This window comes from Schistocerca americana, chromosome 3, assembly GCF_021461395.2.
Source record: "Schistocerca americana isolate TAMUIC-IGC-003095 chromosome 3, iqSchAmer2.1, whole genome shotgun sequence".
Taxonomy (NCBI): domain Eukaryota; kingdom Metazoa; phylum Arthropoda; class Insecta; order Orthoptera; family Acrididae; genus Schistocerca; species Schistocerca americana.
This window is the reverse complement of record NC_060121.1, coordinates 231,347,565-231,491,743: the sequence shown is the minus strand read 5'-3', so window position 1 is coordinate 231,491,743 and position 144,179 is coordinate 231,347,565. Positions and strand designations below refer to the sequence as shown.

At 40.0% G+C, this 144,179-nt stretch overlaps 1 protein-coding gene across 1 annotated transcript; it reads right to left on the bottom strand.

Annotated features, from left to right (window-relative positions):
- Positions 1 to 60,969: 60,969 nt before the first annotated feature.
- LOC124605625 (C2 domain-containing protein 3-like) lies at positions 60,970 to 124,024 on the bottom strand. Its single transcript, XM_047137439.1, has 12 exons — positions 123,715 to 124,024; positions 122,889 to 123,628; positions 107,974 to 108,104; positions 107,562 to 107,652; positions 98,704 to 98,967; positions 98,120 to 98,625; positions 90,258 to 90,407; positions 89,880 to 90,050; positions 88,546 to 89,793; positions 81,689 to 81,865; positions 68,532 to 68,797; positions 60,970 to 63,772 (listed from the first exon to the last, which is right to left on the bottom strand). The coding sequence occupies exons 1-12, from the start codon at positions 123,891 to 123,893 to the stop codon at positions 62,581 to 62,583; spliced, it is 5,115 nt and encodes a 1,704-aa protein (XP_046993395.1). The 5' UTR covers positions 123,894 to 124,024; the 3' UTR covers positions 60,970 to 62,580.
- Positions 124,025 to 144,179: the final 20,155 nt, after the last annotated feature.

Sequence of the window (144,179 nt, the reverse complement as noted above, 5' to 3'; positions counted from 1 at the left end):
ATTCCATTATCCTCGTTTTGCTTTTGTTGATGTTCATCTTATATCCTCCTTTCAAGACACTATCCATTCCGTTCAACTGCTCTTCCAAGTCCTTTGCTGTCTCTGACAGAATTACAATGTCATTGGCGAACCTCAAAGTTTTTATTTCTTCTCCATGGATTTTAATACCAACTCCGAATTTTTCTTTTGTTTCCTTTACTGCTTGCTCAATATACAGATTGAATAACATCAGGGATAGGCTACAACCCTGTCTCACTCCCTTCCCAACCACTGCTTCCCTTTCATGTCCCTCGACTCTTATAACTGCCATCTGGTTTCTGTACAAATTGTAAATAGCCTTTTGCTCCCTGTATTTTACCCCTGCCACATTCAGACTTTGTAAGAGAGTATTCCAGTCAACATTGTCAAAAGCTTTCTCTAAGTCTACAAATGCTAGAAATATAGGTTTGCCTTTCCTTAATCTTTCTTCTAAGATAAGTCGTAAAGTCAGTATTGCCTCACGTGTTCCAATATTTCTACGGCATCCAAACTGATCTTCCCCAAGGTCGGCATTACTTGTCTTATTTCCTATCAAATGAATCACAACCTATAATCAATTTTTTAAATGGCTGAGTTATAGAGACATTTTTACTAAGTGTTGTATTTGACGCAAGGTACAATGTGGTCATGTGCCACAGTTGAAAATAAATTGACAGTCATTCATTATGAACAGAATTTATTGACCATACACACAGGGCTACTAAACAAAACATTCAAATAAACACACACTTTTAATAGTATTATATCTGTTGTAAATAATTAAGCCTCAAAGTGCATGTGAATTAACAATTAAGAACAAAAGTTACTTTTACTGCTTGAGCTGAGCTGCTGGAGGCTAAGCAGAAATGCACTTCGTGCTGGTGCCAGTTCATTGTTCCTAGATGCAGATTCAAAGTAGGCTGTGGTCTATCCATCACATGCAATGTGAAAAATTCATCATCTTGGAATATGTTTCCATTTATGAGCCTTAACCCAGTTGCTTGAAATCCAGATTGAATATTCACAGGTGTGAATGCTGATGGATAAGCCCGACCAGCAGTTTCAGCAACATTGTAAATGGTTAAAAGGATTTTAAGGATGTGACTGCAGCCATTCTGCACATGAAGTGTTGTAGAAAGTTTTGTGTGGAACAAAGACAATTTTATCTAGAGGTTGCAGCTCGTGGCTATTATGTGGTGGCAACATTGGTAAGATTACACCATTGTCCTTTGTTAATATTATACTGTCCACAGTGATATGATTTTTGTGGTAGTTAAGAATTAGCAGCACTTTCTCATTTTCATTTGGCTTTGCGTGGGAAATGAAGTGTTCAAAGTATTTCCAAGAAATACTGCCGTTGGACCAGCCACTTGGATGTGAATATCCTATAGATCCAGTTAGTGCACCCTTTAACACATGTTCTTAGAGTTGACTTGAACTTGGGTGGCACACAGTTGCCTAATGCATTAATGCAGGCAATCATTATAACAGTACTGCCATGATCAGCTGATGTCACAGATCCAACATGCTTGCATCCTTTTGCTACTACTATTCTTCCTGGCACATGTGCTCTGGAGTTACCACTCCCATCAACATTAAATGTTATTTCTGGTGTTAATGTTACTTTGCCCATTATTGACTTTAAATTGTTGAAGAACACTGCAACATTATGCCTAGTAAAACTTGTTGAACGAGCTAGGCTCATTGCTTCAGGCTTCCTTAGGCTTAGTGGTTCATGACATTTAGCGGAGTCGATGTACCATTGTTTACCAGCTTCTCCATTTTTGTCCCAAGTTAGAGGCATGCTTTTGTTCTCTAATATAGCAAAGTGGAATGCCAATTTTTTTAAAATTCAATTCAGGACAATCCATAGTGTGTTTTGGAGGCAGTTATGATGTAATCAACCAACTCACTTTCTTGCACAGGACTAAATACGTGTTGGACTGCACAATTTCTGTACGACGCATACTTAGGGTTTTGTAATTATCTCTGCAGAGTGGCTCTTGAAACATAAAAATCTTTTGCTGCTTTTCTCACTGATAGTCCTGCCTCCACAACAGCTGCATCGTCTTTCAGAGCTTTTGTTACCCATCTTGCTCCTTGGCATCTCTCAAAATTTATACTGCTGTTATTGCAACACATTCTTCCTAATTATGCATTGTACTTTGAGCCATGCCAAAGGTTCAATACAACTGACTGGCACAAGGTACAATTTTTTCTACCACTTTCATAAATGGTTTACACAACCAAACTGCCAACACCATCCTGCACTAGAGTGATTCAAATGACGGACCTGAAAATTCTGCTGTGTTACAACCACATGAAGATAAGTTTTTTAACATCGTCCTGCGGGAAAATATTTCAATAATTGTAATCAGCAAAAGATCCAAAGAAGATCTTATGGTATTTGGGAACTAGCCATTCTCAAAAGCATTGAAAAGAAATGTACCACCACAATAATGGAATGAACTAATAACTTTGAAGAGACGAAGTGGAAAAACTTCAAATTCAGGTGTGCTCTGCTTGTTAGTAGAGATCAGAAGTGTATACTCATTTAAACTTGCCAGCAGATCTTATGATGTTGTCTCCAAACTTCCTGTCTTCATACACTGGGAGACTCAAAATTTCTTCCACTCCCTTAGATTGTCTGGTCAGCAACCATACAGTGAATATTTTAATTAAAAAGCAGTCTTGTTCTATTATTAACAATGTGCTTTGCCTTTGTGTGGGCATCTTCAGGCTATCTATAGGGATAACAAACTAAGCAAAAAATTAGGCATGGCCCAAACTTGCGCGATTCTAAATGTGAATGAGTTGTTACTGACATTAAAAGTTTCCTTTTACAATGTATTAAAAACATTAAATAGGTTCTGTGCTAGACTGAAGCACACATTGAGTCAAATGAACGAGCAGAAACCTAGTCAGGAACAACTAATGTAATGTAATGTAATGTAACCACTGGATAGAATGCTAAATAAATAATTAAAATGGATGAGACATATTTTATTAATGTCATACCAGCAGGTCAGAATGGTGTAATGATAGGACTACACTCAGAAAGAAGTATACACATTTAAACATAATATACAGTACTGCTCCAGTAACATCGTGGAAGGAACATGAAGCAGGCACACAGGTGACCAATGGAATGAGATTTACATACAGTGCCTGCAAAGGACATACATAGGATGTCACTGTCATCATATTTAATGCTTACAAAAATATCTAAATGACCGATTCACTATAATTAAATTAAGCAGTTACAATTAATCAGAACACAGTCAGCCATAAAGGAACTTGAAAATTACTCCAGGTAGACAGAGTTATAACTAAATAAATCTGTAAATAACTACCAAAAATGGGCATCGTCCCAACAACTGGGGATAAAACAGATTCTTAAAAAGGCAAGTTCTGACTCAACTTTAAAAGTGTAATGTCTAGGAATGAATTACTATGAGGGAATTAATAAGACTTAAATGGAATCCATTAGAAGAGCACAAAGAAATTTATGCAAAGATTTTAAAAAATTAATGTCACTGAATCCTAATAGCCTTAGTTCCTACTAGAGAGCTGATCATTAAGCAATTGTTCATCAATTGTACACATATGCTTAAGGGCTTCCAACTCTTCCACTAAATTAAGCTTTCTGCCTTCCTGAGCACAATGTAAGATGCAGAGATCATCAAGTGTATGAGGCTGGTGCCCTGCAGTTTTTCAAGGGTTCAACAAATGTAGAGTGCTGCTTTACTTGACCTTTTTTAGTTAACAAATGCTCACTAAATCTCTTTCTAAACAATCTTCCTGTCTGATCAATATAGAATTTATGGCAGACGTTGCATACCGATCTTCAGTAGGCCTCTATGCACATAAGAGTTCCAAATGTTATTATATGGTGAAAGAGCTGCATGAACAATGAGATTTTTGAATAACTTAGCTAACTGATATGATAATTTCCCCACAAACAGCAGCTTTATATGTCTCTGTGGTGGTGGCAAAAGATTCAATTGCATAGTGTTCTTGTTACCAGATAATTTTCTTTTATATAGTCTATCTACCATCTGTGCATTATAACCATTAGTACCATAGCTGCAGTAAACTTTAAGTTATCAAGCTCTCTCTTTATAGATAAAGTACTGAGGGGGACACTGTAGAGGTGGTAAATCACTTTGGCTCTGAGCACTATGGGACTTAACATCTGAGGTCATCAGTCCCCTAGAACTTAGAACTACTTAAACCTAACTAACCTAAGGACACCACACACATCCATGCCCGAGGCAGGATTCGAACCTGCGACCGTAGCGGTCGCGCGGTTCCAGACTGAAGCACCTAGAACCACTCGGCCACACCGGCTGGCCATAAATCACTTTGTTTATGCTGATATGGACAGCATGATGAAGCATGGATAACTGCACTACTGGTTGTGGACTTCCTAAAACTATCAAAATGAGTGGAATTCTTCTCAAAGTGCAACTGTAAACCTAAACAATTAACATGCTCATTATGATTCATAACTTCATGTGTAAAGGACATGTTGGGATGTAAAGCATTAAATTCACTTCTTAACTGGGAAACATCCATGTCAGGTCCATTGAATATTATAGACATGTCATCTACATACCAATGATAAACAAGTACTTTATTGTGTAAATTGGAGTTTCCCTTAAAGTATATTTGTTCCAAGGAATTCACAAAAATGTCCACAAGGCCTCCAGCCATACAGTTCCCCATAGCCAAGCCATCATTCTGCTTAAAGACGTGATTGTTAAAAGTAAAGTAGTTATACAGAGTAGGAAGTCTAAGTAAAGACATAAGCTCAGTGATCTCATCAGCTATGAGACTATCATGTGTAAAAAGATTCTTTTGGATGACTGCAATAGTATCATCTGTTGGAATGTCGGTATAAAGGTTTTTTGGTATCAAGACACAGCATGCAACACCTGGTGGGAAAGCTCTGCCCTTAAGGAGCTGGATTAAGTCATTCCTATTAGATACTGAATAATTTTCTTCATATACAAAATACTTACATAAAAGCTGAATCAAGAATTCTGAAGGCGGCACCTGAGGGTTGCCAATGCTGTTAACAATAGAGCATTTAGAAAGGCCTTCTTTGTGAATCTTTATCTGAATATATAGAGCTGGTGCTTTGGAGTTCATTACCTCCAGTTTAGATAAAAAGTCAGGACTGATAATATTACCACATTTACCAAAGCAAACATTTGTTTGTTCAGTGTTATTTTTGTGGAAAAATTGGATAGTTTTTGCAGTATAGTCCTTCTTATATAAAATGACAAATGTATTTCCTTTGTCAGCATGGGTAACTGGGGCATCTGCATTCCATAACTTTGATGATGGGAGCATCACTACTGCTAGTCTGCAATGCCCCCATATTTCCCTAAATCAATAAAAACTGTGGAATAAAAATGCCCTAGTTACCTGCCTTGCAAAGGCAATATGGCTGTCACTTTATATAAGATGAACTATATTGCAAAAACTATCCAATTTTTTCATGAAAATAACATTCAGCGAATGTTTTACGGTTTTTTAAAATGTTGGAAAAGGAAAACATATTGGCAGACCCATCTGATTGAATGCATGCTTCAATCAAGCACAGAGCTGTTTCACAGCTTTTAATACATTGTGAAAGGAAAATTTTAAGGTCAGAAACAATTCCTCATTCACATTTAAAATCATACGAGCTAGGAACATACCCTAATTTTTTATTACTTTGTTATTTCTACAGATAATCTGAAGAAGCCTCATAAAGGTGAAACATGTTGTTAATAAAATAACAAGTTGCAACCAATATTTCTTTTTAAATTCAGATATTTGTTTTATCACTGTGTATTAACAGGGACAGTAAAACATGAAGAATAATCATACCACAGCAGCAACTGAGTAGCACTCCTGCATGGTGGTAGCAGTCAGTGGTGGCCAGGTCGGTGCTGCTGCGGTACTGGTTATTCTTCATGTTTTCCTGTCCCTATTAATACATAATAATAAAACAGATATTGCATTAGTCTAGTTTTGGACTGCATGTAAAATTCCACTTTAAAAATCTTTTATTTTTATTATTTTTTTATTGGGAAATAAACCAAAGCTTTCCTTCGACACTGAGCATTGCATGAAAGACATAATGATATGTATTTGCTTTAGTTGTCTCCAGATACATATTGCAAAAATGAAATTTCAGATATCTATTGAAATTCCTCAGAAATTGTGTTTGGCAATTTTTATGAGAGACATCCTGTATATATGTATATGTACAAATCTTTTTTGAAGACTGCTGTTAGTCTACTTTATTATTTGATCTCTATTCAGAGAATGTCTAAAAATGATGTTGACATACCTACACATTCAACACATTACCAAGTCTGTGGTGACAATTCAGGAAAATAGGACATAAGGAAGAAGTATATTCTCTAAGTGGCAATTAATTATTAAAATAAATTTACATGGTGGAGGTGGAGTGAAAGGGAATACAACTGTTTTGTTTGCATTGAATGAACTTAGTATTTTTTCATCTGAAGTGTGGACTATTGCATCAAAGTTTTCCAGACAGTACTGTTCCTTTAATGGAACAAATCTGCAATTGTATACACTGTCACTCAGTTTACACCTTACCCCCCCCCCCCCTCACAGTCCCAGCAAACACAGCTTCTTTGGAGGCCATCTGCTCCCAACAATTAATCACCTCACTGTCATAGCAGTTAACTTCCATACTGTGTCACAACCAGCCTTACACTCCTTCATGCTTTAGTAATAGGGATTGAGTCAATGAATGGGAAACGACTGCAGTGCCACCATTCTCAGACTTGTCATACTTACAAAACCATAGTGAGAAGGAAAGAAGCTGATGTAGCAGTAATGTAACAGCAGTATTTTGATTTCTGATGTACATGTCCCTCAGTGTTAGACTCATGTTGACTCTGTTCCTCATCTCTGCTGGCTAGAAACTGTCAAATGATGATGATGATGATAGCTATAATTATAATTATAATTTGTCTGGTTCAAACAGTCTTCTATTTTACTCAAGTCAAAGATCTTTTCACACTTACTTTACTAAATGTATCTCGTACAATAAATAAATTGCATGAATCCAGACTGAATTCTCTCTCTGCAGCAGATTGTGTGCTGATTTTAAAATTCCTGGCATATAAAACTGTGTGCTGGACTGGGATTTGAACCTGGGACCTTCATCTCTTTCAGGAAAGTCCTCTACCAAATCCAAGCACAACTCACAATACACCCCTTCAGCTTCATTTCCACCAGTACCTCATCTTCTGCCTTCCAGACATCACAGAAACTCTTCTGCAAACCTTGCAGGACTAACACTGCTGGAAGAAAGGGTACTGCAAAGATATGGCTTAGCCAGAGCCTAGGCGATGTTTCCAGAATGAATTCTCATTCTGCAGCAGTGTGTGCACTGATGTGAAACTTCCTGACAGAATACAACTGTGTACCATACTGAAAGTCAAACCTAAAATCATTATCCACTTAGCGAGTATAACAGATAATGAGTGAAAATAAAGTAGTTTAAGTAGCAGTACTGCTTACATCCTTCAGTAATTTGCATGAACTGATTAATTTTTTTCAGAGAGTTCGAGATTGTTCTTTCTTCCACAAGCATCAAGGGTCAGAAGCTGCAGTCAGACTAATGTCAGCAAATAAAATAAAACAGCTTGAAGTGAAAGAAGCCTACTTGAGTCAATTTTTTAAATAAAGGACATTTAAAATTTAGTTTCTTCCAGTGCTACTGTATCTTTGGAATTACAGAGGGTTAGCCAAATCATTACTTCATTTACAAAAAAGTTCATGTATTTGCTTTTTCATTTTAATGTAAATATTATATATCCATTCTCTAGAAAGAGCTAATAAAAGCTGAAAACCTAATAAGTTAATATTGCATACAGGGTGGATCATAAATGAGGAAAAATTTTCTGTGCATCGTGTCACACATTGAGCTACAAATAGAAAATTGTTTTACCCTTGTTCCTCTGTTTATAAATGGCAATGCAACTGAATTCAAAAACAAAATCAAGAAACTGTATGTCTGGTTAATCCAGGTGGAAAAGAGTGGCAAGATTACAGAACTTGCCCTTGTTATAAACAGTATTTTTTCTTGCTCCATTGGCCATTCTTTCATTTATAGCTGAAACTTTATATGATTTAGGACTGTTTATTCTGTCACTGGTGGAAATATGTGGCTCACAAGTTCTTATAAGATTGCTCATACTCTATGATGTGACAAGTGTTTCCCCTTATCTTCCTAGTGCTGGATGATACAAATCATAACTTAAGTATGTCATGTGATACATATGTGGAAGAATAAACTGTTCAGCTCTTCAGGTTCTTCCTCGTCTTGTCCAATGGGTTACTCTTATTCTTTATATTGTGAACAGTAGATACAGAAGGCAAAAAATACCAATGGTTTTTTTACTTCTTATTTTCCTCATTTATGACTCTCACTGCATATTTGAGAGAGAGTTGCAAAAATATATGCTTCCTAATTAAAAAACTAAAACCAATTGGTTATAATGTATGTGGCTTAAATAATTATGTATTTCTAATATATAATCATCATTGATTCACTGTAAAATATTCACATGAGAAAACATAGAATCCCTTCTGTGTCAAAAGATAATACAGCACTTAAATTTACTGAAAATGAATGAAATCAAAATACAACCATCTGCATATAAGTAGCCAAGGGTGTATTTACAGTTCATTAAACACATTCAATATTTGTAAGCAAGGATGACTAAAGTAGTATAGACTTACAGTGGAAATGTCCTTAATTCATTAGACAACAAATTAGAGGCAACTGGCATATTCTGTGGCCTGTCACAACATTCTTTTAAGTAAATTAAAATATTATGGCATCACTGGTAGTGCTGCAAAGTGATTTCAGTCATATCTTACCAATAGAAAACAAGGGGTGTCATTACGTAACACTTCAGCAGTAGGCCATCAGACATCATCTGACTGGGAAGAAATTACATGTGGTGTTCCATACTAGGTCCACTACTTTTTCTTGCGTATATTATATTAATGACCTGTCATCTGTTACACTACCAGATGCCAAGTTTGTCTTATTTGCAGATGATACAAACATTGCAATAAATAAAAATCAAATATAAATTTTACTGACATTAATAAGTGTTTCGTAGCCAATTCACTGTCATTAAATTTTGAAAAACCCACTATATGCAGTTCAGAACTTTCTAGAGATTACCTTCTAGTGTGTGTATAAAATATGATGATATGGAAATAGGAGAAGTTGAGAGTGTAAAATTCTTGGGATTACAACGTGATAATAAATTCAGTTGGGAGCGACATACTAACAAACTGCTAAAGTGCCTAAACAAGTCTGTGTTTACAATGCAAATGATGTCAGATATAGGAGATATAAATATAAAAAAACTGGCATATTTTGCTTTTTTCACTCCATTATGTCATATGGTATCATATTTTGGGGTAACTCAACAAACCAAGAAAAAATTTTTAGAGTACAGAAGCGTATAATAAGAGTAATGTGTAGTGTAAATCCAAGAAAATCATGTCGAAACCTATTCAAACTACTAACCATAGCTTCTCAGTATATTTATTCCTTAATGAAGTTTGTTGTAAATAATACATCTCTTTTTCCAACTAACTGCTTAGTACACAGTATCAATACTAGGAATACGAACAATATACATAAAGATTTAAAATCACTTGCTCTTGCCCAGAACGGAGTCCAGCATTCAACAACGCACATTTTCACTAAGTTACCAGCAACCGTTAAGAGTTTAGTTTCAGACAAGGCACAATTTAAACATAATTTCAAAGAATTTTGTGGACAACTCCTCCTATTCCATCCATGAACTTCTCAACAAGTGCAGTAGATCATTTTAATGAAAATTTATTATACTTTAATTTTTGAGAAAACTCGGTTGTAACAGCCAAGTAAGTACCTACTGTGTGAATGATGGATGCATGGAAAGCAGATGTAAGTCTTAAGTCTGTAAATAGTGGAAGTTTAATTTTAAATCTTGTACATAGTTTGACTGTTTTTGAAATTAATAATTTACTTTAATTTTTGACAATACTTTGCTGTAATAGCCAAGTAACTAGTGACTGTGTGAATGATGGATTTAATGAAAGCAGATGTAAGTATTAAACCTGTAAATATTACAAGTTTAATTTTAATTCATGTGCATAATTTTGCTGTTTATTGACTGAGGATCATTAAAATTAATGAAACTCAAGTTTTTATAATTACATTTTTGTAATGTGTTTATCTGACATGTTCCACACCCAGGAGGATCCTCTCTTTTGTGGGTCTATGGAATGAATAATTAACCTAATCTAAAGCTAAGACACTGAGCTTTATCTATGTAACATTTAAAGAGACACTACCCAATAATCTTAATGTAGTAACACGGTTCACGTTTTCCGTCACACTTCACTTAGCATAGACCGGGAACTGTGTCCTAGGCATGCCTGATGTGAACTGAACGGGCACGGCCCTTGCTGCCTGAGTAGTAGTAGTTGTTGTTGTTGTTGTTCCGCCTGCAGAGGTCGCGGCCGAATTCTCGCATGCCCTCTGGTAGACGGGACTCTACTTGTGGCAACTACCGTCCGTGACACGCCGTGCCAATGTGCGCCTCCCGCGATCTTTCTGGTGGCTACTGCACTTACAACAGCCAGATTTTTAACCATGCATTATGTACTGCAAGTCACACTTTTATGCATTTGAAATAAGGACTAATTCCATGTGCTCCAAACATACTGGATGTGATACTATATGATTTTTTCACTTTTAAAGAATAGTCTCAAGGGCAGCTCGTTCTGCTCAGATGATAGTATGTATCACACAGAAAGTTTGTGGATCACACATTGTTTGTGAGAATTCATTCTTGCAGCATTTACTTCACTGATGGGTGAAACATAAAGTTGTGAATAGTAACTCTCTAGCATAAAAAATTTATAAGTCGATAGTAGGCATATGTTATACTTCTTTCATTTAAAGACTACGCCAAATCTGCTATTGGGTTATAAAGATGGAGCATTAGCACCAGCATCACCTGTCCCCTGTTTTAATTTTAAAAAATGGATATCCCTGACACAGAACTGAGTAAAAGCTGAAAATCTTTAGAACTACATCCATACTTGAAATCAAAAGTGGAGGAAGAGATGCAAAAAGAGTACTGTACCACTTCTCACTTGGTATCTGAGGACTGCTCTTACACGATGTTCTGCTCTGCTCTCAGGCTCTCTTTTTTATTCCTGGAAGCTAGTTTCATGTTTTTTCTTGTCTAAAATTGCTTATTTCAAAAACTGCAGATCACCTAAAAAGAGCCTAAAGCAAGTTTGAGAACATAGTGAACAGTTTGTGAACTGATCAATTCTGGTACATGCTCATCTAAGAACAACAAAGGAAAATGCCAGCAGGGGACTCTCTGGGCTGCACACGGTTCATTGGGTTCTGCAGGCAGTTTATTTGAACCTTCAGTGTCAATCTAGGGGATCAAACCAATTTACATTTTTGCAGCCATAATCTTTCCGTTTCTATCATAAAGTTGTTTCATCTTACTGTATGAAACACCACCTCACAAATGTCTTAATTGTTTTCTTGGATGGCCCGACATAATGTAAGTCAATGTGTTTCCATGGATTTCCTTGTACACTGGAAACCAGTAAATGTTAGCTGCTTGTCTTCCCTTGAAAGAGAAAGCAAGTTATGGATGGTATTTTGCTTTGGACACTTCTTCAAAAGAGTCTGGATGCCCCTTGATGTATTGAAAGAAATCCCAAAATCTTCCCTTAACTTTATCTCAGTTGTTTCTGTGGCTCAAGGAACTTGACAATGAGTATGGTATATTCATCCATAAGTAAAACCCTACACATTTGTTTAGGGAACTCCCTGAACAAGCCAAGAAGCACTTTGATCTTCTAAGCAGCCAGACATGTTTCAAGTAAAACTTTGTGAAGAAGACTGGCCTAAACCAAACTAACCTCGAGAATGTCTTGCTTTATACAAACCACTAATGTAATGAATTATTACTATAATAATATTGATTTATACAAATCAATAATGGCATAAATAATTACCAGGAATCTATCGCAAGGATGGTCAATACATGGTGCACAATACAGTTCTCTGAGAAAGAGCTTCTAAATATTGTACTCAGGGCACACAAAGAGGAACTGTAGCCTGAGATACAGTGAAATTTCCTTGCCTAAGCACAATAATTATAAATAGGCTGGTTATTGAATGAAACAACGGGTATACTGTTGCCAGTTGCTGTTTACTGGGGACAGAGCCAAAGGTTACTCCAAAGTCATAACACAACCAATACATGCCATATTAATCTACATAAATCCACCTGATGATGGAGTTTTAAACCTTTGAAACACAATGTGGAAATAAATAAACTATGATTAATAACAGCAAAAATGTTATTTCATTTGATTTCAGTAACAGTTGTGGTAAAAAAAATCATTTTTAAATATTACTAATTTTCATGGTATATGCCCCTGATGGTTAACTGTCCTTGGAGTCTTCATTTATATGGGTTTTGCTGATTCATGTACAGTGATAACAATATTAAGCAGGTAAAACAATGCAGATATGCTTTCTCTGCCAGTTGTACCAGTTGGCCAAAACATTTTAAAATGCTGAGTGCTTTACCTTTGGGTAACTCAGGTATAGCAACCAGAAAAGTTTATTTTTAAATATAACATTAAGGGCAGTTTCACCATTCTAGTTCCATAAATTAAAATTATGACAGAAGGAGTGAAGGGACTTTGAAAAATGCTTTTCTTGTCTATTTGTTCAGACACCTGAAAATCAAATGACAAATGATGATCTATAGTTGAAAATTGGAGGAGAAGCAGGAAACAGAAATGCTGTTTACAAATAAAGAGCACTGAATATGACTCTTCATTTCTTAAAGTGGCATTACTAAAGGCAAAAATTACAGAAAAAGTTACGCAAAACATAAGTCTCGTAATGCAGGATTTCACAAACAGTGCAAATATTTTGATAAAGGAAGAAATTGAAAATACAAGGCAAAAGATGTCCAATCCACAACATAGACCCAACACAGTGAAGAGGGAAAAATATAATGTGTTACACATAAATTAAGATGAAACACCTACAAGAAGAGAGATGTCACAAGGAGACAGAGGAAGATTCATGGGAAGAATAGCTTTCCTCATAAAACTGGGGCTAATATGAATAACCACGGCTATCAAACAGGAACACACATTACTATAACATCAGCGTACTTCCAGCTGAACAGAACAGCCACTGACATAACATATGAAATAAGTGAGCTGATCACTCAGGGTAAACATGATAAATCTGTAATTACTGCTAGAATTGGTGTACAATACTACGAAGCAAAACAATAGTGGAAAAGTAACAGGAAGAAGGCTTTGTCATAATTAAATAATTCCAGCACACATACATACAGGGTGCATGAGGAGAAAAGGTACATGCTTTGAGACATGGTAGTATTAATGATTCTGAACAAAAAGCTTCATATGGACATATGCCCTATTGCAAATGGCTTCTGAGATAGAACATGCTTAATATCACATTTGTATGTTTTTCTTTAATAACTCGAAAACTGTGCACTCCAATGAAAACGTGTCTCAGTACACAATTAAAGTAAATTAAATTTGCAACAACAAAAGGTCCTATTTATTTTTTGTTAGGACAAACAGTTTGCATGAAGAGATCACGAGAACATTGGAAATGTCATGGGACATGCATGCACTGTAGCTCAAGTACTTTTTGTAGGCCAGTTTGAGGTAGTTTTCTGACTTGATAGACCACAAGTATCCTGTATTAAAATGTTTGTCTCAACTTCCCCTATACTACTGTGATACACTGTAAACAATGACAATGAATAATACAGAAAATAAATAGAAATGTACATTAAAAGTGTCCTGTATCAGAAACCATTTGTAATAGGGAATATGTCCATGTCAAGTTTTTTGTTCAGAATCACTAATGCTATCACCTGTCAAAATGTGTACCTTTCCTCCTGACTCACCCTGTATATATCCCACATGGCAAAAGCACAACAGCCATTGCTTTCATTAGAGGACCAACCAGGGGCAACATATCACTTCTCTGAACTGCTAACCACACACCACTTCAGAAAAATATTCCTCTGGAAATACGTATCCAAGGTGAGTGGCAAAAAGCACAAGAAGAAGTGAAACAACTACTTACAAGAACAATAGACACTGGGAAAATGGAAGCAAAATCAGACAATATAAAACAAATTGAAATGCTAATAGACAATATGCAACTAGAGGGAGAAACAGAAGCATTAGCAGAACTTCTAAGACAAGCTGAAAATCCCAGGAAGAAAAGAGTAGCAAAAAATGGGTTGATACACAGTGTTACAATTAGGAAGCCTACACCAACTACAACAGTGCACAGGGAACCCCACACTCCTCAGAACATATGCCAAAAATTGATGTAACTACAAGAAAACTCTAAATGAAAAGAACATTCTGGGAAAAAGAAGGAAAGAAACCAGTAAAGGAAGTCACAAGAGACCTATCTATTGAACTAAGGTCCATAAAATGAGTCAAAACACATTACTTCAGTATGAAAGAATGAGAAATGCACCTCAACAACATACTGAACAAGAAGGAACTAAAAGGCAGACCAGAGAGCAAACAGAAGACACTACCACAAACAACTACAGAGTGGATCCCATTGGCCACAGAAGAGGTCAAAGATACCATAAACAGCACCAAGAACAACAAAGCTCCAGACCCTGAGAGACTATACAGTGAATATTTAAAAGATGCAGCCCAAATACTAACAGCAATGTGGACAACACTCTACAACGAGTGCATAGAAACAGCCTCCATTCCAGAACAGTGGAGACAATCAATAATAACAGTACCATATAAAGTGAAAGGAGACTCCAAGGACACTAAAAATACAGAGGCATAGCCCTAGAAAACCTAACTTTGAAACATACAGAAAATAATAAAGCAAACAATTGACAAACACCTCCCCAAAAGCCAAACAGGATTCAGGAAAAGGAGATCAACTCTAATCACTATAAAGCTCCTGCCAAAGAACATATGGGAAGCACTTGAAGAGAGAGAAAATTTTTATGTAATATTTATAGACTTCACAAAAGCCTTTGAATTTATGAACACAAAGTTGGTGACCAAAAAACTAAAGTAAACACTAAGTGAAAAAAGTAAAACATATGGATATGAATCATAACTGCAATATTGTGGTGGAATGAAATGAGGATCTCAGGTAACTCTTCCTGTCACAGCCAATACTCCAAACAAATGGAGTACTTCACAGAGACCCAGTGAGTTCTCTGTTATTTATTCTTGCAGCAGAAGAAATTTATGAATGCCCCAGAGCGATGATGTAATCACATACGCATATGCAGATGATACTGAATAGGCTCAAAGACCATTTCAAAGCTACAAGAAACAATAATTGACTTGGAAGACTGATGCATCAAACATGGCTTTAACATAAATATGGCAAAAACAGCTCAGAAATTGAGGAAGAGCACCTGCATCAGCTGAAATCTTCATACAGGAGAGAAGACTGAAAGTTGTACCAGACTTCAAGTACCTAGGGGGTCACAATACAAACAAGAGCAAAGTGTTTTCCAAAACATGTAATAGAGAAAGCAATAGTGGCTGTCCATGAAATAGAACACATTAGATACATCAATCCAGAGACAGCAATGTCACTATTCAGAACCAAAATCTCGCCAGTACTGACGTACAGCGTTGAAATCATCAGAGCACATCTCACAGTGAAAAACCTGATTACACTGGATAGAGTAAAGATGATCTATAGAAAGAAAGCAACCAGAGTCTAAAAAAGACTTGTATACCTGTTGGCGAGGGAATACTTCCTCATTGAAGATCTGCTGATGAATCTGATGCCATCCAAAATCAGTGCTTCAGAATGTCTGCTAAAAACAATGAAGGAAAAAAGGGAAGACATACCTCCAGAATTTTACAGCACAGGTCAAAGGAAAGCTTCATGTCAAAGGAAAGCTTCAAGATGAGACACATGATCACCAGAATAGCTGTCCATGGTTTCCAGCACATTCTTTGCAACAACATGTCATATCATAAACCAAATGCAATTATTCATCTTCCAATATTTTGGCAACAAAGCCTATAGACAGTGTCAGAGAGTGTAGTAGGAGGACTTCTGAGAGCAGGGCCATGCCTGTTTATTCCTTGAGACACTATTTGATTAAACTGAAAAGTCACAGATGAGATGCACTGAACATTGTTGGAATGAAAATACCAAGTGCAAGATGGAAGTCCATAATGATATACATCAGGTAGCTAGTATTTCATAGTGTAAGGCAGTATAGAGTCAGATGAAAATTCATGAGCAAATATCACAGATATGAACAGATTCCATCTTTGTCTAAACAGAAACCCATATCTCAGTTGATTAATTATCTGCTAGTCCCATTTCCGAAACTTCTTTAACCATGGTCACAAAAATACATGGTGGTGGCCAGATCTGAATGTTATTGCACAGCCTGGTAGTTAGAAAGAGCAATCATCTGTGGATTTTTTTTTTTATTTTTGTAATCCAATAATGCACCATCAATCACACTGCTGCATAGAGTAAAAAACAGGAATGGCATTTCATTTAGAAAACATTCAGTGACACTCCTTGATAACATCTATATGGTTTATAACCAAAACGTGGGAATGTGAAATAGTAATGTCCCTCGCACACTCCAAGTGGTTACTGGGACAGTACACTCATTACAAAAACTTCAAGAAAGAATATTACAGTATTCTGAGGACATAAAAGTATATGTATGAGATAAAGGTAATAAACACCAATATATAACCACTTACCAAGAGAGGTGGGAAGTGGTCAAGACAAGTACAATTTTCACATTCAGGGGGAGTACTGGATGAATTTCCTTCTGACTGCCCAGATTTAGGGTTTTCATTGTTTCTGTTAATTCTTGCAACAACTGAGATATTTCCTTTAAATAAACCACAGATGTTTTTCATCTTCAGTTTTCTCTGAATGAAAAGATGCTCTGTCTCTAATTATCACACTGCTGCCAGTGCATTAAAATACTGACTAGGCCTCCTTTTTGCTGTAGTTACATCCAGTATTATGAATGTTTTCTGAAACTACAATGAGTGACTAAGAAACTTCTCAAATATTGATACAAGATGGGCTAATAGCTTTAACATCAGTTACAAGTCATCCTTGTGCAATACTGAAAAAAAAGTTTCTCTAGAAAATTCCAGCTCTTGGGTTCAGGAATTCTACAACTAAAGGATGGGCAAGAAGGATGATCTGCTTCCAAAAATTGAGAAATTACCTAAGTAGTTTTCATTAGGAAGATTTATCAAGCATTTCTTCTTGTGTAAAAGTATATTTCTGCAGAATGCTTATTCCTATTTGGATGATGATAGGACAAACTTTCATGTTTCGGATGATGATCTCATCTGACATTGGGAGAGGATCTGTTTTCAGTACAGCAGAAACTAGCAACTTTCATAATTGAGCTGCTCGGGGGAACAAAATGGTAAGCACCAAAATCACAGTTTTGAGATTCAGCGCATCTAAAGTTTCAATTGATCTGCAAATCTGAATAATTTTTTTTGAACAGTCCTTTTCTTCTGTAGTGATTCTAACATCTATCTTCTACTATACAGACATAAATGAAACTCAGAACTGACTAAAACAAACGAAATATACAAAAATTATTACATTACCATACACCATTAACAACACATAGTGATAGAACATTACATATTAAATTTTACAATAAGTCTTCAACACTTTACTGAAACTGCAAAATCATTCATCACTCTCATGACTAATGTCTTTTTCATCCAAAACTGTTGGCTTTAGTGACAGGATAAATCCATGGTGGATAGGAGGTATGTAATTTAGGAGCGACAGGACGTCAGCAACTTTTTTCTTTTCAATAAGCCTTGGCCCATAGTATTTCAGTCGAAGCATAGGAACTGGTCCTTGCCTTCAACATTTCCTGAAGCTTATTTCATGCCAAATGTCATGACAAAATGTCTCGCTGACAAATAAAGATGATGGATATTTGGAGGTCACCTTCCACCTACATACTTTCCTTAGGTTCACATCTCGACCATCAACTGTTTTCTTTCTGAAGACAAACGCTTCTTTAGAGTATCGTATTTGATAGAAATCCTCTCTTTTCATATTATATATAAGCAATGGATTCTTCTTAGCCGACTTCATGATGATCTCGCACCACTGATCTAGACTGTACACATCTTGTACCTGTCGGTGAACGTAATTTTAATTTTCAATTGATCTAGACTGTACACATCTTGTACCTGTCGGTGAACGTAATTTTAATTTTCAATTGTCGCGAAATCTCTATCAGATGGCAACACTGTGGGCCCACTCACGGGGAAGTGGCGTTCAATCACACGAAATCTACCTGTTGAAATTAGATATTTACAAAGTAGTACCATGTTCCAGTTCTTATTTTGCCCACAGCAGCACCTTTTCCGAGACGACCTCTTTGTCTGTTCGAGGGCCCCTTCCTGAACGGTTTCCGCCGGAGCGATACACTGTTCGTTGTTTTGGGCAATATGATCTGATTCGCTATTAACCTGTATAACAACGAAAACTACTATTACCATTACCACTATTATTATTACATGTAACAATATAAATGAGAAATGCGCATTCACACACCACTTAGCCAAAAAAATGTAGCCATTATAAAATAACCTCAAAATTAACGTACTTCAGGAAAATAATGGTATGTACATGCACTTACCATTATGTTCATGAAACGTACTAAAGACAGTATATTTACAAAATAACATACCTCTGAGTCATCTGAATCGTTAGGAATGTATTCTGGACCCCTCTCGAAGATATTAGTACCATTGGAAGCATATTTCTCGTCTTCTTCCATGTTCACTGTTGCCATAATCTCCAAGATGTTTTTACTTGCCGCCATTCTCTCTGTCACTTACCATTATGTTTCCGCAACAGACGGACAGTGGCGCTTACCATTAAGCTCGGCCCTGACATCTGTTGAGTGAATTTGGAACTACTAGTAAGTTTACTGCATTGTGCATCCCACAGGTGGTGTCATTAGCCATCTACCGCAAAATACACGGTGATGGCGCTTAACATTGTGTTCCCCCGAGCAGCTCAATTTCGTGAAATCAAATTCTTACACACTCTCCTTTTACTGTTTTTTCAACAATCCTTTACTGGCACAATAATAAATTCTGGAAACTTTCCAGCTGCTAGTTTGCATTTGGCACACTGTAACACTTGTCCTTGATTGCAGGGTGCTATTCCTCCCTTAACCCAACAGCATAAAATGATGAGCTATAGTCACATGAAGTTACTGAGGGATTTAAACCGTATGACTAGCTCAGCTTGAAAATGCATGTTGCACTACATGAGTGCATGTAGTTCAGTTTCTAGCTCATAGATGATTCATAAATTTATTCTGAAATGAAGCATAGGTCATGTGGTAGCTGATGTTAGTAAATGACCAACATGATGGTGATGAGGAAGGTTTATAGTAATTGCTAGAGAGTGTAGAGTTATCTGAGTACAGTGTTTGTAGATGATCATCAATGAGTGCCATCACTATGAGACTTCAGGCAAAACCATAGACTCATTTCTAAACATATATAACCCCAACTGATAAGAAAAAGACTATCACAAAAGGGAGTGTTACATAATACTCAAGAGAAAATAGAAGTTAAACAACATGCAAATGTAAAAAGTGTGATGTTGCTCTGTATTTAGAAGATTGTTTTGTATCACCAATACAGTGTACCACATTGGTGATGTGATACTCCATGTGTTGACACTGCTTCAGTGTCACACTCAAAGCAGATGGCTGTAAAACCTAGCTGAGCATCAGTTTCCCTCTGAGAATTTATTCTATAATAGGGTTTCCAAAATGGCTGGGTGTGCATGGCAGTTCTCTGCCTAAGACAGATGCAGGAGCAGGAGGAGGCAGTTTATAGTTACATGTACATGATTTTTACTGTATGTCTACAATCATTGGACTCTGAAATTGCTAGCATCAGCCAAGCTAAGGCATGTAATTGCATCTCTGGTCTGGTGTCTGTAGGACATAGTGCTGAGTGTGCACTTCTACTGCTGTGGCCACAGCAAGGGAAATCTCATATTTCCCAACCTTTAATAGCTGTTCTGCTGTGAATAAATCAGACTGCACCAGGCACATTGGTACATGGCACAAAAGTCCTCTGCTCACACGCCAGCATGGGTGGGGATGGCTGGATCCCCCATGTTGTAATTCCGTGAAGTCAGCAGAGTGCTGAGCTGCCCATTCACCATGCTGATCAGGCAGCAGATGGAGGCTGAAATCCCATTGATCATAGAGAGGGCTGCATTAATGATATGGTGCTCAACTGGATGTCACATTGCTGCACAGCTGTTCAATGGAAATGGCTGGTCAGGGAGGGTTTAAATATATCTGCTCCCAGCTGATTTTGAAGAAGTGTTAATGTTTGTACACCATGCAGAAATGTTCTGGAAAAGAAGAAATGAGAAACATGGCTGTCATCACACAGAAGTCAACCTAGTCAGAGTGGCTCACTAAGGCTGACCCCACAACATTCACATGCCAAAGTCTGGCTGTTGCTGAAGGATGCTGAGCCAGCAAGAGTGATGAAAGGCAGCAGCTAATATCTGTTTCCTGGTGCATTGTTCTGGGCTCCGAGTTCTGCTACAGTCCATCCCATTACAATTTCTCCCTCCTAAGAACAACCCAGTCTCCAAATTTCCAGCAAGTTTTAAGATGGCGGTGTATCTACAAACTGTGGTAAATTGCTCTGTAAATTTTGAGTTATTATCATCAGTAAAGTGTTGTTCATGTGATATTATAGTGGAAAAAGGTATAAGAGCATGCTCAGTGACGCATAAATGGTACCACTCAAGTTGTTTTGTGAAATTAAACTCTGATAAAATCTCGTGTGATTGTGGTCAACTGTGTAACGGTCTCCAAGTAGCAACGGAAATGTGCAGTGCCAGAATTGAACTAAATGTGTTAAATGAGCTTTATTGTGATATAAATGCAGCTAGAAAATATGTAGAAGTTCTGGAAAATCTAAAGCAAGTATTGAGGAATCCTCCTGAAAACAAAAACTGTGAATCAGAAAGTGCTTACAGCAGGCCTAGGTCTAAAAAGCTACAGAACAATTTCGCCATTCTAGATGGTGTAAAAGCAAACAAGGAAGATCTTAATGATACTGACTGCCATCTAACAGACGCTGCTGCCCCAAGAGGCAGTAATGGCAGAAATACATATCTTAGGAAATCCAAGTTAGTTGTTTACTCAGACAGTCATGGTCGCGATCTCGCAAAAATCTTGCAAAACAAACACAATCTTAGAGCTACCAGGTATGTAAAACCTGGGGCCCCTATGAACAAAGTTATAAGGAACATACAGCGTGATAACACTAAACAAGAAAATTGGGTTTTAGTTATAATTGGTGGTGCAAATGATGTTTATTGCAATGAACTAAAAAGTGCCATCCGTGACCTCCGGAAAACTCTAGATACAGTGAAAAATGAAAGTGTAATAGTGACTGGAATACCACACAGATATGACCTAATATAAACATCATGTGCCAACCAGGAAATTATTAAGGCCAACAGGCAATTTCGCAAAATATGCAAAGCATACAGAAACACAAACTTCCTAGATGTGAAATTCTTGGAAAGGAAACACTTCACCAGGCATGATATGCATTTAAATATTCATGGGGAAAAGTTCATAGGTTCTAGAATAAATGAGATGGCTGAGATGATGTACACAAAAAACAACATCATACCTATTATTGTATCAACTCAAAATGGAGAAGCTATCTCATCACAGATGATACCAGCAACAAAAAAAGCAGTAGAACAAACACAACCAATAGCAGTTACACAAAATGCAGCAGAACAAACAATAATCGAACCAAAAATGCCAACAGCAGCATCACCATCAACAGCAGCATCACAGACAGCAGTAACAACAGAAATCCCAGAAATAGCAGGAGCAGCAGTACAAACAGTAATCAGAACATCAATGCCAACAACAGCATCACCATCAACAGCAGCATCACAGACAGCAATAACAGCAGAAATCCCAGCAATAGCAGGAGCAGCAGCAGACATGGAAACAACCATCCATGGGGCAGCAAGTAGATGGAAAAGGACACCTCCTTCCCATCTGAAGGATTTTTTAATTGTAGATATGACGAAAAAGAAGCCACCAAGATAAGTAACATTAAATGTCTAACAGTACTCCACCAAAACATTCAGTGTGTAAAAAACAAAGTGCAACAGCTGGAAGTCGAGTCACAAATTTTTGACAGCACTGTTATCTGTACTACAGAGCACTGGTGTAAAGAAAGTGAAATCTTATATATTAATTTACCCTCATATGTCGAAGCATGTTCTTATTGCAGAAACACAATGAAAGGTGGAGGATCATGTATTTATGTTAAGAACAGCATTGAATTTAAAGCCAGAAATGATATTATCATGCTAAGTGTAGACAAAGACTTTGAAGTGTCAGCAATAGAGATAGTTGCTATAAATATGCCCAAGAAACTAACTACATTATGTGTATATCGTTCTCCCAGTGGTAATTTAGAGACATTCTTTTCAAAACTTATACAAAACCTAGAACTAGCGTTGACTCTGAAACATAATATCCTTTTGTGTGGGGACTTTAACATGAATACAAATAAAACAGATGACACCAGTAACACATTTATGAATAACCTACATAGTTTTGGTCTATCATCACTAGTCAACTGTGCAACGAGAATAACCACACATTCATCATCTACCATTGACCATGTATCTACAGATGTAGGCAGAGAAAACTGTGGTGTACTTGTCAAAAATCTGGGACTGTCTGACCATCTATGTCAGATTATAAAAGTAAAAGCTTGTGTAAAAAAAGAATCAAAACTGTATGTATATAAAAGAGTCTACTCTCCATCAGCTTTGCAAGAGTTTTCCTTAAAGTTAGCACATGAAAGTTGGGAAGGAGTATACATAGAAACTAAAGTGAATAGAAAGTTCTCCAATTTTATTTCTGAGTTTAAATTAAAATTTGAAGCATTAATTCCCATTGGAACACCCACCAACAATAAATGGATTACTAAAGGAATTAGAAAAAGTGCTCAAACTTTTAAATACCTAAACTCCATTAAAAAGGACAATAGTGATCCAGTTTTTTTGCACTACTACAGAAACTGCAAAAGGATCTACAGGAAGGTACTCAACACTGCAAAACAATCAGCCAACGATAGGTTCATAAATTTAGCCAGTAATAAAAGTGTGGGTTCCTGTAGTCATGTCCTAGTTCATGAACCACGGGCAGCGTATGAGTGGCCAAGTAAGTGGTCCCGACAGTCGGGATACCAGTTACTTTGGAAGAAGGCTGGGAATCTCGGACATATTCTGAGTCGTGGTCACCTTTGTGCTCATACGGCAAAGACTACCAAATCCACCGGTTGGTCCCTCAACCGTTAGGGGTAAAACCCAGTGGGACTCGGGGCAAGTAAGGCTAGCAACCTGCTTCCCTGGTACTTTAAATATGATGCTGGCAACAATCAGAGCAAAATGCCTCGGACCTTTGGAGGTAATGGAGTCCCACATCTAACTGACAAACCAGGGACTCCTAAGATACGACTTGGTAAACAAATGGTAATGAGATGGGGAGCTATTAATATCAATGGGGGCTACTCCGGGAAGAAGGTAGAGCTGGCAGAGGCTGCAAGTAAGATGGGGCTGGACGTTTTAGCTGTTCGGGTAAGGGGTGAGAAAGAAGAGGAAGTGGGGGAATACAAGGTCTACCTGTCAGGAGTCAAAGCAGGAATAGCACAATGGGGTGTAGGGCTTTACATCAGGAAAGAAATGGAACCCAACGTAGTTGCAATAAGGTATGTAAACAAACGACTGATGTGGATAGTTTTGACAGTGTCTAGCAAGAAAATTAGGATTGTGTCAGTATATTCGCATTGTGAAGGGACAGATCAAGATAAGATGGATAGTTTTTATGAGGCACTCAGTGATGTAGTTGTTCTGCTCATGGGGGATTTTAATGCCAGGATTGGAAATCGAACAGAAGGGTATGAAAAGGTTATGGGTAAATTTGGAGAGGATATGGAGGCCAACAGGAATGGGAAACAACTCTTGGATTTCTGTGCCAGTATGGGCTTAGTAATCACAAACTCCTTTTTTAAACATAAAAACATTCACCAGTATACTTGGGAAGGCAGGGGAGCCAGATCTGTCATTGACTATATAATAACAGATCAGAAATTCAGGAAGGCTGTGAGGGACACACATGTATTCAGGGGATTCTTTGATGACACTAATCATTATTTAATCTGCAGTGAAATTGGGATTGTGAGGCTGAAAGTGCAGGAGGTCAGGTCCATATGTAGGAGGATAAGAGTGGAGAAACTTCAGGATAAGGAAATAAGGCACAAGTACATAACAGCGATCTCAGAAAGGTACCAGTTAGTTGAATGTAGTCAATTACAGTCATTGGAAAAGGAATGGACAAGGTACAGGGACACAGTACTAGAAGTGGCTAAAGAATGTCTTGGAACAGTAGTGTGTAAAAGTAGGATGAAGCAAACAACTTGGTGGAATGACACAGTCAAGGCAGCCTGTAAAAGGAAAAAGAAGGCATATCAAAAATGGCTACATACTAGAACTCAGGTAGACAGACAAAGTTATGTTGAAGAAAGAAACAAAGCCAAACAGATAATTGCAGCATCCAAGAAGAAATCTTGGGAAGACTTTGGAAACAGGTTGGAGACTATGGGTCAAGCTGCTAGAAAACCATTCTGGAGTGTAATTAGCAGTCTTCAAAAGGGAGGTAAGAAGGAAATGACAAGTATTTTGGACAGGTCAGGAAAACTGCTGGTGAATCCTGTGGATGCCTTGGGCAGATGGAGGGAATATTTTGAAGAGTTGCTCAATGTAGGTGAAAATACGATCAGTAACAATAGATTGCAGTGCAATAAAGCAGCTGGGATGGATGAAATTAAGTCGGAACTCATCAAATACAGTGGAATGTCAGGTCTTAAATGGCTACACAGTATAACTGAAATGGCCTGGGAGTCAGGACAGGTTCCATCAGACTGGACAAAAGCAGTAATCACACCAATCTTTAAACATGGAAACAGAAAAGATTGTAACAACTACAGAGGCATCTCTTTAATCAGCATTGTGGGTAAAATATTCTCAGGTATTGTTGAAAGGAAAGTGCAAGTATTAGTTGAGGACCAATTGGATGAAAATCAGTGTGGGTTTAGGCCTCTTAGAGGTTGCCAGGACCAGATCTTTAGCTTACGGCAAATAGTGGAGAAGTGTTTTGAGTGGAACAGGGAATTGTATCTATGCTTTATAGATCTAAAAAAGGCATATTACCAGGTTCCTAGGAGGAAGTTATTGTCTGTTCTACGAGATTATGGAATAGGAGGCAAACTTTTGCAAGCAATTAAAGGTCTTTACATGGATAGTCAGGCAGCAGTTAGAGTTGACGGTAAATTGAGTTCATGGTTCAGAGTAGTTTCAGGGGTAAGACAAGGCTGCAACCTGTCTCCACTGTTGTTCATATTATTTATGGATCATATGTTGAAAACAATAGACTGGCTGGGTGAGATTAAGATATGTGAACACAAAATAAGCACTCTTGCATATGCGGATGACAGTTGTGATGGCAGATTCGATTGAAAGTTTGCAAAGTAGTATTTCAGAGCTAGATCAGAAATGTAAGGACTATGGTAAGAAGATTAGCATCTCCAAAACGAAAGTAATGTCAGTGGGAAAGAAATATAAATGGATTGAGTGTCAAATAGGAGGAACAAAGTTAGAACAGGTGGACGGTTTCAAGTTCTTAGGATGCATATTCTCACAGGATGGCAACATAGTGAAAGAACTGGAAGCGAGGTGTAGCAAAGCTAATGCAGTGAGCGCTTAGCTATGATCTACTCTCTTCTGCGAGAAGGAAGTCAGTACCAAGACTAAGTTATCTGTGCACCGTTCAATCTTTTGACCAACTTTGTTGTATGGGAGCGAAAGCCAGGTGGATTCAGGTTACCTTATCAACAAGGTTGAGGTTACGGATATGAAAGTAGCTAGGATGATTGCAGGTACTAGTAGATGGGAACAATGGCAGGAGGGTGTCTACAATGAGGAAATCAAAGAAAAACTGGGAATGAACTCTATAGATGTAGCAGTCAGGGCGAACAGGCTTAGATGTTGGGGTCATGTTACACGCATGGGAGAAGCAAGATTACCCAAGAGACTCATGGGTTCAGCAGTAGAGGGTAGGAGGAGTCGGGGCAGACCAAGGAGAAGGTACCTGGATTCTGTTAAGAATGATTTTGAAGTAATAGGTTTAACATCAGAAGAGGCACCAATGTTAGCACTAAATAGGGGATCATGGAGGAATTTTATAAGGGGGCTTTGCTCCAGACTGAACGCTGAAAGGCATAATCAGTCTTAAATGATGATGATAATGATGATAAAAGTAAAGCTACATGGGCTGTAGCGAAACAAGAAACAGGAAGTGTGAAGCAGAGAGGTACAAACACACAAATCAGGAACAAGGAAAACTTAGAAAGTAACCTGAGAGAAGCAGCAAATTATGTGAATACTTACTTTAGCAGCATTGCAATGAACTTACAGAAAAATTTTCCAAAAGGTGCTAATCAACCAATACAGAAGCATATAGGAAACTCAATGGTATTGCTTCCAACTACTGAGGAGGAAGTATGCAATATTGTAAGGCAATTACAGAACAAAAACTCGGTAGGTTTAGATGAAATCCCAATGTGTGTGCTGAAAAAGTGCATAAACAGTATCAAAGCTCCACTAACAGAAATCATAAATGAATCCTTCAAAACTGGTTGCTTCCCTGACTATCTGAAGCATGCCAAAATTTTACCAGATCACAAGAAAGGTGACATAGAAAACGTTGAGAACTACAGACCAATAGCCCTATTGTCATGCTTTTCCAAAGTGATAGAAACAATAATGAAAAATAGGTTTTTGAGCTATCTAAGTAAATTCAACCTCCTCTGCAATGACCAGCATGGTTTCAGGCCTGGTAGAGGTACAGAATCTGCAATAGCACAATTTACAAAAACAGTTTTAGAAGCACTAGATGAGAACAGCTATGTAACTGGCCTTTTCCTAGACCTGCCTAAGGCATTTGATACAGTTGACCACCAGAAGCTGTTGCATAAATTAGAGGTACTAGGAGTAAGGGGAGTGGTTCTCAAATGGTTTCGTTCGTATCTAGAAAACAGAGTACAGTCAGTAGAGATCACACATGTCTTCAGTGGCTCAAAGTACATTGAGAAACATATATGTGATCCACAATATATCAATATTGGGGTCCTTAAAGGAAGTGTACTAGGCCCTGTATTATTTCTGGTGTATATAAATGATTTCCCGCAACATGTCAGCCATGGAGAGAAGATATTGTTTGCGGATGACAGCAACATAGTAATCACCAGTAAGACACCAGCACAAATGTTGGAAAATTCTACTGAAGTGCTAAGGGATGTTCACAAATGGTCTCAGGAAAACAAAGTAACTCTCAACGTAAAGAAAACAAATACAATATGCTTTAGAATGAACAGAAAACAGAGTCCCTTAAATTTAAAACTAGATAACATCTCCATAGATGATTTACCCACAACAAAATTCTTAGGGTTGCACATTGACAGCCAAATTAAGTGGAATGAACATACTAAGAAACTCTCGAAAAAGATATCTACAACATGTTGTGCACTTAAGAGTCCTTGTATCCGCATGCAGTAGTGAATGTTTGAGAACTGTATACTTTAGTTATGTTCATTCAGTAATCAGTTATGGTATTATTTTATGGGGAAACAGTGCTCAGAATTTAAAAACTGTATTTGAAATGCAAAAGAGAGCAGCAAGAATTATAACAAAAAGTAGTAAGCGGGCCCACTGCAGAGAACTTTGCAAAACATTAGAAGCTCTAACTGTTCCTTGTGAATTTATATTCCAAACCATAGTGTACATCAAGAAAAATATAGAAAATTATAGCACAAATAGCAGTTTTCATAACTATAGTACAAGAACAAGTCACTGTCTTCACCTAGACAGGAAGAATAAACATAAGACTCAAAATAGCTTCTTGTATGAAGGTGTAAAACTGTTTAATTAGCTGCCACAGAAAATAAAAGAAGCAGATAACATGTACCACTTTAGGAAAAATCTTAAATTGTTTTTGCAGGAACACTGCTTTTACACTATAAGTGAATTCCTTAGTACAAAATGATTGTAAGTAGCTTTTGTTTCACAATATTTTGATAAGGAGCAAAAATGATTGTAAATAACTTATATGTCACAATGTTTAACTACATGTAACAACAAAATGTATAAATATATGAATGTACATAACTGACAATATCCATACATTTTAAAATGTCCACATATGGCTAGATAAATAAATAAACTGAAAACCGGTTGTAACACAAGCCCCAATTTACAATCCTCCTCCACACTTTTTTTTACTAGCACTTGGCTCACAAATGGAGTTTTGTTCACAACTGATTCTGTCCTTTGTCAGATGTTTCTTGTTGGTGGAGTTATTCTGGTCTCAAGCCACCATTTAAATAGTTTTTCTGGGAAAACCTAGCGTAGTTTTCGCATCTCGTATTTCAGTGAGTGTTTCTTGATTATCAGAGTAGCTCATCAGAAGATTATCTTGGTAATTTGTCACCGTATAGAGTAGGGTAAACATAGTCATGTGTAGGGACTGTGGTTGTTGTGAGCGGACGCAAGGAGAATTGGCCACTCTTCGGGGGCAGGTGGAGGCTTTGTCTGTTAGGCTCATCGAGCTCGAGGCGCAGGCGTCGGCTCGTAGTGGCGTTGGGGCAACTGTGGTGAGACCTATGCCTACTTCGGTGGCCTTGGAATCACATGGAACCCCTGATGTCGCTGCGTCTTCCGGCAGTGAGCATCTTACCGGTCAGCCATCACTCCAGGGTGAATGGCGGACAGTGGTGGGCTCGCGCGTGCCTGGCCGAAAGGCGAAGTTGGGATCTGGCTGCGTGGCAGCTGCCTTACCCCTTTCCAACAGGTACGGGGTGCTTCCTAGTGGTGATGACATCGTTTCCGAGCCACCACAGGATGCCTCGCCTGTTGGGCCAGTGGCCGATTCTCCGGCAAGGTCCCGACAGTCACAGAGGGCGGGCCTATTAGTTATAGGGAGCTCCAACGTTAGGCGGGTTATGGAGCCCCTCAGGAAAATAGCGGGTAGGTCGGGGAAGAATGCCAGTGTGCACTCGGTGTGCTTGCCGGGGGGTCTCGTCCGTAATGTGGAGGAGGCCCTTCCGGCAGCTATTGAACGCACTGGGTGTGACCGGCTGCAGATAGTAGCACATGTCGGAACGAATGACGCCTGCCGCTTGGGTTCTGAGGCCATCCTTGGTTCCTTCCGGCGGCTGGCTGATTTGGTGAAGACAACCAGCATCGCACGCGGAGTGCAAGCTGAGCTTAATATCTGCAGCATAGTGCCCAGAGTCGATCGCGGTCCTCTGGTTTGGAGCCGTGTGGAGGGTCTAAACCAGAGGCTCAGACGACTCTGCGACTATAATGGTTGCAAATTCATCGACCTCCGTTATTGGGTGGAGAACTGTAGGGCCCCCCTAGACAGGTCAGGCGTGCACTACACACCGTGTGATGTTACAAAATAGAAGTGATGTTGCTATTCAATGGAAAGTTGGAAATTGAGATTTAACTAACTGTTTTATCAATCACAATTGGCGTAAGAATCATGGATTGACCATTGTCATAAAATATTGCATTATGAGATGTGAATAGTTTTTACTTGCGGTTTCGCGTGGCTTGAGGCAGTCACAACTAGCGTGCTATTGATTAAGAAGTTGCGTTATCGTCTTTCTAATTACTTCATGATCGTAGATACGATCATACCCGGTTGTGAAGTTATTGTTATGACAAAAAAATTTCCTAAGGGACCAGAAAGTTCTTAAGGGCGCAAAAACAACTGTAACATCACACAAAAGGGAAATTCGATATTAAAGCTGATGCAAGAAGACGATAAAACAGTTTTCTTTTTATCAATGTAACACGCACATTAGACTGCTGATCTTGGTGTCTGTAATATTAGCAAAATGCATAATTAAAATGAAAATAATACTGAGGAGATAATAGAAATGAGCACTGCTAAATGATTCAGTATTCCCAGAACAAATATTTATTATAACTAAAACATATATCGTACCTTAAGCTTAATACTACAATGACGGTAGATTTTTATGTCCATATCATGTCCATTTAGCGCTCTTTTATATAGCCATTGTCTTCTTTGAGTCGCTCGTGCGTCGTCACGGTAAGTTATAACAGTTCTTTACACTTCACTCAAAACTTAGACGGAACACGTTTTTATTTATTTATTTAGTAGATCAGACCGCCACAAATCTGCGTCCGTCTTACTCGAGAAAAACAGTAAAAGTCTTCTTAGCGCTCAAGGCTTCATTTGTTCTCCAGCGAACAAAATAGTGAAGGATCGTATATCTATCCGTATTTTTCTGTTTTTATTGCCGCCCAAAGACGACAAATTACATCACTAGAAAATTCCACCGTCGCTATGCGACGCCTCATTATACATTAATCATTATTTACAAACAAGTATTTGCCTTCTGGCTGAAAGTATTAACTACTCGTATTTGCTGTTTTAATGAAGTCAAAAATAGCGAATATCTCATTGCCTCCCATGAGGAGAGAGGGAATGCCGAAGGATTACCTCGATCCTCATGTCCTCATGAGATATTCGTGATTTTTGGTGTGACATTTACATAATGTTACTGGCGTACAAAGTACATAAATTGAAATCACATTTATAAACATATATCAGATATTTATCATTTTTCAAAATAAAGTTTTTCAATCTTTGTTCATCAGTCACTTCATTCCATAATACCAAGATTAACACTTATGTGCATATTTAAGTTTGGTCCATATTTGCTTATAACAATAAGTGAACGTTCATTTCGCACTTCAGGGGATAGAATTCAGGAATTACTTTCTCTTGAGCTTAACAACTAATACATGAGTACAGTGAGTGCTTATTTTCACTAAACTAGAGTGGACAATGTTCGAGCATCTGTTGACTCATTGTGGTTCAATTACAGTTTAATAACGTAGCACTACACTTCGTGATGCTTTCACTTTCTGTGTTAGCTGTCTACGGCGTTCATTATGCAGTACATCTGTCCTTTCCACTGTGGTGCCAGGAATTCAAGTGGCTTCCCGGGTTTTTATTTACAATATGAAACAGAAGAAGTGGAAAATTATTAGTATGACTTACAAGCTACTGGATACATTTGTTAAGGATCGGGACTGGTCTGGAGTTTAGGGTCTTCCTATAGTGCACATTCATTTTCTTTGTCCATCAAGAGACAGGGTTATAATTCATTTTAGCAGTGTTCAGGAGTGCCGGTATTAATGGCTTTAAGGCCTGAGTAATCTAACAATCTACTTCTCACTCATCTTAACTTCAACTCAAGAAAATTGCTTAATTTACATATGAAAATGTAGTCACACACGTGTACAAATGTCTTTCCTCCAGTATGTACGATGGAAGTCATGGCAGTTAGCAGTTTAAAGTTTGGATTGTTTCGTCACCCACACGTCAGCCACTCACAGCGGCTGCACAGTGTTGCGTGAGCTCCAACACTCAGTATCCGTTCGCGCTCAGGCTGTAACAGAGCTGCTGGTCGTCGAGTGCTCCTTTTTTTTTTGTGAACTTCGTATCACACGAGTGCATCGATACAAACACCTCGCGCGCGTTTTCCATCGGAGGAGCCAGACACTGAAGCTGCCTCCATACTTCTCTGTCAACTGCCTCCCATGAGGCTCACAGGTAAGTGACGATGAATGTTTTAGCTGTCGCTGCACTTAGAACAACACTGAACTTTGCGTTGCACCTGTTGTCGTAGCCTTGACTTCTTTTTACACTTGCAGTACAACACTACCACTAATATACAGTGAACAGTTACTTTTATTATGCACGTCGCACTTTAGTGTGCATCTTCACACAGCATTCGTGCTTAGTTCCTTTGTCGATAGCGTTCATTTACAAAACAATCAATTTTTCAGGTTTCCTCCATTGGTACAGAAAGACTTATATTCTACTATTTACAAAAGATCACTTACGAGCTAATATTTACAATTAATGGTCACTCCTTTTGTTAAGTCCAGTGAACAACTGCTTTATGAATGGACTCTTTATATTTCAAGATTTGCTTTCACTAGTGAACCTAAAAATATTCTTTCAAACTTTCTTTTAAGTGCTCATCTCCTCATTATGAAAACTACAGGTTTCGCAACACTCGTTGCATTTATTCTTTAGTGCACCCAAGATCATTTTCTACTGCCACGCAGCATATCTACTACTTAACGAGTACACATTTAACGCTGAATCTTTTTTTTTCTTTTTGTGCTTTCCTTTGTGCTTGCCAATTTTTTTTTTTTTTTTTTATTTGAGGGCAGACTGGATAACAATAGGTCTCCCTCTTCGCTTCATGTACTCAGCAATCGTTCTCTGTTAAAAAAAAAATAGGGTAACGCGTGTCTACTATTTTTCGCATGAATGGAATTACCGACAGTTCACTGGGTTTACGCAACCGGTCCATAACAAACATTACCAAAGCTAGCGAAGTTCATCACGCTACGTGTCTCATTTCTCATAAGCACTGCTTTGCCCCGAAGCACACGTGCCTTTTACAAGTCGACCCTTGGTCTGGGTTAATGAACCAGGATCAAAAGGAACGGGCAGAAGGAAAATGGATTTCATAAGAGGAGTGTCTTAGGAGACATTTTTGCAATAAAATCTGCACGTAAATAAAATTATCGTAATAAACATAGGCACATATATAAATTTCAACCTCTTTCATTACAGCATGCTTTGCTACTTCTACGTCTTACTCTGGTTATAGTCAGTATTAAGTTTAAATATCACTGCATTGCTTGTTCTTTAGATTAGCCTTCAATTAGGGTATTGAATGGTCGCTAGATTACACTACAAATCTTCTGAAGATCTTTACTTGGACTTATTTATGATACAGGGGGCTTGCTGTGTGGTTATTTAGTACCTCGATTCTACTGAAATCAATTCGTCAGCTAACATTCCTCATATACTCTTTACATTGGGCTCAGATCACAGGGAAATAGTTTACTTTCATAGCAATTAGTGGCCTCGTGGAGTACTTACGCTACATTATTGATGCTTCATGGTTTGCCTCCATTTGTACTGTATTTCACCTTACTTAGTTTACTACAGCTTATTGTCTCCTTGCGTGAACACATGCGGGTTACCACTTGTTTTTCCATTTAACAGCACGCTTTAACTGAACTTTAAGCTATTTCTCCTACTCCTGTCCACTGTCTGGAGTGTTTGAACATGTACCTTTTTTTTTTAAGCAGGTAATTTGGGCTTTTACAACAGAACTTCAAGTACTTACATTACTAAAAATAAATCTATCTTCTTGTACCTTGAGAGAAGTGCTTATTTACGCATCCTTCTCCATTTCTCACCTTTACATATTTATATAGCTCCGGGCAATCGCCTCGCAAGCACTTTTTTTTTTTAATACTAACTTAAAATTAAATTGAAATTCTTGGTTCAACCCCAATTTCCTGCTTCAGCTTTTTGAAGAAATATCAGTTCAATGTCCATCACTATAAACAATTTTTCCATACATAGCACTTAATACTTATCATTAATACTTATCATTAACAGTTCACACAAGGAAATTTCCAATACTCAAGAGGCAGGAAACCGAAACAGATTCTATCTGCAGTTGAGGCTGTGTCTGTAAACTAACTCTTTGTTTCAATGGACCAGTCGCTCCCGATATGGAGCAGCCCTGAATCGGCAATGATAAAACTTTTGAAAAAGAAGACACCTGTCTGAAAAGACATGATGACATCACATTGATGTTTGCTCCTGTATCAACAATGGCTGTGACAGGAATGTTGGCAATAGAAATCTTAATCGAAGCCTGGACCTGTTCATCATAAATGTTGTTAATGTCTTGAGCTTCTTTGTCATGTGCAAGGTCATCTCGTAAGTCGGTCTCATGGTCGTACCGTATCGCATTAACATACTCAGAATCAGAGTATTCGTTAGTGCCCCCACTGGAACCGGCAGCGACCTCTAGGAGGCTGAAAGGTGCTGCCTCTAGTTTTCCGCAGGATGTTTAACCTGTTTGTCATTCATGGCCTTAAGTGTTTGTTCCGTTTCATATTGGTGCTGGTTATGTGGTACAAATGCCGGTGTAGAGGGGTAAAATCCACTGGGTGCATTCACTTGTGAATAAAATACTTGAGACGTCTGCTGTCGCCCGATCTTTTGGTTGCCGGCAGAATCATTTCCTTGTGAAGGAAAGTTCGCATTTGGTACCGTTTGAAAATTGTTCCGCGGTTCTCTATTCTGTGAAAAGTTGTTCTGATGTTGTGCTGGGTGGCCTCCGCCTTGCCCATGCCACTTGCTATTTTTCGACCTATAACTTTGATTGTACACTGGTCCATTTGAAAAATTACCAATCGTTTGTGGAGAATTTCCATACTGCTCAGGCGCAGAATTAAAGGGTGGGTTTCCGTACTGATGTTGTACCTGGTGGTTGTAAATTGGGTGGTATCTCTGCTGATTACTGTAATTGGTTTTCTGCTTCCATTTAAAGTTATTGCCATTTGCGTTTTCATAACGGCTGGCAGGTTGGTAACAGCGGTCGCAGTAGCTCGCTCTCTCCTTGGGCGCATTGTTGTCCGCGTGCGATGCATTCTGCTGGCTGCCAGGGAAGAATTTGCCGCTGCCAACCTTGGAGCGCACATCCTCGCTAATTAAATCTAAGGAATCCAGCACAGAAAGGAATACATCCGTGTCTTCTTCGGACACATTTACTAATTTCTCTCTAATAGACACAGGGAGTTTGCTTTTGAGAATCATAATTACGTCCTTGGAAGAAATCGGAGAATCCCAGAATTTAATTTTTGCTAGATACTTCTCGAAGTATCGCCGGAGACTTCCATGCTTCTCATTGAAAATTTCCGCACCATACACCTCCTTCCTTAATCTTTGCTGTACCCCATTACTCCAAAATTTTGCCAAGAACATTTTCTCAAACTCTTCATAATTCCTACACGTGTCTACCATTTCCGCTCCCCATAATGCTGCATCACCAGAAATAAAGCCAGTGACGAACTGAATACGCTGTCTGTCTGTCCAGCTCCTGGGAAATATGCCGGAAAAATTCTTTAGGAACACGATGGGGTGTATTTCTCGCTTCTGCGGATGAAAAACAGGAAAAGTGCGATGCTTAATCACACTTTCCTCTTGCATTAAACTCACAATTGTGGGCGGATCATTTAGTTTCCCTACTCGGGACTCAACAGGACTGTTGTTTTGCATGTAATCAGGCGGTGAACGATAAGGAGTTGACTGACATTCGTCACCGTCTAAAGAGTTGTTCCCTATAGTTTGCGTATGTGTGTGCGGATTTTCTACCCAGTTTCTCAGCATTCTGACTTCGTCCACTACTTGCTGCTTCCACTCGGGAAGATCCCGTGTAAGTGTCCTCCGAATCTGTCCCAATTCAGAAACTACTGTGTCTCCAGACTTACCAGGAGCAGCTAAGATTTCATAAGTTACATCCTTGACAGTCTCCCTAAGCTCCTCCCTGACCTTCTTTTCGATAAAAATATCTTTACCCTTTATCCATTCACCGTAGTGTTCCGACAATGCCTCCGTGTGTGCTTTCACGGTGCTCTTAACCTGTTCTTCGATATTGATTGAGTCTATCTGCCTCGACAGATCCTCTACTACACCTTCAATGTCAGATACTGCATTTCTAACTGAGTTTATTTCTTTGGTAGCTGCCTGAATTTTTGTGTTTAATGTTCCAGATACTTCAGCTATTTCACTTTTCACCTGTTTCTGCATTTTCTGAATTTGATCACTGATCTTAGTTTGCACTTCACCCAAATGGGTATTTAATTCAGCCGTAATTTCTTTACGCAGATCTGTTTTGATTGTGCCTAGCTCTGTTTTTAATGATTCGCTTACAGCATCTAGTCGGGCGTTAACAGTCTCATTTTGTGTTTTTATAGTCTCATTTTGTGTTTTTACTGATTCGCTTACAGCATCTAATCGGGCGTTAACAGTCTCATTTTGTGTTTTTATAGTCTCATTTACTGCGTCAAACTGTTGTTTCAGCATTTCCATTAACGCACCGAGGTCATTTGTAGCTGCAGCTGGAAGAATTTGGACTTTAGGGTCACTTTCCCCTGTTACAGACATGGTTAGTTCAGTTTCCACACGGGAACCTACCGTTCGCGATCGTAAAGGGTATGGAATACTATTAACGTCTTCACTCCCGTCTCCTGTTGTCACCTGTCTCTGTTTACTATCTGCCATTTTCGTTAGTAAATCACGTGCTACGCAAGGCTTTCGTCGTTTGTCAGTGACGTGGTGAGTCCGCTAAGAGCACCACTCTCGCGTGAGCAACAAATGAAATTCTATCTGGCGAGAAGACAAGATGGAACCTAAACGTTTCAGACAAATGAATGAAGATGCTCTTCACTGCAAATTGCACACACTATCCACCATGTTGAAAATGTAATACAGCTATACTAACAATGGGGAGAAATAATTTCTATTATCAGACTACGAATAATTTTACTTTGAAAGATAAAATAAAGCAGATTTTCTATAGCGGAAAGGAGATAGAAAGGATGTGGATCGACTTGGAAAAGCAACGTTGCTACTGGAGCACTACACTGCGTATGCAAAATTCTGACTTACTTTTTGATGGCTTGGTTACCGCTATGTTGTCTCAGCAAATTCGCGTCTCTTTTCTTTTCCTTTCTCTCGATAATTAAACTGCGTTATCGACCAGCGTATTTTCTGTCTTACTCACAGAGAGATGATGTGTACATGAAACGAGAGAACATTTATTAACACAAGCACATAGAAAATTTTCCAAGAATCTGAACTAATTTTTGGTCAAGTCCCTGTTCGGGCGCCAAGTGTGATGTTACAAAATAGAAGTGATGTTGCTATTCAATGGAAAGTTGGAAATTGAGATTTAACTAACTGTTTTATCAATCACAATTGGCGTAAGAATCATGGATTGACCATTGTCATAAAATATTGCATTATGAGATGTGAATAGTTTTTACTTGCGGTTCCGCGTGGCTTGAGGCAGTCACAACTAGCGTGCTATTGATTAAGAAGTTGCGTTATCGTCTTTCTAATTACTTCATGATCGTAGATACGATCATACCCGGTTGTGAAGTTATTGTTATGACAAAAAAATTTCCTAAGGGACCAGAAAGTTCTTAAGGGCGCAAAAACAACTGTAACATCACACAAAAGGGAAATTCGATATTAAAGCTGATGCAAGAAGACGATAAAACAGTTTTCTTTTTATCAATGTAACACGCACATTAGACTGCTGATCTTGGTGTCTGTAATATTAGCAAAATGCATAATTAAAATGAAAATAATACTGAGGAGATAATAGAAATGAGCACTGCTAAATGATTCAGTATTCCCAGAACAAATATTTATTATAACTAAAACATATATCGTACCTTAAGCTTAATACTACAATGACGGTAGATTTTTATGTCCATATCATGTCCATTTAGCGCTCTTTTATATAGCCATTGTCTTCTTTGAGTCGCTCGTGCGTCGTCACGGTAAGTTATAACAGTTCTTTACACTTCACTCAAAACTTAGACGGAACACGTTTTTATTTATTTATTTAGTAGATCAGACCGCCACAAATCTGCGTCCGTCTTACTCGAGAAAAACAGTAAAAGTCTTCTTAGCGCTCAAGGCTTCATTTGTTCTCCAGCGAACAAAATAGTGAAGGATCGTATATCTATCCGTATTTTTCTGTTTTTATTGCCGCCCAAAGACGACAAATTACATCACTAGAAAATTCCACCGTCGCTATGCGACGCCTCATTATACATTAATCATTATTTACAAACAAGTATTTGCCTTCTGGCTGAAAGTATTAACTACTCGTATTTGCTGTTTTAATGAAGTCAAAAATAGCGAATATCTCAACCGGAAGCAGCTACTAGGGTAGCAGAGTACGTGTGGCGTGCACACGGGGGTTTTTTAGGTTAGAGGGACCCCCCCTTGGGCGAAACGATAAAATACCTGACGGCTTACCAGAGAGGACATTATCATCGTTGATAAAGAACGTCCGTCCTCAGAGACCAAAAACAGGAAAAGTTAACGTAATATTGGTAAACTGCAGGAGTATCCAGGGCAAGGTTCCTGAATTAGTATCTCTTATTGAAGGAAATAGTGCGGATATAGTATTAGGAACGGAAAGTTGGTTAAAACCGGAAGTGAACAGTAACGAAATCCTAGACACAGAATGGAATATATACCGCAAGGATAGGATAAACGCCAATGGTGGAGGAGTATTTATAGCAGTAAAGAATTCAATAATATCCAGTGAAGTTATTAGCGAATGCGAATGTGAAATAATCTGGGTTAAGTTAAGTATCAAAGGTGGGTCAGATATGATAGTCGGATGCTTCTATAGACCACCTGCATCAGCAACCGTAGTAGTTGAGCGCCTCAGAGAGAACCTGCAGAACGTCGTGAAGAAGTTTCGTGATCATACTATTGTAATAGGGGGAGACTTCAATCTACCAGGTATAGAATGGGATAGTCACACAATCAGAACTGGAGCCAGGGACAGAGACTCTTGTGACATTATCCTGACTGCCTTGTCCGAGAATTACTTCGAGCAGATAGTTAGAGAACCAACTCATGAAGCTAACGTTTTAGACCTCATAGCAACAAATAGACCGGAACTTTTCGACTCTGTGAATGTAGAAGAGGGTATCAGTGATCATAAGTCAGTGGTTGCATCAATGACTACAAGTGTAATAAGAAATGCCAAGAAAGGAAGGAAAATATATTTGCTTAACAAGAGTGATAGGGCACAAATCGCAGAATATCTGAGTGACCACCATCAAACGTTCATTTCTGAGGAAGAGGATGTGGAACAAAAATGGAAAAAATTCAGAAACATCGTCCAGTACGCCTTAGATAAGTTCGTACCGACTAAGGTCCAAAGCGAGGGGAAAGATCCACCGTGGTATAACAATCATGTACGAAAGGTACTACGGAAACAAAGAAAGCTTCATCATAGGTTTAAGAGTAGTCGAATCATAGCTGATAAGGAAAAGCTGAACGAAGCAAAAAAGAGCGTAAAGAGAGCAATGAGAGAAGCATTCAACGAATTCGAACATAAAACATTGGCAAACAATCTAAACAAGAACCCTAAAAAGTTTTGGTCATATGTAAAATCGGTAAGCGGATCTAAATCCCCTATTCAGTCACTCGTTGACCACGATGGCACCGAAACAGAGGACGACCGAAGAAAGGCAGAAATACTGAATTCAGTGTTCCGAAACTGTTTCACTGTGGAAAATCGTAACACGGTCCCTGACTTCAGCCGTCGCACGGACGCCAAAATGGAAAATATTGAAATAAACGATATCGGAATTGAAAAACAACTGCTATCACTTAGTAGCGGAAAAGCATCCGGACCAGACGAGATACCCTTAAGATTCTACAGTGATTATGCTAAAGAACTTGCCCCCTTTCTATCAGCAATTTATCGTAGATCGCTGGAAGAACGTAAAGTACCTAGCGACTGGAAGAAAGCGCAGGTCGTTCCCATTTTCAAGAAGGGTCATAAATCAGATGCGAATAATTATAGGCCTATTTCGCTTACGTCAATCTGTTGTAGAATAATGGAACATGTTTTGTGTTCTCGTATTATGACGTTCTTAGATAATACAAATCTCCTTCATCATAACCAACATGGATTCCGCAAACAGAGATCATGTGAAACTCAGCTCGCCCTATTTGCCCAAGAAATTCACAGTGCCGTAGACACTGGCGAGCAGATTGACGCCGTATTCCTGGACTTCAGGAAGGCATTTGATACGGTTCCGCACTTACGTTTAGTGAAAAAAATACGAGCTTACAGAATATCGGACCAGGTTTGTGATTGGATTCAGGATTTCCTAGAAGAAAGAACACAACATGTCATTCTTAACGGTTCAAAATCTGCAGATGTAGAGGTAATTTCGGGAGTGCCGCAGGGAAGCGTGATAGGACCTTTATTGTTTACAATATACATAAATGACTTAGTTGACAACATCAGTAGCTCCGTGAGGCTATTTGCAGATGACACGGTTGTCTACAAGAAAGTAGCAACGTCAGAAGACTCGTACGTACTCCAGGAGGACCTGCAGAGGATTAATGCATGGTGCGACAGCTGGCAGCTTTCCCTAAACGTAGATAAATGTAATATAATGCGCATACATAGGGGCAGAAATCCATTCCAGTACGATTATGCCATAGGTGGTAAATCATTGGAAGCGGTAACGACCGTAAAATACTTAGGAGTTACTATCCGGAGCGATCTGAAGTGGAATGATCACATAAAACAAATAGTGGGAAAAGCAGGCGCCAGGTTGAGATTCATAGGAAGAATTCTAAGAAAATGTGACTCATCGACGAAAGAAGTAGCTTACAAAACGCTTGTTCGTCCAATTCTTGAGTATTGCTCATCAGTATGGGACCCTTACCAGGTTGCATTAATAGAAGAGATAGACATGATCCAGCGAAAAGCAGCGCGATTCGTCATGGGGACATTTAGTCAGCGCGAGAGCGTTACGGAGATGCTGAACAAGCTCCAGTGGCGGACACTTCAAGAAAGGCGTTACGCAATACGGAGAGGTTTATTATCGAAATTACGAGAGAGCACATTCCGGGAAGAGATGGGCAACATATTACTACCGCCCACATATATCTCGCGTAATGATCACAACGAAAAGATCCGAGAAATTAGAGCAAATACGGAGACTTACAAGCAGTCGTTCTTCCCACGCACAATTCGTGAATGGAACAGGGAAGGGGGGATCAGATAGTGGTACAATAAGTACCCTCCGCCACACACCGTAAAGTGGCTCGCGGAGTATAGATGTAGATGTAGATGTAGATAGGTTGATAGTTAGCAGGGGTGGAATTTTGGGTAACTTTCCACTTCAAATGGTTGTAAACAATACATATTATGGCTAAATTCATGCAGGCAGTTGACTTTCCCATTGTTACGAGTTGGTATTTTACATGGTCTAAAAGGTGCTTCATTGATTTGTGACCATTTTATGCAGCTAACATGATCTAGGGAGGAGAGCATGGTCGAGTCTAAAGTGTAACTCAAGAAGTCAGGTTTTCAGAAAGTAGGATTTCAAAGAGTAGGTTGGGTATGTAAATTAATGTGTGGATGATATCTAAGGTGGTGGTTCCAGTGATTGTGGTGGGCAATCAAAAAGTTGGTTTGGTAACATTGTGTCGAATGTTGTTATAAATAACCCTTGACCCTTGTAGCTCTAATGCTGTTGTGCCACTGTAATGTCCTTACTCGTAATAAGTAAAAATAATAACCACTGGGTTTCCCACAGAGTATAACAACTGCCGACTGACTCTTTGGAAGAATTCTGTTTTGTTTGTTGTCTGTTTTTTTGGAGTGGAACAAAGACAACTCACACAACAAAGCTGAGTTAACTGGACCAGTTCTTAAATTTTGATTTTTTGTATTCATATTTTTCATAAGAAGTAAGTGTTTAGCATATCATTGTTTTGGTAGCTATGTAGTATATATTTGAAAAAAATAATAAGAGCCTAACCTAAATATTAACGAAAGTAATAAAAAATGTAACATAGTTGCAAGTGGTCCACTTAATCCCTGCTGGTCAACTGAGCCGTGCAGTGGGGTTAGCTGAGCCTCCATCATTAAATGGTATACATTCAGAAACAAAATACACATCAAAGTAGCAAATAACTGCACGCTATGGAATACAGTATAATGGCTTACAAGTAATAAATTACTGGATCACAACAGTCTACAAAAGGCTCTAAAATAACTGATATGACATAAAATCAATCAAATCACAATTAAAAGAAAACTTATTTGCATACTGACCTGACCACTGAAATGTTTTTGATGGTGTTGAGCCAAGTTGTGCAATATCTTTTATTAAATTAAACCACTGTTTGACTGTGTATTACTATATTTATCTCCCGTACTATCTAAATTTTGGCTTTTATGCCATTGTCAAGTACAATGGTAAAAGTTGTTAGACTATCATTATGTCACATCTGTTATGACAGATATGGCATAATAATGGTCTAACAACTTGTAGCATTTTACTTGATAATGTCATAAAAGCTGAAATCTTAATAGCACAGAAGATATATAGTGTAACACACAGTCAAATGGCAGTTTACCCTTTTAAAAAACTCATTGAAATGTGTTAGGTAATTTCAGTAAAACACCAGTAACTCGTACAAAACTTATTTCATGTGTTCACATAACTTTTGTTATTTCACTCATACATATGTATAATTACAGTTGAGTTTCATATTTTAGGACTTGCAAAACCTTAGCAGTGTAATGTCTGGAAGCTATAGAATGGTCATCATATACTTTCACAATGAAGAAATTTTCCAAAGAATACACCATGCTTTTTTCAGCTGAAGAAATACCCACTGCTGTAGATGTGTTGCCCTAACGTATTCTGAAGGCTCTTCCGATTCTTCCAAGTCAAATACTTTCTGTTTAAGTTTACATTCCTTTCATTTCTTGACCATTTTCCTATCGGTGTATTAGATTTCTTCAGTTTCTTCTGTTACTCTAGTTTCTTCTTCACAGTTGTTTTTGATGGCAGTGTATGTCATGATCATTAATTTAGTTTTTTTAGTGAGGCCAAATGTCTTCTGAAGACAATGCCTCACTTCTTTTGTTACTGAATTGGCTTCTTCAGGAGGCTGACGAATGTTCAGGTCTGCAGTTATGATCTTGTCAGAAACATCAACAATGGAAGTAAGTGGCAAATTAACTCTTCAGATAAATAAGTCAATTAGCCAAATAATCTGGCTAACAGCCTTCAGGTCCAAAACTATCTGTGTCTAGTAGTTCCATGCCACACGCCTTAAAATTGCTGCATATATTTTGGTTGGTAATGACAGGGAGAATTCACTGCAACTAGTCCACCAACATCATACGTTTGTTTGGCATCTCTGGGCTTGCCACGAGATCACACTGTGCTGCATTATGGAATTTCTTGAATGAAGCAAATCTCCTAAATCAGGAGGATGTAGCTTCTGGCTTTTATGAGGTGTCAGAGTGAGCAAAATAGTGTGAAACTCTTTTCATGACACTTTTGTAAAAACGTTTAGGTATTCATTTGATGGCTTAAGATTGTTGCTACCAGCTACTAAATGAAGAGCCTTTCCCATGTATCATTTAAAGTGTTAACTTTGGAACATACATGCTTTTTCTAATTTCTGCAAAGAAACTTTTTCAAGGATATGTTGACTGACTGATTCTTTACCAACAAAGCAGAAAAAATGCGCGCGCGCACACACACACACACACACTCTCTCTCTCTCTCTCTCTCTCTCTCTCTCTCTCTCTATGAAGCCTGTTTTCATAGTATGCCTAGTTGTTATGCTTAGTAATGCTTCTATTGGTGTGAATATAGGAGTAGATACAAGGCATGTTTTTAGTGGTGTTAACTGACCCACTGACCAGTTAACCTCAAAATGGGTGGTTCACTTAACCCCATATGCACTAGCAAAATATATTTTGCAACAGCATAATCTAAACTGTAACAACATTTTAAAATGAGGTATGTAATCAAATCTGTAAAATGATATTTTTTTACAAAAATCATCACAAACATAACTGATAGTCAATGACTAAAGATACAATAAAAACAAAAAAATCAAAAAATTTGCTTTGAGTCTTGTTATTCAATGATAGTTAAAAATACAGCAGTTATCTATTTTATTTGCCGATACAACAGGTGAGTCCATAAACGGCTGTGAACTTAAGACACAGAAATTTTCTAAAAAATAAAATTTCTTTACTTGTTCATTTTTAACAGATGGTTCAGTTAATTGCGCATGAATCCCTCCACACCCTCATCATCTTCAAATCACTTCCCCTGAAGAGCTCCTTAAGTGCCCCAAAAAAATGAAATTCACAGAGCGATACGTCCAGGCTCTAGGAAGATTAGCCAGTTGAGTTGAGTACATTTGTTCTAGTTTTGATACCATTAGATCTTAAGTATGGGGCCTGGCATTGTCATGGAGGAGGATGGCCTCTCTAATCTATCAGTCTTTCCTTTTGTGGCAGTATGCAGCCCTCACCTTCTTCAACAGTTCAATGTTAAGCAGCATTGATTTCATGCCACTCGTGCACTGGTGAGCAAAGAGCTTCACCAGTTAAATAAAATAGTTGAAAGAACTTTTCCAGGTGCCAGTCAAGTCTTCACTTTCACTGGGGCTATCTCGCCTTTCCTCTGCTACTCCACACTGGCTTGTTTTGACTCAGGAAAGTAATAGTGGACCAACTTTTCATTGCAGATGATGATCCGACTAAAAATTCACCACCAACTTTCACAAACATTGCCTGTAAGCCTCTAACAGACCTCCAAATGTCTCAACTCTTGAACTGCAGTCAAAAGGTGAGGGACCCATCTAGCACAAACTTTACAGAATTTTAGGTCATTTATGTTGCAAGCTTGACAGGTCCTATAACTTACTCTGATCCGTTCTGCAATTTCAGATACACCCACCAGCCGATCTTCTTCAAGAACACCTAGAACCACATGAACGTTTTTGTCTGTAATTCTGGTCCTATAACAATGACCATGTTCCTGATTTTTCACTCATTCTTGTCCTGCCTTGAGCTTCTTGTCCCAGGCACACACAGAAGTACTTGACAGTGACTTGTCCCAAACTGTGCAGTTAATCTCCAAAAACTTTCCATTGCTTGAACTCCTTCACAAGCAGAATTTTATCATTACACATTGCAGAATGGGAGATCCACCTATTGCTCAGACATAAGCACTACTGGTTGGGAGTGTGGGATGGCCAGCTCTCACCATTCCTAATGCACCCCCCCCCCCCCCCCCCCCCGCCCCAGGCATACTTGAAGTGTGGGCCCAGTCCTACCAACCACCAACCATAGACACTCAGGGAAAACTCCCATTTACATTTGATTTGCTCTGATTTACTCCTAGGCTGCCTATCAGAGCACTTTGTGATAGCTTTGCCTCTCCAGAACTGCTGTCAATGCTGGCAGCCACAATTCTGCTTAAATCTGTTTCCCTATATACAGGACAAACTACCTCACATAAAACATTGTGCTTTATCATTCTTAATTCTCCAGCAAAGGCTTAACTATTCACATAGAGATAACCAGATCAGCCCCTACATAAACCCAGATTAACTTTCTAGAACCTTTCAATATGTTATCCTGCGGGTTAGCCTTGAAGAGACCTGGTATGCAGTTTAGGTGCCCACCCCTATATGTGATCCTTGCACTTGCAGCAGTAGTGGTTAAGATGAAGTGATGCCCCATTCAGTTTCAAGTCAACTTTGGTGTGATCCACAACCAGGAAATCTAAACCGAGTATGATGTCGGAGGCACTGTCAACTGCAAGGAGAACTTCTACAATAACCTGGAAATTGCTTCATCCATTCAAAATCATAGCACTGCCAAACCAAGTGAATTAACATGACCCCCACCTACATCACTTAATCTCCAGCACAGTGGATTCTTCTACTTTATGAAGTACATTCTTACTTGTTACCAGATACTTGAGCTCCTGTATCTAATAAGAATTTGCACAACTTTCCTCTTGCGTACCTGTCAAAAAACGTCTGGCACAGAGTTTTCACAAAGGAGACCTGTGCAAACCCTTACTGGGAGGGCTACACATTTGTCACGTGGCCCCTCCCCTGTTTAACGGCAGGACAGGACGTCCACATGATGACCACCTTCCCTGTCTCTGTCAACTTTTGTACATATAATTCTGTTTGGAATGTCCAAAACACTCACCTGCTTGACATTGTTCCCGGCATTTACAGTTCATATGACCTGTATGATGATATCTAAAAAGATTTGATACCTATACTGAATATTGCTTTCTTTTCCTTTGGTTTGTTGACCACATCAGATTCAGCTAGTGCAAATGCAGTTTCTACTGCTTAATCCAGAGGCTTCAGGAATTCCATATGAACTCTACATGACATATCTGGCTGCAATTTCTGTAAAAATGCATCAGTGCTCTCTACTCAGCCTCCTGCAACACAGCGTTATTAACATTATAAACCTCAGCGAGCTCATACGTATTGATATTAATTTTCCGAATGTAGTCTACGGCTGAAAGCAAGGGGAAACTACAGCCATAATTTTTCCCGAGGGCATGCAGCTTTGCTGTATGGTTAAATGATGATGGCGTCCTCTTGGGTAAAATATTCCAGAGGTAAAATAGTCCCCTGTTCGAATCTCTGGGCAGTGACTACTCAGGAGGATGCCATTGTCAGGAGAAAGAAAACTGGCGCTCTAGGAATCAGAGCATGGAATGTCAGATCCCTTAATAGGGCAGGTAGGTATGGACAGGTTAAAGTTAGATATAGTGGGAATTAGTGAAGTTTGGTGGCAGGAGTATCAAGAGTTCTGGTCAGGTGAATACAGGGTTATAAATACAAAATCAAATAACGGCAGTAGTAGCCGACCGAGACAGATGCAGGAACAGGGAAGTAACTGCTTTTGTGACATTTATGAGTTCCTAACCAGGAGCGAATTTTACTATATTATCTGTGTGCTTTAATAGTTTAGTTTCTTGAGTTTCTGTGTGTAAATTTAATACCTAATAGCCACTGTTCTTGCAATTTTGTTTGCATCAGAAAGTAAACCGATTTTGTGGCATATTACAAGTTCGTAATCAGGGGCAAATTATTTAGTTTCACCTGAATGTTTCAGTAGTTAGGTTTTTGAATATCTGTGTATAATTAGACACAGCTCCTGCGATTTTGTCAGGGTTTACAGTAGAGTTGTGCAGCATGTGTCGATAGTCCGTTTCTCTGCATAGTTTAGTTTTCCACGGTCTTTAATATGGACAGGGACAGCAATTGTTGTGTGCACATGTGAGCCGAGTTGGTGACACTTTGCTCTCAGCTTCAGGCTGTGATGGCTTCGGTTACACAGCTTGAGGCTGCAGTGGATGGGCACCACTGTTGTGGGCCGGCCGTGGGAATCCAACAGACGTCCAGCAGGTGCGAGTCCTCCAATCGGTCCTCACCGGTGGGCAACCCAGTTACTGCTCGCACTGAGGCTGATCTCTCACCTGTGGTCGAGTGGGAGGTCGCCCCGGGGGCGAAGCAGGTGGCGAAAGACTTCCCAGGCGGCCGCACGTAAGGCCTCCCCCGGTTTGTCTGACAAACAAATCCAGGTGCTGTCTGTGGCTGACACTGTCACTGAGCCAGATGCTGTTGCCTGTCCTGTTTCAGAGGAAACCACTCTACCTGCAAGATCCGAGCAATCACAGAGGGTGGTTAGTTGCGTTATCGGGCCCCTTGGGGACTTGGCTGACAAGAAGGGTAAGAAAACCAATGTGCACCCCGTGTGTATACCGGGTGGAGTCATTCCAGATGTGGAAAGGGTCCTCCCATATGCCATGAAGAGCACAGGGTGCAGCCAACTGCAGGTGGTTGCTCACGTCGCTACCAATGATGTGTGTCACTTTGGATCAGAAGAGATTTTCTGCGATTTCAAGCGGCTAACAGAAGTGGTAAAGGCTGCCAGTCTTGCTTGCAAGATGAAAGCAGAGCTGACCATTTGCAGCATAGTTGACAGGACCGTTACGGACCTCTGGTACAGAGCCAAGTGGAGGGTCTGAATCAGAGGCTCAGACGGTTCTGCAACCGTGTAGGCTACAGATTCCTCGACTTGCGCCAAAGGGTGGTTGGGTTTCGGGATCAGCTAAATAGGTCAGGTGTCCACTATAGGCAGGAGGCGGCTACACGGGTAGCAGGGGCTATGTGGCATGGACTGGGCGGTATTTTAGGTTAGAGAGTCTTGGGAAAACACAAGAAGGGCTTCAGTCACAAAGGGTGCAGGCTGAACACAGGAAGAACGTAGATACAGGAACCATTGGTATAACAGTTGTAAACTGTCGTAGCTGTGTTGTGAAAGTACCAGATCTCCAAGCACTAATAGAAAGCATTGATGCTCAAATCGTTATAGGCACTGAAAGCTGGCTAAAGCCGGATATAAGCTCAGCCAAACTTTTTGCGAAGAACCTAATGGTGTTCCAAAAGGATAGGCTAAACACGGTTGGTGGTGGCATGTTTGTTGCTGTCAGAAGCAGTTTAACTTGTCGCAAAATTGAAGTAGATACTTCCTGTGAGTTAGTATGGGCAGAGGTCATTGTTGGCAACTGGAATAAAATAATAATTGGATCCTTTTACTGACTCCCAATCCAGATGATACAGTTGCTGAAAGGTTCAAAGAAAACTTGAGTTTGATTTCAAACATGTACCCGACTCATACGATAATAGTTGGTGGTGACTTTAGTTTACCCTTGATATGTTGGTGAAAATACATGTTCAATTCTGGAGGTGCGCATAAAATATCATCTGAAATTGTGCATTCTCTGAAAATTATTTTGAGCATTAGTTCATGAGCCCATGCGAATAGTAAATGGTTGTGAAAACACACTTGACTTCTTAGCAACAAATAATCCTGAGTTAATAATGAGCATAAAACCGATTCAGGGATTAGTGAACACAGAGTTGTCATAGCGAGATTGAATATTGTAATCCCCAAATCCACAAAAAAATTTAGAAAAGATATTTGAATGGTGCAAAAAGTGGCAGTTGACCCTAAATAATGAAAAGTGTGAGGTCATCCATATGAGTGCTAAAAGGAACTCATTAAACTTCGGTTACACAATAAATCAATCAAATCTAAAGGCCATAAATTCAACTAAATACCTAGGAATTACAATTATGAACAACTTAAATTGGAAGGAACACATATAAAACGTTGTGGGGAAGGCTAACCAAAGACTACGTTTTACTGGCAGGACACTTAGAAAATGCAGCAGACCTACTAAGGAGACTACCTACACTACACTTGTCCATCCTCTTTCAGAATGCTGCCACGCGGTGTGGGATCCTTAATAGACAGGACTGACGGCGTATATTGAAAAAGTTCAAAGAAAGGCAGCATGTTTTGTATTATCGCAAAATATGGGAGAGAGTGTCACAGAAATGATACAGGATTTGGGCTGGACATTATTAAAAGAAAGGCATTTTTCATTGTGATGGAATCTTCTCACAAAATTCCAATCACTAACTTTCTCCTCCGAAAGCGAAAATATTTTGTTGACACTGACCTACATAGGGAGGAATGATCACCACGATAAAATAAGGGAAATCAGAGCTCGTACGGAAAGATATAGGTGTTCATTCTTTCCGTGCGCTATACGAGATTGGAATAATAGAGAATGGTAAAGGTGGTTCGATGAACCCTCTGCCAGGCACTTAAATGTGATTTGTAGTGTATCCATATAGATGTAGATGTAGGTAATGCAGGAGTATGTTTAATAATTAATAAGAAACATAGGAACAAGGTTGGTTCAAATGGCTCTGAGCACTACGGGACTCAACTGCTGAGGTCATTAGTCCCCTAGAACTTAGAACTAGTTAAACCTAACTAACCTAAGGACATCACAAACATCCATGCCCGAGACAGGATTCGAACCTGCGACCGTAGCAGTCTTGCGGTTCCAGACTGCAGCGCCTTTAACCGCACGGCCACTTCGGCCGGCCATAGGAACAAGGATAAGCTACTACAAACAGCATAGTTAATGCATTATTGTAGCCAAGATCGACACGAAGCCCAGGCCTACCACAGTACTACAAGTTTATATGCCAACTAGCTTCACAGCTGATGAAGAGATTGAAGAAATGTATGATTCAATAAAAGAAATTAGTGAGACGAAAATTTAATAGTCACAGGGGACTGGAATTTGACAGTAGGAAAAGGAAGAGAAGGAAAAGTAGTAGGTGTATATGGACTGGGGATAAGGAATGAAAGGGGAAGCCATCTGATAGAAGTTTGCACAGAGCATAACTTAATCAGCTAACACTTAGTTTAAGAACCATGAAAGAAGGTTATATACATGGAAGAAGCCTGGGAGACACTGGAAGGTTTCGGATAGGTTATATAATGGCAAGACAGAGATTTAAGAACCAGATTTTAAATTGTAAGACATTTCCGGGGACAGATGTGGACTATGACCACAACTTATTTGTTATGAACTGTAGATTAAAACTGAAGAAACTGCAAAAAGGTAGGAATTTAAGGAGATGGGACCTGGATAAACTGAAAGAACCAGAGGTTGTAGAGTGTTTCAGAGAGAGCATTAGGGAACAACTGACAGGGGAAAGAAAAACAGTAGAATATGAATAGGTAGCTTTGAGAGATGAAATAGTGAAGGCAACAGAGAATCAAGTAGGTAAAAAAAGGCTAGTAGAAGTCCTTGGGTAACAGAAGAGATTTTGAATTTAACTAATGAAAGGAGAAAATATAAAAATGCAGTAAATGAAGCAGGTGCAAAGGAATACAAATGTCTCAAAAATGAGATCAACACGAAGGGCAAAATGGCTAAGCAGAGGTGGCTAGAGGACAAATGCAAAGATGGAGAGGCTTATCTCACTAGGGGTAAGATAGATACTGCGTACAGGAAAATTAAAGAGACCTTTGGAGAAAAGATAACCACTTGTATGAACATCAAGAGCTCAGGTGGAAAACCCATCCTAAGTAAAGAAGGGAAAGCAGAAAGGTGGAAGGAGTATATAGAGGGTCTGTACAAGGACGATGTACTTTAGGGCAATATTGTGGAAATGGAAGAGGATGTAGATGAAGATGAGATGGGAGATTATCTGCTTGAAGAATTTGACAGAGTACTGATAGACCTAAGTCGAAACAAGGCCCTGGGAGTGGACAACATTCCATCAGAACTACTGACAGTCTTGGGAGAACCAGCCATGACAAAACTCTTCCACTTGGTGAGCAAGATGTATAAGACAGCCGAAATACCCTCAGACTTCAAGAAGAATATAATAATTACAATCCCAAAGAAAGCAGGTGTTGACAAGTGTGAAAATTATCAAACTATCAGTTTAACAGGTCATGGCTGCAAAATACTAACATGAATTCTTTACAGAAGAATGGAAAAACTGGTAAAGCCGACCTTTGGGAAGATCAATTTGAATTCTGTAGACATGTTGGAACACACGAGGCAATACTACCCCTACAACTTATCTCATAAGATAGATTAAGGAAAGGCAAACCTACATTTCTAGCATTTGTAGACTTAGAGAAAACTTTTGACAATGTTGACTGGAATACTCTCTTCAAAATTCTGAAGGAGGCAGGGGTAAAATACAGGGGAGCAAAAGGCTATTTACAATTTGTACAGAGCATGAAAGGGAAGCAGTGGTTGAGAAGGGAGTGAGACAGGGTTGTGCCCTATCCTCGATGTTATTCAATTTGTATATTAAGCAAGCAGTAAAGGAAACAAAAGAAAAATTTGGAGTAGGAATTAAAATCCGTGGAGAAAAAATAAAAACTTTGAGGTTTGCAAATGACATTGTAATCCTGTCAGAGACAGCAAAGGACCTGGAAGAGCAGCTGAACGGAATGGACAGTATCTTGATAGGAGGATATAAGATGAACATCAACAAAAGCAAAACGAGGATAATGGAATGTAGTCGAATTAAATCAGGTGTTAGATTAAGAAATGAGATACTTAAAGTAGTAAAGGCGATTTTGCTATTTGGGGAGCAAAATAACTGATGATGTTCGAAGTAGAGACAATGTAAAACATAGACTGACTATGGCACGGAAAGTTTTTCTGAAGAAGAGAAATTTGTTAACATAGAGTATGGATTTAACTGTCAGGAAGTCTTTCCTGACAGTATTTGTGTAGCTGTGTATGGAAGTGAACTATGGGCAATAAACAGTTTAGACAAGAAGAGAATAGAAGCTTTCAAAATGTGGTGCTACAGAAGAATGCTGAAGATTAAATAGGTAGATATGTAACTAATGATGAGGTGCTGAATAGAATTGGGAGGAAAAGGAATTTGTGGCACAACTTGAATAGAAGAAGAGATCGGGTGGTAGGACACATTCTGAGGCATCAAGGGATCACCAATTTAGTACTGGAGGTAAGTGTGAAGGGTAAAAATTGTAGTGGGAGACCAAGAGGTGAATATGCTAAGCAGATTCAGAAAGTTGTAGGTTGCAGTAGTTATTCAGAGATGAAGACGCTTGCACAGGAGAGAGTAGCATGGAGAGCTGCATCAAACCAGTCTCTGGATTGAAGTTCTCAACAACAGTCTACAAAATTCTCTACTTATTCCCCATGTTTCTCGAATATCCTGTTAAGCTGCTCACAGTAGTATCTACATCTACATCTACATCTACATTGATACTCCGCAAGCCACCCAAAGGTGTGTGGCGGAGGGCACTTTACGTGCCACTGTCATTACCTCCCTTTCCTGTTCCAGTCGCGTATGGTTCGCGGGAAGAACGACTGTCTGGAGGCCTCCGTGCGCGCTCTGATCTCTCTAATTTTACATTCGTGATCTCCTCGGGAGGTATAAGTAGGGGGAAGCAATATATTCGATACCTCATCCAGAAACGCACCCTCTCGAAACCTGGCGAGCAAGCTACACCGCGATGCAGAGCGCCTCTCTTGCAGAGTCTGCCACTTGAGTTTATTAAACATCTCCGTAACGCTATCACGGTTACCAAACAACCCTGTGACGAAACCCGCCGCTCTTCTTTGGATCTTCTCTATCTCCTCCGTCAGACCGATCTGGTACGGATCCCACACTGATGAGCAATACTCAAGTATAGGTCGAACGAGCGTTTTGTAAGCCACCTCCTTTGTTGATGGACTACATTTTCTAAGCACTCTCCCAATGAATCTCAACCTGGTACCCGCCTTACCAACAATTAATTTTATATGATCATTCCACTTCAAATCGTTCCGCAAGCATACTCCCAGATATTTTACAGAGGTAACTGCTACCAGTGTTTGTTCCGCTATCATATAATCATACAATAAAGGATCCTTCTTTCTATGTATTCGCAATACATTACATTTGTCTATGTTAAGGGTCAGTTGCCACTCCCTGCACCAAGTGCCTATCCGCTACAGATCTTCCTGCATTTCGCTACAATTTTCTAATGCTGCAACTTCTCTGTATACTACAGCATCATCCGCGAAAAGCCGCATGGAACTTCCGACACTATCTACTAAGTCATTTATATATATTGTGAAAAGCAATGGTCCCATAACACTCCCCTGTGGCACGCCAGAGGCCACTCCAACGTCTGTAGACGTCTCTCCATTGATGACAACATGCTGTGTTCTGTTTGCTAAAAACTCTTCAATCCAGCCACACAGCTGGTCTGATATTCCGTAGGCTCTTACTTTGTTTATCAGGCGACAGTGCGGAACTGTATCGAACGCCTTCCAGAAGTCAAGAAAAATAGCATCTACCTGGGAGCCGGTATCTAATATTCTCTGGGTCTCATGAACAAATAAGGCGAGTTGGGTCTCACACGATCGCTGTTTCCGGAATCCATGTTGATTCCTACAAAGTAGATTCTGGGTTTCCAGAAATGACATGATACGCGAGCAAAAAACATGTTCTAAAATTCTACAAGAGATCGACGTAAGAGATATAGGTCTATAGTTTTGCGCATCTGCTCGACGACCCTTCTTGAAGACTGGGACTATCTGTGCTCTTTTCCAATCATTTGGAATCCTCCGTTCCTCTAGAGACTTGCGGTACACGGCTGTTAGAAGGGGGGCAAGTTCTTTCGCGTACTCTGTGTAGAATCGAATTGGTATCCCGTCAGGTCCAGTGGACTTTCCTCTATTGAGTGATTCCAGTTGCTTTTCTATTCCTTGGACACTTATTTCGATGTCCGCCATTTTTTCGTTTGTGCGAGGATTTAGAGAAGGAACTGCAGTGCGGTCTTCCTCTGTGAAACAGCTTTGGAAAAAGGTGTTTAGTATTTCAGCTTTACGCGTGTCAGCCTCTGTTTCAATGCCATCATCATCCCGTAGTGTCTGGATATGCTGTTTCGAGCCACTTACTGATTTAACGTAAGACCAGAACTTCCTAGGATTTTCTGTCAAGTCGGTACATAGAATTTCACTTTCGAATTCAATGAACGCTTCACGCATAGCCCTCCTTACGCTAACTCTGACATCGTTTAGCTTCTGTTTGTCTGAGAGGTTTTGGCTGCGTTTAAACTTGGAGTGGAGCTCTCTTTGCTTTCGCAGTAGTTTCCTAACTTTGTTGTTGTACCACGGTGGGTTTTTTCCGTCCCTCACAGTTTTACTCGGCACGTACCTGTCTAAAACGCATTTTACGATTGCCTTGAACTTTTTCCATAAACACTCAACATTGTCAGTGTCGGAACAGAAATTTTCGTTTTGATCTGTTAGGTAGTCTGAAATCTGCCTTCTATTACTCTTGCTAAACAGATAAACCTTCCTCCCTTTTTTTATATTCCTATTAACTTCCATATTCAGGGATGCTGCAACGGCCTTATGATCACTGATTCCCTGTTCTGTACATACAGAGTCGAAAAGTTCGGGTCTGTTTGTTATCAGTAGGTCCAAGATGTTATCTCCACGAGTCGGTTCTCTGTTTAATTGCTCGAGGTAATTTTCGGATAGTGCACTCAGTATAATGTCACTCGATGCTCTGTCCCTACCACCCGTCCTAAACATCTGAGTGTCCCAGTCTATATCTGGTAAATTGAAATCTCCACCTAAGACTATAACATGCTGAGAAAATTTATGTGAAATGTATTCCAAATTTTCTCTCAGTTGTTCTGCCACTAATGCTGCTGAGTCGGGAGGTCGGTAAAAGGAGCCAATTATTAACCTAGTTCGGTTGTTTAGTGTAACCTCCACCCATAATAATTCACAGGAACTATCCACTTCTATTTCACTACAGGATAAACTACTACTAACAGCGATGAACACTCCACCACCGGTTGCATGCAATCTATCCTTTCTAAACACCGTCTGTACCTTTGTAAAAATTTTGGCAGAATTTATCTCTGGCTTAAGCCAGCTTTCTGTACCTTCAGATGTACATTCAGCTTCGGTGCTTTCTATCAGCGCTTGAAGTTCCGGTACTTTGCCAACGCAGCTTCGACAGTTGACAATTACAATACCGATTCCTGCCTGGTCCCCGCATGTCCTGACTTTGCCCCGCACCCGTTGAGGCTGTTGCCCTTTCTGTACTTGCCCAAGGCCATCTAACCTAAAAAACCGCCCAGCCCATGCCACACAACCCCTGCTACCCGTGTAGCCGCATGTTGCGTGTAGTGGACTCCTGACCTATCCAGCGGAACCCGAAACACCACCACCCTATGGCGCAAGTCGAGGAATCTGCAGCCCACACGGTCGCAGAACCGTCTCAGCCTCTGATTCAGATCCTCCACTCGGCTCTGTACCAAAGGTCCGCAGTCAGTCCTGTCGACGATGCTGCAGATGGTGAGCTCTGCTTTCATCCCGCTAGCGAGACTGGCAGTCTTCACCAAATCAGATAGCCGCCGGAAGCCAGAGAGGATTTCCTCCGATCCAAAGCGACACACATCATTGGTGCCGACATGAGCGACCACCTGCAGATGGGTGCACCCTGTACCCTTCATGGCATCCGGAAGGACCCTTTCCACATCTGGAATGACTCCCCCCGGTATGCACACGGAGTGCACATTGGTTTTCTTCCCCTCTCTTGCTGCCATTTTCCTAAGGGGTCCCATTACGCGCCTGACGTTGGAGCTCCCAACTACCAGTAAGCCCACCCTCTGCAACTGCCCGGATCTTGCAGACTGAGGGGCAACCTCTGGAACAGGACAAGCAGCCATGTCAGGCCGAAGATCAGTGTCAGCCTAAGACAGAGCCTGAAACCGGTTCGTCAGACAAACTGGAGAGGCTTTCCGTTCAGCCCTCCGGAATGTCTTTCGCCCCCTGCCACACCTTGAAACGACCTCCCACTCCACCACAGGTGAGGGATCAGCCTCAATGCGGGCAGTATCCCGGGCAACCACAGTCGTAGTCCGATCAGGGGATGCGTGGGACGAGCTGGCTGTCCCCGACAAACCCCCATCCGGACCCCCACAGTGATGCCCATTGGCAACAGCCTCAAGCTGTGTGACCGAAGCCAACACTGCCTGAAGCTGGGAGCAAAGGGATGCCAACTCAGCCTGCATCCGAACACAGCAGTTGCAGTCCCTATCCATGCTAAGAACTGTTTTGCAAAGAACGTCTGAACTAATCTTCAGAGAGCGCAAACAAATCGATAAAATTTAAACGGTTATTAAAATACAAGATTGTCTAGTAAATGCAGTAATGCTGCTACTTGCGTACTGCTGACACTGCTCGGCGGCGGAAGGAGACTAAGCGAAATTACGCTATTCAGGTACTAAAACTTGATGCTACACTCCCAAATACTATAATACGCCCGTTATTTATGAATTAAACAATGCAAGTACCAAAAACACGCAAAGAAATTAAGAATTAAACTATGTAACAAACGAGTGAGCTAGGAGTATACGACTTGCTGCTCAGCTGCTTATCCAACGGCGGCAGGGAGCACACTGACTGTGACCAACCGACACTGGCCGTTCAAAACAAAAACAGTAGACAAACGACTACGCGAATTTACACTATTCAGGTACTAAAACCCGATGCTACAACTCTCAAATACTATAATACGCCCGAAATTTATGAATTAAACAATGCAAGTACCAAAAACACGCAAAGAAATTAAGAATTAAACTATGTAACAAACGAGTGAGCTAGGAGTATACGACTTGCTGCTGCAGCTGCTTATCCAACGGCGGCAGGGAGCACACTGACTGTGACCAACCGACACTGGCCGTTCGATGTATTTTCCTCCTATATCTGTTAGGCCTTCCCGCAATTTGTCTAATTATTGTGTTTCTCTTAATTTCTCATGTGCATCACAGATGTCCTAGTGTCTCCCACTAACTTTATTTTAGCTAGATTCAATAACTACTTACTATTCCTTTTTCCCAACCTGGCAGTTGTATCCAAATTGTCAAAAAGACGAAGACATCTTTCACTGATTTCCCAGAAAATGGAGTGACCAATGAAATCATTTTAGTATCAAGGATAGGTGCACTAGGAGTGACTGCTTGTTTCTTTCCTTTCTTTGTTGTCCTAATTCTGTCTCTAACTAATCCACTTGATCTATTAGAAGGTAAATCGTATCTTGAGCCAAAACTTGTTTATTGATGCTGCCCAGAGCTGGATACATACAGGGGACAGGCAGGGCGTGCGAGCCCCGCTTGCGGGGCAGCCCGCATTGCCACCCGTGCCACCCCCGCCAGTCAGCCTGCACGCTATTCGTTCGTTTCTTTTGTCAGTTGACTCAACTGAATCGAGTTACCAAGTAGTTGTACTTTCCTATGTAGCACACGCACAAAGACACGGCTGAGGTCGACAATGGAGGAGGATCGGCTTAATGGCTTGGCTCTGTTGAACACTCACCCTGTCATTGATTTTCCCATTGATGATGTAATCAACTAATTTACCAGGAAGAATATGCACACACAATTCATCATTTAAGAAAGAGAACCACAACTGTAACTTTTTTTGTATCATAAGATGGCATCGTCTTGTATATGTGTATAATCCGCTTTACTTTGCATGTGACTTGATTGTTTTTTACAATGGTATAAGTAAAGGTAGCTCAAGGTATCTTGAGGTTTTCCTGTATCCGCCACTGATGATGCCTACTTACTGTTAACACAAGTATACTGTAATATCCAAAATAAAATGAAAAGAAAAAAGAAAGCATAAGGAAACAACCATATAGTTTTGAAAAAAAAAAAACTCTAAAATTAGCAATTACTCATACTACTGCATAGGCTGTCCCTGCTACAGAACTATGGAACTGGTTGCTGTCTTCAGCTTGTCATCCATCTGGAACAGTTCATCTGACACCAGTTATAATTGGGTTCCCAAAATGGCTGGGTGAGTGTGGTGGTTTTCTGCCAAAGATGGGTGCCGGAGCAACAGGAGAAGACAGTTTGTACGTATAAGAACTACTTTATTACTGTCTGTTTACAATCATTGGACTCTTGAAACTGCTAGCACTGATGGCAAGTGAGGCTGATACACATCATGGCATCTCCGGCCCTGCACGTTAGTGCAAGGCAAGAAAGTCCCCCGTTGATACCTCGGTATGGGCGAGGAAGGCTGGATCACCCATGTCATAGCTCCATGGAGGCAATGGACTTCTGACCTGCCCATTTACCTGCATGCTCAGGTGGTAGACAGAGATTCAAAGTCTCGTGAGACAACACAGATAGCCGTATCATTATTACAACACTAAACAACAGCTGTTGGACTTCACATTGCTGCCTAGCTGCTCAACAATGATGATTGGCCCAGCAGGGGTTTAAATGCAGCTGCTCTTGTCTGTCTTTATGGAAGTATTCACATTTCTATGTCGCACGGAAACATTCTAGAACAGAAGGAATGACCGAGGAGGCTGTTGTCATGCACATGTCGGTCAAGCCAGAAAGGCTTCCCAAAGGCTGGCCCCAGGCTATGGCATGGGAAATGGTGTCCTGGAATGTCTTGGTGCAGCTGAGGGATGCTGGCAGCCAGTATTCATTTCCTAGTGCACTTTTTGACTCTAAGCTCTGCTACTTACCACCTCATTACAGTTCTTTCTTGTAAGAGTACCAAAAAAAAATCTGCCACGTTTTCACGGTGTCTCAGAGGTCAAGGCACTCTGAAGAGGTACGCAAATCATGTGATGCAATTAATGAGAATTTCTCTCTAGCAATTTGAATGGTGGGAGACAACCATAATACAATGTTACACCAAACTGCACATGCAGCAGCTGTTTCTTGCTTGTGTCTGTTCTCAAAACAAAGTTTATTATCACTGGATAATAATCAGTCTTGGGGTACAATGGTTCACAATTCACTTTCTCAGGCTTTATTTCTACACTTCCCTATAATCCTCTTACTGTGTGACAAAGCTGTAGGTTTCTATGCACCAGTGTCTGTCTCTTCTAACTCTCTTCTGAACATTATTGGAGAATTCAAAACTTGCAAGCAAGGGAACCTGTAGGAATTATATAACACTATTGCAGCTGTAAATCTACATCTACATTTATACTCCGCAAGCCACCCAACGGTGTGTGGCGGAGGGCACTTTACGTGCCACAGTCAATACCTCATCCAGAAACGCAGGCTCTCTAAACCTGGACAGCAAGCTACACCGCAATGCAGGGCACCTCTCTTGCAGAGTCTGCCACTTGAGTTTGCTAAACATCTCCGTAACGCTATCATGCTTAGCAAATAACCCTGTGACGAAACGCGCCGCTCTTCTTTGGATCTTCTCTATCTCCTCTGTCAACCCGACCTGGTACGGATCCCACACTGATGAGCAATACTCAAGTATAGGTCGAACGAGCGTTTTGTAATCCACCTCCTTTGTTGATGGACTACATTTTCTAAGGACTCTCCCAATGAATCTCAACCTGGTACCCACCTTACCAACAATTAATTTTATATGATCATTCCACTTCAAATCGTTCCGCACGCATACTCCCAGATATTTTACAGAAGTAACTGCTACCAGTGTTTGTTCCGCTATCATGTAAGCATACAATAAAGGATCCTTCTTTCTATGTATTCGCAACACATTACATTTGTCTATGTTAGGAGTCAGTTGCCACTCCCTGCACCAAGTCCCTATCCGCTGCAGATCTTCCTGCAGGGACTAACGAAGGTCTGTAAAATCTGCATAATCCCATTGTGTTTCACACTTCTGGAAGACATGGTCTTGATGAAAGGTGATAGACTAGACACGCTTGACAGTGCTAGTAACTCCTATATACTGTTTTCCAAATGTTCTCTCCTTTTCACTATTACAAAAATAGTCATGCCTGGGTATCTTGGTTTGGTGAGCACTTGCGATGCGCGCGAAAGGCCAAGGTCCTGAGTTTGAGTCTTGGTCCAGCACACAGTTTTAATCTGCTAGGAAGATTCATTACAAAAATAGTTTGACTTATCCATTTTCCCATATTGCGTTTTGGTTCAATTTTACTTTCTTGTTTTCTCTATAACAGACTCCTAATAGCTTTTGTGTATCATGTCTTATAGTGTTTTAACAGTCTCACCAGCTGGCACTGAATGACCTGTCCAGATCAGTATGCAGAAGTGGTAATGGACAGTTCTGTCAGATCATCAAAGATCTGATTCGGCCACATGAAAAATGACAATTAAAACTGCCCATCAAGGCACTGATGTGCATGGCTATAAAAACTATATGTACTAATCACATCTAGTGTATGGCCTGGAGGCCCCACATTAATGTTTGTTTCTCTTCAACATCCATTCATCAACTAATCATATTGTTCATTATGGAGTAAAGAACCTTCTACAGTGGTTTATATGTTACTTACTGTATAGGTTACAGACATGATTTGACTGTTGTTTCAAAAATTAAAGGGTTCACTCTTTTTCATTATATTCTTCTTTTAACAAAGTTGTTTCCAGACAATCTATTCAGATCAGAAACTAACACACCATAAAACTTTGTTGGGAACAATGGTGGCATCTGGTAACCAGCAGATACGTATCAGTAAATATACATTTTGAGTTTACATACAGAATTCCTAAGACCTAACCTGCCTCCTTTCATACTAAATATTTATAAAAATGCAATGTGATTCTGTCTTTAGCATACAGCAGCCTATCATTGTGCTATTTGTATTTCAAGTACCAAGGATAAAATGCCAAATTTTTTGTATAATTTTATTGAATCTTCAACATTATTCTGAAGTAAGGTCAGAAAAAGTTACAAAAGGTTTTTTGGAGCATAACAGTCATTAAAATATTATTACATTTTGATGAGCTATTTACAAAGAATGAAGCTGCTATAAATTACACACAAAGTTTACAGTATAGGCAATATTCCAGAAATAACTAGACTAATTTGTCCCAAGAGACTGTTGTCATTTGCTGAAGATGCTGGAAAAATCTTAAATTAATACACACTATACACATGCTGCACTACAGTATAAGATCAGTACTAAAACAACAGGTTTTATAAAGAAGCTCCATTGTGGCACTTTGAAATGGGCCAGTTTTCTGTCATCAGTATGACGGAATGTAGTATAAACAAGAAACTTGTAAACCTGTTACCATCATCAAGGGGTTAAAATTTCATCCAATGTATTTTGACACTACAATATAACTACTCATAATTCCTCAAAAATAGAATACATTTACACATTACAGTTAAGTGAAAACTTTGTCATCTAAATGTTTTTTGTAAATACTCTATTAACAGAATGTATATACAAATAAATACATACAAGAAACAGAAATGCTCTTAAGTAATGGAAATTTCTGCGGGTTATGACAATTCTTTTCTTTCACAGTGTGTGTACAACCAATGACATTAACATTTTTTTGTACTCAGAGCTTACAATAGTAAATGGGGTGTCTGTAATTTTGCTTCTACAGACACCAGTTTTCCATTAACCACACTGTTTTAATATTTTCCATGACACACTATTTTGATAAATCAAACTGTTCCAGCATTTTTATTACTTATGGCCTTTACAATATTTGGAGGGGGGGCAGGGGGGATTTATGGCTGAAAACTGTTAACAAGAAGTAATTGTCACCAAAATAAAAAAAGAAAGTCTCAATGACCTTACACAATTTAATTTTAAATTGTATGTAAAATATTCTTTGCAGTTTAAACAGAGGCACTAATGCGTACTTTATTTTGTCAGAACTGCTGACAGTCTTTTGAAAGCCATTTATAAAATTATATAAAAATATACTTTGAAGTAGCACCAAAAAGGCAACATACAAGAAAGTAATATTTCGAAATTGTACTGGTTTCCTGCAGTGCACTGAGAGTGCTCTGTGAGTATTAGCACATCGAACGTCAGTTGAATAGCATCTCATTGCTAACTTCCTTTTTATCAAAGGAAGAAAAATTACCTCCGGTAACTTATAACATCACTGTTCTACAGTACATCACTTTCAAAAGTACGTCATTTAATTCTAACAATGTTAAGAATCAGTTTCACTTTCCTTTCTGAACACCACATTTGGTGACACTGGAAGAGTTCTTATTAACTTATAACAAGTAATTGCAGTTATCAAGTCCTCAGCATTTCATGATTTGAGATAAAAGGAATAAAGTAACAGCCTCATAAGTTCCCAGTTTTTGTGAGCCTAGTTACATGTTCACTTCATTCTCATTTGGTGGGCAAAAGACTCCCCAGCCACTTACGTACTATGTGGCAATACTTTACACAAGGTAGATAAAAAAAGTAACAACTGTATGAAAAGTATAAAAGCACAGAAACTGAGTAACATGCTTACTCAGAATTAAAACGTTATTATTCACATTAGAGACATTACTTTACTGCTTCATATACGATTATCAGAAGTATTAGTCTGCTGACTATGTGAAGAGTTCTCAGATGGATTCCCACCTTCTGGAGCCAACCTCTGAATTTGTAAAACAGAAGAATTTGATTCTTCTAAGAAACTCCCTTTATTTCTCATAGTGTGAAGAACATTTAAGGAATTGCATGGTTTTGTCACACTGTCTTCTCCCAGCACTCTTCCATCCTCAATTTCTTGAGTATTCATAACTGAAAAAAATTCTGATGGAAAAGAGCTGCTAAAATTATTTGTTATAAATTCACTTTCACTGACAGCTTTTACCTCTGTCAGATTCTCACTGCTTGAAAGCAGAGTTTCACAGCTGACACTCTTCCTTGTGGCACAAGTTATTAAATCTGAACCTGCATTACACATGACTGAGTTTTCTCTAACATCATGTTCTGTGTTATGGGTATTTTCTAAGCAGGATTCCAGAGAAGGACTAAAGTTCATTCTTTCACTGTTGTGTGTGTTCCTTCTGATGTTGTCTGTTGCCTTTTGTTCATCACTCATATGAAGGTTCTTATAAATATTTTCATTTACATTTGAAATGAACTCATCACCAACTTGGGAACTGCACAGATTTTGTCTGGATCTGTGTGTTCCTTGTTGGACCAATGGTTGTGGATTAGAACAGTTCAACAACTGCTGGAATAACAATGGATTAAACACATTTTCTAATTCAAGATCTTTACTTGCAATGTCCTTAAAATAACTGCTTAGAGAATCAAAATCATTACGACAGATTTCATCTTGGCCGGTCTTGTCTATTGTCAGTGTAGCCAACTTGTCGACTGTTTTACTGTAATCTCCATCTAACTTGTTTCTTTGACCATTTTCTAGAGTAAGATTGTCTTTCTGTATATGCAAAGTTTCTTTCTCGTATGCCACCATCCCATTCTCATTGTTAAAATGCTGGGGTTTTTCAATGAACTTATTTCCTTCCCCTGTCACACCAGATGTTTGTGTTTCACGGTGTTTCTGTGACTCCAGAACATTTCCTGGTACAACAGTCTGATCTTCTGCATTCCATGATGAACATTCATCCCCTGCAATATCATCCATATCAAATTCAGGATCCACGGATAAATCTTCTTCTTCTACCTCTTGCGTGACAGAATTTAAACGATGCTTAAGTCTTTGTGTTATTTCGTCCAGTTCAAGCAGCTTGTTTCTGTAAATAAAAATAGAAATTACAAATTCAGACATTTTGGAAAATATGTACAATCCGCATTTCCAAATAGCCACAGCACATTCTTAAGAACTGATTTCCAACACATCATCACCGCCTTTAACTTAAAAAAAAATGTGTGTCAATGTAGAATGTGTCACTGTATGTGAGGTCAAAAATGAATGGGAATACTAAAAACCCCACATTTCCAAAACACTAAACTTTTCAGGAGATGCAAAAAAAACATTCTAGATCTTAAAATTACACTGAAATTCCAGTTTTCTGCTCATTTTTCCTTAATATGACCCTAGAAGGAATAATGTCAATGGACTGTAGACAGCCATTCCACATTTTTTTAGTGTTAAGTTAAAATTTATTTAGTGAACATGTGGAGTTTCTCGATATTTTGTAATAAATAAGTATAAATCGTCATTTAACTCATACTTTATTGCTAATATGGGCAAAAATCAAACAAATCAAGCCTATTTTCCACACACTTTGCAATTATAATCCACACATGATTAATTCCTCGGCACATGTTGACCAATTGTGTATGCCAGTGTAGAAGTTCTGGGTAATTTCTTCTATTGGCAGGAATGGTAAAAATTGCTACATGTCATGCTGTTTCTTGTCATTTACAGGCACATACTGATTATTCTCTCAATTCAAAACAGTGCTGACAACATAAATTTTGAGAAAGCCCATACCTTTTGTACATCTGAGAGTTTCTCTTCAGTTTAGGTGATACAATGGCTACATAACAACACAGAAAATCCACAACATATGGTGTTTCTCTAAATCATAGTTTAAGTTCAAAACTCAGTTTTGTCAAAAAATTGACATGTGGGGTTTCTCAGTATTCCCATTAAAACATTCTATTGCTTACATTAAAAAAAAAAAAAAAAATTAACAACATGAATGGGAACTACATTGACCAGATTCATTTGAAAACTTCAATAATCATAATTGTTCAAATACTGATTCATGTACGGAAAAAACTTACAGGGTTAAGGAGACGAATGCATGAACACTAGAAGACATACAGAAAAATTTCTGTGGATAGAACATCTCTACAAGTTTTGATTCGTAATACACACTGTGGCATAGTTGCAGAGCCTATCGCTAGGTGGCAGGCGTGTTCGAACATGGCACATAATGGCATGGCATATAATGGACTAATTCATGCACTTTGTGCCCTTGAATTTGCTAAATCTGTCGGTTCAGTGATTATTTCATAACAAATAACAGGTAAAAGCTATGAAAGATAAAACAATCCATGGGTGACACAACAGGTTTTCTGAAGCTGGCTGCTAGGAGGTGCAAAGAAAATGAGCTAGAAATCATCTACCAGGAGCCTGAAGAAATCAACGACACATGCAAGCGAGAACTGCAGAAAACCATAAACAACATGATATGTTGGGACACATCTGGGATTGTGTTGAGATCTGTCACATCACAAATAGTGCCCAAAATAAGCACCTGCATTAAAAACTTGCAGGGCCTATCCACTGATATGTGTCTATTTTCTGTATGTCTTGTAGTTTCTGCATAGTTGGCTTCTGAAACCCCGGAGGTACTTACAGCGAAACCCCTTTTCTATGTTTCCATGTGGTCCAGACTTAAAAAACGCAAAATCGAAGAAAAAGCAAAATCACAGAAAACATTAAAATCTCCAGAATAGAAGCAAAAACATTTGTAATTGGCATATATGATTACAAATTTAAATTCTCTCCACTACATTTTATAAAATCTGTAAAAACGAAGGAAATTAAATGTACAATACAGAGTTTATACAATAATTTGTGGTAATGAATTTTATCAGATCTTAAAAAATCACAGTTGTTAACAGCAAGAAAAAACTTCCCAAAAATTGAAATTGCTATCTGGGTACAAGGTACTCAAGCTATTTTCCAACACGTTATAACCACAAATTATATGGCAAAACATGCGTTTTTGAGAGATCTATCCTTTGTGCTCATCCAGAAAAAAAGCAAAAATTTATGAACATGGTGAATTAAACCAAAAACTGTGAAATACACTGAAAGGGATTGAAATCCAACATGTGGGCTGTGTGTTTCACTTCTCTTGATGAGAGAAACAGGGATGTGAAAAAATGAGTTTACTCCCACAATTGACATTACAAGCTTATTAGAAGTCGGCACAGGGAATTTCTGTACACCGTGTAAAATGTAAATTTAAGGAAAGCTCAGCCGCTACAGTTTTGCTTCATGCCTATCACTGCCGCCAATCTTTATGATCTACAGTGTGTGGTGCAAAGTACATACATGCGTAGTGTGTGTAGTAGTTGCAACAGTATCATGTCACATTTTACCACAAAAGTCTTTAAAACCCATGGTCTATTTCTGTGCGATGTCTCTGCCATAGCACGATCTGTATGAAAAGTATATTTTCAGCACTTCCCAAAATGCTACCACTCCTACCTGCACTCCTGCCATCAAAGGGCCACTATCTCTTACCACACATCTAGCAGGCAAGTTCATTTTACATGTGTTTGTGTGGTATGGTGGCTGCACTGCCTGTTGGGTGATGCAACACGTCACCAGCCAATAAGAGCTCAGAAATGGTCAACATTTTCTTGAAGCTGAGCAAGCAAATTTTTTGAGACTCAAGCATTTGAATTTAAAAAGTTTACAATCAATATTGTTACTGAATACAGTATGCCAGAAGTACATGCAAAAGACAAGATTTCAGTTATAAGTGGCACAAGAAAATGCCACAACCTAGTCGCATCACAATTGCGCAATGAAGCCAAATGTTGTAGTTGTGTTGGCAACACCAATCATGGATTACATCAACATCCTCTCTCGTGTCTCTCCTCTCAACAACAGCCTAAATATTCCCCCAACTCTGCCACCACTAGTGGTATAAATCATCTTTCTTTTGTGCCACTTATAACTCATTTAGTCACATCAAATGTCAATGGCAGGAACAGGATGAAGTCAAGCGAGACATCGAGTAAGAATGTAGAAATAAGGTAAACCTTACTAGGAAGAAACATAAAATCGGTGAATTTTTAGCATTGATCTTATGGGTTAGAGGTTACAAATTTATGGCATAGAATCACAAAAAATGTAAAATTGGAGAATGTAAAATTGTAATTCCACTGCACTAATAACCCTGTATAAATTACTGTAACCACATCACAAAATCACTTACGAAATCAAGTAAATGGTCAGCAAGTTGCCACATTTTCCACTTAGAATATGTCCTATCACTGTTAAACTCACTTGTTCCACATCATAGTGAGAGGTAAGAATTATGATCCACAAAACACTGAAATAAGTCACTAATGATTTTCCACCAGGTTAGCTAGGCGCCACTTCTGCACATAATTCATGTCTGTATTTTCCAATCATGATTTATTAAATGGATATTTGGAATACTCATGCCTCTTAGTGCCTGTCTTCCTTGGTACTGACATTATTGGGTTTGTCTTAAAGTCTGAGAGTAGTTTGTCTGTCTCCTATATTTCACATACCATGTGAAAGTTTCATCATGGTTTGTTTTTCCAAAGATCTCAAAGTTCTGAATGAATATTTTCCTCTCCAGCTTGCTTGTATAGTCCCTCAATACTTTGTCGAATTATCCTCACAGTATACTATCCTCATCCTATCTCTATCCACATTCTCTTCCCTTTTGATGATACTGTCTTCAAGTCTCTTTCCCTCACATTGTATCTTTTCAGCCTTCCCTTCTTTCTTGACAAAACTGTGTGCCTGGAGTGCGGCCGGAACCTTTCTTTTTCAAAAGCAATGCTTTTACCAATTGAGCTATCTAGACACAACACAAAACCGTTCTTCACAACTTCAATTCTGCTGACAGTAATTTACGAGAAGAGTAATAGCACAATTGAAAATGTGAACAATGGTCATGAGTCATGCCTGAGCAATTCATTCAATAGGAGCAAGTGCGAACTCTACTGCAAACAGAAATGTGCAATCTTGACTGACAGAACATTTTATTTCTGTCTTTGTATGAGCATAAACTGTGCTGCCATTCTGAGAAGGTTGGCATCCTCTGACAAACATACAGAACCTTATCTGACCACACTCTCAACAACTTTCCACAGTTCAATATAAATGCTTCATCACTGATAGGTACACCTCTTTTTTGTCACTGTTGCATCCAGGTTTAAAAACAGTCCAAAATATGAATCACAATCTGCCAACAGAAATGCACTCTTTTCTGACTGTACCACAATCGAAGCTTGTCAAGTTGTCTTAACCGTACTCATACTCAGGATGAGCAAGATTCAAATCCCCAGCTGTCCATTATGGCTTAGGTACTGCATTCTTAAATCACGTACAGCAATTGCCAGTGTGGCACCCTCAGCCATATAAATATGACCCAATTAATTTTCTAATGCTAATGAGTGAGTTAATGGAACATTAAACTTCAAATTTCTCCCATCTCTGTCGAACATATGTATAGATTCCATAACACCGTGTATGAACTGTTCACAATTTTTATATGCATTCCAAATGCTTGTCCAAGAAACCAATATAATAATGATGTTTGATGTTTTAGATTTCAAACAAAATTAAAACTAACTATATAATAATAAACATCCTTGGGGAATTAATGAGATCTGAAAATTCCATCATTGATTATGTATATATTATTCACTTTCTTAATTAAATTACTTGACTTTCTAAATTAAATAACTTCATGTGGATGAAATTATGGTTGCAAATACCTTGGAAAACTTTTATCATTAAATCATATAATAACCAGAACTCACTTAAGTGCACTTGAAAGAAATGAGGAGATGTCTCCAAAATCGTCAAGGGCAGGTATCGCAGAGCCAGATGCAGTAGGGCAGTGGATACCCTCAAGAGAATGATCCACTGATGATATACTGTTCGTTTCCATCTTACTCTTATTATGTTTTATGCCTGCGGTATCAAACAATGACGCTGCTTGTTGTAATAGTGGCAGTTTCTGATAATCTTCGGACAGCTGTTGAATGCTGAATCTGGTCAGACTTTCAAGTGGTGTGATGTTGATCTGTAGTAAAAATTGAATACAGTGAAGGCAAATTCTATTTTATAAAATGATTTTATAAGTTTAATTAGATTAACCACACTGGACAAAAAATTAGTCACTCCCAGAAGACATCACCATGTAGTACCTCCTCTAGCATTGATGAAGGAATCAAACCAGGAATACATGCATGCAGTCCTGTGAACATGGTTGTCATCATCTTGGCAGTTGGGAGTGTCAACAGCACTCTCATCATGAAGATATAGAAAAGCCACACTTGGACACCAATAATGTTGAAATAAATATCCTGGTTCTCAGTAACCTGAATGGGTGGACCAAAGTCATGGTAAGAGAAACGCATCCAAACATCATAGAACCACCTCCATGCAGAACTACACCATCCAAACACACTGAAGGTTAAGTGTCTATTGGGTCATCAGTGCACTTGACACCTTGCATCATTTGAAAAGGGACAAAAGCACAAATAATCAGATCACATTACATGCCTCTAGCCTGCCAATGTCCAGTCACAACTCCAAGTCCAAATGTCCATTGCATGCAATTCACTTCACAATGTTCACCCTGAAACTGCTTGACATACACCTGCATACACTGACAAAGTGTGACACTTATCTTCACTTCATGTCGGTTAGAATCTCTTAAGACCACTGTTCTTATGAAGCGCCACATGGTTGAAAATGGTACACCATTCCTTGTAGACAAATTGCGCAGTCCACATTGCTGCTGTTGCTGCTGCTGTTGTGTTGTACTGTTGTTGTTGTTGGTGGTGGTGGTGGTGGTGGTGTCCTTGTCATTCTGAAGGCTGGTTTGATGCAGCTTTCCATGCTAGTCTACCCTGTGCAAGCCTCTTTGCCTCTGCATAACTACCGCAACTCACAACCATTTTAACTTGCTTACTTTGTTCAAACCTTGATCTTCCTCTTCAATTTTTACCCCTCACTCTTCCTTACATTACCAAATCGATAATTCCTCGGTGCCTCAGGAAGTGTCCTATCAACTAACCCTTTCTTTTAGTAATGTGTCACAAATTTCTTCACTTCAGTACCTCGCCATTCGTTATTCAATCAACCTGTCTAATCTTCAGCATTTTTTTTATAGCACCACATTTCAAAATGTTTTACCTTTCCCTTGTCTGAATTGCCTACCATGTGCCTTTCACTTCCATACAATACTATACTCCAAACACATCCAGAAAGAGTTCCTGATATTTAAAATTTATATCCAGTGTTAACATATTTCTTTTTCAGAGATTCATTTCTTTTCTATCGCCAGTCCACATTTATATCTTCCCTATTTCAGCCATCATCACTTATTTTGTTTCCCAAACAAAACTCACCTACTACTATTAGTGACTCAATTCCTTATTAATTCCCTTGGCATCACCCTATTTACTTCAGCAACATTCCATTAACCTTGTTTTACTTTTACTGCTGTTCATTTTATAATCTCTTCCATTCTGTTCAACTACTCTTCTAAGTCCTTTTGCCATCTCTGACAAAATGACAGTGTCATCAACAAACCTTCGTATTTATTCTCCCTGAACTTTAATCCCTTTTCAATTTTCTACTTGGTTTCCTTCACAGTTTCTCAGCGTACAGACTGAACAATATCAGAGAGATGCTACAACCCTGTATCACTTCCATCAGTCTCCTTTTCTTGTCCTTAACACTCTTATAACTGCAGTCTGCTTTCTGTACAAGCTGTAAATAATCCTTCTGTGCCTTTATTTTTCATCTGCTAACTTTTTATTTTTCATCTGCTAACTTTTTATTTTTCATCTGCTAACTTCCAAATTTCAAGAAGGTACTCAAGCCAACATTGTCAAATGCTTTCTCTAAACCCACAAATGCTGTAAATGTAGCTTGCCTTTCTTTAATGCTTTAATCAATCTTCTGAGATAAGCCGTAGGGTTGGTACTACCTCATGTGTTCTTACATTTTTCTGGAAGTCAAACTGATCTACCCCAATGTTGGCCTCTATCAATTTTTCCATTCTTCTATTAATAATTACCATCAATATTTTTTAAAATTGGATTTCTTACATTCTTCCTTAAGTCTGAGGGTATTTCACTAGCCTCAAATATCTTGCACACCAGGTGGAATAATTTTGTCACAGCTGGCTCTTCTGAAGATCTCGATTATTCTGAGGAAATGTTATCTACTCCAGAAGCCTTGTTTCCACTTACGTCTTCCAGTGCTCTGACAAATTCTTCTCACAGTAGCATATCTCCTAACTTATCTTCACCTACTTCTACCTCTCTATCTGTAATATTGTCTTGAAGTCTGCTCCCCTTATATATAGACCCTTGATATATATTCCATCCACCTTTCAGCTTTTCCTTCTTTGCTCAGTTCTGACTTAACATCTGAGCTCTTGATATTCATACACTTGCTTCTCAGCATCTATATTTTCCCTAATTATGCGTACTTCTACAGCCTTGCTCTTGTGGTCCTGTCTTTCTTACATAGCCATTTTCACTTTCTGTCAATCTCACTGTTTTAGATGTCTGTATTCCCTTTCACATGCTTCAATTGCTGCACTTTCATATTTTCTCTTTCGCCAATTAAATTCAATGTTTCTGGAGTTATCCCATGCATTGCCACTAGACCTTGTCTTTTTACCTATGTGATCCTCTACTCCTTTCCCCTTTTCACTTTTCACTTTTCAAAGCTACCGATTTGTTTTCTACTGTATCCTTTTCCCCTGCTTCAGATCTACATTGCCTAACAAACAACCACCTCTATCTAGTACTTTCCACTTATCCACACCCCATCTCCTTATTCTTTCCCTTTTTGTTAAATTCTTTTTGCTGCACCTATGGTATGGCATTATGTATTGCTGGGGCATGCAGTTCATCCCATTGTGGCAAGGTCCATGGTTCATGGTTCATGGGTGGGAGAAGGTGGGGTGTCCACATTGCTACGCCACAAAATTTGATGACTTCATTACTTCTTCATGGTGTGGTCATGGACACATTCATCACAATACCTCAATTCTGTCACCTCTGCATGTCAGCCTACACTAGTGTCCTAAAGTTAAGTGTAATCATGAAAAGAGGACATATAGCTTTATCAGGGTATCAGATGGATTAATGAACAAGCTACAGCTTAATCATATGACACTTGGCTTCCACAGTGCATGAAACATAATCTTAGAAATGATCTGATAGCTAAGATACATATTTGTAAGAAAATAACACAACTAGGAAATCTCTTCCACAGTAAAATGAGCTGCCAACAGGGGATATGGCTCTCCCTAACAACCAAATATGCTGCACAGCAACGTGCAACATGGCATGCTCTCTATGAGATGGTTCAAGAGCTCTTTTGGCAGTCGATCCTATTCCTCAGCAAGAGTGGTGCAGAGGTCAGGAAGTGCCTTCGGTGAGACTGAATGAAATTCACCTCTCTGATGCATCCCAGGCATGTTCTGTACGATTCAAATATTGGGACATTGCTGGCCAATCCACGTGACAAATACCTTTACATTCAACAAGTTCATTCACCAGAGCAGCTCAATGCAGACTGGTGTTGTCGTCCATGAAGACTTAGTCTGGACCAACTGCAGCTCTGAAACGGCGACATGTGGTAGCAGTACCTCATCTCTCTACCTCAAAATGTTTACAATATTCGTCCAACTCCCAACAAAGATGTGCAGCTCCATATAGCCATTCAGCATGATGTCTCTCCACACCATGAAACCATCACCACCAAACAGGTATCTTTCCATGATGTTCCTGGTGTTGTACTGGCTACCAGGTTATCTCCAGAGTAATATGAAACAAGAATTATTTTTCCAACTGAGGCAGAATTCCTTTATGAAGAACACATTCCTCCACTCATTCATGGTCCAATTTTGATGTTGTTGACTCCACAATACATGGGTCCATCTCTGTGCTGAAGTGAGCAGAATGCGCACGGATAGACATACGGCAAACAGCCGTGTTGTTCTGTCTCTGATACACAGTTTGTTGGGAAACAGTAACTTCCGAGACAGCTGCAAGCTCTGCAGCCAACTGTCTTGCAGATGTACTCCAATTTCTTTGGGCAGTTTGGCCAAATATCGATCTTGCCGTAGGTTGGTTATTTTTGGTTGACCTCATACCAGGCTATGGCGGACATCTCCTGGGTCTCAAAACAATTTCCAAAGCCTCAAAATGACATTCTGTGGCACATCCAAGAATACTGAGACTTTGGCCTTTGTCTGGCCTATTCCAAGCAGCCAAGAATTCTACCCTGCAAAACAGGATCCAAATGGCACCTTCGTGGCATTATGTTGTCAACTTCACCAAGAGACTACTCTCTGTTCACTATGCATGGACAAATAAGACTGAGATTACACACAGTTTGTGATTTCCTTTCAGTTACACTACTACTCACAGCACAGAGTACTCCTTTCCTGTACAGAGCGAACAAGTAGGATTCGTACGTAAATATTTACAGTGACGGGTGATTACTCACCTTTCTCTTTTCACTGTCGTGTTTTTGTGCTTATGCTTAACTTTTCAACACTAGTGAATTTTACTATGCTGATTCCATATAAGGCAATGGCCTTGGCGCAGTGGATACACCGGTTCCCGTGAGATCACTGAAGTTAAGTCCTGTTGGGCGTGGCCGGCACTTGGATGGGTGACCATTCAGCCGCCATGCATTGTTGCCATTTTTCGGGGTGCACTCAGCCTCGTGATGCCAATTGAGGAGCTACTTGACCGAATAGTAGCGGCTTCGATGAATACCATCATAACGACCGGGAGAGCGGTGTGCTGACCCCACGCCCCTCCTATCCGCATCCTCCTCGGAGGATGACACGGCGGTTGGATGGTCCCAGTAGGCCACTCATGGCCTGAAGATGGAGTGCTGATTCCATATAAACATCTGACACATTTGCACCACCTCACTTCCGTGACTAAGGTGAGTTGTGGGAGGGACAGTTGACCATCAGGTGCCAGCTCTACAAGATCTGCAGTGGTCCGAAGAAATCAATGCATTATTTTAAGGGTGTGACCAATATTTTGTCCAGTCAGCTTACACTACATTATTATACAACTTAACAGATGCACAAAACTGACAACTACTTATTTGTAAACATTCACTAATAATATCATCCTAAAACTAAAGAATTTTCTCAAAAGGTGTTAGTTTCAAATAGATTAGCAGTAGCATCTAATTCCCTGGGTAAAAATAATGAAGCAGGACTATGAGTATGGAAAAATGAAGGGATGAGATAATCATAGCAAATGAAAGAAAGAAAATGGAATTAGACAAACTTATAAGATACTGACTTGCATAACAGTTTACAATCTCCCAATAAACTTAAATCTTTAAAACAAAATATTTTAAATTGTTAGTTTCTGCAGGCTCTGAATCCTTTTAAGAAAGTGTGAAGGAAGGAAATAAAAATATTTAATTTTTGGAACTGTAGCTCTCTTGTTTGATGGCTAGGAGAAAAGCAAGATATGCAAAGTATTTCAACTATTAATATTCTTCACATCCTGTTCTACCATGTCTCCTACGACCTTCCATCCAAAATGACTTTTCATTTAATTCCTGCATAGTCCTTTTTGCCAGAAAATCAAGTTTCAAAAGATAGGGTTTATGTAATCTCCTGTTTATATCTGTATCTGCTGCCACTTGATAGTAGAAATTTTCTCCCTCTTTATTAGACAGAATAGTAAGATAGTTATATTTCACTGTTACTCTCTATTCATATCTTGCATGTCGCAAGTTCTCTTGGCTATAATTCTTAGATTCTCACCTCCAAAGTGCACTTGATTGATTGATTAATTAAGAGGGGTTATGGGACCAAACGGCGAGGTCATCAGTCCCGTAATTCCAAAGTTAGTCACAGAAGGAAGAGGATCTGCTAAAAGTAGACAGATCCAGTCAGGGGAGTCAAATTATAAAATAATGAACATGAAACACACACAGTAAAGGCATAAAAGGTGAGACCAAATCTAAAAACTGGAAAAAAGGAGGCGGTCATGGGGTCACAGACCGAGAAGAGTGGAAAAGAAGTCCCAACGACAACCAATCTGCCCCTGCTCCAAGAATAAAGTGGATCCTTATATCTGGAAATAAAAACCACTTTCACGGAGGAAACTGAGGACCAGTTCAACCATCCTTGGATTGTCTGCTAATATTAAATTTAAGAAATTAGGAAGACTATATTTAAAATGAAGGGCCGAAAGAAGGGGAGATTCCACCAATATGTGGGATATTGTCATTCTGGCTCCACAACCACATTGTGAGGATGGATCATTACGTAGGTGGAAACAATGGGTGGGCTGGGTATGATCAATGAGTAAACAGCATAAAATGGTGGACTCCTTGCAAGAGGAGCAGAAGGAAGAGCACCAAACTGCAGTAGACTCCCTGGAATCATGAAAGGAAATGGGTGGTAAGTATCTGCTTCTCTAGCCAAACTGTCAGCCAGTTCATTCCCTAGGATGCCCACATGACTTGGGACCCAGAGAAAGACAACTGAACAGGAGAGGAGGTCATGGATAGCAGAGACCAAAGAGTGACGAGAGTAGCATCGGTCGATAGCCTGTGGGCTGCTCATTGAGTCTCAACAAATTAAAACACTGTGGAGGGAGGCATGAAATACAAAAAGGAGGGCCCTGTGAATGATTAGAAGCTCTGCTCTGAACACACTACATAATCCCAGCAATAATTGATGTTCGAAGCCAGCAGGAGACGTGAAAGCGTATCCCCCCTTATCAATAGTCTTAGAACCATCAGTGTAAAAGATGGTCTATGGAAAACCATAGACGCGAGAGAGATCTTATGACCCTGGAGTAAATTGGTCCTAACCTGTGGTCTAGGCATCTAGGCACCATCAAAGGGGGGGGATATGGGAGGAAAGACACAGGGTGCAGTCCAGTGACTGGAGATGGGAGATCCCGACAGAGGGAAGTGAGACACATGCCAACCGGCAGTCCCACCTGTGGGTGGGTGTTAGGAGGGACACATCTCTCATTGGCGAAGAGCACAGGGTACACAGGATGGTCAGGGAATTGGTGAATGGCAACTACATAAGAAACAAGGAGTTTGCTCCGTTGTATGGGTACAGGGGGAACCCCCTCTTAGAGGAGGAGACTATCAATGGGACTAGTGCGAAAGGCACAAATCGCCAGACGTACCCCACAATGATGGACAGGGTCAAGCAGTTTCAAAGTGGAAGGAGCTACTGAGCTATAAAACCGACTGCATAATCTAGTCTGAACAAGACCAGGGCACGGTAAAGATGGAGAAAAGTGGAACAGTCTGCACCCCAAGATGTGTGGGCCAGGAGACGGAGAGCATTAAGCTTCAGCATACATGTAGTCTTTAAGTGGCGAATGTGGGGCAGCCTTGTCAGCCTGTTATCAAAAATAAGGCCCATACAACAACGAGGAGCTGGTCGCCCAAATAAAGTTCTGGATCCGGGTGTACTGTAGGTCGACGACAAAAACGCATAACCCACATTTTGGAGGGAGAAAACTGGAAGCCATGGGAGGTGGTCCACGCAGAGGCCCATCAGATGGCGCCTTGGAGTTGGTGCTCAGCACATGCTACCAAGTGGGAGCTGCACCAGATGCAAAAATCGTCGACATACAATTCTTGGGTAATCAGAGGCCCAGCAGAGGTCACATCCCCATTGATGGCAATAAGGAAGAGTGTGACACTTAGCACAAACTGTGTGGGATACCATTCTCCTGAATCTGAGGGGTGCTGAGTGAAGTGAAAACTCAAACCCGTAAAACAGTGAGATAAAAGCTCGCGGATAAAAGTCAGAAGGGGACCACAGAAGCCACAGTCACAGAGGGTAACTAAAATATGATGGTGCCAAGGCATGTTGTATGCCTTATGTAGGTCTAAGAAGACTGCGACAAGGTGCCAGCCGTGAGTAAAGGCCTATCGGATGGCTGATTCCCATCTGAGTAAATGGTCAGTAGGAGAGCATCCTGCCCAGAAGCCACACTGATATGGGGCAAAAGGCACTGAGATTCGAGTATCCAAATAATCTGAAGCTGACCATCCTCTCGCGCAGTTTACAAAGTATATTCATCAGGGTAATTTGGCAGTAGCTGTCAAGAGGCGTTGGGTTGTTCCTGGGCTTAAGGGCGGGGATAACTACACTGTTTCACCATTGTGATGGAAAAGCACCAGCGAACCAAATGCAGTTGAAGACACTGGACATGTTGCCTCTGGGGTACGTCCAAGTATTGGATCATCTGGTTGTGGATTGAATCTGGGCCTGGGCCCATGTCTCAGGAAGAGGTAAGAGCCTGCAAGAATTCCGATTCAGTGAAGGGTGCATTATAGGGCTCAGCATGGTGCAGGATGAAACAGAGGGGGAGTCTGTTCAACTCTGCGCTTCTGCCAGAGAAAGGTAGTAGGATAGGAAGAGGATGCTGATGCCATTGCAAAGAGTTTTGCGAGGTGTTCCACAAGAACCAATGGATCAGTGCAAAGAGCACCTTGGAGGTTAAGACCCTGGACAGTTGACAGTCATTGGCAGCCCAGAAGGCTACAGAGCTTGGACCAAACCTGTGAGGCAGAGGCATACGTCCCCAGGGAGGAAATATAGCGCTCGCAGCATTCCTTTTTACTCCGCTCAATAAGGTAGCATGGAGACACTTAAAAAGCGAGGAGGTTGGTCTGTGAAGGGTGTTGCTTGAATCGCTGCAGCACCTGTCAGCAGTCCTAGACAGCAACAGCGACATCCTGGGTCCACCGTGGTACCAGTCGATGACAAGGGGGGACCTGTGGATAGGGGGACAGCAGTGCCAGCAGCATTAAGAATAGTGGCAGACACACTTTGCACAACTACAACAATGGAATTTGAGAGGGAGGTGTCAAAGTGTACAGTAGATGTATATAAAGGCCAACTGGCCCTGCGGAATACCCAACATGGGGGCCTATCAGCCTGGCGGCAGCAGGGGAACAATAGCATCATCGGAAACTGGTCACTGTCACAAAGGTCATCATGGGATGACTTATGTAAGGAAGCCATGAGGGCAGGGGAGGAGATCATGAAATCAATAGCAGAGAAGGTGCCATGAGCAGCACTGAAGTGGGTAGGGGAACCATCATTGAGAAGAGACAAATTGAGGTCCATGATAAGTTGGTCAATTAGGAGACCCCTACTCGTTGAAGTGGAATTCACCCACAGGTGTGGTATGTGTTGAAGTCCCCAAGGAGGAGAACAGGGACTGGAGTAGCTGGATTAAGGTAGACAGTTCAGCATAAGGAAGTGCCCTACCTGGAGGAAGGTAGACATTGCAAATGGTGATTCCCAGAGTCGTTTGCACTCGGAGCACTATTGCTTCCAAGTTTATACATAGGGGGATCCAGTCACTAATGACATCAGAGCGAACCAAAGTGCAGACCCCACCAGATGCTATCCTGGGGTTGGCACGGTTCTGATAGAACGCCCAATAACCACAAAATGTTGGAGAGTGGCCATCACAGAAATGCATTTCTTGAAGAACAAGACAGAACACAGAATAGGAGGAGACAAGACGCACTTCCAGTATGTGATGAGAGTAACTGTGTCAATTCCGCTGGATGACTGTGTGGCAAGAGTCCAAGTTAGACATAAAGAAGCCAAAAGGAGGTCATGTCTCTCAGTTAGCAGTCGTCACCGACAAGGATGTGGTGACATCCATAAATACAGACTCAGGTTGCGAGGGGGGAGATGGCACTTCCGGAGCACAGGGGGTGCCTTGCCTTGGGATTTATGTTTCTTCTTTTCCTCTTTCATAGGTGGAGGAGGGCAGGGCGCAGAGGGAGTACAGGCATCTGCAAGATCAGGAACCGAAAGACAGTGTGCGACCTTAGGGTGCACAGACGGTGCATCTCATGGCCAAGTGGTGGTAGGAGTCTTCCGGCCTGAGAGACACTGGGGAGAGGGGTCCCAGGAGGGAGCCCGATCATCGGCAGGTGCTGAAGAAGGGGGGGTACTTCTTCGGCCAGGGAGGGGGAGCAGCTCCTGGACGGAGGCCATGGGAACTGCAGGGGAGGGGGAGAGGAGATTGAGATGGGGCTGGGGTAAGGAAGAGGTAGGAGGAGGAAATAATGTAACAGAGGCAAAAGTTGAAGATAATGACACTGGATGGAGTCTCTCTCATACTCTTAGTGAGCCTCAGCATGAGACAGGCGATCTAGGGACTTGTATTCTTGTATCCTCTTTTCCCTCTTGTAAGCCGGGCAATCGGGCAAGTAAGGGAATGGCAGTCAGCACAACTGACACACGCAGGTAGCAGAACACAGGAGCTTCCCTCATGGAGTGTGCATCCACAGTCATCACACAGAGGGTCCACCATACAGTGGGAAGACATATGCCCAAAACGCAAGCATCGAAAGCACCGCATAGGTGGAGGGATGTACGGCTTCACGTCACATATGTAGCATATAACCTTGACTTTCTGTGGGATGGTGTCCCCCTCAAAATCCAGAATGAAGGCGCCAGTATCTATGCAGTAGTCTTTGCAACCCTTCTGCACACGTCGAACAAAATGAACGCCACACCGCTCCAGATTAGCCGGAGTTCCTCACCAGTTTGCAGGATGAGGTCCCTATGAAAACTCACTCCCTAGATCATACTCAGACATTGGTGAGGAGTAATAGACACCAGAACATTGCCAAGACTATCACAGGCACGAAGAGCTGTGGATTGGGTGGCAGAAGAAGCTTTGATCAACAGTGAACCCGACCGCATCTTATTAAGAGACTCCACTTCACCAAACTTGTCCTCAATATTTTCCACGAAAAACAACGGCTTTGTGGCAGTGAATGTGTCCCCATCCGTCCTAGTACAGACGAGGTAACGGGGATAGGGTTTCATCCCAAGACGGCATGCTGGCCCTCCTCCCATGGCATAGCCAGGGAAAGGAAGGTTGCTGAGTCATACAAAGCAGCATTCAAATATCCTTCACCATTCGAAGAGACAGCCATTTGAGAACGGCCAGATTTTTGCAGCTTGACGAGCTTCATGTGCCAAGCATTCACCCACTCTGACCAGGGGCTCTCCCCATGGGCGCCACACAGCCAGAGCAAGAGCTGTCTGGCATGGCAGTTGTTGCCGGGAGTTCCGATGCTCCAAGAAGAAAAGCAGCCCCTCCTTGGCATATATGGGGAGGCAACAGCTCAGGTATCAGTAGCGTGATCCCTGTGTTGTCAGGGGGCTCAGCCATATGGGTACATAACAGTCCTACCTAATGGCTGGCTACACGTGCTGGTGACCTAGCAGGGTGGAAGGTGGCTACAGCTGGGAAGGGAGAGGAGAAGGAAAGGGGGGAGGAATGCACACCATAGATGGTAGGGAGGGAGTTCTTCCCCAAATGGCTCAAACTAAAAACAGGAAATTTTGAAGTGTAGGTCAAACCTCAAGTGGGCACCTAAATGCCAAAAAGGATGAAAGAACAGGCAAAAAGAACAAAACTGCAACCAATACAGGTAACCAGGTAGATTCCCAGGTCAACATAAATCAGAACACCGAGAGAGGGGAAGGAGAGGGGCAACGGGGAAGGAGTGAGGATAGGGAGGGAGGGCAGGGTAAAAGAAATGCAGCCAGGGAAGGAAGAATTGACTGCAATAGCTCAGGGCCCCATCTGCAGCACGCACGATCTCATGAAAGAACCGTGAGCCCCCTGGGTGGGCCCAAGTGCACTTATAAGACATTTGCCATTATTTAATACATTCTATTTACTCCACAGTTCATGAAAACTTACTTACATGAATTTTACAGTCTTCTCAAATTTTAAAGTGGTTTGCCCATCCATAGTTCACTGCTGGAAAGCAGGATCTTTCTACTTATTTTAATAGTTGAAATACTTTAGTTCCATAGTATTTGTTCTCTGAGCATCTAGAACTATTTTCAGAATGTTTCCTACATTTTATCCATTGAATACCTATCTGTATAAAGGCCAGAAACATATATTCCTTTAACACGATTTTAGTTAATTATTTTCACCAAAACAACAGAAAGGCAATAAATTAGAACTCCATTAAATATGACAAATCAAGATAATAAGTACAAAATTGAAGAACAACTCAAGTTCACACTATAAAATGCCAATTAAAAGCTATTACGGTATCTTCCCTTGCTGACCAGATGAAATTATATTTTTGTATAAACTAAACCATCAGGCTTCTTGGTAATAATATTATTTTATCTGACATGTCTTAACTAGATTTTTAATTTTTCATTCACTGGGTGAGTTTGAGCATTACATACAAAAGTCATGAATGATTTGTTTTTAATCATTGTTGAGAGGAAAAGTTATACATACACTGCAACATCAAAGTCACTTCACAACTGCTTATACAATTCTATATAATAGTGTTTGTTACTATGTTGTCTAACTGTGGAACTACAAACCACGTAATTTATATGACATAGTCTTTTTTTAAGTACTGTTCAATAATCCCTTATACTCTTACATATTTGTGTCCAAAAGTGCCTGTAATGCAAAGGGTGAACAAAAAATAAGAGTGCTTGAATACAGAAACACAGAATTGGTGAGTCTCCTATCCCTGTTGTCTCAGCAGACATGCACATCTGAAATGGTAACTGACAGAATTTTTGTAGCATTCGCCAGTTTGTGCATCATTCTTGTGCTTCAAAAAAGAGGAAAGGAGAGGTTTGCTTCTCAGCCTAGTCTGTATAATGGACTATAAATGGACCACGCAGCTTTTAATATTGCATGACACTACTTCAAATTTGTTTGTTATGGACTCTCTTTTTTATTGCAGGACTCAGTTTTTTAAATGAGCCACACAAGTATATTAAAACTCTTTGGAACTAACAAACTTCAATGTATGGACTTTTACGCCCTCATCCTCATAAGTGATCGTATTTGTCTTCTAGTACTCTTCCCTCCATTCAGCCAAACAAATGCACTCTTACCTTTATTTGCCCTTTGTTGTTTCCAGTGAAATCTGTTATGTTGAACCAACCAGATATCCATGGCATTCCAAACAGCAGAACAGTTAGGTCAACAGACACATGTCCAAGTATATTATCTTCTTCTTTGCCTGAAGTCTCAGCTTTAATCCAAATCTTAAATATCAGAGACTTGCTTTTCTGGAAATGAGGTAGCATATGAAAACTGAGTACCTCAAAGAAAACATTATAAATGTTGCACAGAAAACCTGACCTTAAGTAATACATAACTTTTTCGTTGTCAGACATAAATAATTTAGAAGTTGTAACCATTTTCACCAAAAACTACAGTGTTATTAGGATTGCAAGACTGGATTGAAACAAAATATGGAAAACATGTTAGAAAATTATAACACTACAATTTAAATAGAAAAGCAAAGCATAAATTATGATACACAGAACGAAGAGCTAGTTACATGTGAAACTATACAATTTGTGGCTACAGGACTTATCTCTGCTCAATTCACACACTGCCTTAGGGAGAAGACCAGTGCAAATGGAACACACTCAGCCTTCCTTACAAAATGCTGGCACTATTCATATGCTTTGCACCAAGCATCTATGGAAGAAGTAGTGATGTATATTTTAGCAACTTTTGTAAGCCTATTTCTCTGAGAAATCAGACATAGTGCTTTTGATTGTCCCAGATTTGCTACATCTAACATTTCAAAACAAAAACACTGACAACAGAGCAAGGCACTCATTACATAATAGCCACAATGATGCAACATACAGTAACATTATTGTTTGAGATGTCAGATTTGCAGTGGTCAAGAATATAACACTAGACATGTGAAGGCTTTTGATTTCTGTCAATTCAGAACTATGCTCAGGGATCTACATCTACATACATGTTTCCCAAAAAAAAAAACATATTGTGCGTGCTAGAGGGTAGCTTGTACCACTTATAGTCAATCCCTTTTCTGTTCCACATGCCAATGGCACAAGGGAAATATGACTGTCATTGTTCTTCTGTATGAGCAATGATTTCCCCTATCTTGTCTTCACGGTTCTTACACGAGCTATATGTTGGTGACAGTAGGGAGTGTTCTGCCATCTGTTGCAAATGATTGTTCTCTAAATTTTCTCAGCAGTATTTCACAAAAAGTGTATCCTCTTCCCTCCGAGTACTCCCATTTAAGTTTAAAGAGCATTTCCAAAATACATGTGTTAATCAAATATGCAGGTAGCAAGACTAGCAGCATGCCTCTGAACTGCTTCAATAAATTTCAGTAATTCAACCTGGTGAGGTTCCCAAACATATGGACAGTATTCAAGAATGGGTCACATCAGTGTTCTGTACATCTCCTTCAAAGATAACCAACACTAATTCTCAATAAACCAACATCAACCATTCTTCTTTCCTAAAACTGACATTAGCATAGTTCTTAAGGTTTAAATCCCCATCCATTCATCAATATTACCTTTCCCCTATTTTGTTAAATCACTTTATTTCTTCGAGGAAGCCACAGCCAATTTCAGTTCCAATTCTTTGTAACATTATACCTACATATTTAATAGATATGTCTGTATCAAGCAGGACACCATCAATATTGCATTAAAAAATTACAGGAGTGTTTTCTACTCACCTGCATCAACATTACATTTTTCCATATTTAGAGCAAGCTGCCGTTCATCACACCAGATAGAGATACATCCTGTATCCTCCTACAGTTGCTAAAAGATCACACTTTCTTGTACACTAAACGGCCTTCAGCAAACAGTCAAAATTGCTGCTCACCCTATCCATCAGATGTATAAAGAAAACAAGAGTGGTCCTACCGTACTTCCCTGGGGCACTTGTGCCAAAACCTTTGTCTCTAATGAACACCCACCATCCAGGACAATGTACTGGGCTCTATCACTTAAAAAGCCTTTGAGCTTCTCACGTATCTGAGAACCTATGCCATACACTTGGTCCTTTGTTAGCAGTCTGCTGTTTGGTGTTGTGTCAAAAGCTTTCTTGAAATCTAGGAGTATGGAAACTGTCTGTTGCCCTTCCAAGAAAATGTTCAATAAACAAAACTTGCACCCGAGTGTATAGAGAGTTTTTTCCCCAAGTAATAGACAGGAAACAAGTCAAACATGTCACATGTTCAAAGGTGAATGTGACATCATGTACTGATAAGAATGAGTAGTGCAGTGGTTAAACTTTAAATCCCCACCCACTCATCAATATTATGTTTCCACTTTTTTTTGTTAATTCACTTTAAGCAAATGCTAGAATTATTGCTTTGAAAAGGCCACAGAGAAGCAACTCACAGTGCACAGTCAGTATAAAAATAACATCTTGACTCAGATAAAACAGCCCTACCTAGCCTTAAGGTTAATGATAATTCAGTGTCTGATGAATCATTAAGATGAACCATATTCTTGTCTGATGAATTAAAATGCAAGATACACATCATTAAATTGATCGACACCAATAGTTAGGATTTGTGAAGTAAACTGGACACATAAAAGATAAAAGAAACTTGAGGAAGACCATAATTAATACCAACTTGAAGAACCAAAATGAAAATATATCCACTAGACATGTGTAACAGAGAATGTGGAAACATATGATTAAAACACTGAAGAAAGTCAGCAGTAAAGACATACATCTTGTAAAGCATCTTGTAAAGATACAAGCTTACTGTCAGTCAGTCCCCCCCCCCCCCCCCCCGCCCCCCCTTCCCGAACAGGATCAAGGCACAAGCAAATGCATTCGTCTTTCATGATTACTGTAATTGGGAAAAAGAAAAAAATTAAATCCATCCAAGTTAAAATATGGAAGAAAAACACCCAAGAGCAATGGAATTAAGTACAGCTACTGTGTTCAAGATATAGCATTCTGCTGCCATGGCAAAAGGAATAATCTGACATGAGACTGGGATTCATCACACCATTTGCTAGCTATCTATGTGACATTTGAGCACAAGATGGGCATGACATGCAATATCAAAAGATTTGACTACACACACAATGTGAGTGCCTCAAACATTCAAAATTCCATGTCATGGGTTGGGCAAGCACTGGTTTTTAACATGAGTATACTTAAGGGAAAACTCCTGCCACCAGAGTCAACTGGTCAGCTGCCACTGCAACAATGTACTGATGGCAAAGGTGACTGTCGACTGCTGCCCAGTGTCACAGAGAATAGACAATCCTCAGTACAGCATATCGCCCACAAATACAATTACGGACAACAAATGATGTGAAACGATATTATTCAGAACCACATTCTTGTTAATAGTGTTTACAAGTCACTGTCACACACATGAAACTCAGCTCACTGCCTAACACACAGCACACAGATTAGTGAGGTCACAGGAGTGTTTTGAAAAGGACTTGATATGGCACATCCCATCTGCCAAACAAGGATCATTCTAGCAGGCAGAGCAACTGGATGAATTCTTGGGCAGGGGATGTCTATGTGAGATGAAAAGTAGCCCCCAAATGTCTACCTCGGTCCATAACTGTTTGACCATTTGCCTTCATTTGTTCGACTACAGCACATTGCAGATGACCTGCATTGTAGACAAGACTACGCACATTCCCATCATTCCTGAACTGTATTAGAACAATTTGAAGAACGCTCCACACACATAAGGGTGCTTGTGTAGCCCCCTTCACTCCAAGAATACCTGACCTTAATCCTAGCAAGCACTTCTGGGATGTTGCTGAGTGCGATCTGTGCACATTGGGTGTACTTCAGGCCAATCTCTGAAAGTTGTAGGTGGAATTTCAGTGGTGATGGATCATAATGGCTCCTCAATGCTTTTCATATCTCATGGGGGTCATGCCACAGCACTAGAGAAAAGGAGATGCCACACACTATTAGGTAGATATGTCTAATCCATTTAATTGAATAAAACATCTGACAGGATTCAAACCACAAAATTCACCATGTCAGGAAGGTATTTTAACCACTACGCTACACCAAAGCGCTGCACAACACCATATTTTGAGACTCTAGTACAATGTGTGAAATTCTTTTCCATCAGTTACTCATAGAGGAGGACTCTTTTGATAAATGGCTGCAGGGTGTGATACCTGGGACCCTAACCCACACCACCCCGTAGATGATTTCAGAAAGTCAAATCCAATGCAGGACACCTCCCTCTGTTAGGAAAATCAATACATCATAGACAAAGAAAGTTTCGTTTAGCTGGCTGCAATCTATGTTCACACAGGGTCCCACATCAATTAAAGAAGGGGCAAGGGACTCAAAAGAATGGTTGTGCCTTTCAATCAGAAGGAGCAGCACCATTTCTGTTCCACATCATTACTAGGGATGGAGTCTAGTACCACCATTTATCTCCCAAGAGCAAACACCAAAACCAGTTTTCAAGATCAATGGGATTCTCTCAGGTGGTGGGGAGAATGCAAACATTTTTTGTTTGTGGATTTTCTGGAAAACCACACCCTCAGGTAACACACATCACTATGAATATACACTGTGTGAAATGGTAGGTACGAAGAAGCTGATACATTCTTACATGTTATTGAATGATGTAATTTTTCTCTACAAAAATGATTTCCCATAAGTTTTTTAAATTGGATAGGAATCATTGGTCCTACAGTACAGATATTCTGCAGTGCATATTACTTTTTGTAACCCTCTTGGGTATCAATTCACAAAAAGTTGAGATGTGAGTGGTTGTGAGTGTGGTTCAACCAGTGATCTTTAAATTCCTGTGGGAAAGGAACTGACTGCCTTACCCTAATATGGGATAAATGTCTTCACAGCTACTGGGATTACTTTTCAGGTATTAAAACCTCAATCACATTGTTTTGGACTGCTTCAAGGAATACAAATTTTACTCCACATTTCAATCAGTTCTGTTATCAGGAATATTAGATTCGTATTACTCTTGAAGAATCAAATTTACCAATGTCTTTAGTATTTTTTTTATTACAATGACTGGTTCCGACAGATCTACACTGTCATCATCAGATCTCGTACACTATTAGATTTATATGCTTGTTACAACACTGAAAGTCATGTAGTGATTTTCCATCAATTGAAAAATGGCAAGAAACATCAATATATCACAAATAACATAACACACAATCAAACCATACATGTTGTGCTTATGTCCCAGTATACTAATTGCTTGACACCACAATGAACATCTCATACTGTTACAAGATCCAATGATGACAGTGTAGAAATGTTGGATACAGTCATAGTAATAAAAAGGAACTGGTAGCAATCTTGACAAATCTGATACTTTGAGAATGACTCCCAGATGACCCCCAATAACAGATGCACTGTCAAAAATATATATTACACTCAACCTGTGACACTAACATGTGACAATTTTAATCTATTCTAATTTACAGAACTGAGATATTTAAACAACAATATGTCATTTACAATATCTTTTCTGTCTTTTTTTTCAATATTGAAGTTTGATGCACTTCGGGGCTATAAAAACACCTAATTCACATAGTCATCATCAACATTTAGATACTCGCATAAATAAGGCCCGTAACTTCTGATATTGTTCTGCACATAAATATTCCTGTTGAACCATCACTAAATAACATAAGCAAAAGTTGAAACCAATTCAATAAAGGAGTTAAAGATCTTCTGGAGTTTGTGTTAAACATAATGATTTTCAATTTAGGAACAAATCTTATGAACAGACAGAAGTTCTGGTCATGTAATCAAACTTCATTAGAGTGTTCACTAATATTTATGCTGACCACAAGAAAGTACTGACTACAGCATTCACTGTAATCACACAACTGAACTTTTCCTAGGTAAAAAGGTAGAAAAAGAACAATCATTTGACATTTCCAGCAAGTTCCATCCCAACATCAAAGCCACCACTGAACATAATACAGACACTATATGAAACTTTCTAGACCACGTTGTTTCTAAAACAATGGGCACAGCTTCAATGCAATGGCAATTTAATAACTACAACTATTTTTATATTAAATTTTATCTGACACATTAACATCACAAAATTAACCAGCATCTCATTTCCCTTACTGCTACCTGAAAGAAATACTGCAAACCTTAAAGCCAAGTTTGAAATTAGAGTTCTGGCTCAGAAAAAAGTTGTCTTCAATAGCAAGGTAGAATACAAGGATTCCAGTAAATTTGATCTAAAAGTAACAGTTACTACAAACTTCTCATCAAGATGAAATAATGTGTTAATAACAGTATTCCTTTACTCTAAGTTTTCATCAAATAAAGTTATATGAAATTTGATGATTTCTCTTTTACAAAGGGACACAAGCATAATGAACTTCTTTAGTGGGACTGCTTCCTCTTGTCTGTAAATTTTTTATAATTCATTTATTTTATCCTATCACAATTTCAACTTTATAGCCACTATCAAATTCAAACATGAAAAAAGTCATTAAATACCCAACATGTCTGAATGACATAATTTCAACAAGGACATGTCATTTGGACATACCTGATATTTAATGATGTGTTTTCACCTTTGCATTTGACAATGGCTGTAAATCCACAATGATTATAGTGTGAAACAAATCAATAATAAAAAACTTATGTCAAAAGGTGAAAATTTCATTTGAAAAAACTATAAACTTGTTGCTCTGTTCATTAATAATCCTAATGTTTCTTCACAACACTTATCCTTACAAGAATCTTGAGTACTAACACACAAAATATACACTGGAAAACCCTTTTAGGGTTCTTTTCAAACAATTAAAATCAATCACAGATCAATTACAAATGCTAGTGTTCTAACCTGAACAAATATCTTCACATTACATACAATAAATACATATTTTTAAATGGCTTTGTCTTCTGCATGTCATTATTAGAGGTTAAAAGGTCATACGCAGATACTCACATCTTTGAGAAGTCGCACTGGAAGCCACGTGTCACATGACCAATCCCAGGCTGGGCTTGTGGTGTGCCATGCTACTGGAGTTGTGAGCAGCTTCTTGTCATCATCACACGTAGGAGTGCTGACCTCAAAAGTTACATAACAACTGGGCTGGACACGTTTCTTACTCCTTCTGACAAGTGGAAGATGCAGAGCATTTATAACTTCAATGTGTGCATGAAAGCATGTCTCAGATTTCCTTTCTTCCTGTTGATGTACTGTATCAACTACGGTGCCTGAAAAACCAACAGACACTTCTGTAGATACAGTGTCAGTGGATGATATTTGATGGTCTGCACGTCTTCTTCTTTTGTTTTCTATAATGGCATTGTCAACAGATGACGCTTGTTCATCAAGTTCAGACGAAGCTGTATTCAAGCACATGTATTCCATTTCACTTCCTCTCTTATCCAAAACATGGTATGTCTGGGACAATGATGTATCTCTATCTGATGACAAGAAACCTGGATTTAACATATCATCTGTACAGTGTCTATTGCTGCTTCCAGATTTTGATTTTGTGACAGAATCGCTATAATGGTATTTCTGAGTACAAGTCTTGCCACTACTGTTAGGATGACCAATAATTGATATTTTCTCTCTGTTTGTAACATGGCCATGGAGATTTCTGTTGATATCATCATCAGATGTTGAAATCCCCATATTTGAATCAGCTGATTCAATGTTAGTTTCACTCGATTCAAAAGCGCTGTTCATCAAAACATCGTTGCTGTTATTAACGGAAATTTTATCTTTAGGCTTTGCAGTTTCTTTGTTTGTATGAGGGTCACCATGAGAAATGCGATAGTTTCCCTGCCTTTCATATGGTGAAGTGATCTTAGTGCTTTCACCATTCACAAATTTTGGAGGAAACACTGTATCTATGATGCTGCCTCCACTTACTACATGTTGTCTATGACCTGGTTTCTGTTTTGTTGATGAGTCATTAGAGCTGCAAAGATGACTTTTTTTATGTATTGGATTAGAATGATTCACAATTCTGTTATTACAATCTTCATCATAATCATACAATTGTTCACAATTCAATTTTTTATCATTAGATAGTCCATACACCTCAGGCATGAGCGAATACTCAAAGGTTTTGATCTGAGTCTTCGTGCCAGCTGCCAAGACGACTAATAGTTGCCCAACTTTCAACCCAGATGCTGGATTCACAATGTCAACCCATCCATCAAGTCCAACAACAGGACTCTAAAATGGAAGAAAACAGAAATTAAGTATTTTAATATTCTCCAGAAATGCTTGTTTAAGAGTAAAATCTTTTGTAACAAGTTTACCTTTTGTGTGAGCCATTTTGCTCTCACAGTTTGATTGCAGAAGGCAGTGTAGAAAGGCTCCAGAGACATTTTCACAAGACCTAGTAATTTATTGTCACACCAGACTTCTGTTACCATTATATTGTTATGACACCTTTGTAAGAAATTATTGTCTAGGTACACAGGAAGGACCTGGAAAGAAACACTCGAATGAAGTTCTGAATTATATTGTTAAAATGCAACAACAAATTGTCACATTTCTGGAAAAAAGCATATTATAAAAGGAAGAGTTCTGTGGTACTCTTTATTACTGCTTAATAATAACATAAAAGTGAAGAAGACTGTTTTACAAGCAAAACATGCAGCTTAATTTTAAAATAAATATCTGGGAATCTATACCTCATGGAAGTCGTACTTCGGAGATTCTGTGCCAGACTGAACACTGCTCCTGGACACATTTTCATGCCAAAGCATGCGTGTCACCAAGTATGTTGTCTCATATCTAAAACCACAGCCTTCTGGGATGTGCAGAAGAATATGTAGTAATATCTGAAAACATACATAAATTGTTAACTATCTACATTGATGAGTAGTGTAGATAACGGTGAGACTCGATGGCTCTCAGAAACTTCAACTGTATGTCATTGTTAAATGTCCTTCACAAAAGAATGACAGATTAGGGGTAGTTGGAAGCAAGAAGGAGATATTATAGAGGAAGGCTTTACAGCAATCAGTCACCATTTAGGTGTTCAAATTTATTTGGCTATCCTTTTGTGTTTTATATGTTCTCACATTCAATTTTTGAAGGTGTGATTTTAGTTTAACACTAAACTAAGATAATTAGAACAACAATGTTTGCACTTGTTGTTGCAACTTCTTCTTCCTTCATGTCAGTGTGGCTATTCATATCAGAATGCATTCTGATAAAAACTCTGAAGGTACAATACACTTAATGCAAGAAGAAGTTCCTAGTAACAAGAGTAAATAAAATCTAGGCCAAACTAAAAGTGTATCTTCCAAGGAAGGGCATGAAAATTTAATAAATCAATCAAGGGCAGTAAAATGAAATTAAAATGTAAATAGTGACTGAGTGCTGCAAATTATTCCTCAGTAATTCATGTTACAGTCATACTGTTTAAATTCCTATGGCAAAGATAATCATGAGCTGAGAAAGATGGAGTAAACTAACCTAACAAATTTGATGAAAGATTGTCCTATATTCATTCTTAGAGAAACAGGAAAACATTTTCTGCTGAAAAGGAATAAATGAAAGGAAGATGTGTGCTGGAAGCCGCAAATATCAAAGGAAGTGTACCTTCATACACACAAGCAAGTACACACTGCGGCCAACTCTGGCCGCTCAGGCCAGAATGCATTCTGGCTCTGGCCAATGCTTTGTGTAAGTGTCTTTTTCATTGTGCTTGTCTTCAATTTAATGTGTCATCTTTACGTTATACAGCAATCTATCTTTTCCTACACTGTACATTGACCAATAAAAATTCTAAGTCCTGAAAATGAATTTTGTCATAAGAACATACTCAACAGAAGATATTGGATACTGTGCTCATGTAAAATGTTAAAAATCATAAATGAGATGAAATTTATGATTTGATCACAATATCAATGAATTTTCTATTCTAGAAAAATGTGATATGATGATGAATCATTCTTTATTACCAAGTGAATAATGAAACTGCTTACCAATCTGTAAAATAATCTTATCTTTACTCTTCAAAAGCTGCATAATGAGATTGCTGTGAAAAAGGAGAAGGGGAGGGGAGGTAGTCACTCTGCACATGTTCCAGGAAGAGGCTGCTGCCTTGTCTAAAAAGGTATGTAATTTGCGATTATATGCAAGTTGTGTATAACTGTCATATTCACTGTGATACAACTCGGAAGAATATAACTCTTTGAGGATTTACCAACACAGAATTTGGTGTGTCACAGTGCATGGTGAAGGAACACCACAAAGTTAAACATAGCTGAGTGTGGTTGATGAAAGTTCAATGCGGTCATTGTTATACATACAACACATAAAACCACCTTTCAATAGCACCTTGCAAATTGTCTTAGACAATTTCATTAAAAAAAAAAAAAAAATTGGCGTACAACCAACTGTAAGTATGCAACCTTTGTAAATGTATGTATAATACTTGGAATGCAGAAGCTTCAACAATTCCCACAAATAACGGAGAAAATTAGGTATTACAACTGTTATGTACACGATTCTATCACACTATTCGATGGTAGTCAAGCTGAACTTAATAATTTAGCTGATAAATTAAACACAATGCGTTCATGGTTGAAATGGAAGCAAACAATAGTCTCAATTTCTTAGATTTGACATTAACCAACATTAGAGGTGAACATGTATTCCCATTTTTAGAAAGTTTACAACCACTGATGCCACTGTTTATATGCAATCCTGTCATCTGGAACAATGGAAAACGTGCATATACTTTCATGCTATGATTACTATACTCCGTTCATTATAAGAATAAACCTGATGTAAATCAACACAAATGCAACGATTGGTCAGCAGCTGTAGCACATGTACATCATTGTTGTTACGCTCTTGGAAATAGGTCGTACTTATATATAAGATACCTTATTACTATGCTACTGTAAATGATAATTTCAGATATTCTAATGTATTAATAGCCATTTGCGTTTCTCTTTTTTCTCATATTTTAGCTATGTAGTTTTTATTTAAGAAATTGTGTAAAGTCACAGTGTGTGTACTGTTGTGCTCCGATTGTCGCGTTGTTAATACGTAGTGTGAAAATGGCTGACGCTGCTTCTGCTCCGTTGTGAAACAACACACACGTGGAACACCACTAAAAATGGTGAGAAACAGACTGTGCTGAATGCTTTTAACAAGTTGACAGAAAACTATCCATCACTAGTGATACGGCAGGCTGCAGAAATGACATCTGAATTTACTGGTATAGCTGGCCGGAGTGGCCGTGCGGTTCTAGGCGCTGCAGTCTGGAACCGAGCAGCCGCTACAGTCGCAGGTTCGAATCCTGCCTCGGGCATGGATGTGTGTGGTGTCCTTAGGTTAGTTAGATTTAATTAGTTCTAAGTTCTAGGCGACTGATGACCTCAGATGTTACGTCGCATAGTGCTCAGAGCCATTTGAACCATTTTTTACTTGTATTTCTGTGTCAAGTGTTCTTAGTGCACAGAAAGAAAAACAAAATATCTGCAAACTTTCCACAGTAGGGAAGACGGGGAAAAGTTAACCGTGTGTCTTACGAAAGTGTGACGATTTTATGATAAGTGCTGTGTGGTCAAAGGAGCATGCATTTTTCTTAAGAAACAAGGTGCCCACAAGAGATAAGATATTTAAAACTAAATTACAATGAAGATTAACCCAGTTTTAAAGGGACAACTTTTCACAAACTAATGTGAGACATCGGTTTCCAATTAGAAAAAAGAAAATGAAACAGTATAGTAACAGACAGAGATCATATTTCTTTGTGGAGGATGCATTATCTTTGCCAGATTCGCAAATTTAGACATGAGATCTGAGATAATGCGGGACATGGGCTGGTACAACAGTTACTGGTAAGAGCCAAGCTTTTGTTGCATGTCTGTCAAAAGCCATAAAAAAACTGACATGAGAAGGAAAGAGGTTAATTATTGTGCATATAGGTAGCAAATGCAGTTTTGTGGAAGGTGGTGATTTAATTTTTGAATCTATTAGAGACGTTCTGCTCACATTAAAGTACTCCAGCATTATTGTAATGGACAATGCATTTTATCACAGCATGAAAGTTGAGCGTAGACCGCAAAAACATTGGAAAAAGCAAGGCATTGTAAACTATTTGGTAGAAAAGGGAGCCAATGGCTATCCTACTGCAATTAAAGTTGAATTGCTGCAACAGGTTGAACGTTGTACTGTAGACCAACACATTGTTGATGACGTAGCTCAGTCTGCAGGTCACACGGTCGTTAGGTTACTACTGTACCACTGCAGTCTGAACCCAACAGAACTGATCTGGAGCCAGGTTAAGGGGTTTGTCACCAGAAATAATATGACACTTAAGCTGCCAGGCATACTTAAACTAATTTGTGGAGCTTTGTCACACATCACTGCTGAACACTGATGGGACGCAAAACAGCACGTCATTAAAGAAGAGGAGAAAATCAGGTGTTTGGATGGATTCATGGATCTGTTGTTGATAGCCTCGTCATCAATGTAGCAGATGACAGTTCTACAACAGAAATGTATTCCTAAGATTTCGATATTGAAGGAGTTCAGATATTACCAGACAGCTGATTCCAAGTAACACCTTCAGAGGCTTCAATATTTAACTATATGTAAAATCCCTTCAATACTCTCTTAAATTACACACAGCTTATGCAGAAAAAATACCCCGTGGTTAAGTTAGGAATTTTCACCACTCTTTTTTATTTACAATAGTATGTTACCTAAGAATGAGAGCAAGTTACGTTTTCCATCTAGTCATCTAAGAACTGTACTGTGGCAGCTGCAGTGTATTATTCCACTCTGCCTAAAAATTAAATGAAATTTGAAGCTGTATTGCTTCTCTGCTGGTCTCTTTTTACATGTGAACTGCAGCTATCCACGTCGCTGCAGATTAGCTGTACCTGCTGACCGGCCAGTGCTGACCAAGTTAAATGTGCCGGTAAGGCTGTCGTCCCATATTATCACTGAGTCAATGTGCACTTAATGCACAGCATAAAACATATCCTTATTATTGTACCTAAATGTTTAAATCAGCTTTATTCTTATGATGAACAGAGTATAAAAACACTCAAACTGCCACTAACTGAAAATGACATAACTATTGAACTTGATATCTTAAAGCAAATAGTAATGAACAACAGATATGGAATCAATCATGTGGCTTCACAGTACATGAAGAGAAAATAGAAACTGCAGCATACGGCAAAGAACACAATGGGAAACAGAGGAAACTATAATACGGATGAAAAAACAATGTATGTGCCTACGACTTGTTATGGTCAGGTATCCAACAAGATTGTAAAATATATTCATAATGGCAAAGTTATGTTTCCAAACAAAAGAACCACTTGAAATCCAATTACACCATAAGATTGATAATAACAAGAATTCATTTCAAAGTTCAAGAGTGTACCAAATCAAGTGTAGCAATTGCAGAAAATACACATAAGACAAACTGGGCAATACTTTGAAATTAGATTTAAAGAAAACTCATGACTCCATAGTAATAAGACAGCTTTCAATGCACATCTGATGATTGCACACTGTTGAATGCCTATAAAGAAATCTTACAATATTCTGTAGTGCAGATAAGGGGCTCTCACTAGATATATTACAATAACTTGAAATTCGCACACACACAATATGCAGGATCCTGTAAATGTGCTGAACTATCAAAATGGTTGCTATGAGAGTTCCTTTTCTAATGTTTCTAATGCTCTCATCCTTCTCTGGAATGGAGAGAAGTGGCATCTGACAAATCACAGCGACTATATGAAAGGCAGCAGCTGTGCTGAGCATACTGCACACTACTGAGAACACAGGAGTAAACACAGTGGCACCACCAGCACCAACAATAGAACATTATGGAATCGCCCAGCAGAGGGCCCTAATAACAATCTATTTTACTGCAGTTTCATTTTAGCAGTTTTAATAACAACTTTTTATCACTACAATAACATTTACAACTGCTTTTTATTAATGAGTCTTTCTGGTTGTATTTTTCTTTAATGACACATGTTTTACAAAATGTGTCTGATTATGATTTCATTAATTGTTTATTATAGCACTTGTATTTTATTACAAAATTTATAAAACTTGTTCTGGATGTTAAATTAGCTACAAAAAGTATACATATATTTTTATGATTTGTTTAGTTATTTTAGAGGATGATAGTCCCTGACATCCAAGTCAGTTAACAATTTATCATATTATTTTTTTAAATATTTTTAACAAAACATTTTTAAAAATTTATAAAGTTTTCAACTTTAACGATTGTGTTTTTGACCATGTTTTTAAAATATCAGTTTTAAGTAATTCAAAGTACTCTGTTATTTGCCCAGTTTCACCTATGTTTTTTCTGCCCCGCCCTTCTAGCCCCAGCCTCCCATTTCCCTATATATAACCCTCTCACATACAACCCCTATATGATTGCAGAGGACAATATTTTAATTGTGGTCTTTCACCACATGGTAGTATGATGTACATTCACTGAAATATTTTAGTTAACGTCATGATGTTTGAAGACCCTGACTGTTTTCATTATATATCTGTATGAAGCTTTGTAGCAAGTTTCGTCACATCAGAAGATGGTAGCTGCCTGCTGAACCCAGTAATGTGAATACTTTAAACATATTAAAGTTATTGTTGATGTAATAAATTATTATAAAAATATTGTTTTTGTCAAAATTACTTCCTTCAAAAATATCTTGTGATATTGATAACAATAAACAAAGCCAATGCCTAGTAAAAAGAATGGAAACTAACTATAAATATAAGTGTAAGTAAGATAAGGCATATTAAGCAGATGAAATATACCAACACTGTCTGAGTGCAGCATCAATGATACCTACAATTCACAGCAGTGTTTAAGTGGAATTAACTCAGACACTGAGGAGGAGAAAAAAAAAAGCAGGCAGCAGTTAATCTGAACAGGACTGAACAATTATAATATCTTTGCACTATTAGATGTATCAAACTCTTCTATACAGACCATTCTCAAGTATTGTTTGACTATACAGAGTTCTTGGTAGGTCCAATGAGAGGATACACTGAGAAGATCCATAGAAAAGATGTAATAAGTGAAACAAAAATGTGAATGGGCAACCACTATCTTCATATTGTTCACAGAATTTGCCACTGTATCAACATAGGACGACAGGATACTACAAAGCTTTGTTCAGATTGAGAAAGATAACTTAGGGACACATTCAAGAAGTCACAAAAAAATTAATAAATACTTGTACAAGAGGTATAAACAATCTCATGGGGCCAATAGTCGCTGAAAGAGTATAGATATATGGAAGCTCATCCAGTAACAATATCGATAACAATAAGTAGACCCTTTAAGAGCTTGCTTTAAACAGTAACACTTCACATGTTGGATGACTCACTGAACATCAGTTATCATAATTCAGAACAACTTTCTCAGCCTTTCCCACATTTCCATTGTTTACAGCAAAATGAGATGTAAATAAATGCTTTTTTGTACAAAACAAGATTGAAATAAATGCTTCTCTGTATCCCATTATGGATTATACAATTGCTTTGACTACTATCCTTCAAACAATACAAGAAACCAAATAACAGGCAACCCCAAATAGATTTAACCCTTAAGGAGACATTACTGTGTATAAAGTGCACCACTCACAAATAACATTGTTTTGTACTGTTACATTGTTGTTTTACAATTGTGAGGCAGTACTTATTCCTTCATTATTGCTTCAGCTAAGACAGTAACAAATTACGTTGTCGTACATCCAAATGAGCAGCAGTAACATAAAATAAAATAGGTGAGTAAAAAATTTACAATCCATGCAAGAAAATTATCCAGATTCCGAGCTAGCAGCACAATCCCACAATGGGGCAGTTATCTACAAATGTAATTAGTACTTACATAAGCGGTTGGCAGGGATCTGATGCAACTGTGTTGTTTACCATTTCTAGCGAGTCATTACTGTGTGGTAACACTTGTATGTGGCAACAGATTGATATAACGCAAGGCTTATTTTATTACCGTTTAATTAAACAGTAATTTACCCCACATAATGTAAATTTCTTTTATCATTGTTTAATCACACTACGATTAAGTGTGATTTTGCTCATATATTTTTACCTTGGTAACATAAAGACAGCTGTTCTTTACGTAAGTACAAGGTGCATCATGCGTCTGCTTGTGTTACAAAACAACGGCGCGCCCATGCAAGGGTTAAGGTGACAGATATGAGACCTGTGATGTCAAACCCATATTGTATGTAATGTCCATTGCAAATAAGAATTCTTCCTTTCAAAATTTCCAATTAATAGCTGATGGACCACCTAGTGAAAGGAAGTACTCTAAGTGGGATCTGTCCCAAAGTCCAAAAAGGCTTCTGCCAGAGAATGCTGCAGTCCAAAGGCAATGTGATGAAGCCCTTAGTAAAGAAGTCAACCAAATATTTCAGTTTAACGGAATACTGTTCATGCTAATTGCATTTGAGGAAGAATTAGTCAGTATACATTCAGAAAACAAGTACAATATTACAGTTAGTACATTTCTTGAATATACCTTCTCTCTCAATGAATCCTGTTCAGTATCAGCACATCTGATTTTGGTAGCAAGTTTCGTGGGTACAGCATTCTCTTTTGGTACTGCTTCATTCTGACTGTTACATCTCTCTGCTTTTTGTGCTGACAGCTTCAACCCACTTTCCTCAGATGACGATGAGAGGACCTGATGCTGATTATCCTGTTTTCCATTACCATTACGTACTCCTGAATTATTTAACATGTCCTTGTTTGATATGAGTTCCACAACCACAATCAGAGTTCCCAGAAACAGAGGACCGTCAACAGATTGCAGCTTTGAGAAAACTGGAATCTCATGCTTGTTTGATGCATCTGGCTTTAGAAGCTGTGTTAATGATAATTCACCTGTACCAATCAGCACTGGACTTTTCTGTTTCATGTGTCGGGAATACATAGTGAATGTCAGGTTTGACAACTTTATCCTTTCGAGTGTGTCACCACCATTTGTCTGAATGCGGCAGCTAATGCTCTTATCAAATTCAACCACTGAAACAAACATAAATTGTTAAACACATTACTTCAGGAAATTCCTTTACATTTCACACAAGTATCTTTGATACTTACCATTATTTAGCTGCTTTCTCGAACAAAAACGATGAACTCTATTATTCCATGGCTTCTGTTGCTTGCCTTTGCATGGACATACCAGATTTACTGGTAGTTCAAACTCAGCAAAGAATGATGATCTTGGGAGAAACTTTGTTCCTAATACTTTGAGCACAGTGTCCTGCTGTAAGATGAATCGACACACATCGACACGCAGCCACCGGATATCATTCAGTGACTGTCTGTCATGCTGAAGTTGTGTATTATTAGCTGTTGTGTCGCCTGTATTCATAGAAGTTACATTTTATTATTTCAAGCATAAAAAGACTTTGTTTTTATTAGAAAAAAACTGAAATAATGTCCTGTGTCTCCTCTTAGCTACAACTAAAAATGATTTCCAGTTTGCTACATTTTCAGCTGTGTGCCTGTGTTTCCAGGCATTCCTTTATCTTTATCATCCTTAACAGGGGAACATCTTTAGACAAACTGCAGTTGTGGCACATGGGATGTTTACGACATAATGTTGATTTTTACCAGTAATGCTTCTTGGGAAAGTATATAGACATTTATGAATTATCTGACATTCACCTAATTGCAAACAGATTGTAAGAACAGAGGTCAATTTGACGCTGCAAAGTTAATGTTAGTTAGTTAGTTTCTTCTTCCATAGATCTTATTCATGATAGATGCTGTGATGTGGAATGTGACAAAAGAACATAGAAAACACACAAACAAGGAGATGCTAAAGACAAAAATCTTTAATCTACATTTGAAAACACTTCCACTACCTCTGCCAGATATTTTATTTCCAAGCGTAGGCTCTCAAAGAATTTTATGGTTGCTTATTCATTATTAGATTCATTAAAGGGCACTGCAGATTATTTTTCATTTTAGTTTTACTCTTGTTAACATACATGTTACTCTCCAACTCATGATCATAAGTGAGTACATGTACTGTGAGGCTGCAGATAATGTTCCCAGCTGCTTAAAGAGAGATCTACAAGATGTAAATTTGTGAACCCCACACACAATTCTAATTGCTTTCTTTATCGCAATGAATACTTTTTGCTTAAGTAAGGATGTACCCCAAAATATAATTCCATGAGACATCAGTAAATGGAAATATGCAAAACATGTTAGCTTAGTGATTTCTATGTCCCTAAGGTTAGCAATTATTCTTATGGCAAAAATAGCTGAATCTAAATATTTTAGCAGGTCTACTATAAAGGAGGATCACAAAGTAAGGCACAATAATTTTTTCCTCCCCTGCTACTCCAGCTGCAACATTGAAATTTCACTCTGATATAGTCCGAAGTTTGCACTACGCAGGGTATTTTGTTTTCATGTGCAGCTCTAGCAAGAGAAGCTTGAACTATGAAACAAAAATGATGGCCATGTTACTGTCATAAATCTTTGAAGAGCAGTGATGTGTAGTTTGATATTTGTGGGCCAAAGGGCATAAAACAAGTGAAATTCACATAGACATGCGTGGCATGTATGGGAACAACTGTATGGAGTGTAACAATGTCTCTATGTGGAGTACATTCTTCCAAGAGGGTCGTGTGGGCCTTAGTGATTCGCCACACTCCGGGCAGCTGCTAAAAGCTGCAACCTCACAGAATGTTGGAGCCACTGAGGCAGCAATTATGAACAACTGGCATGTTCGTCTGTGAACCTTATCACAGCAGGTCAACATTTCCTATTGTGTAGATACAATACTGTTCACGAAAAGTTGAAATTTCGTAAAGTTGGTGTTTACTGGGTGCCTAAGAACCTGACAGGCAACCAAACGGCCCAGCGAATGATGACAAACCTGGATCACTTAACTTGTTATGCAGAAGAGCACCACTTTCTGAAAAGAATCATCACTGATGATGAGTCACCACAAGCCTGAAACCAAGTTGGCCTCTATGGAGTGGAAACATGCTGGTTTCCCCATCAGGAAGAAACCGTAAAATGAGATCAGGCGCTGAGGCATTGTCAGCTAACGCCCGGGGTATCGAGTCAAGAAAGTTAAGCGTCCATCACAGGGCGATTAAGTTGGGACAGTCCAGTAAGAGGTGAACCATAGTCAACATCGAGCCACAAGGACAGAGAGGGGGGTCCTCAAGACGGAGGAGATAACCGTGAGTCAGCCAAGTATGGCCGATGCAGAGTCAGCAAAGGACAACAGAGGCCTTATGAGAGGACCATAAGGAGGACCGCCACATAGCTGTAGAATACTTTATCGCCCTGAGCTTGTTCGGCGAAGAAAGAGTGTGCCATTCTGCATTCCAAAGTCCCAAAACCTGATGATGTAATGCCGAGCCAAGGTCTATTTCCTGAATGCCAATAGCAAGAGATGGCCTGTTCGTAGCCAATTTAGCCAGTCGATCAGCAAGTTCATTGCCAGGGATCTCAACATGGCCTGGGGTCCAAATGAAAACCACTGAACACCCACATTGATCAAGGAGTGAAAGGGAGTCCTGGATAACTAGGACCAAAAGGTGGCAAGGGAAGCACTGGCCGATAGCTTGAAAACTGCTCAAGGAATCACTACAGATAGTGAAGGACAGTCCTGAGCAGAAGCAGACATACTCCAGTGCGCGCAACATGGCTACCAGTTCTGCAGTAAAAAAAAATACAGCCATCTGGCAAGGAACGAAGTTCCGAGTGTCTCGCATTGGTGTAAGCATAACCAGTGTGACCAGCAACCATGGAGCCATCCGTATAAATTACTTCTGAATCCTGGAATGAACTGAGGAGACAGTAGAATTGGTGGTGAAGGGCCTCCGGAGGGACAGAATCCTTTGAATTGATGGAGAGATCAAGACAAGAGCTGTGGCCGAGAGATGCACCACGGAGGGGTATGTGTGTGAGTGGAGAAAAGAGGCAGTAAAGGGAAGTGTTGGAGGTCAGAAAAGGGCGACTGAATGCAGGCAGCCATGGTAAGCCCACATCATGGCCGCTGCCACAGGAGGTTGATCTCCGTGTCCGGATAAAGGAGACCATAATTAGGGTGCTGTGGGGTGCAGCGAATGCAGAGTACATAAGATATCACATGTTGTTGGCGCAAAACTCGCAGCGGTGGAAACCTCAATTCTGCGAGAAGGCTAATCACGGGGCTAGTCCGGAAGGCACCAGTCACAAGCCGTACCCCACAATGGTGGATAAGTTTAGTATCTGCAATGTCAAAGGTGACACAGAACCATAGACAGGACTCCCGTTGTCTAAACGAGACTGGACCAGCACTTTGTACAATTGCAGTAGAATAAAGCGGTCTGCACTGCAGGTGGTATTGCACAGATATCTAAGAACACTGAGATGTAACCAGCTGGCGAAGATGAGGGAGCCATGTCAACCGGGCATCGAAGAACAGACCCAAGAAGCAATGGGTGTCCACCACCTCGAGGGATTGGCCATCGAGGAACAGGTCTGGATGGGGATGGACTGTACAGCGATGGCAGAAACGCATGACACACAACTTGGCCACCAAAAACTGAAAACCACGGGAGAGAGCCCAAGATTGCACCCGGCAGATTGCCCCCTGTAGACGGCGTTCTGCAGTGCCCATGATGGAGGAAGCGACGTAGATACAAACATCGTCAGCATACAAAGAGGGGGACACTGTCGGCCCAGCAGCTACCACCAGTCCATTAATGTCTACGAGAAAGAGAGGGACACTCAGAACAGAACCCTGTGGAACCCCATTTTCTTGCCGACGGAAAGTGCTGTAGGAGGAACCAACTTGGACCCAGAAATAGCGACAATAAAGAAAGTTATAGATAAAAACGGGCAGAGCACCACGAAGGCCCCATTTGTGAAGGGTGGTGAGGATGTGGTGGCACCAGGTGGTGTCGGCTTTATGCAGGTCAAAGAAGACTGCAATGAGGTGTTGCCAATGAGCAAAAGCTGACCGGATAGCAGGCTTCAGGTGGACCAAGTTATCCACCTTAGAGTGGCCACAGCAAAAAGCAACTTGAGTCGATGACAAAAGGTCACGGGATTCAAGGATCCAAAACAGCTGCCAACTCCCCAGGCATTCAAGGAGCTTGCAGAGGGTGTTGGTAAGGCTAATTGGATGGTAGCTATCCAACTGAAGAGGTGGCTACGCAGATGTCAACACCAGAATAACAATGCTTTCCTGCCACTGGGTAGGAAATACTCCCTCACTCCACAGATGGTTGGAAAGGGTCAGTATACAATGGTGGCCAGCCACCTATAAGAGATGGAGCATTTGGTTATGTATCCGATCCAGTTCAGGAGCCGTGTCGGGAGAAAGGGCAAGGGCACTGGCGAATTCACACTTGCTAAATGGGGCATCATAAGGCTCCAAGCAGCGAGAAACAAAAGACAAAGGTAGTCGTTCCGAGCGCTCTTTCAGGAGGAGGAACGTGGGCAGATACGGAGTCAATACAGAGGCCTGTGCAAAGTGTTGAGTGAAATGCTCTGCGGCAAAATCCAGGTGGGTAAGGACAACACCACGCACAGAAATTCCTGCAACGCCAGTGGGAGGATGATGGACAAAAATTCGCCTGAGTTTTGCCCAGACTTGTGAAGAGGGGGTGTGTGGTCCTATGGCAGCCACATATCATTCCCAGCAAATCTGTTTCTGAAATTTGATTACGTAACAGGCCCAGGCGTGGAATCGTTTAAAGACCAGAAGGAGAGCAGTAGAAGGGTGCCGCTTGAAGTGTTTAAGAGCTTTGCAGCGGTCTTTTATGGCCGCAGCAATTTCCAGAGTCCACCAAGGGATCATCTAACGACGGGGGTAACCCGAGGAAGAAGGGATGGCTGAAACAGCTGGGCAAAGAACGGCAGCAGTCAAAGTCTGTGTAGACTCATCAATACTGCCGTGTGGTAGTACAGGGGTGTTGGTAGCAGAGGAGGAGGTACCCCAATCAGCTTTAGAGAAGGCCCACCTGGGAGGCTGATGGCCGAGATACACTAAAGGAAGGTCAAAACAATTGGATAATGATTGCTGTCACGTAAGTCATTGTGGACACGCCACTGAATGGAGGGAAGAAGAACGGGACTGCAGATGGAGAGGTCAATGGCAGAGAAAGTGCCGTGTGCCACATTAAAGAGTGTGGGAGTTCCGGTGTTTAGTAGGCACAGGTCAAGCCTTCGCAGAACAGCTTCAACTGTCCTGCCCAGGGCAGTAGTCGTGTGACTACCCCAAAGATGGGCGTGGGCATTAAAGTCCCCTAGAAGCAGGAAGGGAGAAGGGAGAAGGGAGTTGAAAAAGGGTGGTTAGAGCAAGGGATGTGGGCGGCCTGTCAGGCAGGAGGTAGAGATTTCAGATTGTGATCGGAGTGGCCCGATGGACCCTGACAGCAATTGCTTACAGAGTGGTATGGAGGCGAATCCATTTACTAACAATGTCCTTGCAGACCAAGGTGCAAACATCACCAAAAGCCCACAAGGGGCCAATTCGGTTCCGACAGAAAGTGTGGAACCCGTGAAGGGTTGGTGAATAAGAATTGACAAAATAGGTCTCCTGAAGAGCAATGCAAGCAGCAGAGAAGGAGGAAAGAAGGGGCTGCCACTCTGGGAGGTGATGCAAATATCCATTACAATTCCACTGGAGGATCTCAAGCTGGAATCCAAATAGGAAGCAAACGGATCGGAGCCAGTCACACTGCCGAGTCACCATCCATCACCAATAAAGACGGGGTAATGTCGATACAGGTGGGGTCAGGCTCTGTTGGTTCATTGGCTAGAGGAGGAGCAGGCGGCACCTCAGAGGGTACCAGAGGGGCCTTGCCCTTCTTCTTGTGTTTCTGCTTCTTCTCTTGTGAAGGAAGAGAAGGGCAGACTGCAGCGAGGTCAGGCAAGGAATTACTCCTGGCAATCTTGGCGCCTACCAGCCACGGATAATGCAGCCGATGTGGAGCTGCAGATCGCCTTTCAGTTGGGTGCTGGGAAGAGCAGTCCCAAGAGGGAGCTCCAGCACCATCGGCTGCCGAAGAAGGGGAGTGCTTCTCTGGCAGGGGAGGGGGAGCAGCACCCGAAGGGGTGGGTATGGGTACTGATGGGGAGGGGGAAGGGGTGTGGGAGGGGGAAGGTGAGGAGGAAGGTGTGGGGTGAATGGGGCGGGGCTGGGAAGAGGAGGGGGTAGGAGGGGAATGGACATAACTGAAGCAAAAGTAGAAGTTATAGGCACAGGATGGAGCTGGTCATACTGCTGAGAAGCCTTGGTGTAGGTAAGTCGATCTAAGGTCTTGTTCTCTTGATTCCGTCATCCTTTTACATACACCAGGCATGCTGGCAGTGTGGAGGATGCTGCGCATTACAATTTATGCACACTGGCGGGGGAGCACAGGCACCCCCCTCGTGGAGAAGTCGCCCAAATTCACCACAGAGGGGATCATGGGTGCAGCAGGAAGATGTGTCCAAACCGTAAGCATTTAAAACATCTCATCGGTGGTGGAATGTAAGGTTTTACACCACACCTATACACCACCACCTTGACCTTCTCTGGGAGGGTATCCTCCACGAAGGCCAGGATAAAGGCACGATTGTTTTTAGGGCCTCGTTGTACACAGCAGATAAATCTAACTCCTCATCGCTCTTGGTTTGCACGGATCTCCTTGTCAGTTTGGAGAAGAAAATCCTGGTGGAAAATTATGCCCTGTACCGAGTGCAAAGATTGGTGGGGTGCGACAGAGACTGGGGTGCGACAGAGATGGTCACAAGCACGCAGGGCTTCAGATTGTCTTTATGAGCAAAGAACCGGACCGCATTTTACTCAAGGATTCCACTTCGCCATAGTTATCTTCAATTGTCTCCACAAAAAACAAAGGCTTGGTTGTGGCAAAACTTTCGCCATCTGTCTTGGTACAAACCAGGTACCGAGGGAAAGGTTTCAACCCAAGCCGGTGAGCTTGACCCTCTTCCCAGGGGGTGACCAGGGAGGAAAAGGTCGAAGGATCAGAAGGAGTAGTGTCATGTCTTCTATCACTCTTAGAGACGGCCACAGAATGGCCAGGACGTTGACGATTTTGTCGCTTCATGTGCAAGGCGTCTGCCCTAGTACCACCCACTCCAGCCGGGGGCTCGCCCCGTGGGTGCCACCCAGCCACAGTAAAGGCTGTCTGGCTTGGCAGCCACTGCTGGCAGTTTCGATGCCCCAAAGTGAGCGTCGACTCCTTGGCATACACGAGGCGGTAACAGCTCAGGTACTAGCAGTGTGATCCCTGTGTTGTCAGGGGGCTCAGCCAAGTAGGTACTTAACAGCCCCACCACACGGACTCGCTACTGTGCTGGTGACCTAGCAGGAAGGGGGCCAGGGTGCAAGGGGAAAAGGGAGGGGAGGGGGAGAGGAGCCTGCACCATGGAAACTAGGTTGGGAGTTCATCCCCAAATGGCTCACACTGAACGGAAAACGTTGGAAATGGAGGTCAAACCCCAAGGGGACCAAAAACGCCAAAAATGGTATGGAAACAGCAAACTAAACAATAGCACATACCAAAAACAAAGCCAGGAGGATAGCCAGGTCAATATAAAGAAGTCCACCGTGAGGGAAGGGAGGGTGCAGGAAGAAAGGAGCAAGGACAGGGAAGGGGGGAAACAGGGACAGTAATGCAGTCTAGAAAAAGGAAGGTGACTGCAGTAGCTTGGGGCCCCGTGCGCACCACAAAAGGGACTGTGGACCCCCCTGGGAGGGCCATACAGTCTTAACCTTGTACAGTCAGACTTTTATCTGTTTTGGTCCCATGAAAAAATTCCTTGCCAGCCAATGCTTTGCAATAGATGCGGAAATGAAATCAGCAGTCTGGAGATGGCTATATCCCAACCAAATGGACTTCTGCGAACAGGACATATTGGAACTGGTACCACAATGGGAGAAATGTGTCGAGAATATTAGTGACTACGTAAAAAGTAGGCAAAAGATGTAAGTTCATTTGAGATATTTTTGTTTCATTACCTACTGAATTTTTTGGTAATAAAATTACCATACGTTACTTTCCAATCTTTCCTCATACATTGTTATTCCAGCTTTAGTTTTCGTCAATATGCACACCTACAAACATAGGATTTTCTATCCTGTTTATTATTTCATGCTTGTTTACTAGGTTAACAGGAGGTGGCATATTTGAACAGTACAAAACTGGAAGAGATGTAGTTCCCTCTGCCCCCCTCCAAGTTCAAAATCATTTGTGCAAAATCAGTCTGTAACATCCCCAAAAACATAATTTTCTATTTCTTCTATTGATGTCTCTTCCTTCATCTTAATAACAATGCTTATACCACCTGCAAACATGACTAATGGCAGGTTATTAACATAAATCAAGAACAATGTTCAGCCAATGATGGCAGGTCATTAACATAAATCAAGAACAATGTTCAGCCAATGATAGGACATGGAGGTCACACTATAGGTCCTTTCCATTTAGATTATCTACCTTGATCTTTGTATTCTTGGGCAGCCTACAATCATTTTTTTAATTGTGTTTCTTTAATACAAACTAAACCAGGCATATCCTGAAGTAAGTATTCCTTAAAATCTTCATTCCTCTAATAGAGTATTTTAACTGACACAAATAAAATAACTTCAATAAGCCACAAAGATTCAAACTGGTAATATTTAATCATGTTAAGATTTTTTGTGCCAATAAATGTGTAAATAAATGACTCAATAGACTGTCCCTTTGAAATCTAAAGTTTGACTGGTTAAGTACCCCATTACTACACTGGTGGAAGACAAACATAGAGTTTTATTTCTCACATAGCATACTCATCCTTCAATCTCCTGAACACCAATGTGAGAATTCCATTGGAGATAGTTTGCCACCACTCTAGACCATCCAATAGAACATGAATATATGCCCATTACATATGTAATCCTGTTGTAACAAAAGTCAAAATATCGTACTCACTTGAAATCAACTTACATTTATTGTTTTCAGAAGGGACACTTGACTGACTATCCTGTTGCTCGCTACGGGATATTCCATCAAATGGGATCACTTCTTTTTCTCTGACCTGTAAAACCATACAGCAGTTAAATGTAACTGTTTGAAGTACTATCAAAATAGTACCTAAACATGCATAATCATTCTTGTATTAAATTACATTCATAGAACATAAGCTGCTAGAAATAGACACATATTAGGGGACTTCACAAGCAAATGTAAAGCCGAGCAATAGATAAGCCACAGGTAGGCAGTTTTAACAGAAAAATAACCTAATAGTTAATTTTATTTTAAAACAAGACAGCCAATGTTATTTTCCTATTTCAATAACTTAACAGGTGAGTTATGTTGAAATTACTACGTTCTTAACACACATCACTATGAAACTTACACGTTTTATTTTGACAAAACTGTCATCCATTTTGTCTGTATTTTCCATTAATTTAAGTCGATCAGGCATTGGTGCCGCCAGACTCCGCAAAGCCTCGTGACTGTCCTTACTTTCTGAACCAATCTTTTTACCTGCAGTGAGACAGGATTATAATTATCAATAAATGTTATACATAAATTACTTACAAGGTACAAGATATCATGTGCTTTAAGAATTAGATACAAACCAAAATCAATTTTCGATTAATTCTCAAAAATGTTTTCTTATTTATGTACAACACAATTTGAGGCAATATTAAATTAATTTTATTATTATAAAATTAATGTTAAGTTTTTACATAGCATTATCTACAGCAACAGCCATTGTCCATAAGCCACCATACAGTGTATGGTGGGGAGTGCCTTGTACCACTGTTACTCATTTTCTTTACCATTCCACTCACAAATGGATCAAGGGAAAAGCGATAGTCTATCTGCTTCTATACAAGACCTGATTCTGTTATGTTGTCTATGCAGTTATGTGAGATTTATGTTGGTGGCAACGGGATGTTTCTGTCAGTCACAGTTACACTTTATTTATAGCAACTAAATTTTAATCAACCATATACCAGTGGTGCACAGCAACCCTCGAGTATTCAAATGTAAAGGAGGGAAACAGTCAGTCACAGAGTCCGTAATTTTTTGCAGATCTGGATTTTGACTATAACACAGTCATCACTGGTGCTAAACTAAAAACTGAAAGAATCGAAACAGGTACAAAATGCTGTTTCATAAAAATAACATCTTCCCTCCAGAGGTTCCGATGTGAATTGACAGAACATTTTTTAATACTTGCACATTGATCCAGTCCAATGGCAAAAAATTGCTACATTCAGCTTAGATGAATTTACAACCTCAGATACTGTAAATCTAATACATGTGTGTGTGAGCTGAGTTCATATGCGCAAGCGCGTGCGCGTGTGTGTGTGTGTGTGTGTGTGTGTGTGTGTGTGTGTGTGTGTGTCGTCTATTTTTGACAAAGGCCTTACATGCCAAAAGCTTTATGTGGAACAGCCTTTTTTTTGTGTCTATCTGCAACTCAGCATCTCCACTATATGGTGATTAGCAACTTTCCTTTTCATAATATTGCTAAAATACTTTAACCTAAATTAGAATGCGAGTCTAAGTTTTGAGCTTATATTACATCCAGGACAACACCATTACAACTCTATTCAGTGTGCAGCCTATTTCACTCTGACTACAAATAAACTAAACAGACTATAAGAGATGGGAGTAATCAAATTAGTGACCACAAGCAATTGGGCAAAACCAATTGCCATTCATACAAGCAGATAATTATTGGTGGTCATGATAACATGCGGCAGTTGCAGAGGGACTGACATAGGACATGGTTGAAATCACAGATGGACTTATCTATATGGAATAAGAGGTACTGGTGCACTTATTGGAATATGATGTGCTATGTGAATGCAGATGCTTATGCTGGTGTCTGTGAGAAATACAATTAAAGGAACTGATCTTTTCGAGCTACGAGTCTAGATTGTCACGCACAGGACACAAAGCCTAGGATGGAACAGCTCCCTGTGACTCTCTCCCAGTGCTCTACACCTTTTCCTTGGCCTCTAAACTGCAAGGAGCTGCAGTTGAAGCTCATATCTCTCCTGGACTTGCATATGACGTGTTACAGTCATAAAAAGTCTCCTCCTCCTTGTAGAAGGTCATGTGGGATTTGAAGGGTGAGAAAGAAACAGCAGACTTAAATGTTCTTGCAGTATAATGTCATGTTCTGTACTGGAGCTTTTTCCATGTGAATTCCTTGGTGTCCTGTGAGCACCTTGCACGACTGCCTCCACCGCTCCACCTTCCCTCCCCATTTACTGGCTTGATTCCTTCTTTAGTTCTCCCACAGTTTGTATGAAAGACAATAAGTGCACAGTAACTATTTTTTTCTCCTTGAATAGTCACTTCTGCATTTACCATGTCCAATTTTGAATTTATCTGTTTTGGTCCACAGACAATAAGGAGGCTTAATATTAACTGCTTTCTTACACACATTCTTAGAGCAGTTAAATATGAACACCATCAAATGGGATGTAATAGAATAATCAGAAGTCTGTCATAAAAATGAAAACCAAGCATTATTGATATCATGACAAGACTCATAGAGCAGGAAGGAAATTCAGATGTAGGCTTTGTTGTAAACCAGAAAATTAAAAATCATTTTAAAGGCACTGAAGAAATCTCAAACAGAGTAACAAGATTTGTTTTAAAAATAAACAAAAGACGCCCGCACGTAAATTACTCTAATGATTTTACAGAACAGAAGATTTCTTCAAAGAGTTATCAGAGCTTATATCGACAATATATCCTGCTATAAGTAGTTATTGTAGGGGACAGAATGCAAAAGGAAGTTAAGCTACAGTTGGAAATTTTGGATAAGATACCACTAATGATAATGGTCCTAGGTTTATACAATATTCCTCCAGAAAACAAACAAAAAATGAACTTGTGAAAAGAAAGATGGAATTGAAATGGAACTGTCTGTATTTTATCCAATAGTACAGAAATTGCACAGATGTGAGTCATAAACTACTTTAGAATGTCTAGTGATCAAAGATGATAGGCTATGAGCACTTGACATTTTAAAGTTGTTTAGGATCAGAGTAAAAACAGATACAAAGCTAGAATGAAACAAACCTATCAGGCAATAAGACAAAAATGCAGAGTAGATGAATTTACATGAGATAGACACACAGATGAAATAATACTTATTAAAACAGTCTGGGCTACTGTATTGCGGTCAAATCAATTTCTTGGAGGAAGCCAATGTTTCATTCACATCTGTGAAAGACATCTTCATTAGACTGTAGCTTCTATGAAAGTCTGATTCACACCCTAGCTTAGTACTCAGTAGCCAGAGTGTGTTACAGTTGCAAACAGCCTCTCTGCTCCTGCTTGCAGGACCATGTACAATCTAACATTCTTGCTTGCTGTCAAACATGATAGCGTCACAGAAGCTACAGTCCCATTTCAAGATATCCTTCACAGATAGGAATGAAACATTTGAGCTTTCCACAACACTGATTCAACCACAGCACAAAAGCCAGGAATATTATAATAAGTATGACATTTTTAGTGCTGAAAGATTATATTTTACATATATGGAACATGTAATCACTTAACAAAGCTACTAATGCAAACAGCAAAACATAGCAGACAGAAAGACATAATGAGAAAATAAACTGTCAATGAACAAGGCAACTGTTAAAGTGGACGAGTTGCACACAAATGATAGCATAGACATGATAGAATATATTGAACTAGTTGAAAATGTCTCTGAGAAGATGTGGGAAGCGACGAAAACTGTCTCTTAGGAACAACTGGAAATTATAAGAGTGTGAGGAAAATAAAGCAGATACTTATGTTAGGTGCATAACAAATTTCATCAACATATTTCCAGTCTTGTTTATGTGGTTCTTACCACTCAATACCTCAACTTTGTGAATTATTATCTTTACACCTACCGTTATTTATATCCATCAATGACTTTTCATAACAATATAAGTACTCTGGACACAAATTGCTCATTTAGGAAGCTATAACACTAACTGTTTGTAACACTTTGCATAACTTTCATAATAGCCTCAATTCATCGAGAAAAATTCAATAAGTTTCTTCAGGTAAGCCACATTTGCCTGAAGCCAGTCATTAATCATTAGATTCCACAGTTTCCAAACCGCTGTTCTAAATAGTTTCAGGCATGTTCTATGGGACTCAGAGGAGTTAATTTAACAGGCCAGACAAAATGCTGTTGTTTGCCCGAGTGTTCATGGAACCAAGAATGTATGTTGCCACCAAATTGAAGACATAGAAGAAAAGGTAGTACTTGGTAATCAAGTATGTTAAAATAAACATCCCACTTCATGTTTATAGTAATCTGAAAGACAAGCACTAAGTCATGGTATAAAAAACACCACCAAAACATCACAAGCCCAACCGCTGACTGGGTTAACCGCAGTTTGCGGTACCACCTATCTGCTTAGATATATGACGCAACTGTGTCGTGCCATGCCATGGTAGTGCCAAATATTTAAAATGGATCAGGTTTTCAGAGTGTGTGCCAGAATACGCAGTAGCACTCCCTGATGTGGGATGTTTGTTTTTCTAAACTTTTTGCAAGTGATGTTAGTGATTCACTGTACTCCATGACTGCAGTTTGTGAAAATAATATTTGAAGAGTTTGTGATGGTTTGTTAGTGAGTTATTTTCATGTTTCCAGCAATAGGCAGTTTTTGGACTTTTAATTATTAGTGCAGTGTGTTGATTATGGCTGGAGATATTACTTTATGCTTCATTTTTTGTTAGTTATGATATGACAATAAAGTTCATAAGTCCCTGCATGCCACAATGGTGGATGACATGTTAACCCTGATCAAATTCCTAAAGTTGCTCAGTTTAATTGCCGAATATGTGAAATGTTACATTTGTGGAGAAGGTATGAGATTGACCAAAGTTGCTGTATTTTAGTCCAGGGGCCAGTATATGTATCATTGTCAGCGCGCCAACATGTGGTGCACTATCTGGATGGGTTACTGGTTTGAGAAGTCTAGGCTGGCCATTCAAGAGACTTTGTTGGTGACATATTATTTTTTGCTATTGCTAGATTCATGGTTGCTAAGTATGGTCTTATTATTTATTGTAGTATGTACGATATGTGTGTTTGCACACATAATTCCATGTTTCTCGACTACTGAAAACTGAAGTTAACGCAATTTTTTTAATATTTTTTGGGCTGTGTTGTTAGTTGTTGGTAATTATGTTGGACTTTGGTTGCTTGGTCTCACAGAGTCTGTTTTATCTACTTTGGTAACATTAGGTTTTCAACAGTTTTGGTTTTGTGGTACCACAAACTTCAAACTTCATATTCACTGTAAAGATCAAGTGAAGTGTTACATACAGGATGTCTCACAGTGTGTGGCGTTTTGGTACTGCAGAGTTTATTGATACTGTGGATTTCATTAAAGCTATAGAGGTCAAGTAAAATTTCTATTCAATGTTTTGGAGCTATTTGTAGGTTCATGGTATGATAGACATCATTTGAGCTATACAGGTCAAGGTAAATTTCTGATACCTTGTTTTTTTTAAAAAAAATATATATTTTATTGCTAAGGATTTTGTTTGCTTGATTTTTGCATTAGTAGGCCTATGTGTTTTGGTGTGGCTTCATTGCTATAATTGTCATATTTTTCATTTCTCCCCACCCAAAAACCCCCATTGTCACAGTTGTCCCATTTAGTTTCATTGTAAACCTGATGCACAAATTCATAGTGTTTTTCCATAAGTTTAATAAACACAGTACACAAACATAACAGAGACTTTAATCATCAATAATATATTCTCCATCACTATTTACAACAATCTGCCAACACTGGGGCAACTTTTCAGTTGCGCAACTGTAGAAATAATGTGGTTTTGAGGTGAAGAACTCGTCGAGTCATGTTCGGATGGCATTTTCATCTGGAAAGGAAGTTCCTGTAACATTGTTTAGTAGAGTGTGGAAAAGTTGAAAATCTGAGGACCCAAGATCAGTTGAATAAGGTAGGTGTGGAATGACTTCCAAACCCAACTCCTGAATAGTGTGTTTTGTCAGAGTGCAGACAGGCCTTATCGTGAGTAGCATCACTTGATGCAGCCTTCCTGGTCATTGTTCTTGGACTGCATCTGCAGGATGTCTCAGTAGTTGACAATAAATGTCAGCAGTGACAGTTACAGCTTGGGGAAGCAACATCGCTGTTCCACCACATTCACGACATTGTCTTTTGCAGATGTGCGCAGGTCTTTATATGGGAAGTTGCTGCTTTGTTTGGGCACAATGGCACAACCATTTCTTCTCCCCTCGCATAATGACGCCATTTCTCATCTCCTGTAACAATACAGAATAGGAATAGTTGGTGTTGTTCACGGGCAATTGATGACCAGCAAGCAGAGAATATGGCCATCTGGTGATTTTTGTGATTTTGGCTTAGAGTATGCGGTGCCCATACATCCAATTTTTGGCTCCCTCCGTCAGAGGTTCAAGTCCTCCCTCAGGGGTGTGTGTGTGTGTGTGTGTGTGTGTGTGTGTGTGTGTGTGTGTGTGTGTGTGTTTGCGCGCGCGCGCGCGTTTTGTCCTTAGCGTAAGTTGGTTTAAGTAGGTGTAAGCTTAGGAACCATTAACCTAAGCAGTTTGGTTCCTTAAGGCCTTACCACAAATTTCCAAAATTTTCCAATTTTTTAATCTTCCCCACTGAATGCAAATGTCCCACCATGGCAGAATGATCACAGCTGATCACATCTGCGAGTTCTCCAATACAATGACCCAGATCATTGTAGATAAATGTGTTTAAATGACCTCCTTCACACCCCGAAGGTCTTCCTGTTTGTGGAGAGTCACTAACGTCAAAATGCCCCTTCTTAAAACAAGAAAACCATTTCCTTGCCATGCTTCGTCCAATGGCATTGTCCCCAGACATGGCGCAAATGTTTCTGGCTGCTGTTACCCCTCTACTGAACTCAAACAGAAGAATATGTCAGAAATGTTTCAGTTTCTCAACTTTGCACTCCATTTTCTAGCGCCCACAGCCCCACTCACTATCTCCAAATCATGAAATGACAGTACATAAACTCAAATAGCAACAGTGAGCTACAAATAAAAAATGACACTCAATAAACAAACCAAAAGGAACCAGCATGCCACACTGCCAAGCAAAAACACTATGAACTCATACAACGACCTAATGTTTGTGCCTGTTCGCACGTGTAATGTGAGACGTCATGTTTGCCAATGCAGCATATGCTTCAAATACGGGAGTCCACCGTGCTGATGATGACGTGGATCAAAGCTCATGAGAGGTACCACAATCTTCAGTTTTGCCCTCTGGTCCTCCACAAACTGCAGTTTAAGTGCCTCATTGGACAATCAGTACACTGGACACCTTGCATCCTTGGACAAGAGGCAAAATCCCAATGCATACAACCACACTGAATGCCTCCAGTCCGCTACAGTCCAGTTTCTGTGTTGTTTGGCCCACTGAAGCTGTGCAGCTTCACATGCTGCAGTGAGCAATGGCATCTTGTTTAAGTAACCACTCCAAATGTCCCACACATGCAATTCTCTTCACAATGTTCACTCCAAAACAGCTTGAAACGGACATGCATGCACTGAAAGCAGCAACTTGTGTCATGTTTGAAACTAAATGTCATTGACAAGGCATGACACTTATCCTCGGGCCCTGTCACTTAGAACTGTTTTAGGACAGCTGTTCTTATGTTTATGCCATGTTACACAGCTGTAAGTGGACCACAGCTTTTAAATACATTGTGCAGTTAATTTTGATACACCAACAAATTGGGCAACTTCACCCATAGTGTAGTCATGGGCACGTCCAAATATGATAGTTCCTTTTTGCCATTCTATCACATCTCCACATCGAACCATCTTCAATATCACATTACCAAATGGCACATACACATCTGTGGTAAAGAATCATACAGTACCAGTACTGCACATCTACAGTGCACCATTGTGCTGAAGTGTGCTCTTTCAAGGAGTGACTAAGAGTTTGTTCTTGAGCTTACATCAAAATGAGTCATTTTCAGGCTGTGAATGTAATGACAGAACAGAGCAATGATAATGAATTACCATTTTGCCTGGAATGCATACATTCTGAAATATTTTCATTCAATTTCAATAATTCAATTCCAACAGGCCATGAAATGAAGCTTTGATTCAATGTATCTCACATGTAAACCTACCCAAAGGATACACTTCGATATGGATCAGCTTTGAATATGTTGTAGTATAGAGCAAAATAAGTTACACATATTTTTTTATACGTACTCATACAACTCTGTTAAGCAAGTCAAACACCCGCTTGAAAAAAATGATGATGTTACAATGGCACACACAAATTTGTCGAAAAAGTTATTTTTTTCGGAACCCTCTCTGCCCCACTGTTCTGATTTTCATTCCTGACATCAAACTAACAGCAAAACATATAACATCGTTAATACCAAATTCAATTATACATGATGAGGTCAAACAATGGAAAGTCCTGGATGGAATAATTACAATACTATGAAAAGAATGGTTGCTGCTCACCACATAGTGGAGATGCTGAGTCGCAGATAGCAGCAACAAAAAGACTGTCAAACAAAGCCTTTGGCCAAGAAGGCCTTCATCAGAATTAGACAACACACAAGCAGCTAGACACTGTCATCATGTGTGTGTGATTTGTGTTTCGGTGTGTGTGTGTGTGTGTGTGTGTGTGTGTGTGTGTGTGTGTGTGTGTCTATATCTTATGTTGTATTTGTGTTCCCATTTTACATTTGGTGTAATTATTTTTCCCACGTTGTAATTTTTTTCAGTTTTAATTATGTTACATTTAAAATAGTTTATACACTATTAAATAGTTTATACACTATTATTGTAAGTTTCTTGTAAATCCGTACAATAATGAGGAAGTGCAGGATTTTTCAGGCCAAAAAATGCTGAATTCACCTTGATTTTATGCACAATGCACAATTCCAATTTCATGACAGGAGAGGGAAGGAAGAGACAATTCCCCGTTTCCTTCGGCCGACCAACCTTACCCAAACACACAGGTAGCGGAATATGAGGGAAATGCTGTGTACTGGAATGCCTGCTTTGCACCACTTATTGTGATGTTCACATGCCTAGTGTTGGACACACACTACATTTTTCTTGGTTCATGTCTTCAAAAAACACACAAACAGCAAAAATGTCAATGAACCCAAAAAATATATTGCATTTACAAAAACAAGTTTGATCAGCCACAATATAATGTGGACACTATGATCACTACTGAAGAAATTACTTTTGCATCACAGCTAGAAGATTTGATTAAAGATGTTACTAATAATGACATATTTGTGGAATGTCAGATTACTTTAATGTTTGAAGATGCTAGTGCAATTTCAGATCATATTCTCATTGAAGAACATTATGAAGAAATGTTACAAGATGATAAAGAAAAGCAGAATGTGACATAGACATTGAGTAAAATCAACAGGCTGTTACATTTTGACACACTGGTAAGAATGAATTTGAAACTGTAAAACATAGATACAGAGAGGTCACAAAAAAAGAAGCTCTGTATAAATTGGTTGGAACCACAAATTGCTGCAGGTGGAACAAGAAATGAAAATTTGTTAGGTATTTCCAAGTATGTGTAAGATAAATTTCAAATTACAGTTGACAATTGAGTACCGATACACGTTCTGGATATAATGAGGTGGGCTTTACAAGAGAGGGATGAATATAATTTATCATGTTTGTTCCAGGCTTCCTCAAAATGGATACATAATTTTAAGGTAGGACAAGGAAAATCAATAAATTTGTCACTCAAGTGCAATTTGTGAATGAAGAAGAACTGAGGGGAAAAGCTTGTGAAATTGTGGATACTGTGAAACTGAAAATTTTATTGATTGGAGAGGCCAGTATGTATTATTCTGACCAATCAGATTTTAATTTGGAAATGCATGGAGGACAAATATCAAAAATTGAAAATTCTAACAAAATCGCTAAATGCCCTAACACAGTCATACAATACAGGCAATTACACCTGCAAGTGGAAATTTGATATCCCCCTTGCTCACAGTTTTGAAATTAAAAGATGGTAAGTTCAGACCAAAAGCTAAAAAAAACTTATACAAAGCAGGTAATATCCTTGTGTTCACTTCTACATCTCGTAAACTGATATCAGAACTCACAAGGAAATGGTTCAAACATGCTTATATACCTAATGTGAATGAAAATCTGTCTTATTTTTTGATTCATGGAGAAGGAATAAATATTTAAAGTCTTTGATAAATACAGGAACCAGATAAATATTTTAACAGTTCCTGTCAGAATGACCAGTATGATTCAGCCATATTCATTTCGCCATGGAAAAATTTCTTCAAACATTTTTCAGATGTACTTATAGCGTGTAATTACGCTATTAAATTGTATTTAAAAAATAATATTTTAAAAATTCAATCCTTCATTTACAATCAGTTTTCTTCACACTAATCCATTAACCTTTTCAAATACGTGTAGTTACAATGAACAGAAGCCATCTAAATGAGACACACGTGCTCACTTTTGCTTAAAAACTGTGATCCTGTTTGAGACTCCTTTCATGAAACTGTAATTGTCTGATACATCTGCCGCAAACAATCAAAGTGGATTCAGCAGTTTTTTGCCTGAATAATTCTGTGCTTTCTTGTTATTGTATAGATTTACAATACTATTACAATAGCAATGTGCAAACAATTTCACACATAACTGAATCTGAAAAGGTTACAACTTTGGAAAAAAAGAAACACAAATACACCATATATATATAAAAGATGATGTGACTTACCAAAAGAAAGCGCTGGCAGGTCGATAGAAATTCAAGCTTTCACAACCAACGGTTGCTTCGTCAGGAAAGAGGGAAGGAGAGGGAAAGACGAAAGGATGTGGGTTTTAAGGGAGAGGGTAAGGAGTCATTCCAATCCCGGGAGCGGAAAGACTTACCTTAGGGGGGAAAAAGGACAGGTATACACTCGCACACACACCCATATCCCCCCCTGGGGGAGTGTTTCACCCCCTTAATGGCTGTATGGGCACATAAAAAATCTCTCTCTCTTATTTTGCTTTACACTACAATATATTCAAAGCTGATCAAACCTGAGGTGTAGGTTTTCTTGTTAGTATAATGAAAGATGTATGTGAATACAACAGCTTTGATTAAACTTCATTAGGATAAAGGGAAGTTGCAAAATCAAACAGAAGCCAGGTGCCACAAAGAGATTTCATGTTATCAATTCTTTTCATTAGTGCTACAGGAAGTTTTCAGTTCCACAAACTGGGAATGTAAAGGCTGAGTGATATATTAATGGAATGCATCTGAAAACACACACACACAAACAAACACAAGTACATTGGGTCTAAGCACTATGGGACTTAACATCTGAGGTCATCAGTCCCCTAGACTTAGAACTACTTAAACCTAACTAACCTAAGGACATCGCACACATCCATGCCCGAGGCAGGATTCGAACCTGCAACCGTAGCAGCCGCGTGGTTCCGAACTGAAGCGCCTAGTACCGCTCGGTCACAACGGCCGGCAAACACAAGTACCACAGCTAAACTGTGCTGAGTGAACATCCCTATTCAATGAATGGTCTCACTTATTTCTAAATTTTTTACATTCTAGTAAGACTCAAAATATGTACATAATCAAAACACTGAAATGATAATTTTACAAATTAGGAAGGAACTACAAAACCAGCTGATGAGTCTTTGTATATGGGGCAAGAAAACAGCTGGATGGGCAAATAAGAAATAAATGGAAAAGTAAAAATAGTCTACATAGCTTTTGGTAAACTACCGACAGTTTTCAAAATGAAGGTTCCAATGTAAGAACAGAAAGGGACTGTTTCGTGTATTACCACTTTTCACTTATGGTCAGGAGACAAGAACATTTAACGTAAAAACAATTTTTAAAAATTTATCAGTGAACAGGTTGGAGTGAAAGACAATTGTGACGGCAGTGAATGAAAATGAAGTGGAGACGAAAACATGTAATCAAACAAATGGTGGAAGAAAGACAATGTAAGCTCTTTACCGAATTTCAAGAAATAAGAAAAGATGAATACAGCAACCTAATGGAAGATGGGTAGATGACATTAGAAAATGTGAAAATGTGCAGGAGCAGCATGAGTGCATATTGCTGAAGGTCTTAATACGTGGAAAATGAGAGAAGGCTCTGAGCACTATGGGACTTAACTGCTGAGGTCATCAGTCCCCTAGAACTTAGAACTACTTAAACCTAACTAACCTAAGGACATCACACACATCCATGCCCGAGGCAGGATTCAAACCTGCGACCATAGCGGTCGCGCGGTTCCAGACTGTAGCACCTAGAACCGCTCGGAAATGAGAGAAGGACTTTATCCAAAAATTGATGTCAATTGGCTATCGATTACAATGAAGAGGCATACACTTGCTAGAACAGATGTAAATGATGCTTTCTGCTGCCTTTTTGTGTTGCAGAGACTTTGAAAACTTGTTTTCAGGGGTGAGAAAATGATGACTTCAACTGTATGCCTTCAGGTGCTGAAGACAAAAACCTTAAGGCTCCGAATTCTCTTTTCAACTAAGCAGAGTAAGTCACAAAGGGATCAATCAATTTGTGATTGTTATGTACAGATATTAACTATATTTCCCAATTATCTTCTACAGTAAAAGCTAGACAAAGTGAGGTCAGTGAAATGATGCGACACTGGAGGCGATTTGGATGGCAATAGTTCATATCACCATCACAGTCATATGTGACTGACAGTATTTTCCTGCCAGGCTACATCAGACAGACGCAGGTGATACCCTTCACCCTCTGGCATTCCAGGACCATTTGGATTTTTACACTGAGACTTGCGGACACTGTTGAAAGAAGCAGATTTGTGGGAATTCACACTTCTTGCAACCTTGAAACAGTAACTATAAGTAATGGAATACAACAGACATATGCAGCTAGTATGGTATTATTGTATCATTACATGGCCTCATTGGCTGTATGCAACTGACAGCATGGCAGACACCTATTGTCTAAGTTTGAAGCTGATTCATCACTGGGCAGAGCCAATAATGCTAAGGTGATCATAGCCCGCATTCTATAAAAATCTGAATTTAATTTGTTTGGACTATTTCGGAAAACATCATCAGTAATTCTCCTGTCCAACTGACAGTTAGTCTTTGAAGTATAAACAAAATATTAAAAAAAATTGTTATTTGCAAAGTATGCATACCAACAAAAGCTTTGCATCACCCCTTTATTTCAAAATTCATGGCACAGAAAAAAAAAAATTGACTCCAAGACATGCATATACATTCATCTGCAACTTGTCCAGATCACCAAAAAAATAAACATTCCTGTAATGACAAAATCATCTGTTACCCCCCCCCCCCCCCCCTCCACAGCAGGTGCTGGAGATCATAAAGCCAGCCCGGGCCCAAATTGTTCCATTCTTCAACGGCCATTCTCTGTAGGACACACAGAGCACATGATCACTGTTAGTGTCCACAAACAGCTTGATTCAATCAATCCTACACACATTTGAGAGCGTTCATGTCCAGGCAACAGGCAGGCCACAACATTCCGATCTCCCTAGCATGCTGAAGGAATGTGTTTATGAGAATGCCATGATAAGAATGTGAGTTATCAGCCATCAATATGAAACTGTCACCAAAATGTTGGTGATACGGTCCCACTACTGGCTGCAGTATATCATCCCTGTACCGTAGAGTAATGAGATTGCCCTCAATGGCCACGAGAGGTGTATGTTGGCTCGAACATCCCACGACAGGACTCCACCAGTACTTTGTCGCCCAAGTGGGGCACAGTGTTGAAGGCGTTCAATATCACTGTGTTGTCTCCAAATAAATTGTCTGTGATTACCAGGATACAAACAGATCTGAGTTTCACCTGAAAACACACCCAATGCCAACCCTGGGGCGTCCATTCTGCATGACTCCTTGCTCATCTGTAATTAGTCCATGGCGTTGTAGTGTATGACATGCTGCTTGCCTTAGCCATCTGGAAAGGAGATTCGCATCATGCAATGATCTGACAGTTTGATGCGGTACATGACATCACATAGCCTCTTCGAACCCTGAATTCAGTTCTACAGCACTCAGTCCACGGTGCCTTTGGCTGAAATGTCGAATATCTCCATCACCCTCTGCACTGGTTGAACCTGGATGGGTTGTGTATTGTAATTTCTCAACACTACCCATCAATTGGAATTGACTACATCTCTTTGACTTTGATGCACACGTTGAGCAAGTTCCCTGGCTGGCAAGCCTTCTGTGCACAATGTGATGATGTGGACCCGCTTATTCATTGTGAATGTCCTTCATCTGATGACAGATGTTCACTTTATTGCGCCGCAGATGTCTAATGGTTCCCTACTGGTGCTTTACTTTCAATTTAAATACTGCAATCCATTACAGTGTAGCATTCTATCCTTATGTAGGGCTCATGGTGACTGCATATGTTTACAAACAGTATCAGGGCTGACCTTCCGATTGGTGCAGGAACAGTCACAACAGCAACGCACTTGCTTGGGATATAGATGTGATGTAACACTTTTGATGATGTGTGTACATTTCGTATATGCGGTGTGTATGTCAGTTTCTTCCTTTCTTGCACATTATAGGCTGAGACCACACAGACAAAAGCTTCAGGAGAGGCCAGAGTCAGATCACAATATAACATCACCTTCAGTGTCTGTATATTCAGCTCAATTTGACATGAAGGATGTGACGAGCATTTGTCTGACATGGCCTACAGGAAAATACTGGTTTGTCACATATAACTGATGTGGCACTCTCAGTGGTTAGAAGATTGTCCTCGGGAGACTCACTCTCAATATGAGTAACACGGCTGTCAACAAGTTAAATTATGACAAGAAAATAAGTTTTTGAAACTTATGCCCTACCACAATGTCAAAGGCACAGTTTTACATGCAACGTGTGTTCTGCTACACATACTGAAGTCCAGTTGGTTGAATTATCATTGTAAAATATGATGTATCAACAAGTAAACTACTACCACCATAGTTCACTTTGTTTGGCTGTGTATGTTTGCCAGTGTCCCATTTGATCCATGGGGGCAAGGACAGGGGAACAATGTCAGATTATGGAGGATACATTTTTATCAGTCAATAACTGTTCCAGTGAACTCCAGATTTCGGGAACATGTGCAATAATTTTTCAGGCAATTGTGTGTGAAGTTAGATATAAATAATGATTTATTTTCGACAGTTAAAAAAAGTATATTCAAGTACCACTGTTTTACTATCAAGATTATCAATTCGTCGCAAACTCACCTAATAGATACTCCATAACTCCTCCACTAGGGTCTACACTTACAGCAACATTTTCTCCTGACCTAAGTGCACTACGTTCTTTTACTGTGGTTTCGTTATTCGTCAAAGCACTGTTTCTCACAAGAAGATCGTTGTCTTCCAAAATAGACTTCACCATTGCGTTACGAAGTTTAACACTTTGAGTCAATACTTTCAGGAGGAGTGCATCGTTTGTGCAATTCCTTGCAGATTGCGGTGCACCATCGGATTTACAACGTGCTGTAAGATTCGTGGAGGAATGATATTGCTGACAGTGTGTGTCTTTGTTATGGTTCTCATTGCGGTCGTCACTTCGTAATATATGTTTTCGACCAGCCAGAGACGAATTACTATTAGCGTTTACTGTTTGAAATTTGATTTGTTTCCGCGTCTCGTCACCCGGACACTGCGCCTGCTTGTGGCTGAAATTCCTGGACAGGGGGTCATCATTATGCAATACGAAACACACATGTAAATCACCAACTTTACTGAGAGAATTCAAAATTGGCACATAAACTTGATAAGGGTTCTCATATATTATCTTTTTTAAATTACTGATTTTCGCTGTCCCAATTAACTCATTCAAACCTCTCTGGACAACAAACAATTCCAAATGGTCGCTATCTTCCAAGTATGTTTCGAATAAGTTAATTGGTGCTTTTATTTCGTAAATAAACGACTGGGATGTCTGGTGTCCACCTCTGTTTCTCACGTCACTGGGCCTGCAAATTGTAGGTGACAATTAATTATAATTTTTCAAAAATACTAGAGGAGTCGATAAGTACTATCACGAAACGTGTTATCTTACTTAAATACAGGTACTGTGCTGTCTCCCCACCAGCGTGCTAACACAGCAATATCACCGGGCGGCTTCTTTCTCCATAGAATGTGATCAACTTTTAATGTCAAATAACTAAACACTTCGCCTTCTACTAACGGAGGTAAAGAACCGTACGTTGAATTTTTCACAGGAAATGCGACATTCATTTCACATAAAACATGTCTATTTGCGATCCACCTTCACTGAGTGTGGCACCAAACGGAAACAAAACAATGAATTTGTAAACACTACTGACAATTACAGCCCCTCCAAACATCTTACAATATACTTTCGCAGGTACACTATTCCAATGGTCGAAAGATATTTCAGTCAAAGATGTGTTAGATGAACTTTCCGATATTCGAGGATTTCTAAGACAAAAAAGTTTCCAAAATCGATGTTTTTTATTTTTAAAAAGAAGTTGAAACATTCGCTTCATTATTTGTTTCTTTTGACAAAATACCTCATTAAACAATTTATCAAATATAGTTCATTATCTTAGTTTTTGCCCATGTACTCCAGCTGAAATTTTTCAGCTGAGAGTATTGGGTATATTATACAATTTTACAGACGGACACATGTGACATCCCTGTTCTTACTGCGTTTGTCTTCTTACATTACTTCAAGGCTTAACCCAATATATACACAAAAAATGTACAATCTAGGAGTGTAGGAATATACTTTACAGGCACTTAAAAGGTTATTATATGTAGTACTAGTAGTACTAGTAGCTTTATTCATCTGTAGATATCTTTTTACAAGGATATAGGACATGTCAAAGTATTTACAACTTTAGACCAATTTAAAATAAGCTGATTCGTATACACATATATTTACAGACTTCTAGTTAGACACAATCACTAAATTTACTCGTGGTATGCAATACTTTTTTTACAAACAACTTATTAAATAATGTAATGGCACACCGTTCACTCATATCTCACCATCAGTCACTGCACGCACTATACACAAATTGTTTCATAACACTTTACTCACTACACACACAAACACACACTGGTGATCTCTGGGCCATTTTCTGTACCACGATTTCCCATTAGCTATCCTGAAAAACTGAATCAGCATCCCCCCATAATGAGTGAGATGTTGAGCTCGGAAAGTGGAAGAGCTGTTAGTATTGTGCTATGTGCATAGCTTGGGGGTAGGTAATTCTAGAACGGAAAACAGAAGGAAAAAAACATAAAGTGAAGGTGTTATGTTAAACGTTGGATGTTTTATAATCATTATTATTGTTATTTATTTGTATAATTTTTTTATCAAACCCCTACTCTGTTTTATCCAAGTAATCCATCAGTGTATAAAATGTATTGCATAACAGGTACTTTTTAGCTGCCTTTTTAAATAAGTGTATTTTTGCAATTTCTTTAATTTATTTTCATAATTCGTTGTACAGTTTTATTCCTAGGTAAAAAATGCTGTTTCGAGTTTTATGTTTATTTTTTCTTGGTAAATGTAAGTTGAGTCTATCTCTTGTTGCATGGTCGTGGACAGAGCTGTTTGTGCAGTAATTACCAATGTTATGTGTATAACTGACTGGTAAATCTGTTCACATGGAGCAGTGTTTCGAACAGACCTAAACAGTGAGCTCTGCTAGTATTTTTGTTATTATTCTTGTGGCTCTTTTCTGGAGTTTGAAAACTGTGTTCATATTTTACGTGTTTGTTCCCCAAAAAAGAATGCCATAGCTAAGAATTGAGTGTACATATGAATAATATGTAACTAAAGGACACACACTGATGATAGGATTCTAAGGGCATAACATGCTGATGACATTCTGTTTGCAAGTACCTATGTGTGTTCACATCGCTTCAACTGAGAATCAATATTCAAAAAATGGTTCAAATGGCTCTGAGCACGATGGGACTTAACTTCTGAGGTCATCAGTCCCCTATAACTTAGAACTACTTAAACCTAACTAACCTATGGACATCACACACACACATGCCCGAGGCAGGATTCGAACCTGCGACCGTAGCAGTCGCGCGGTTCCAGACTGAAGAGCCTAGAACCCTCGACCACCGCAGCTGGCGCAATCAATATTCATTCCTAGACATTTTGCATTTGTTACAAAGTCTATAAAGCTGCCATCTACATTTAGTTTAACATTGTCATTTTTTTCTCTTCAAACTGAAATACATGACATTATTTTTCTTTATGTTCAATGTCACTTTATTGCTTATTGACCAATCATAAACTTCCTTGAGAGTTTCATTTGCTTTCTCAGCAATATGTATGTTTCGATATGTCCTTGATTGTTCTACTTTATTGACACTTTTTGTTTACTGTTTGTTAGGTATGAGCTGAACCAGTTCAGTAGGATGCATCTGAAGCCATATGACTCCAGTTCGTTGAGAAGAATCTTGTGGTCTATGATGTCAACAGCCTTGGACAAATCTAGGAAGACCCCAACAGCTTTTTATTTTCTGTCTAGAACATCTAGGGTGGAGTGTAAATACTCATATATGGCGGTTGTCACGGATTTGTTTTTTCTGAAAACGTGCTGGGCATCAGATATTATTTTGTTCTTATTAAGAAAATTTATTAGTCTTTGGTGAACTAATCTCTCCAATATAACAATATAACGATATTTACGATGTAACAGCCTAAAGCTGAGAGAAGAAGGATACAGATTATTCTCCAGGAAAATCAAAGAGGTGTCAAACCCAGCAGCAGACATCAGAAAGGGAAGATTAAAGTTTCATAGGCTCATCAGCGTGCTACCACCAACACGACTTACCAGTAGATTTCTGATTTACATACAGAGGGTCAAGTCATCAATATTATGCGTCAAACAAATCAAGCTAGACCTAAAAAGAGCACAAATCGAACCAATAGCAGCTCTAGACAGAAACATATGTTGTCTAGCGACCCGAAAAAGCAAGTTTTCTAGACACACCACATTCGACGATTAGGCAGAATGTAACACTATAAAGAAGACAGAGCTGAAAAAACTCGAGCTTCAGGAAAGCGGAATGATGATAAATGGCACGACTTATGAGGTAGTCGCGACGGATTTACCTCTTCCGGCTACACTTAAAGTCCCAACTCTTATGATATTGTCTCGGAATACGTTGTATTGGGCAGAAGGATCTCTAGGGGAATTACACGTTCGAAGTTTAACGTATTTCAATGACAAACTCAATCGAGAGCTTTTGCAGTTCTTGGATAGATTGATAGAGCCCCTGCAAAGGCGAGTTTCGATGGAACAAATGTGGCAAAATGCACACCATTTCCAGGAAGAACAGGAGCGCAAAGAACTAGTGGTGAGCATATTGGCCACCTGTTGTGGCGTGTTTCTAGCAGGTTTTTGCGTACTTTCTGGGTGCGCAGGCTGTGGACATGCCAACACAAAATTACGAGTAGGATGGTTGACCAGCATTGGTCAGTTAGGCAATTAGTTTTAAGGTCTTGATTAGTACACTACTGGCCATTAAAATTGCTACACCAAGAAGAAATGCCGATGATAAACGGCTATTCATTGGACAAATATATTATACTAGAACTGACATATGAGTACATTTTCACGTAATTTGGTTGCATAGATCCTGAGAAATAAGTGCCCAGAACAACCATCTCTGGCCGTAATAACAACCTTGATAAGCCTGGGCATTGAGTCAAACAGAGCTTGGATGGCGTGTACAGGTACAGCTGCCCATGCAGCTTCAACACCAAAAGTAGTGACTGGCGTATTGTAACCAATGGCACCCCATACCATCACGCCGGGTGATACGCCAGTATGGCGATGATGAATACACGCTTCCAATGTGCGTTCACCGCGATGTCGCCAAACACGGATGCGACCATCATGATGCTGTAAACAGAACCCGGATTCATCCGAAAACATGACGTTTTGCCATTCGTGCACCTTGGTTCGTCGTTGAGTACACCATCACACGCGCTCCTGTCTGTGATGCAGCGTCAAGGGTAACCACAGTCGTGGTCTCCGAGCTGATAGTCCATGCTGCTGCAAACGTAGTCGAACTGTGCGTGCAGATGGTTGTTGTCTTGCAAACGTCCCCATCTGTTGACTCAGGGATCGAGATGTGGCTGCACGATCCGTTACAGAAATGCGGATAAGATGCCTGTCATCTCGACTGCGAGTGATACGAGGCCGTTGGGATCCAGCACGGCGTTCCGTATTACCCTCCTGAACCCACCGATTCCATATTCTGCAAACAGTCATTGGATCTCGACCAACTCGAGCAGCAATGTTGCGATACGATAAACCGCAATCACGATAGGCAGTCATCACAACAACGTTTCACCAGGCAACGCCGGTCAACTGCTGTTCGTGTATGAGAAATCGGTTGGAAACTTTCCTCATGTCAGCACGTTGTAGGTGTCGCCACCGGCGCCAACCTTGCGGGAACGCTCTGAATAGCTAATCATTTGCATATCGCAGCATCGTCTTCCTGTCGATTAAATTTCGTGTCTGTAGCACGTCATCTTCAGGGTGTAGCAATTTTAATGACCTGTAGTGTATATAAGGGTATGATAAGGGTACATAGTAATAATTAAGTGTGAACAGAGTCATGTACGGTAAATTCGGGAGATTATCCTCAGTATGTAAATTATTAGAGTTAAGGTAGTTGAGTGTCAACACGATGTCAATGACTCGGGATGAATCTTCTCGGAAGGGAAGGAAGTATGCTGCGCCACGAGTAATTACAGGCATGGATTTGGGGAATTCTTGTAAATTTCACGTAGCTGTGGCTGGAAGGTGGTAGTTAAGGGACCAGCTGGCACAATGGATGGCAGGGGCGGGCAATGTTGATAATTTGCAGCAGGTTCTGTGTAGCAGGTTTGTGACACCGCTCGCAGGCGGGAAGGCTCGGCCCGGCGGGCACTGTATACAAGTGTGAAGTAATCAAGGCAGCACAGGGCACTGATGGGCTGTGAAGAACCCATATGTTGCAGTTACAACAGCACCTAGTGACCTGTTTGCACAAGGCCGAAGCAGGATGAGGAAAAGTAACATTGTAATTACTAAAGAGTGCTCCACTTGTTCCCTCCAGAACAACTACATCAGAGGCGTAGGGAAAAGATGTATAAGTAAGGGAGTCCAGAGGCTCAAATTGGGCAGTCGTGTCGCCATACTGTACACGTCTTGAACCAGAGAAAATGACGATTGTTTAAGTTACAGGCCATCTGCAACAACTTTCTGATGATGGATATTGGCGACCAACCAGCCCTTCAGAAGCTACCTCCAGCCTCTGCTGCACAGATGCGTCATAGCTGTGGCGGGACGCGCTGCATCTTGGAACTACACCGGCGCGAGGAGCGAGAGGGCAGCTGGGCTCCGCTTTCTGGGTGACATCGTCCAGCAGACTGCAAGCTGCCATACACAGGGCTGGGGCCGGGGATCAAACTCGCGGCTTGCCTGGTGCATAGATGCCTGCAGTCACTGAGTGAGCTGCCCTGGGCAGATAGTCGGAGCTGCTAAGGATCACTACAATGACAGAGGTCGGCTGTTTCTCATCAGCGCTCTTCGTGGAGTCCATGAACCGTGCTTGCAGAAGCAGTCAACCGTGTTCCGGGCTACCGGGTGCAGCCAATGCACGCGGCGGCCAGTTAGCCGTGGCATGAATAGGAGTGCTACATCCGCAATGCTGGGCGACTGGGCGCCCATACTTCGGATTCTGTATTTTTAATGGCGCTGAGCCACACAATCATGGTGTGTGGTGCCATGCCGAATTCAGCAGAAGGCCCTCAATGTACTTTCGGTATAACAAACTCAGTGACACATTTGCAGTGACATTCTGCATACTTCTGCGTGTGTCACCCCTCTCTCCCAAATCACATCTCTAGATCATTCTGACATATTACAACACCTGAGCTCAGGGGGTTGTAACAATTGTTATACATATTAAGTACGCTACCAATTTAGTAACATGTTTTGCATTAAAATTTTCATTGAATGAGACTGCTGCAGTTTTCGTGTATTCTAGCACACTCTTGAACTCATTTATAGTATCTGCTATCCTCAAAGTGTCCCATGCAAATAACTTTGCGATTTAGAAAGCTTATCCCTCATATTTGACATGCTATTTCTGTAGACGATGACTAAGTAAATGACATACCTAAAAATTCCAAGAGTGCCCTTCAGTTGTTGCCAACTCGACTGGAGATGAACTCTATTCTGGGGATAACTAACTGGGGAATAAAATGGCATTGCACAATGTGCACTCCAAGTTAACCCATGGTTAGCCTATTCCTCGGTTAGCTATCCCTGTATGTATTCCGAAATTGTACAACCAGCCCTTAGCCTGTTGGTTTCAAGCCATTGAGTGACAGACTCAAGTATCAGTTAGCTTTTTGTTATAGTAAATTTGTGCCAGTAATTATGCTGGAGGTCTGCAGAAAGAATCACTTCACTTTCAGTGTTAAGACAAAGGCATTTATATACATCAGAAATGACAGGGGTCCTAATATGCTGTCTTGTGGTTCACCATGACTTATTTATTGAAATTCTAATAAATGTTTCTTTCGTTGGAATTGTATCTCTACCTCTTGTTTCCTATTTTGCAAGTATGATTTGATGATACTAAGGGCTGTTCCTCTAATCCCATAATGATTAAGTTTCCTTGTTAAAATATCATGGCCAACTAGGTCAAAAGCTTTTGATAAGTCACAAAATATACCAAGAGGATTTTGACCTTGATCTAGTCCATCTGAAATTACATTTATACATTCAAACACTAATGAATATGTTGTTTATCCCTTCAGGAATCCATATTCTCTTCCACTTAGGATGTCATTTCTTTCCAAATATGACATAAATCTAATGTACATTATTTTTCATTAACGTTTGAACAAATGGGCAGAAGGCACGAGAACGCTCACTCAGCAGAACATAAAACTAACACATTATCAATGAAGAAACAATACCATGTAAGTACCAAAATATAGATTTTACAATGGAAGCAAGAAACTGTCTAGAAATCTGAAATTTTCATAGGGATGCTAAATTTGCGTTGTAGCCACAACACTAATATTTTGGGTCATATCAAAAAGTGAAAGAAAGAAAATAAGCTCAATTATGGCAGATATGCTGAACTCTCTCGATGTTTATAGTAGGGTATGCTTTTATGCTGTTTTTAGCGCTATAACAGCTATCGAGAATAATGTCTTGGGAATATTGTTTATTTTTTGTTGAAAGACTTCACAGAAACAACTTCAAATATACACACTGTTAACGTTGTTCTGATACTGCCTCTGTACTTCTTCAAGAAAACACTACCAAACGTCATTCAAGCAGTAACAAAGAGCCATAGCACTCTGTCACTCCTAAACCAGTAAGCTCCAAAATGTTCATTCGTAGGTGATGTGACGATAGCAATGAAAATTCTTAGGAAGAACGGCTTTAAGTTATTGTATTTGATCCCCTTCAGGCTTCTTAATTTCCAGTCTTTCTTTTTACAGTTTCTGGTAGCAAACTTTTCCAAGAAATTTTCTCAGCCGCTCGGTATTTCTTGTCACATTGCATTGAAACTGCAGTTGTAGTAAATACACTGCCCAGTCAAATTAATGTGATATCCAGTCAAACGCCTGAATAACCATCTTTCGCAATGCAGATGTGTAGGAAGAGAGTCAATGAGATTCTGGAAAGTATATGGAGCCATGCCAGCTCCAAGGCCATGACCAGCTTCGCCAGCTTTGTCAGTCGAGGATTCACAGATTTTCGATTTCGTTTCAATCTGAGGAGTTTGTTGGGCAGGGGAGCACAGTAAATTCATCCTGGTAATCTTGGAATAATGTATGGACACTGCATGCTGAGTGACACATTGCATTGTCCTGCTGGTTTTAGGCCATTGTGCTGAGGAAAAACGAACTGCAAGTAGTAGTAGATATGGTCCCCAAAGATAGATACATACTTATGTTGATCCATTGTGCTTTTCAGAATTACGTGATCACCCAGGGAACGCTACGAAAACATTCCGGAGACCGTAATGCTACCTCCTCCAACCTGGACCCTTTCAATATTGTACATGCTAATGGCCACATGTTCAGTAGAGCATAAAACGTGATTCATCCGAAAATTCCACCTGTCACCATACAGTGGATGTCCAATTGCAGTATTGGCGTGCAATTTCCACCCTTTGTCGCCAATAAACAGCGGTCAACATGATGCATGAACCAGGCGCCCACTACGGAACAACGTCCGCTGACCCATTGTGGAGAAGACACTGTTCCTAGCCTCTTGGTTCATCTGGCAGGTGAGTTGCTCAACAGTTGCACATCTATTCGCCAGTACTCATCTGTGGAGCCATCGTTCACCCCTGTCACCTATGGCCCATGGTGCACCAAAGTTGTCTCGGCGACAGTTTTGGATAGTGCCCTTTTTCCATGCACCAAATAGTTACATGACGGCGGCATGCGAACACATAACAAATGTAGCCATTTCGAAAATGCTTCCACCCTTGGACCGAAAGCTAATGATCACGCCGCTATGGATGTCAGATATATTGCCACAGAACAAGCTGAGTAGCACTGTGGTGTAGTGCTTATGATACTAAACTGTTGTATGGAGGGTGGTGAGTTCAAAACGTATGTGGAATGTACAATTTTAATTTCTATATTCGGTTCGAGTACATTCTAGAGGCATCCACAAATGTCAAGAATCATTGTACTGGAATGGTCTGTAGCTGTATATATACATTTACATCTACATCCATGTATGTGTTCTGGCCGGAAGCAGTTTGCTCTGCACTCTAGTATGTGCAAGTGCTGAATAAACCTTCGTTAAGTGAAGATAGTGTTCGTCATTCATCAAATTACACCTTCTTCTATGTGACATTATTCCGTGGGAGACGCTGGATATTGGAACTTGTGATAGCGCACATTATCAATGAGACAGTAGCTCCCATCAGGCCACGACAGAGCTGCCGTTTACGTGGCTAGAAACCCAAGTTCGAGCCATATTCAACAGATCGCAATCTATCGGAGGCAGAAGAAGAAGAAGAGGACGTTATGATGACAGCAACTGTGTGCCACCACACGAGATATCCTTCCGGGTTCTCTGGTGACGATGGCCAAGATCCAAACAAGTGGCAGAAGGTATATGAGCGTACAGCCAAATTTAACAAATGGGGTGACACCGTGTGTTTGGCTAAAGTATTTTTCTACTTGGTGGGCACTGCCAAGCAATTGTATGAGAACAACGAGGAGAAGTTCACAATCTGGGAGGTATCCTGGGCGAAACTGCGCAAGTATTTCGGCGACACACAACGACAAAAGTGCAAGACTGAAGATAAATTGAAGTTCAGGGCACAGCGTCCAGGAGAAACTCCAGCATCCTACATTCAAGACGTATTGGGACTGTGTTAAGTAGTGGATCCTAGAATGAAGGAGGACGATAAGGTTGCACATCTCATGAAGGGTGTTGCTCAGGACATGTATCAAGTCCAACTCCTGAAGGAGGTTTCGACAGCAGACGACTTCATAAAATGGTGCCAGTATATTAAGACAATGCATCAAAAAAGAATTACACGCAATAAGTTCAAACGGCTTCCAAACGTCGTATCGATGTCTGTGATGGAGTTAGCAACTGATTTCACAAGTCTTCTTCGACAGATAGCGGGAGAGGAAGTGCAGAAGGCACTTGGATTGCACAGCGAGCAAAAAACCGAGACGCCTCAACAGGTCATAAGGGAGGAAATGGAACAGACATTGAACCCAATCTCTCATCCTTCATATCCCTTTAAAACGATGGAAAAGTCGAGACCCAGGCGGAGTTACGTTCCTACAATGCCGTATGAGGAACCTGTTTGGGCACCAAGGAAGACTGACGTCTGGAGGACCCAGGATAACCAACCAAAATGTTTCCACTGTGGACCACCGGGGCAATTGGTGCGCTACTGCCGAGAAAGGCGGCGGTTATTTGATGACGCCCACGCCAGATGACAGCAGACCGATCTTAGCCGAAGCCAACTCCGGGACGACGAAGATGAACAAGAAGATGTGGGTGCAGGACGACGTAGGTCACCATCGCAGCAAGGTAGCCCCTGTAGAGGATGCTCCCCAACACGCCGATCAAGTCTCCATCGCCGTTTAGAAGCTCCAGCCGATCATCTAGCCGCCGCAACCTGGAAAACTAAAGGATGCGACCTTCCTTGGAGGCGAGGCCGCCGAAGGGAAAAACCCTCCGCCTTCCATCACTGCAAAAATGATAGGAAACTACGTCGATATCCTCATGGATGGCCGACCAGCCCAAGCTCTTGTGGACCCTGGAGCATCATATTCAGTCATTGCGGAGAAATACCGTCGCCAGTTGTAAAACCTACAGGAAGATGTACCATTTGTGTGGGTATAGTGGCCATACACAGCCCTTAGAATTCATCGTCTTACAAGAGTGTAGTCATGATGTCATTCTCAGATCGGACTTTTTGAAAGCTTCTCAGGCAAATACAGATTGTGATCGCTCGAAGATTATGCTAGATGAGATGAGATACTGTAGACAGGAAGATGCACATCTGAGTGTGTGCAGACTATGTGTGCTGGATGAAGTGATCATTCCTGCAGTCAGCTCTAGAAAGGTAACTGTCACTTGTCATGCCATGCATCAACCCATGGATCCTATGGTGGAATGTAAGAGAAGCATACTACTGAACAATAACTTGGTCATCCCAGCCTCTGTCGTCTCGTTTAAGAACGGATTTGGTGAATTGTGGATAGTTAACTGTCGCCGAGAACCGCAGATCCTTCCAAGACGCATGTGCGTAGCAAACGCTGAGTCATTAATTAAAGAACAGCTGCGCGTCATAGAAACCTCGCACGCCGAGTCTGGGGCCGAAATTAGCGCTAGCACTACGAGACAATATCTTCTAGCTCCACTATCACCAGATCTCACTAAAGAACAACAGAAGAAGCTACTTGCCATTCTTCAAGAGTTCTTCGAATGTCTCAATCCACAGGTGAAGAACAAATTAGACAAATCGACGGTGAAGCACCAGAATAGCACTGGAGACCATCAACCAATAAGCCAGAGAACATACCATGTGTCAGCAACGGAACGTCAGATAATTCGTGACGAGGTAGAGAAAATGATGAAGAACAACATCATTCAGCCTTCGCAGGGCCCATGGTCTTCATCAGTGGTCCTCATCAGGAATAACCATGGCAGTTGGCGCTTTTGTGTTGATTATAGGAAGCTTAATAAGATAACTAAAAAGGACGTTTGCCCTCTTCCGCGAACTGACGATACACTAGATTGTCTGAAGGGGGCTAAGTTTTTCTCAACCATGGATATGTACTCGGGATACTGGCAAATCGAAGTAGACGAGGTTGATCGTGAGAAAAGTGCATTCATCATCCCTGAGAGCCTTATGTGTTTAAGGTTATGCCGCTTGGTTTGTGTAACGCACCAGCAACTTTTGAACGGATGATGGGTAATCTGCTGAGGCACCTGAAGTGGACGATGTGTCTTTGTTATTTAGATGACATTATAGTGTTCTCAGAGACATCTGATGAACATATAAAAATACTGAGGGCCGTTCTTAAGTGTCTCCCACAAGGCGGGCTGAAACGTAATCCAAGAAAGTGTCTCTTTGGTGCAAAAGAAATCAAAATAGTTGGACACCGTGTGAAACGAAGGTGTGTGGCCAGACCCAGAAAAGGTGAGATCTGTAACGGAATTACCTATTCCTAAAAGTATTAGAGATGTGAGAAGCTTCCTCGGATTATGTTCTTATCAAAGACTTTTGTATCAAAGCCAGGCCACTCCAAGAGTTGTTAAAAGCTGGTGCTAAATTTATTTGTGGTGGTGCTCAACAAGATTCTTTCGATGTGCTGCGAAAAGCTCTGGCGACTGACCCTGTACTTGGTCTGCATGATGAGAGAGCACCTACAAAACTACACACAGAAGCCAGCGGGTATGGGATCGGTGCTGTACTGGTACAAATTTCAGATAGAAAAGAGAATGTTATAGCCTATGCTTCTAGGACACTCACTAAAGCCAAGAGAAACTAATCAACTACAGAAAGAGAATGTCTTGCTGTGATCTGGGCCATGTGCAAATTTCGACAGTATCTCTATGGAAGGCCATTCACAGTTGTTACAGACCATCATTTACTTTGTTGGTTGACATGTCTTAAGGATCCAACAGGACGACTGGCCAGGTGGGCACTACGTCTTCAAGAATATGACATTATCATAGTGTACAAAAGTGGAAGAAAGCACCAAGATACCGACTGTCTCTCAAGAAACCTTGTGCAAGACCATCAAGACTTTGATGAAGATAGTGACTGTGTCGCTGCACTCCAGGATCTCTCTGCTGAGCAGAAGAAGGACGCCAAGATACCTCAAATTATGTTTGCCTTAAATCGATCAGAAGATGTGAAAGGACAATTTAAGGTAGTTAATGGGTTACTTTGCAAGAAAAACTTTGATCCATTTGGAAAGAGGTGGCTACCAGTGATTCCTAAACACATGCGCTTAGATGTTCTACAGAAATTCCATGACACACCTGAGGCCGGATATTTAGGATTTATTAAGACATACGATGGAATCTGCAAGAGATTTTTCTGGCTGGGTTTATTTAGGAGTGTCCGTCACTACGTGTCGCACTGTCGAGATTGCCAGAGGAGAAAGGCAGTTCCTCAGAAACCACCTGGGCGACTCATGCCAATTCCACAAGCTGAAACGCCTTACCAGCGTGTTGGGATTGACCTCCTCGAACGATTTCCAACGTCTGCTAATGGCAATAGATGGATTATTGTTTGCACTGATTGTCTGACACGCTATGTCATTACCAAAGCCGTGAAAACAGCCGGAGCATCCGAGGTAGCCAAATTCATCGTGGAAGACATTGTATCAAAACTAGGTGCCCCAAGGTCGTTAATTACGGATCGAGGGAAAGTTTTTCAATCGAATCTTGTGACAGAGATAAACCGTCGCTGCAATATTACTTATAACATGACAACTACCTACCATCCGTAAATTAACGCGCTTACTGAACGCCTTAATAAGACCTTGGCCGACATGCTATCAGTGTTCGTCAATGTTGAGCGGAGCAACTGGGATGAGATGCTACCTTTCGTGACGTTTGCCTACAACACCGCCAAACAAGACACCACAGCACTTACGCCATTTTTCCTGGTGCATGGGCGTGAGGCGACTACGGCGATGGACACTGTGTTTCCGTTCCATCCTGATGGCATGGACGACGACTACATAGGCCAGATGTTAACCAGAGCTGAGGAAGCTCGGCAGTTAGCTCGACTCCGCACGCTACAGGCTCAAGAAAACGATCGCCGAAGGTATGACGCGAACCATTGCCCTGTTGTCTACCTTCCTGCTGACCTCGTCTGCATCTTCTCTCCTGTTCGGAAGATTGGTCTCTCTGAGAAGTTCCTCAGGCGATAATTCGGACCTTATAAGGTTTTAAGACAGTTGTCTGATGTTACTTATGAAGTTGAAGATTTCGACCCTGACAGAAGACGACGAAAGATTAGAGATATGGTCCACGTCCTTCGAAGGGTAAATTCGAAGCTCCAGCGACAGGCAACAAGCGGAAGAGTGTAGCGGCAAAAGAATTCTAAGAAGATCACTGCCAGGGCGAGAATCAGTCATCAGGAGTCGGAATATGCAGGACCGATGACTCGTTCCCGGACCAGGACGACGTACAGTTTTAATTTCTATATTCGGTTCGAATACATTCTAGAAGTATCCACAAATGTCAAGAATCATTGTACTGGAATGGCCTGTAGCTGTGTATATATTGTAAGTGTTCTGGCCGGAGGAGGTTCGCTCCGAGCTCTTGTATGTGCAAGTGCTGAATAAACCTTCGTTAAGTTAGAGTTCGTCATTCATCTAATTACACCTTCTTCTGCGTGACAGTATCGCTCCATTTCCGCATTACAACAATGACTGCAATATTTACAGCATTTCCCAGACATGCTTTATATACCATCGACTGCTGGTGCTGCCACCTGCCGTCTGCGAGCGGTTATTGCACGTTGATGACAAACAGAAGTGGTGTAGGCGGTGGTAACATTAATGTGACTGGACTGCGTAATACCATTTTTACTGTATTGTCCTCAGGTCCATAACTTTAGGCTCAATTTTTACTGCTTTTCCAGGCTTAATTGAGTCACACAGCCAGAAACGTTTCCCTGCATAGTTGGTGAAAAAGCAGTAATCTAAGGTAATGAACTTCGTCAAGCTGTGGCTATTTCTCGTCACTTTAGATATCAAGGTGTCTTGGGGATCAAGAGTAGCTTCACATTCTTTAAAATTCCACCTGAGTACGACCTTCCTCCAAAAATTTTTGAGTTATCAATACTGCTAGTACCAAGATGTCCGCCGAGTGAGATCACAGGTATTTTCTTCGTCCGATAAAAGAACTTATTTAAGAGGAAACAGTATCAAATTTAAATTTTCTTTGTTATGTATAATTGCTGTAGTGTCCGTTCTTGTCACGCAACTGAATATTAGCGTCCCAGGAGCGCTTGTTTTTGAAAAAAATTGGTTCTTTAACTGAAATCCCGATAATCGCGACATAACCCGAAATTTTGCATAACATAATCACAAAAATTTCTATTCAGGTTTTCTTTACAGTGCAACATTCGTTTAAAAAAGACTGCTACTTGTTTCATCAGAGTCTATTGTCGCAATAAAAGTGTAATTAAACGTTTCTAAATCGTATTTAACTAACACATTTCGCATTGTTTACTACCGTAGTTAGATAGACGCGATCTATTCATAAATTTTCTGAATTATAAACGTTTAAAAAGCTGACCAAGCACGCCTGAAAACGTAAATTCCCTAAAAGCAAATTAATTACAAATTCATTCTTCTGTCTTTGAATCTCTAAATCAGTAAAAAAAAAAAAACCACCGCACATAAGACCTTTGTGTCGTTTTTTCAAATGTGTGTGAAATCTTATGGGACTTAACTGCCAAGGTCATCAGTCACTAAGCTTACACACTACTTAACCTAAATTATCCGAAGGACAAACACACACACCCATGCCCAAGGGAGGACTCGAACCAGCCGCACATGTCGTTTTTTGTTTGCACACAGCCAATCTTGCGTCCTTGACATATTTAAAACATTCTTTAAACTTAATTATTCTTTCGAAACTGACCATGAGTGAGAAATGTGGGAGCTGTTATAGGGTAGTGAGTAGACGGATTTGTTGCCAATCTTGTAGGAAATATTTTCACTGGGCGGGATGCCGTGGGGAGAATGTTGGGAGAACAGAAGAGGCTCTCTCCTGGAACTCCAGAGTATGCAGTAGAAACATTTTGATTGGGGAACAGGAAAGGAAAATCTGTGCCTGAAGGGAGGAAGCAAGGAAGGAACTCATAGTGATCAAGGGAGATAGGGGGGAGGAAGGTGGTTGGCAACTGGCAGCTGGTAGGAGGATAGGAAGAAAGAGAATGCGCTCTGGCAGTTTTATCATCAACACAAAAAACAGGCATCTACCACTGCCAGAGTTAAGTGGAGAAGAGCCTCAGGTAGAATGAGGAGCAGGAAATGTGCAGCACACTTCAACTGAGTCCAAGAAGCATAGGAATGTAGAAAGTGTTAGGAAGAAGAAAGTGCTGCTGCTAGGTAGTAGACATGGGCGAGGTGTAGGCCCTCAGTTACAGGAAAGTTTAGGGACAGCGTACCAGGCCACCAGTATCTTCAAGCCAAATGCAGGGCTAAGTCATGCGATAGAGGACTTAGGGTCTTTATGTAAGGACTTTACAAAAGAGGACCATGTAGTGATAGTGGGTGGGGCGGGAAACAGTTTGGACAGGGATGGGGCATATGACATAGGTGGTCACCTGGACAAAATAGCTTCCCTGACTCATGGCACCAACATACACTTTGTTGAGCTGTTCCGGCGTCATGATCGACCACATCTTGATGGAGCTGTGAGGCGAATCAATGTGATGTTAGGGATGGCTCTGAGGACAGCCAACTTTGCTCATGTTTCTCTGGTGCCTGTCGGGATTATCAACAGATGGGGTTTCACTAGGCATGGCCTACACCTAAACAGGACTAGGAAGGGAAGATTGGTACAGCTGATTCATGAAGGTATAGGGGGTGGATCTTGGGCCATACATGGTCAAATACCTGTTGTCATAGGTAGGAAAAGTAGGTACTTTTTAGGATAAATCCAGACAACAGGTTCCCCTGCCTAAAGAGTATCTCCAGCACTTTAAAAAATACTGAAACTATCACTCACAAGACAGATTTTAACACTTCAAACATCACATATACCATATGTAACATCCTTGGTACAATTTGTTATACTTAAACGTCACATGACGACATATCGGCTGTTCATGCCTTCATAAGGTCGAGTTGCAGTATAAAGGCTACAATTTGGATAGTTCATCCTGGTGTAGTGCTTATAAGTGTTCAGAAACGAATTGTAGGGAAGCTATGAAGTGGTTCGCTTCCTGCTAAATAGGATTTTTTCTTTTTGCGTTTTCTAAAAGTTTGCAGGATTTCGTTATTAAGCTAATAGCAGTATGTTCCTTCTGTAATTTTCGACATTGTGTACAGAAACGGCTCTCTACCTCAGACCGAAGTTGTCATTATCAATAATTTACAAATTAAGCAAGAAACAAGCTAATGCAAATAAATACGCACACTTTTATCAACTGGTTAAGCCACAAACCATTCAGAACACAAAGCATGGAAAAAACTAACGCATTTACAACAGAATTAAAAGATAACATAGTCTCAGCCACCTATAAAGTGTACGAAAGACAATTTACGAGCTAACTCTTCTAAGGACACTTCTTTTCTAAACAAGCATCTCCAATTAAAGTACATCTTCAACGACCTATATTAAGATTTCGTTATTTTATTACAATAGGGCCGGCCGGTGCGGCCGAGCGGTTCTAGGCGCTTCATTCTGGAACCGCGCGACGCTACGGTCGCAGGTTCGAATCCTGCCTTGGACATGGATGTGTGTGATGTCCTTGGGTTATTTAAGTTTACGTAGTTCTAAGTCTAGGGGACTGATGACCTCAGATGTTAAGTCCTATAGTGCTCAGAGCCATTTGAACGATATTACAACAAATTGTACCAAGAGGCGACGCGTTTCCGAGAGATCCTTAATGTGCATGTTATACAACAGGCTCTAGATACTGGCTTCCTCGACTTTAGAATTGCGTTCGACTCAGTTCCGCACTGCCCCTTGCTCCAAAAAGTGCGCGCTTGTGGTCTGTCCGACGGCATATGCGGTTGAATGGAAAATTTTCTAACAAACAGAAAGCATTATATCGTCCTGAATGGGGAGACTTCAACAGAAACAAGTGTAACATCAGGTGTGCCCCAGGGCAGCGTAATAGGTCTGCTGCTTTTTAAGATTCACATAAACGATCTGGTTGATGGTACTGACAGCGGCATTAGACTGTTTGCTGATGATACTGTAGTCTACAGGAAAGTAGTATCATACGAAAGTTGTGAACAAATCAATGAGAATTTGCAGAAAATAAATGTGTGGTGTGATGACTGGCAGCTATATCTCAGAATTAGTAAGTGTAACCTACTGCGTGTACCAAAGAGAAAATCCCCACTAATGTATGAGTACAAAATAAATGCCCAGTCTTTGGAAGGGGAAACATTAGTCAAATGGAAGTATCAGATTACACAAGTAACGGGTAAGGCGAACTCTAGATTGTGGTTTGTTGGTAGAATCCTGAAGCGATGCAGTCCTTCAATGAAGGAAATTGCTTACAATACTTTACATTGTCCAGTCTTACATTATTGTTCGTCTGTATAGGACCCTTACCAGTTGGGTCTGATTCAAGAGATTGAGAAGGTCCAAAGAAGAGCGGCAAGATTGGTGACTGGTCCATTTAGCCATCGCGAGAGCGTTACAAATCTTATAGGAAATTTGAAGTGGGACACACTTGCAGATAGACGATGCGCAAACACAAGGGTCTGCTCATTAAATTCCAAGATCCGATCTTCACCGAGGATGTAGAGCATATAGTATTACCACTAACTTTCATATCGCGCAACGATCACCATTCAAAGATAAGGGAAATTAGAGCTCATACTGAGGCGTTTAGAGAGTTGTTTTTCCGTCGCACGATCCGCGAGTGGAACTGAGAGGGGAAATACGACTTTGGAGCGGATAGTGCCCTCCGCCACCCACCACTTGGTGGCTAGTGGAGTACTTATGTGGATGCAGATGTAAAGTAAATGAGGTCCTCCCTTCCATAGCTGCTCCAGAACCTCGCATAAGCTCCCTTCTTTTGGGATTACTTACCCATAAAGTGGTTGGGGTCCTCTCTTCCTCGGGTTCACAGAAACCTGGCATACCCTCCCTTCTTTGGTGATCACTTACCCATACCTCTTAATCTGAAGTACCTCACCCGCCTTTTCTACTACTTTATTGAGTATTTCAGTACTTCGCCACTTTCCCAGTGACAAGCCTGGCAAAAGGATACCCCAAAATCAACTTTGTTTGTGCATAGTCTGTTGGGGTGTACGTGCGCGCGCGCGCGTGTGTGTGTGTGTGTGTGTGAGAGAGAGAGAGAGAGAGAGAGAGAGAGAGAGAGAGAGAGAGAGAGAGGTGAGTAATACAAGTATATCCCCCACCTTCCCTATAGAAGCTAAACACACACTCCTCCACCAGCACATCAAATTAGTACAAAAGTTTTAAAAAATCGCCAGTGACGTCCTCAATGATCATGACTTATGTTCAATGATCATGACATTGTGTCATGAGAGTAGTCCATTGTCGTCATCATATGTGAAGTACCCCCCCCCCCCTCCCCAACTAGTGTAGGTCTACTATATAGACTACTATATAGACTGTAAAAAGAAGGGATCTTGCGATAGGAACTTTGCATATGGGCAGAGGGAAGATAGATTTTTATGACTTAATTAAATTCTATAATCTTTTCTGATTACATTGAGACATACATTATGTGGTTTTAAATGAAAAATGGCTTATATATACCAAATTTTAAAGTTACGGTCATGTATACCACCACATCCCTTTATTTCTGTTACAGAAACCAGTATTATTTCGAAAAGAACTGTGTACTTTCTGTTTCCAGCGATTATACGTATGATACATTTTGTATATGTTGGTAACAGTGCAGGTTTCTAGTGTATGTAAATGATTACCTTTGCTAAGCTTTACCTTTGTTCCGTTGAAGCAGTTTGTTGATGTCTTACTGAATGTTTGTTGCCCAAGTGCTACATATATTTGTGGAAGTACATATCCTTTAGTGTGCAATAAATACGAACGATGCCACATATCAAGAAATTCAATAAAAGGAAATTGCGTGGTAACCAGTTCACAAACAAAGCAAACCACACTGTTGAAAGTGACCTATGCATCATCTCTTCAGGGAAGAAACTCCCATATGGCACGCCTTCTGGCGATTCAAATTTTTGTGTTAACAATGACGCTGTTTGTAGTGGATTTGTTGTAGTTGATGTGAGCATCTTATCTTCTTTGATAAAGGAAGTGGCGAAATGTAAACAATGTGATGGTGATGGATGTCTGGAAATAACTGAACAACAAAGCAGCAGGAATGGTTTAGCGTCAAAATTAGTTGTTCTGTGTAGATCCTGCAATAAATCTACCTCGAAAATGACTTCTTATATTGTGCATAATTCCTTTGATATGAATTTGAAGTTAGTGTATGCAATGCTTGCAATAGGAAAAGGACAAAAAAGGTTGCTCAAACGTTTAGTGGTTTGATGGACCTTCCTCCTCCTCCCAGTGGCTTCAGCAAGTACATAAAAATACTTTTAGGTGCCTCAATGGTCGTGGCTAAAGCATCTATGAAATGTGCAGTAGAAGAAACTGTAAATATTAGTGGAATGCGGAAGATTGCTGTTGCACATGGTGGGACATGGCAATGTCGAGGACATATTTCCTTGAATGATGTTGTAAGTGCTATTTCTCTGGAGAATGGAAAAGTTGTTGTTGAGTGCCACACCTGCCATGGTAACATTGAAGGACATATTGAACATCAGTGTTCTAAGAGTTATGATCGTTACCATCGATGTATGGATTGCGATGGAGCTCTAAAAATATTTCAGAGGTCGGTGCCCATTTATAATGTTAGATATACAAAGTACCTAGGCGATGGAGGACTCTAAAGCTTTCAATAAAATTAATGAGTTCAGTGTTTATGATGATACCTTGGTAACAAAATTGGGGTGTTGTGGATATGTGCAAAAGAGGATGGGTGCTAGATTGAGGAAGCTACGAAGAGAAATGAAAGGAAAGTTGCTATCTGATGGAAAATCTCTGTCTGGCCAAGGAAGATTGACATAAACTGAAATAGACCTTCTTCAGAGTTATTATAGACTGGTCATTAGACGAACTGCACCTCTGAATGATGTTACAGCAATGAGAAAAAGCTGTATGGGCCACCTCCTTTCATAAGTTGTCCTGTTCATGAACTTTACCCTACAGGAGCAGATTCTTGGTGGGGTTACTAAAAAGCAAAAGAAAGTGG

Excerpts from the sequence above, each read along its gene's own strand:
- LOC124605625 (XM_047137439.1), bottom strand. The coding sequence starts at position 123,893 with ATGAATGTCGCATTTCCTGTGAAAAATTCAACGTACGGTTCTTTACCT. Across the intron at positions 98,968-107,561 it reads CCCTTCTGAAAACAATAAAT|GCGACACAACAGCTAATAAT; the intron begins GTAAGTTGATTT and ends CTATGAATACAG. Across the intron at positions 68,798-81,688 it reads ACAACAAAGGGCAAATAAAG|ATCAACATCACACCACTTGA; the intron begins GTAAGAGTGCAT and ends TTTTTACTACAG.